The sequence below is a fragment of the Equus przewalskii genome, chromosome 11 (assembly GCF_037783145.1).
Source record: "Equus przewalskii isolate Varuska chromosome 11, EquPr2, whole genome shotgun sequence".
Lineage (NCBI taxonomy): Eukaryota > Metazoa > Chordata > Mammalia > Perissodactyla > Equidae > Equus > Equus przewalskii.
The window spans coordinates 15276092-15397987 of NC_091841.1; the positions used below are offsets into that span (position 1 = coordinate 15276092).

Here is a 121896-nt window from a genome sequence, read left to right on the forward strand (position 1 = left end):
AGGGGTCGTAGGTCATCACCAATGGAAGTAAGTGTCCTGTAAAGAGCTGGGCCATACAAGATTGAAAAAATCTGTTTGTCCCAAAGAACAAGTCTGAAGTCAATCTGGTGGTAATGACTGAAGAAAAAATGGCCTCCAGAAATGATATGGTAGAAGAAAAACTCCATCAGAGAGTTCAGTATCTTGCTGACAATTACAGTCACAATAATGAGCATGTTGCCCACCTTGGCCAAAATATAGAAGAGCAAAAATGTGATACAAATGACTTTCTGCTCTTTTGGATTCTGTGTGAAGCCCAAGAGGACAAAGTAAGTCACATTGTTCCTTGGTTCCATCTAATCCTTATAGGTGCTGACTTCAGTTATTAGAAGCACTTTACCTATAGAAAAAGAGTGAAAACTTTTAAATGTGTTATAAGTTTAACCTTATATTAAGTCATTCAATTAAAAAACTCTGTATGGAGTATCTATTTGTGTCAAATATCTCTTAGACATTGTGGTCACCAAGTTGAATAAAACATAGCTGCCTACCCTTCGTGATATGATGCATAATGAAGGATCAGTCAATTCCAGATCAATGTAATGAGTGCCATTATAAAAATATTCACACAATGCTAAGGGTCACAGTGTAGGAAGATGCCAGTCACACTGGAATCAGAGAAGGCTTCCCAGAGGAAGCATTGCTTTAGCAGAGTTTTAAATGAACATGAAAAAAGGGAAGATGGGAAGGGAATTCGATGAAAATGTGCACCATTCGTAGAGTCACAAAATTGTAATACTTGAGACCATTTGAAGGTAATTTACATACTCAAAATGCATAGATCAAATAATGAATGGAAAGTCACTGCCCTGGATTGTCTTAGATCTCTTCGAGACCTCTTCTTAGAACCTTTGGACGGATAGTCCACCTTTTTGAAACCAATCAATGCTGAAGCCCTTCAGTTTTGTGTCTCCAGCCCCTATCTCCCCACAAATTTTCAAGCGTGTATATGCAACATCTCCAATTTTGGACATCTCCAATTGGATATCAATATAGTACTTATAAAGCTAAATTTTTCACAAAATTAGAGATGAGGAACACCAATAAACATAAATATTCCTCATCTCATTAAATGATACCACCTTTCATGTAATTGTTCAGACAATAAATTTCACAGCTCTTTCAGTCCTTTGTTGCTCTCATATTACTTAGTGATACATTTAACAAGCCCTGTTGACTCTGGTTTCTAATATATCACATATTTGATCATTTCCCAGATTTTCTTCCTGGCCCACTGAAATAGCCCCCTGCCAAGACTCTCCAGGCTCTTTCCGTCCTCCAACAATTTCTTCCCCTGAAGTACCACAAGGGATCCTTGTAAAGTCTTATTGTGAACATATCACTCCACTGTTCGCAACACCTGCAGTGGATTCCAATCACATGCTCACAATTTAATGTATCACATTTAATATTTACAGTAACAAGAACTTTAATCCCCATTTCACAGTTGAAGATACTGAGGCTCAGAGTATATAATTAATTTCCCCATGGTCACACATTTTTAAGTGAGAAAACTAAGCCTGGAATGCAAGGTTGATTTATTTCAAAATGATTTAGTTTCTTACTCAATGAAGAAATTCACAAAATTTTGAAGCTTGGTTCCCACTATTTACAGTTATTCTTACCTCGTGGAGGCTTGTTCACAGTCTGGAGGAAGAGTAGTTAACTCACTCATAGGGACCTGTTATTCTTCTTTCACTCAGCATGAGAACAGAGGACAAAAAGCTGCATTATTACTTGAGGATATATTTTGCTTCATTCGGTTGTCTGTCTATTTTCTCCATGGAGTCTTCTGGCTATTCTAGAGATAATTTTTATGTGCACCACACGTTTTTAAAAAGAATTTCCACTGTGTACAGGGAAAAACAAAAGTTTATCATTTAGGATAATTTACAAAAAAGACAAGCAACTCCTAAGTTTATATTAGAAGATAGCGACTGGCCATTTCCCAGAAATTTTTTCTGGAGTAGCATCTTTCCTATTAACTTCAAAATAGAAAAATGCGATACAATTGTTTAGCTCTTCTCATTCTATCATGATGGGATAGCCAGATTATTTGACTTGAGATTTTTGAGAGATATTCTTGTGCGCTACTAGGCCAAATTACATAATTAATATCAGAAAGATCTAACATGGGGAAAAAATAGCTTTAGAACCATTGTGAGACTGCCGCCAGTCAAGAATAAAATTTCAGCCAAGTTGTTTTGTTCCAGTGAAGATTAGTTTACCAAGTATTTTCCCACTTGCCATAGGAAATTTTTCTTTTCTTATATTTAATACTCAATTTATTCTGCCTTGAGGTGTGATAACATGTTTAAAAAAAAGTTACCAATTTAGATGCAATAACTGATTATTTATCCAATTATTAATTATTTTTTAATTAAGAGCATCTAATTTATGCCATTGCCAGCTTAAAAAGCAAATTCACCTGTTATTTTACCCTTAAAATCAATTTATTTGGGAATAGCCAAAAGAACTACAATCTAGGATATGCATGCTACAGTGAGCCATAGACAAATTGATAAAACAAAGGAAGGGAGCTCCTTTTACACAGAGAAAGTAGGAGTAGACAGGGGCTGTTCTAAAAGAAACACCACTGGGGGAAAGTGACAGTTCAGAGAGGCAATGACTTATCATAGGCTGAGCTGCAGCATTTCCCAATGGAAGGGCTGTTGCCCGATGGGAAGAGAAATCTTCCTTCAGTAGTAAAGTAGTTTTACTTCCTGTTGCATATGGAAGCATAGGCTTCTTCTTCTTTGATGTAACTCAGGATGTATAAATAGTAAGTTAAAGCTCCCACTACAGGCCTTCTCAATTCCGGTTTAGTTAAGGTTTCTTTGATTAATTTCCACATCAGGAACTGTGCTATGAGTGAGAACACAGCAAATAATAAAGCTGGGGGGAAAAAACAGGTAAAAGGTCCTTCCTACATGGACCTTATATTCTTATGATAGAATCAGACAATCAATAACAGCATGATGTAATAAAGTAATTATAGTCTTATTCAGTGCTTATAAGACAACAAAGAGGGTAAGAGTTAGAAAATAAGAAGGAGAATTCTGCTATGGATGAAGTTATCAAAGAAGGTCTTTCTTGGAAGGTGATGTTTAAGTGAGATACAGAGGATTGGAACCTGCTACCATTGGAAGCATTGTTTCATGTAGTAAGGCTAAGTAAAAATTAATTAAGTAAGGAAAATTACTTCACCTGAGATATGACATGACATATAGAAAACTAAAAATTGCACAGGAATTCATGTTGCAGTACCACGTTGAAAAAAAAATGGTGAGGGTGGACACTCTTATCTTGTTCCTGATTTTAGTGGGAAAGTTTTTTAAACTTTCACTGTTGAATATGATGTTACCTGTGAATTTGTCTTATTTGGCATTTATTATATTGAGGTACATTCCATCTATACCCAATTTTTGGGAGCTTTCTATCATAAAAAGATGTTGAATTTCCACACCATCTATGAGCAACCTGAAGAGGAAATTAAGAAAATAATTTCATTTGCAAAAGTATTAAAAACAATAAAATACTTAAGAATAAACTTAACCAAGGAAGCAAAAGGATTGTAAACTGAAAACTAGAAAATGTTGATGAGAGATATTATAAAAGACACAAATAAATGGAAAGACATTCATGTATTGAAAGATTTAATATTGTTAAGATGTCAAACTACCTAAAGTGATCTATGGATTCAGTGTAATCCCTATTAAATCCCAAAAGTGTGTTTTGCAGAAATAGAACAATCTATCCTAAAATTCACATGGGATTTCAAGAGTCCAAATAGCAAAAGCAATCTTGAAAAAGAAAAATATTGTAAGAGGTCTCACACTGTCTGATCCTAAAACTTGCTACAAGGCTGTGGTAATCAAAACAGTGTGGTATTTGCATAAAGGCAGACATATAGACTAATGGAATAAAATAGAGAGTCTAGAAATAAACCTTTGCTTATGCTTTCAAATTATTTTTGACATGGATGCCAAGAGCATTCACTGGGGGAAGAACAACCTGTTCAACATATGGTGTCATGAAACTAGATATCCACAAGCAAGGGAATGAAACTGAACACTTAACTTACAGCATATACAGAAATTAACTCAAAACGGATTAAAGACCTAAAATACTAGTTAAAACCAGAAAACGTTTAGAAGAATATGTAGAAGAAAAGCTTCATAATGTGGAATTTGACAATGATTTCAGGGTATGTCACTAAAAGCAGAGGCAAGCAAAGAAAAAATAGTTGAATTGTACTTTATCAAAATTAAGAACTTTTGTACATCAAATGACACTACAATAGAGTAAAAAGGCAATCCACAGGTTGGAGGAAATGATTTGCAAACAATACATATGATAGGGCAGTAATGTGTACAATATATAAATAACTTCTACATCTCAATAACAACATAAAAAGCCAAAAACCAATTTAAAATAAGCAAAGGATTTGAATAGACATTCTCTAAAAAGGATATAAAATGGCCAGTAAGCACATGAAAAGATGATTAACATCAATAATCATTATGGAAATACAAATCAAAACTATAATAAAATACCAGTTCATATCCATTAGGATAGCTATTACATATATTTTTTTAAAACCCAGAAAATAAAACATGTAAGAGAGCATGTGGAGAAATTGGCACAATTGTGTGTTGCTGGTGGGAATATAAAATGATTTAGCTGCTATGGAAAACATTATGGTAGTTCCTCAAATAATTAAACAAAGAATAGTCATATGATTCAGCATTTCTATATTTCGATATATATTCGAAATAATCGGAAGCAGGGACTCAAACCCCTGCTATTTCTACCCTACCATTTTCCTGGGAGTACTATTTACGATAGCCAGAAAGTAGAACCAACTGAAGTGTCTTCTGTTAGATAAGTGCATAAACAAAATGAGGTATATACATACAATGGAATATTATTCAGCCTTGAAAAGGAAGGAAATACTGACACATGCTAAAACATAGATTAACCTATATTATCCTAAGTAAAATAAGGCAGTCACAGAAGGACAGATATTGTATGATTTCACTTACATGAGTTACTTAAAGTAGTCAAATTCATAAATAGAAAGTAGAATGTTGATTGCCTGGTGCTCAGAGAGATGGAATGGGGAATTATTGTTTAATGAGAGGGGAGTTTCAATTTAGGAAGATGAAACAGTTCTGGAGATTAATGGTGGTGATGTTTACATAACAATATTAATTAACATAATATCACTGAATGGAGACTTAACATGGTTAAAACTGTAAATTTGGTTATATATATTTCAATGCAATTTAAGAAGATTTGAAAACTAAGGTGACTATTAATAGGCTCATGATGTGAACACAACAGCTCAAGGCATATGCAAAGATCATTGGCTTCAGATACACCTGAATAATAGGTTTAAAAGGTAGATATGCCAATCTAACATCAAAACTATAAAATTAAAATCTCTATTGCTGTGTTCTGAGAATCTGCATTTTACAAGAACCCTAACTAATTCTAACAGTGAATCAAAGTCTGAAAACCAACTGGGCAATACATAAATCTAAAAAGGATATGTTTATAATGGCAAATAATTTCCTGCCTGGACCTTTTCTCAGAGTGCTTATAGGTCAACATCAACATACTTTTGACAAATAGTATTCATTTTGCCCTGAACCATAGACATTATCTTCTTTCCTCTTCTCCATTTAAAGGATAAAGTCATTTTATATTGTCATGATCATGTCTCAAAGTCACTGTTTTACTCAAGAACTCCCTCATAGCATTTTTCACCTCTAAGTTTTGAGTGTGTAGGTTTAAGAAATTTAACAAGGGAGTTATCATGGTAAAAAACACAGCCACAGCTTTATCAATGGAGAAGGTGGCGATTGGGTGCAAACATATAAACACGCAGGGCACAAAGACTAAGTTGACCAGAGTAATATGAGAGACACAGATGTAGAGGGTGTCGCATCTCCCCTCCAAGCTATAGATCCTTAGGGAGCACAAGATGACCACATAGAAGACCTTCAAGAGGAAAGAAAAAATAATAGGCAGATGAGCCCACTGTTGGCAGCAAAAGGAGACCCAGGGTACAAGTGTCCATGCAGATGGGTTTCAACAAAGGGTTTAAGTCACACATGGAAGGTCTATGATATTGGAGCCACAGACAGGCAGCCAGACTGTGAAGATGATATGAATGGTTGTAAGGCAAAGCCTCTGGCTCATGCCATTCAAAAGAGGAAGCCACATCCCTGTCACTCATGATGATTTCATAGTACAGGGGTTTGCAGATGGCCACGTAGTCGTCACTGGCAACCGCCATAAGCAAAATGATGTCAGCAGCACAAAAAGTTGCACAGTAAAGACCTGATCCATGCACTTCCTGAAAGAAATGGTTTTTCTTACAGCAAAAGTGTCAGCTAACATTTTAGTGGTCATGAGTGAAGAATAGCAGCAATATATAAGGAATAAGTAGCACAGGCAGAAAAAGGAAGCACTGCCAAGGATATAAGACATGACTTGTTAAATGGATCTATTCTGTTCTTGGATAACAGTTTTCAATAATCTAAAGATATATAACTCTTCCTAAGTTAACTTTCTTAAATTGAATCTTATTGAAAATAATAACTGCACTTTGTTTTGTGACTAAACTATCTTTAACTTATTTTAACTTACCTGTAAACTTATTTTAATCATATTATTTATCTTGTTTAAATTTAAATTTATTATTTTATGTTAAACAATTTTGAAACATAAATCATGTAAGACTAGGCATAATCCTAAAAAGTAATTCTAACGAGGGACTGCTAGTCTTATCATATATGAAAATGTTATATATCAAAGCAATTATATTGTGTCAATTGGAACATGAATAAAGAAATCAATAAAACAGAATAGAGTCCTGAACTGGATCCACATACACAAGAGACTTTAGAATACAATAGTCAGGATTTCAAATCAATATCAAAAAGATAATTATGCAACTATAAAAAACAACTAAAATTTATAAAAACAGCTAAAATTAAATCCCTATTTAACTCCTATATAAGGATAAATTCCAGATGAATCAAAAGTTTTAATATAAGACCACAAAAATCTTAAAAAATTAAATGCTAAAATATTCTTGTAGAATATTTTGGTAAGAGTGAAATAGAGATCTTTTTAAGCAAGATTCAAAAACCAAAAACATACAAAGTGTAAGGAAAAAAATTTTACATAAAAGAGCATTTTACATAGCGTAAAAAATGTAAAAACTGAGCACAAGCCAGAAAAACAATAATTGCATATACAATAGTAAAAGGGGTCATTTTTAATTATATAATTAATGTTAGCTCATAGAAATCAGTGTGGAGAAGACCAACAATGGAATGAAACAGAAAAAACATATGAATAGATAATTTACAGAAAAAGAAATGAAAGTCATAATATACGTGGAAAGATGCTCTAACTCAATAATGTAAAAAAGATTCTGATTAAAGTGTTAAAATAAAATAACTGTAGTCAGATTGTTATGTGCCATAAATATTTGTCAGGTACTGGTTGTTGAGAATGTGGAGGAAAATATTCTGCCAGACTGTGAGCAGGAGTGCAACAGTTAGCACAAACTCAAGGGTGGCAGTTTGGCACTAACTATGAATACCAACACTTTATAAACCTATACTATCTGACCATTGATTCAAATACATACTTTGACAGTTTCACTTCTAGGAATTCTTCCATGCACATATTCAAAAACGCATATTTACTGCAAAATTATTTGTCATAGCAAAAGTTGAGGAACACCATGAAGAGGAATGGATACATTAATTTTAGTATATATTTATAAGACAGTATCATACAGTATGAGAAAAACTAAGAGATCTATATGGACTTGTATGGAAATGTCTTCAAGATGTTCCATAGTGAAAGTAAACATTTACACACAAAGAAAAAAAATTATTATAGTTAAATATATTTGCATTTGCAAAGACCATTACCTGATGAAACTTAAGAAACAAATTAAGTTACTGCCTCTGGGGAAGAGGACTGGAGACTATAATGAGTGATAAATGAGAAATTTATTCTACACTTTATCACATTTTACATGGGTTTTATTTTTACTATTTATCTGTCACACTTCAATGTTTCTTTAAAACAGTAGAATTATTACACTAAAAATTTTGTGTACAATGCAACTGTATTTATTAGAGAAGAAAATCTATACAGCGTAAAATATCTTAATTACTAAAATAAAAAGAATTAACTAAATGAGAAGAACCTAAATAAAAATAATATTCTCAGAAAACAGTGAAAAACATCAATGAAATAATTGATTAAGATTAGTGTAACTATATAAATTTTTTCTCACTAATTCATTACATATTATTGACTCCTTGCTACATAGTCATTACAGCTTTCTAGGTGAATTGATAAACAAGACATTATAGACCTTACATGCTAGCAGGGAGAGAAACTGTTATTAATAGCAAGATCACAGCATTCATTTTAAAGTTATAATTATCATACGTTATTTGAAAGAAGGAAATCCAGCATTGGATTTAAGAAGACATCGGAATTCCAAGGAAATGGACTCTAATGTCAAATAACTCTCTTGTGGTGGAAGATGCACTTATTTACCACAGGATATGACATTTCTTCTCAAGAGCTTCTTCATAGCATTAGTCATTTCTGAATTTCTCAGAGTGTAGATTAATGGGTTCAGCATGGGCGTTATGACTGTGTAAAACACACTCAGTAATTTGTCAATGGGGAAGGTCTTAGCAGGTCTCATATACATGAAAATACAGGGAACAAAGAAGAAGACAACCACAGTGATATGGGAACCACAGGTCTGGAGGGCTTTCCACTTCCTTTCCTGACTTAAATTCTTCAAAGAGTGCAAGATGACACCATAAGAGATGAGTAAGAGGAGAAATACAATAGTGCAGATCAATCCACCATTGGCCGCAACTAAGAATCCAATGACATAGGTGTCAGTACAGATGAGTTTCAATAAGGGGTACATGTCACAGAAAAAATGATCAATGACATTGGGGCCACAGAATGGGAGCCCATAAATAGTGCTAAGTTGAATTACTGAGTGCAGAAAACCTCCAATCCAGGAGACTACAAGCAGTGTAATGCACACCCATTGCCTCATGATAACCAAATAATGCAAAGGCTTACAGATGGCCACATAGCGGTCATAGGCCATCACCAGCAGAAGAAAGACCTCTGATCCACCAAAAAAGTGCTCTGTAAAGAGCTGAGCCATACAAGATTGGAAGGATATGGTATTTTCCCCAAAGAACAAGTTTGAAATCAGTTTGGGGGATATAGATGAGGAATAAATGACATCCATAAATGACAAGCTACCAAGAAAAAAGTACATTGGTGAGCCCAGGCTCTTACTGAAAGTTACAGTCACAACAATGAGCATGTTGCCTATCATGGTCAAAATATAGAAGAGCAAGAACAAAAAAATAAGAACTGTCTGCTCCTTTGTATTCTGCGTGAGACCCAAGAGGACAAAGTAAGTCACATTGTTCCTTGGTTCCATTACCTTGGTTCCATCTATTCCTTATAGGTTTTGACTTCAGATATTAGAAATAGTTTACCTATAGAACAAAAGGAAAAAAAAAACTTTAAATGTATTGTACGCTTTATCTTTTTTATTTACTCAATCAAAAAATGAGCACGGAGAATCTATTTGTGTCAAATCTTTCATAAACATTGGGATCACCAAGTTGAATAAGACATGGCTTGCTATTTCAGTGACTTGATACATGATGAGGGGTCAGGCTATTGCAGGCCAATTTCATGTGTCACTATAAATATCTTCATGTGTCACGATAAATGTCTTCATGTGGGCTGAGAGTTCACAGCACAAGATCTAAATCAACATGGAATCTGCAAAGGCTTCCCAGAGGAAGCATTCATTCAGCTGAGTTTTAAAGGGAAAGCGAGAGAAAAGAGGATGGAAAGGGAATTCCATGAGAAGATGAACCATGTATAAAGTCACAAAAGTTTGATCCTTAAGTGAAGAGTCACTTAAGATAATTTACATCTTCAAAGTGAGGAGAACAATTTATGAATGGATCTGTGTATATAACTACCTAATCAATATCTCCAATGGATATCAATTTAGTATTTTATAAATTTGTTTTAATTTTTCACAATAAATCTATTCCTTACCAGATGTTCTTCATCTCATTACGTGGTGTAAAGTATTTTAATGAAACAAAATGTTAACATTGCAAGAACACCTATCTTTGTTATGAGGAACTATATATCAGATGCTATGCTCATGTTTACACTGATCTTTTATTTATACAGAAACATATATACTTACAAATATGTGTACATCTATATGCATACATATATATAAAACGCATTTAATGTAACACTTAATCTTTACAGTAATTAGTATTATCCTCATTTTATAGTTGAAGAAACAGACTGTTTAGTTGATTTTCTCAAAGTCATACATTTTTCAGCGACAGAAATGAATTATAAACTTTTACTTCCAGAAGTTTTTCAACATTTCAATTTTTATAAACTAAAATTTATAATAACTTCCAATTTAATAAAGTAATTCACACAATTGAAAAGTCTGGCTTCCATTATTAATTGTGATAGGATTACCTTTTGGAGCCTTCTTCACAATAAGCATGAGGACTTTTCCAAGTAAATCATAGGGACCTGGAAGTGCCTCTTCCATCTGATAGACCACAAAGAACAAAAAGCTTCATTAGTCCTTAAGGATCTATTTAATTTCACTTGACTGTTTCTGTCCATTTTATTCACATAGCGTTTTAAATACTTTAGAAAACTATTACTTCCACTGTGGATCTACTTAAAAGGAATTCCACAATGCAAATGGAAAAACAAAAATTTTCCACGTTAGGATAATTTATTTAACAGGCAAATAAATCCTATGTAACATAAGAAGTTGGCAATTAGCTATTTCACCAAGGCAATTGTTCTCTGGTAACTAACTTCTTTTCTTGTAACTTCATAAAAGAAAAAATAAAATTCAGATTGTGTTGCCATCTCATTATATTATGTCAGTATGGTGAAACTAATTGTACTGAGATTTTGAGAGGGCATTCTTGAAATAGTTATTGCTCCTCCTGAAAGAGTTACGTCTGTTCTGAAGAGGAGAATATCTTCTTCCTGATAGGGGTAAAGATCAGGGGACATTTTACACCTTCTAACCAGAATATGCTTGAGTCATGCAATTGGAATGTGTCCAAGACCAATTCATACTTCATTATATTCACTGTAATTTTGCACCAAATTTGAAAAGAATATCTATATGTAAAGATACTGTTAGACAATCACATAATTAGGGTCAGGAAGATGTAACAAAGAGAAAAACATAGCTTCAAAACCATTGCAGAACTTTTGCCAGTAGGGAATAAAGTATCACTCCTGTCATTTTGTTCCAAGGAAAATGAATTTATCACTTATTTCCCCACTTTGTCATAGCAAGATTTTCTTTCTTTTTATCCAATACTCACTTTTTCTACCTGTTAGTGTGGGGTTCTATGATAAAATTTAATCTCCAATTTAATGCAATAACCAAACACTGATCCAAATATTATTTTTTAAAATTTTTACTTACCAACTTCTTTTTGTCATGCTGTATGCTATGAGCTAGGGAAAATACTAGCAACTAAAACAGAAGAAAAAGTCAAGAGAAAAGTCCTGTCTTCACTGACCTTATATTCTTTTTTTCTTTTTATTTTTCTTTTATTGCTAACATTGGATTATAACCTTATATAACTTTTGGGTGTACATCATAATGTATTTTGAATTCTGTGTACATTACATCATGTTCACAACCCAAAGACTAATTACAATCCATCCCCACACACATGTTCCTAATCACTCCTTTCGCCCTCCTCCCTCCCCCCTTCCCCTCTGGTAATGATGAATCCAAACTCTGTTGCTATGTGCTTGTTTGATGTTGTTTTCATCTTCTACTTATCCGTGAGATCATACGGTAATTGACTTTCTCCCTCTCGCTTATTTCACTTAGCATAATACCCTAAAGGTCCATCCACGTTATCACAAAGGGCCAGATTTCATCATTTCTCATGGTTGAGTAGTATTCCATTATGCATACGCATCACATCTTGCTTATCCAGTCATCACTTGATGGGCCCCTAGGTTGCTTCCCAGTCTTGGCTATTGTAAATAACGCTCTGCTGAGCATAGGGGTGCATGTATCTTTATGCATTTGTGTTTTCAAGTTCTTTGAATAAGTAACCAGGAGTGGAATAGCTGGATCACATGGTAGATCCATCATTAATTTTCTGAGGAAACTCCATAACGTTTTCTGTAGTGGCTGCACCAGTTTGCACTCCCACCAGCAGTGTACAAGGGTTCCCTTCTCTCCACATCCTCTCTAACACTTATCTATTCTTGTTTTCTTAATTATAGTCATTCTGATGGGAGTGAGATGATATCTCATTGTAGGCTTGATTTGAATTTCCCTGATAGTTAATCATGTTGAACATATTTCCATGTGCCTGTTGGCCATCCATTTATTTTCTTTGGAGAAATGTCTATTCAGATCTTTTGCCCATTTTTCAATTGGGTCGTTAGTTTATTTGTTGTTGAGATGTATGAGTTCTTCGCATATTTTGGATATTAACCCCTTATCTGATATATGGTTTGCAACTAAATTCTCCCAATTCTTAGGTTGTCTTTTCATTTCGTTGATGGTTTCATTGGCTGTGCAGATTTTTAGTTTGATGTAGTCCTATTTATTTATTTTTTCTATTGTTTCCCTTGCCCCCTCAGGTATGGTATTTAAAAAGATGCCACAAAGACCGATGTGAAAGAGCGTACTGCCTATGTGTCTTCTAGAAGTTTCATGGTTTCGGTCTTACATTCAAGTCTTTAATCCATTTTGAGTTGATTTTTGTGCATGGAGTAAGATAACGGACTACTTTCATTCTTTTGCATGTGGCTGTCCAGTTTTCCCAACACCATTTAGTGAAGAGACTCTGCTTTCTCCATTGTATGCTCTTGGCTCCCTTGTCGAAAATTAGGTGTCAATATATATGTGGGTTTATTTCTGGGCTCTCAATTCTGTTCCTTTGATCTGTGTGTCTGTTTTATGTTTTTGTGCCAGTACCATGCTGATTTGGTTACTATAACTTTGTAGTATACTTTGAAATCAGGGAGTATGATACCTCCAGCTTTGTTCTTTTTCCTCAGTATCCCTTTTGTTATATGGGACCTTTTATTGTTCCATATAAACTTAGGGTTTTTTGTTGTATTTCTGTGAAAAATGTTATTGGAACTTTGGTAGGGATTGCATTGAATCTGTAAATTGCTTTAGGAAGTAGGGACATTTTAACTATGTTAATTCTTCCAATCCAAGACCACAGAATATCTTTCCATTTCTTTCTGTCTTCTCCAATTTCTTTAAACAACGTTCTACAGTTTTTGGTGTACAGATCTTTCACCTCTTTGGTTAAGTTTATTCCCAGGTATTTTATCCTTTTTGTTTCAATTGTAAATGGGATTGTATTCATAATTTCTCTTTCTCCTTCTTTGTTGTTAGTGTATATAAACACAAGATTTTCACACGTTGATTTTCTATCCTGCAACTTTACCGTATTCATTTATTATTTTTAAAAGTTTTTTAGTGGATTCTGCAGGGTTTTCTATATTTAAAACCATGTCATCAGCAAATAGTGACACTTTCACTTCTTCTTTTCCTATTTGGATCCCTTTTATTTCCTTTTCTTGCCTGATTGTTCTGGCTAGCACTTCCAATACTATGTTAAATAAGAGCAGTGAAAGGGGCATCCTTGTCTGGTCCCCATTCTTAGATGGATAACTTTCAGTTTTTCTCCATTGAGAATGATATTAGCAGTGGATTTGTCATATATGGCCTTTATTATTTTGAGGTTCTTTTCCTTCTAGACCCATTTTATTTAGAGTTTTCATCATAAATGGATGCTGTATCTTGTCAAACGCTTTGACAAGATGATCATGTGATTTCCATTCTTCATTTTGTTAATGTGGTGTATTATATAGATTGATTTGTGTATGTTGAACCATCACTGCATCCCTGGACTAAATCCCACTTGATCATGTTGTATGATCTTTTTAATGTACTGTCCTATTTGATTTGCTAGTATTTTCTTGAGGATGTTTGCGTTGATATTCATCAGTGATATTGGTCTGTGTTTTCCTTTTTTGTGTGTTGTCCTCATCCGGTTTTGGTATCAGGATAATGTTGGCTTCATAGAATGAGTTAGAAACCTCCTCCCCCCTCTTCAATTTTTTAGAAGAGTTTGAGAAGGATAGTTATTACGTCTTCTTTGAATATTTGGCAGAATTCACCACGGAAGCCATCTGCTCCTGGACTTTTATTTTTGATGAGGTTTTTGAGTACTGTTTCAATCTCCTAACTAGTGATTGGTCTATTCAAATACTGTACTTCTTCTTGACTCAGTTTGGAAGATTGTATGATTCCAAGAATTTATCCATTTCTTCTAGATTATCCAATTTGTTGGCATATAGCTTTTCATAGTATTCTCTCATTATCTTTTGTATTTCTGAGGTGTCTGTTGTAATTTCTCCTCTTTCACTTCTCATTTTATTTATTTGAGCCTTGTCTTTTTTTTTTCGTGGTGAGTCTCTCTAAAGGTTTGTCTATTTTATCTATCTTTTCAAAGAACAAAGCTCTCGGCTTCATTGATTTTTTCTATTGTTTTTTAAGTCTCTATTTCATTTATTTCTGCTCAGATTTTTATTATTTCCTTCCTTCTGATGATTTGGGCTTTGTTTGTTCTTCTTTTTCCAGATCATTTACCTGCACTGTTAAATTGTTTATTTGAGATTTTTCTTGTTTTTTTGAGGTAGGCCTGAATTACTATAAACTTCCCTCTTAGAACAGCTTTTGCTGTATCCCATACATTTTGGCATGTCGTATTTTCATTTTAATTTGTCTTCAGGTATTTTTTTGGTTTCTACTTTGATTTCTTCATTGACCCAATCATTGTAAGTAGCATTTTTATTTAATCTTCACATATTGTGGCTTTTATGATTTTCTTCCTGTAGTTGACTTCTAGTTTCATACCTTTGTGGTCAGAAAAAGTATTTGGTATTATTTTGGTTTTCTTAAATTTATTGAGACTTGTTTTGTGGCCTAATATGTGATCAATCTTGGAGAATGTTCCATGTGCATTTGAAAAGGATGTGTATTCTTCAGTTTTGGGATGGAATGTTCTATATGTATATATACTAAGTCTATCTGATCTAATGTCTCATTTAAGACCAATGTTTCCTTATTGATCTTCTGTTTCGATGATCTCTCCATTGGTGTAAGTGGAGTGTTAAAGTCGCCTACTATTATTATGTTACTGTCTATTTCTAATTTTATGTCTGTTAATAATTGCTTTCTATGTTTAGGTGCTCCTATATTGGGTGAATAGATATTTACAAGTGTTATATCCTCTTGTTGGACTTTTCCCTTTATCATTACATAGTACCCTTCTTTATTTCTTGTTAGAGTTTTGTTTAATTTTTTTTTTTGAGGAAGATTAGCCCTGAGCTAACTAATGCCAATCCTCTTCTTTTTGCTGAGGAAGACTGGACCTGAGCTAACATCCATGCCCATCTTCCTCTACTTTATACATGGGATGCCTACCACAGAATAGCTTTTGCCAAGCTGTGCCATGTCCACACCCAGGATCCAAACTGGTGAACCCCAGGCTACCGAGAAGCAGAATGTGTGAACTTAACTGCTGCACCATTGGACTGGCCCCTAGAGTTTTTGTTTTAAAGTCTATTTTGTCTGACCTAAGTATTGCTACCACAGCTTTCTTTTCTTTGCCATTTGCATGGAGTATCTTTTTCCATCCTTTCACTTTCAGTTTGTGATTTTCTTTAGCTCTTAAGTGTGCCTATCGTATGCAGTATATATATGGGTCTTGTTCTTTTGACTGGAGCATTTAGTCCACTGACATTTAAAGGAACTATTGATATATTTATTGCCATTTTGTTACTTTTTTCTGGGTGTTTTATTAGCTCTTCTCTGTTCCTTTCTTCTTCTCTTGCTCTCTTCCTTTGTGGTTTGATGGCTTTCTTTAGTAATGTGTTTGATTTCTTTCCTCTTACTTATTTGTTTATTTATTATAGGTTTCTGGTTTGTGATTACCGTAAGGTTCATATATAATATTTCTACATGTTAGCAATCTGTATTGAATTGATAGTCTCTTTAGTTAGACCTCTTTCTAAAAGCTCTACTCTTTTACTTCCCTCCACCCATATTTTATACTTTTAAATCATTTCCAATCTCTTATTTTGCGTGTGTCTATCCATTACCGTCTTTTCATTGATATAGGTAATTTTAGTATTTTTGTCTTTTAACCTTCATAATATATTCATAGGTGGTTGATCTGCTACCTTTACTGTATTTTTGCCTTTACCAATGGTTTTATTGCCTGTTTGGGTTTTTTTCCCCATAATTTTCTTATCCCTATTTGTGGTCTTCTCTTTCCCAATTAAATAAGTCCCTGCAGCATTTCTTATAGAACTGGTTTCTTGCTGAAAAACTCCTTAATTTTTATGTGTCTGGAAAAGCCTTTATCTCCCCTTCCATTCTGAATGATAACCTTGCTGGATAGAGTATTCATGGTTATAGGTTTTTTTCCTTTCAGCACTTTAAATGTCATGCCACTCTCTTCTAGTCTGTAGGGTTTTGACCGAGAAGTCCACTGATAGCCTAATGGGCTTTACTTTACTTGTCTCTTGTGGTCTTTCTCTTGCAGATTTTGGGACTCTCTCTTTATCTTTAATTTTGGACACTTTAATTATAATGTGTCTTGGTGTGGACCTCTTTGGGTTTATATTTTTGAGCACTCTCTGTACTTCCTGTATTTGACTGTTGGTTTCTTTCCTTAGGTTAGGAAAGATTTCAGCTATTATTTCTTCAAATAGCCTCTCTCCACCTTTATCTCTCCCTTCTCCTTCTGAGACACCTGTAATGTGAATGTTAGTGTGCTTAATATTGTCCCAGAGTTCCCTACACTGTTGTTATTCTTTTAAATTCTATTTTCATTTATCTGTTCAGCTTGGGTGATTTCTTCTAGTCTTTTCTCCAGCTCACTGATCCATTCTTCTGTTTCATCTACTCTGCTATTGAGTCCCTTTAGTGAATTTTTAATTTCTAGTATTGTATTCTTCAATTCTGATTGGTTCTTTTTTATATTTCCCAATCCATTCTTGACATTATCACTGTGTTCATCCAGTCTTCTCCCAATATCAGTGAGCATCCTTATGAGTTTTTGTTTGAATTCTTTGTTATATACATTGTTCATTTCTGTTTTATTTCATTCTTTCTCTGGGGTTTTGTCCTGTTATCTTGCTTGGAATGTATTCCTTTTCCTCCTCATTATGCCTCTTTCTCTGTGCTTATATCTATGTATTAGGTGAGTCAGCTATGTCTTCTGTTCTTGGAGAAATGGCCTATGTAAGAGACACCTTTTGAGGCTCAGCAATGTGCTTCCCTCTCATCACTAGTCCAAATGTTCCAGGAGTGACCCCTGTGTGTGCCACTTGTGTCCTTCTGCTGTGGCAGGGTTGTTCTTACTGCAGGTACCCAGGGAAATTAGGCTTTCCTTCTCTGGGCTGCTGCTTGTAAATCAGGTTTAAGGAACCCCAGCACCATTGGCTACAAGGTCTAATAGCACACTCTTGTTGCAGTTTTCCTTTGAAGTGAGTAGGCACCCAGTGTAGTTGGTTGCTAGGCTCAGGGGTTTAGAGTTGCTGTAGGTTTCAGGCCTGCAAGGCAATTGTCAGCTCTCTTAGGATTGCAGCTGAGTGAGGCTGGACCCAGACACAAAGACACCCAATTGTTTCTGGTTTTGGAAGGTGTGGCTGATTCCCTTTGTGGCTGTTTGTGAAGCACAGGTTTTCTGCCACTGATAAGCCCCACCCCCCACAGGTCCATATGCAGTGTCAACATATTCCAAACCCATGCTCACTTCCCGACCCCATGGAGCATACCCAGTCACCCCATTGCAGAGGCCTTCACCTCTCCACCACTGCCCACCACAGTTCACCTGGTCTTCACACAGGCCCTGCCCAACAGAGTCAGATATACTTGCCTGCCTGTAGAGGTTCAAGACCCCCAGTCTATGCAAGCTGAAAAGTTGCCTGAGGACTTGCTGTTGTGTTGGGCCATTCCATAGGGGGGGCTGCCTGCCGTGCCTGAACTGGATTAAATCTGTGCTCTAGTGGGTGTGACAGACCCCTGGGCTAACAGACCAGGGGAAGAGCTCCAATGGTGTCTGCAGGGTCTGTGTCAGCACACCTGTCCTGGGTCACAACAATGGCTACCATCAATGTCCCAGTCTCCAGAGAGGTATCACCTCCCACCAAGATGCACCTACAGCCTACCAGGTGAGTCTCTTTTCACCAAAGGACTGTGCACATTTCTTTCTGGTGATTTTAGGTTGCTCTCTGAGATGGGTGAATTTGTGCGTGTTCCCTTTAAGAGCTGGTTTTATTCCACTTACATCAATAGCTTTTCTGGGGGGTATTCCCAGTTGCAGTTAGCAGCCAGTAAAACTAGATACTATGACACTCATCTCCGTTGTGCTTAGTCTGAAGGATATTTATAGCAGTAACTTGCCTCCACTCAGGTCTGCTCTTCTCCAGGGAAGGCTGTTTACCTTAGGGTGGCTCCTGCCCAGCTGGCTGTGAAGCTCCACCACCTGTGAAGGTGGTATTTTCTCTCCAGATGGAATTTCTGCCTTTTCTACCTGAGTCAGTACTATCCCTTGTTGTGGGGGTTCTCTTTATTCAGTTTTCAGTTCTTTCTCTGGGGTAATTTTTCCAAGAATAGTTGTAACCTGGTTGTGTTCATGGGAGGGGGTGAATTCAGTCTGCCTACACCACCATCTTAATGAGATCTCTCTGACCTTATATTCTTTTCGAAGCCAGGCAATAAAAAAGGGAATAACTTTATAAAGTAATTGTACTCTGTGATCGGTGCTAATGAGACAAAACACCATATACTGTGATATAAAATAAGAGGGCGATCATATTGTAGATAAGGTAGTCAGAGAAAGTCTTTATAAAAGGTGATATTTTAGCTGAGATCCAAGAGGTGAAAAGTAGCTACCATGGGAAGCACTGTTATATGTGGAAAACCCCAACATTGAAAAGAGTGTGTCAAGTTCCAGACACTGAAAGGTCATTGTGCCTGAAGAAAAATGGGAACAGAGAGAACACAACAAATTGAGGTTGAATGTATGGCCAAAAACCAAACTGTGAAGAGCAGTACACATCTACAAAAGGAATTTGGGTTTCATTTAATCTTCCTTTAAAATTAGAGAAATCAAAGTAAAACAGGATTTTTTTTCTCAGTTGAGGAAAGCTTCCATCTAATAGCATTCAAATTAAGGTAGAAGAGTTCCTTGACAAGTGTTACCAAATCATAGGCTATACTACACTATCACCAGAAGGTTAAAGACTATTCTATTCAGTCGAGTTTCTATTTCTGCACTAACCACAATTAGTACACAACAGGTACTCAGTAAAATTAAATGAATATATGAATTAGTCTCTATGGTATCAATAAATTTCTTGGTCTCTGGATTCCTCGTGGACCTTTATTTCTGCCTTTTTTCTTATATGCAAGGTACACAAAGGGACATTCTTAAGTTTTCTAGGAATAAACAACTATCTAAGAGGTAAGTGAAACCCATTTTATGAGATCCCATCCCCACTTGTAGTGAACATCAGGGGTGTATGGCTTCCCCAAGATCTCTTAAAAACATCCTGCACATGCTATTAATTTCCAAAGTTGGAATTGACTTTCCCAACATTAAATCCAAGTACCTACATTTCTCTAGACCCCTGCAAATTGGGTGAAGACATGTTTTGGGTTCTGCCAACCAGGAACATTTGTCCAAGTTTTTGAGTGGAAATTAGCTACCTGAGGCTAAGTGGTTCTGAGAATCAGCATGGTTCTAAGGTCAAGAAAATACTGGTACATTTCCAGTTTTGCCTGGGGCAGAGTGATCCTGGCATCAACAGTATCAGCATCGCCTTTAGCATTCCAGTCCTGCCAATGTGTGCTTCTCAAGTTCTTAATTATAGCTCAGCCTAGAATGAGTAACTCCAGCCCTTCCAAACATTTTTAAAGCTACTTAATTCCGTCTAATACATATCTTCTACTTAGCATACCTAGGCATGATTCTGTATTCAGATAAAGTCACTAACATATACCAAACAGACCTAAAATTCTCCAATTCAATTTATCGCCAAGAATGGAATGTCATCATTCTCTGAGGCATTCTAGTTGACAAGTGTCATTTTTACAAAAGCACTTAATCTTAGGAAAGTTTAGAAGGAATAGTCATTCCTTCAGTAAATAATGATAAAACATTTATTCAGGGCCAAGTTTTCTTCTAGGCTGAACATGTGATATTGAACTAAACATACACTATATATCACTTCTGAACAGATAACTTCCTGTATTTTAAGTGTTTACACATTCTGCTTCTATGCTATGTTGCCCTCATTTTCATAGCAAAATAATGCTATGACCCTTCCCACAGGTGTTTTCATGGAAATCAAACCAACAAATGCATCACTTTCAAGTCTTTGGAGGTACAGGGCCAATATATATCAGAGAATAAGAGAGATTCAGGTATGCTAAGAAGATTGGAGACCATTCCAGCCCCAAGACTCTTTCAAGGCCATTCAATTTTCAGAGTGTTCTTCTCAGCAGGGATAGAGAAATCATGTATACCTCTTTTTAAATCCAAAAAATAGTTAGCTTAACATTCTAGGCCAGGTGAATAGTTTCCTAACAATTTAAAATATTGCAGCAATAAAATGTGTTCATAATAACTAAAAATTTGAGAATTTGGTTGTCTAAGAGTTTATATAAATTATTTTATTTGATCTTGGGAATATCTCCATCATTCCTCACTAACTGAAACCAAAAGCTGTCATATTTTGCCAAAATTAACATGACACACAGCAAAGCTATGATTGTCTAACCCAATCACTATGCTCTTACCCGTTATAGTGTAATAAGCCCTATCACCCTTTCCTCAAAAATGTACATAAAATACATGATACATAAAATCTCCTTCACAGGGAAAAACAGAAAAATAATGCTCTCAATGTGAATGATTAGTTAAGATTATAATAGCCATGAGTTTTAGTCCAATTTGTGTACTAAAAATAGACAGTAGAACTTTCCTTTTGGGAGAAGAAAGAGAAAACGAAAGAATCAGACAAGGTGTGCCATATTCAAAGGTACAGAAAGAGAAATTGGATAACAAATACTAAAAAATTTCCTATTTTCCCAGAGTTTTTTATTTTGCCATTGCACAGGTAGTGAGCTTGTATTATATGAATTATGAAGATTTGAGAGTTTCATGGTCCTCATAGCTTCTGCTGTTAGGAATTCTTCCTAGGTAATGCCTTAATAATGTAACTCCATTGACAGACTCAGCTTGTGAATGTAATCTATAGAACTATTGTTCAAATTGGTGCAAAGATTACCTACTTCAGGAACATGAGGGTAATTGTTTAAAAGGCAGTTATGCCTATCATTCAAGAGCATCACTCAATTAGAATCTCTAGACCTTTGTCCTTGGAATCTGCATTTTCACAAGAACCCTAACTGATTCTCATAGTACATTAAAGAATGGCAAACATATGGGTGATGATTAAATCTAACTTGGATATATTTATTATGATAATTTCTTACCAAGGCCTTTCCTTAGAGTACTTATATGCTGATATCAAAATACTTTTGAAATAAAGTGCTCTCTTGGTCCTGAATGTTAGAAATTATTATCTTCTTTATTCATAATCTTTGGAAGGATAAGGTCATTTTACATTGTTGTGATTATTTCTCCATTGAAGTCACTTAGAATATCTTCATAGCATTTTTCACCCCTTCATTTCTGAGCAATGGATTAAAGGGCTTGATATAGGAGTGATCATGGTTTAAAACATAGCTGTGGATTCATCAAGAGAAGATGGTCACTGGGCACAGATATACAAATATGCAGGACACAAAGAATAAAATGACCATGGTGATGTGAGAGGAGAGTTGGAGAGGTCTTTGTGCCTTACCTCCAAGTTATGAGATTTCAAAGTATGTAAGATGGTCACATAGGAGACCAAAAGAGGAGGAAACTTAATAAGAAGGTGAATCCTTTGTTGTCGGCACTAAAGAGACTTAACGAATGGGTATCCATGTAGATGAGTTTTAACAAACAATTCGAGTCACACGTGAAGTTATCTATGACATTGGGTCCACAGAAGGACAGCTAGACTGCAAAGATGATATGAATTCTTAAATACAAGTAGCCTTCAGCACAGACCAGTCTCATGAGATAGCCAAACTCATAGTGACTCATGAAGATTACATAGTACAGATGACCATGTAGCAGTCATAAGTCATACCTCTCAGCAAAAGGATATCAGCAGCACCAAAAGATGCTCAAGTCATCTTACATCATGCACTTCATGAAAGAGATGAGCTTTTTTACAGCAAGAGTGTTAATTGGCATTTTAGGGTCCAGGGAGGTAGAACAGCCGTCATCTACAAGGGATAAGTAACACAAAAGACATTGTAAAGCACTATGGAGGAGCATAAAGAAGACTTGACTAAATGTAAACACGTATCCTCTTACTGATTAGGAATTCTCAAATCTCCAAAAACATAAACTCTTCCTAACTTAATCTTCCTAAATCAAATTGCATTGAAAATAGCTGGACTTTTTTGTGACTAGCCTAGCTTATTTTAAATTTAGTTTGGCAACATCAGCATAGAAGAACAGGCATAATTCTGAAAAGAAAAGTAATTAGTGAGTAAGAGGTTTTTCAAATATCAAAATGTAGAGAAAAAGGCAATTATATCATGTATGAAATAACACATGACTGAAGAGATCAATGGAACAGAATGCAGTCCTGAATTGCGTGCAAATATATATGGCACTTTAGAAACAATAAAATTGGGATTTTCACTCAGTGGTGAGAAGATAATTATGCAGCTAAAAAAATTTCACTTAGAAAACAAATAAACTTCATCCTTATTTAACTCCAATCAAAACAAATAGCAATTGGGTCAAAAATTTCATATAAAATATAAAATCACAAAAGTGCAAAAAAATTAAATGCTAAAAAGTATTATTGTTAGAGTGAAGCAGGCAAGTCTTTTAAGGAAGATACAAACAACAGATAAAATATTCATAAATATGACTAGGTAAATATAAAGAAGTCAACATGGCCAAAAAAAGATTACCAGGCAATTTATAGATAAGCAAATACAAATATCTTTAAATATGTGAAGAGATGCTTAAATCAGTATTGAAAGAATTTCAATTAAATATGCAAAGCAAAATCAATTTCTTTAATTAATCAGACTGTCATATACCATAAATGTTTACCAGTACTGGTTGTTGAGAATGTGGATAGGCAGATATTTTCCAAGACTGAGGGCAGAAGTGTATTTGGAACACCATTTGACCAAAAATTCTACTTCTAGGAACTAACATTTCTAAGAACACATATTCAAAAACATATGTATTTATTGCAGAAAATAAATAATTTACATGTATAGAAAAAGATCAAAAATAACATGAAGAGTACTGGATACATTATTTCCACGAAAATTTAAGGGAATGTTACATATTATGAGAATACTGAGAATCAGTTTACCTATATGTATTGGTAAGAAAAGATCTTCACAATATTGAGTAGCAAAATATAAATGTTTACACAGAGAAGTATACATACACACATATGTAAATATGCTTGCAATTGCAAAGATTAGTACTTGAAGAATCCTAAGAAATAGACTTGTGACTACTTGGGGGAAGAACACTGGGAAACACCAGTGAGGGATGAAAAATAGATTTATTTTACACTCATAATTTCACACGGTTTCTGTTTTTATATCCATCATCGTTTGCACTTTTTCATTTTAAAGAACAGAAGTTTACGTTCTAAATATTCCATATGTAATGTGACTATAATTGAATAAAGAAGATAATATATATATTTATATATATGTATCATTACATATTATAACTAGAAAAAATAAAAAGAATGAACAAAAAGGACAGGAAACTAAAAAAATAAATCTAAGGTGGCCCCATCCACAAAATTGCTTCCCACTGAGTGGCAATCGCTCAGCCTGTGTGAATGTGCCCCATCCAGCAAGCACAAGAGCTTGGCCAACCTGCCCATGACTGCATCACTAGCTTGTATGAAAGCACCACTCTTGCCTAGCACAGCAGCTTAGCTGGACCCAGATCCACTTGCCAAGTGAAGCATCTGGCATCAACCCACTCACACAGCACATATGCCCTGCCCACATGAGCACAATCTGCTGAGTTCCTGTGTAGCCCACAGGAACAGAGAGCGGCCTGACCAGCACAACTAGTAGTCAAATTCATAAAAACAGAAAGCAAAACATAAGTTTACAAGGACTGAGGGAGAGGAGAATGAAGAGTAATTGTTTCATGGATATGGAGTTTCAGTTTGAGAAGATGAAAAAGTTCTGGAGAGAATTGGTGATAATTGCACAACAATGTGAATGTACTTAATGCCACTGAACTGTACATTTAAAATTGCTTAAAATGGTAAATTTTATGTTATGTATGTTTTGCCAAAATAAAACAAATAATACCAAGGAAGAAGGACAGACTGTGAGTGAGGTTGGCAGCAAATAGAGAAGCAAAATTGTTAACTGTTGAGGATAGTACTTAAGGCATGGCTTCCCTCTCAGGTTCTGGACTCCAGAAGTGTGTCAATTTGGTTTAAATACAAAGGTTGATAACAAAGAAAGATGACTCTCTGCAGGATTCCAGCCAGCTGTCCATCACCTCAGAAGCTGAGCAAGAGGCTATTGTAGTGGAGCCTCCTTTCTATAGTGTTTCTATTCTCTACCTCTGGAGGTCTTTATACCTGAGTGCTTCGCTGAATGTGATTTTTTTCAATGGCTGCTGTCTGAAAGTGTAGTGCTTAACTCTAAATCCTTAGGATTATCTCTCTGTAGGGTAGAGAAAAAAATCTATATTACCCTGAATACATCACAAGAATCTGTCACCTAGGAATTCATCCCAAAGGAAATTGCTATGTCTATGACTTTTAAATTACTCAGTCTTTGGTAGATGAGAATCTTGCCTTCTAAGTCTCCTCAGTCAGGCACTAATAAAAATGTCACAATCTCCCAAGTTAATCTGCCACATAACCTTGGAGACTGGCGTTTCCATTCTCAGGGCAACCATATCGTTTAAAACAGTCATGTTTTCAGAGAAAAATTCATTCTCTGAATTCTGGCCTATGCTTAAAACCACCCCATATCTTATGCCAGACTCACAAATGTCAAAATGAGTGACAAAGCCTTATAATGAACCTTTCCAACTCAACCTACCCAAATCTCACCTCAAACTATAGTCAGAGACATATGTTTAACCAAAGCTGAACAGCATTTCTAAAACTAGCCTCCAATGATGTTTGTGGGTGCCAGGTGGGAGTAAATGAAAGACCTTGGCTGATGCCTCAGCAAATACTCCAACAGAGAAAATTGCTAATCCCCTGAGGAATTTTGAGGTCAATACATTACCAAATCCTGCACTTTGTGAAAGTCTATTTAACCATTTCTCTAGAGTCAATGAAGAAAAATCACAAAGAAGGACCTTTAAGTAAATGACAGCAACAGAGCCATGTACTAACAAGATGAAGATTTGTATGGAAGACACCGCTCCCAACCTTGGTGGGTTAGAAGGAGGACTTAAATCAGGAATAAAAGGAATTCTCTCTACATTGCTCATGGACTTTTTGGGAAATAAATATTTGGCAGAATTGATTTAAGAAAACAATGTCCAATCAAGTGGATTTGATTCACTTATACATTTTATAGTTCCATATACTAGGTTTTTCTGATTTGAAGAATTTATCATCGCTCCCATTGTTTTTAATTTGGATTTGATACAGTTCTAAGAGATCTGAAAAAATATATATATAGAAGATGTATTTATAACTTTATAGAAAGCTAAGAAAGTAAGTAGAAATTATATACTAGAGCTACTGAAGTTTCCTAACTAAAACAGCTCATTTTTTAATTGATTTCATAATAGTTTACATCAATGTGAGATTTCAGTTGTACATTATTTCTTGTCTGTCACCACGTAAGTGCTCCACTTCACCCACAGTGCCCCCCTACCTCCTTCCCCTGGTAACCACTGAAGTGTTTTCTTTGTCCTAGTACTTGTTTATATCCTACATATGAGTGGAATCATCTGGTGTTTGTCTTTCTCCGTCTGGCTTATTCGCTTAGCATAATTCCATCTAGGTCCTTCCAAGTTATTGCAAATGGGATGAATTGTCCTTTTTTCTGTAAAACAGTTCATTTTCTTGAGTAAATCCAGACTGATAATGGAAACCAAAATAAAGTAAAATGTTCAAGATTGAGAGAGTTATCTAGAAAGATAAAAATGTCAGTGTCTCCTTGACAACTCTTAGAGTCTATTTGTGGCTGTGGTGCATATGCCCTGAGAGGAAGAAATCAATGACTAGGCTCAATATGAAAACCAAGGAATCCATAGTCAACTAGATCTAGGTCAGTGATAATTAAATCTTTCTCCTGATTTTAATCAGATTAACTTAATTTAGCCAATTTATTTTCACTGAAATAAGTTTTGTAGTTATATTCTGTGAATTGAAGGTTAATCTTGTCTCTAAAAATGAATTTTGATACAATGACATGAAAATATCGACAGAAAAGATTATCTGTAATATTGCCAGATAAGACACTGTTGAGAACTACTAAAGTCACTTTTACAATATTGTTGTTAACATTTATATTCCTCTAAGTAGATTGATTCTGTAGATTTCTATTTGTAATGGTTTGTAAATCTCTCCCCTTTTCATGACTTTCATGTTGCCATATTAAAGTTAGAATTTGTGAGTTGAATCTATTAAAAATGATTAACCACATAATCACCATCTATCAGAGCCATGGAGAGAGAAAACAACTAAGAGACTGAGCTTTCCTGAAAACTAAAAATATCTTTCCTCACCTTTATTGAAGCTGAGAGATCATGATGCTGATTTTTGTGTCCAGAAATTTTTAAAGAAAAATATGTGCTTATTTTTTTTTAGCAGGGATTGGAGAAAAAAGAAAAAATAAGGAGAGAGGAATAAAATATCTTGTGATCTTTTGTGACAACATGTACTCACTCTTGGAAGTCTATGTATGGATCCTTCCAAAAACATAGAATTATAGTGCTGTATACAATCAATATTTCCACTAGTTACCAAGGAAAATTTCAAGTTCATCTTAATTAATTAAACTTATGCTGAAATGGAACACTGTATTGTCTTAGATGACCCTAACATTTCTGTCTTGTCAATAGGAAACTCAGGGAGACTTCATGACTAATTTAATTCCATTTGTAAAATGTGACTAGAATAATATATCTAATCCAGAGCATCATTCTATACGTGATGAAAGACCAACTGCACGGAAAATTTACTTAAGAAACATTGAGGTCTTTTCAGGAAATTTACAGCACTTACATGTCCACATTCAAAGATGTGGAAAGAGTGAACATGAAAGTGTTATGTGAAGCCAGACACAACATCCAGAGCTGTTGAATGAATGCTGCTCAATGAACTGTTATAAAGACAGTCCTTTGGTATTTTGAAGGGAAAAAACTCCGTCTGTAGTTCTGTGTGTGTGTGTGCATGGACACTCATTTGACAGCATGGAATAACAGTTCATGGAACACCGTTGGTATAAATATAGTAAGTCTTGGTACTTTCATATCTGATGCACAGTTGACTTGTAAAAGAATATTATGTTCATACACCTGCAAATATTCATGCCAACAGAAAGGTGTAATTTCAGAATAATTGTTATTGATAAAATTTGTCCCAAAGAGTGAAATATAGCCTTCTGTGAGATCATGGGGCCAGAAAGTTTGGAAATCAACCAATATTCAACATTCATAGTAACACTTTGCTTGTATTCTGGTATTTGTAAGGTATTGTCACTATTCAATTAATACGAATAAGGAGAAATTTAACCTGGTTCTCTTCTTCTTTACAACTATCTTCAAAATAGCAGAAGTGAGTGGAAAGTGTAGCTCCATCAATCCCAAATACAAAGACTAAAGAGATGACAGAATATTTCAGTATTGAATTAAAAATATCATCACTTACAAATACAGTGATCTTTCAAGATGGACCATGTGCTCAGAACCCAAGCTGAGTCAATGGAAAAGATGAGCTATGCAACGTAATTCATCTTGCTGGGTCTGACCCAGAATCCAGAGCCACAGAAAGTCTTATTTGCTGTGTTTTTAATCACCTACTTGATCACATTGGCAGGTAACCTGTTCATCTTGGTTACCATCTTCATCAGCCCAGCCCTGGGTTCTCCAATGTACATTTTTCTGTCCTGTTTGTCCCTTATAGTTTCTACTCATCTTCCATAGCACCCAAAATTATCTTTGACTTGATCTCTGAAAAGAACACCATATTCTTCGGTGGCTGCATGACTCAGCTCTTTGCTGAACATTTCTTAACTGGAAATGAGATCATCTTGCTAATTGCCAGGGCCTGTGACCGCTTTGTAGCTATCTGTAAGCCCTAGCACTGTGTGACCATCATAAGCAGACCTGTGTGCTGTTTCCTGGTGGGAATGGGTGGGGTTGTAGGGTTCTTCAGGGAAGGAACCAGACTTGCTCATGGTCCAGTTACCATTCTGTGACCCCAATGTCATTGACCATTTTATGTGTGATTTGGTTCCTATCTCGGAGCTGGCATGCACTGACACACACTTTGGGGCCTCTGATTGCTGCCAACAGTGCATCCTTCTGTTCACTCATTTTTTTCTATGCTGTTTTTTTCCTATGGCATCATACCATGCTCAATGAGGACTCATAGCTCTGAAGGGCATTACAAAGCCATGTCTACTTGTGCCTTTCATGTCACTGTTGTCATCTTATTCTTTGTACCTTGTTCATTCCTGTACCTAAGACCCAAGACTTCCTTCGCAAGCAACAAAGCTGTGATGTGTTTTGCACCACAGTAACTCCTATGTTAAACAATTTGATTTACACCTTCAGAAATTCAGAAGTGAAAAATGTCATGAAACTCTGGGGCCAAATAATTAAAACTGGAGATAATTAAATATCATGATTGAAGTATTTAGGCAAAAAAATCTAGTGATCTTTTATAGACATTTATTCCCCTCCTTAGTTGGTTAAACTTAGGACAGTAAATTATCCTGTCTGGATCCACTTTCTCCAGGGCCCCCCATGCTATGGGCAGGGCTGACATATTCATCAAGCCACAGGGGTCACAGTGCCCAGAGTCCATGATAGTTTAAGGAGATCCTGAAATTTTTTAATTTCTTTTAAAATAAGAAGATAAAATGAATATAACCCAAACTCACCTTGGAGTATAGTCATCTTTATACCCTTACAGTCATAAAATATAATTTTTAATAGTTTTATGGAGGAAAGACCCATGAGGACAAATGTACCAAAGGTCAACAAAAATCACGATGTTACCATGATTGTAGGTATGAAACAGATCTATAACAATATTCTTGAAAATGCTCTATACACTACAGATAGGAAGAAACTTTAAACGAGGAAAAATAACTATTTATGATTAAAGTGTAGAACATTAGGGAGAGAGCCTTCAAGAAATACTTTTATCAAAATACACTTTTTTTCCAAGCCAGTCCTGATGGCCTAGTAGTTAAAGTTCAGCACACTCTACTTCAGTGTCCCTGGTTTGGTTCCCTGGCGTGGAACCACATCACTTGTCTGTCAGTAGCCATGCTGTGGTGGCAGCTTACATAGAAGGACTTACAACTAAGATATACAACTATCTACTGGGGCTTTAGGGAGAAAAAAGAAAGGGAGATTGGCAACAGATGTTATCTCAAAGCAAATCTTTCCCAGCAAATAAAAAACACACTTTTTTCATCTTTCTAAGTTTGAGAGGTTTATAATGTTGTCCCACCACAGCAATAAAAAATTTTACTTATTACAATCTCATGAAGAGAGCATTTGCACTTTGTAAAATTTGCATTTTGTGAAAATTGCCTCTTCACCATTCCCTGTAGTATACAATTGTCTACAAAAAGAATTAGAATCAGAAGCAGCTGAAGTGAAAGAAATATCCTTAAGTCTGTAGAGTTAAGGCAGAAAATACCTATAGATTAAAATCTTATTTTAGACGCAAAGGAAAAGAAGACTCTGAACACCGAACAGCTGTTAAAGAAAATTACCAGCAATGTAAGAAGAAGTTTGTGCCATGGAACTGGACAACAGAGTTCACAAATCTGGATTAGAGAAAATAGTCCATATCATGAATGTAACAAAATTCTAAGAGATTTGGAAATAGAAGCTTTGAAGTCAGAAATAAAGAGCTTTGCATCAAATAGGCTTAATTTTTCATCTGGTCTTTAGCATTAATTAGCCTTGTAAATATAAGCAAGTTGCTTCACCTCTCTGTTTTTTTAATCTGTAAAAGAGAAATAACATTCATACTTTAAATTGTAATAATTAAATGATTTAAATTGAGTAAATGAGTCAGCTGAAAAATAGTGAAAATTGCTCAAACTCTGAACAGCCTTCAGAGATGTCATCAGAGCATAAGATATGCTGGGGAATGCAGTTCCTGACAGAGGAACACAAGAACACCACTACAGTCAACCACTAACTGTGATCACAGAGGACCAAAAGTCTGCCCCAGCCTCATTTGACTTAAAAAAATGCCACAAATGTCATTAATTGATAAGTAGGGACAGCATAATGGTGAGTTATTATTTCAGCAAGGAAACTTAATGGGGCCAGCAATCAGGTGTCTGGACACTAAAAGCTAACTCATCACCAACTACCTATTCTGGGATAAAATTGCCATTAAATATCTCTGCAGTTACAAATAGGGGGCCTGGTTGGAGCAACTGTGAGATACCGAGTGGAACTTATTTCAGAATTTCTCACTAATGATGGATCCTGTCTTGTTCGGTCCTCTGGAAGAAGGAGAAAAAGGGAGAACCCAGTGCTGAGACTAAAAGACCTTCCTCTGTACGGAGTTTGTGATTCCTGGGGAAGAGTTCAGAAACCTGTTTACAGGAAGAAATTTCTCACCCAGGAATTCAAATATCATGTGATGCTGACATTTCTCATGTTTACAAGACTTTATATCAGGTTAGATCTCACCATATATAAAGACCTTTAGAAAATAGATGTTTTGCCATAAATTCCTACGTGTGACCATCTTATAAATATATGCAAGCAACAGTATGTTTTAAAAAATCAAAGCTATCTCTTAAAGATCTAGTAGTTCCCATGAAAGACAGAACCAAAGAGGATAACGTTAAAATAAGGATGCTGATGATGAAGAGGAGGTAGAGGATGATAGCTAATATTTATCGAGCACTTTCTGTGAATAAAGTCTTGACCTAAGCACCCACATTATATGTTTTGGAGGCAGCTAACTTCTGACCCTAATTTCTTTCTGTCCTTAATTTATTTGAAACCCCAAACTATGGAACTTACTTCTGTCTAACACAGTTTGAAATTTGGACATAATGGTGACCCTACCCATAGGATAGTGTGAGCGTCAATAAAACAATGGTAGTATAAATAATTATGACAGATTTTTAAATTTGTTTGTTTACTAAGCACAAAGGGATGGATATACTTTCTGTTATTTTATTCTCACTACAGCCCAATAAGTGCAGTAATATTGATATTCTCATTTCATAAATTAGGAAACCAAGGAATGGAGAGACTATCAAAATGTGACAAAATGAAAGAAGACAATATTTATTTCACCTAAGAATTCTGGAAATGTGTAAAATTATTTGCCTTAAGTTACATTTTGCTTGACATTTCTACTGCTCCATTAATTATCACACAGACTCAAATGACATTAACTTAAATGCAATCAATAGATTGCATTTAAAGATCTGGATAATGGATCAAAACTAACTGATTTTGAGTTTCAGTTTAGGTACTTAAAGCTTGATAACCTTGGTAACCACACCAGGAGATGATTTCCTCATTTCTGAAACTGGGATAATAATCATTCATGCCGTATATATTTCATATAGTAGTTTTTTTATGATCAAAGTGTGCAATTTAAATGAAAAGACTAAGTAAATCATAAAAAGTCTATAAGATGAGTGGATAGATATCACTGAATAAGATAATATGTGTTAATAAAAAGCAAGCACTGGTTTGTTCCACTTAGAGAAATGAAGTCATTTTTATTTCCTGCTTTCCACTTATTTACCACCTGCAATTTATAGCTGTGTGAAGGGCTTTCTCATGGCATTTTTCTACATCTTCATTTCTTAGGGTATAAATGAGTGGATTCAAGACAGGTGTCAGAATATCATAAAATACTGCCGTGTTTTTGTCTATAGATGAAGTAGAGATTGCAAGTATATAAGTAAATATGCAGGGCACAAAGAACAGGGTAACAACAGTGAAGTGGACCCCACAGGTGGAGAGGCCTTTGTGTCTCCCTTCTGCACTGTGAAACCTCAAGGAGTGAAGGATGATGATGTAGGAGGCACCCAGCATGAGGAAGTTCAACAGACAGATCACACCACTGTTGGGAACCACCAGCAGACTGATGGCACATATGTTGGTGCAGGTGAGTTCTAGCAAATGTTATAAGTCACAGATAAAGTGATTGATCATATTGGGCCCACAAAAAAAACAACTGAAGGACCAGGATGAGCTGAATCAATGAATGCAGAAGCTCCCTAGCCAAGGCACACTCACCAGCAGGCCACAGAGATGCCTGGTCAGGATGATAGTATAATACAGAGATCTCCAGATAGCCATCTGGTGGTCATAAGCCATCACTGTGAGCAGAATGATCTCAATACCTTCAAAAAATGGGCTCCAAAGAGTTGAGCCAGGCAGCCCTCATAAGAGATGGCTCTCCCCTTGTACAAGGAGTCAGCAATGAGTTTAGCGACCATAAAGGGAGATTAACAGGCACCGATAAAAGACAATTTGGCCAGGAAAAAATACATATACATGGGGAAAGCCACGCAAGAACTGGAGGTGATGGTGACCAGAATGAGCATGTTGCTACAAACTGTGATCTCATAGATGATTGAAAAGACCAAAAACTGAACTCCCTGTACCTCTGGGCTCTGTGAAAATCCCAGAATGAAAAATGCTGTGATGTTGTGAGGTATTTCCATAGATGCCGCTGCATTTTTATTTGAGTTTCATTTTTCTTTTATTTAATTTTAAAAATAGGTTTTAGAAAACTTACATTGAGTGTATCTGAGGATGCCAACAGGTCACCAGGGTTTTTATTTTTGTTTTTTAACATCCTAACATTATGGAATAGTGAACCTGGAAGAGTTCTTAAAGAGTCATCTAGGCCAGCTCCAAGCATAGCAAGCCAAATTTCACTGGAAGGAATTCAAATTGTTTTTTACATTGAGGCAAAGCACAGATTGGGCAATTGCTGTTGAGTACAGAAACTCATCTGAGCTGAAATTTTCTTAGACTAGCACTAGTTGAAAACTCAAAAGGGAGTCGTTCATTTACCAGCAGCTGGGAATTCTTTCCATTATTCATTTCCCTCTTATTTGCTGAAGAACCCTGTGATATTTAAAATCACATTTTCTAATTGTCTTCATTTTAAAGGTGGTAGATTGAAGACTCAGAGAGATTAGATGCAGCTGGTACAAAGTCACATGGGTGATTCATGGCAGAGGTGAGGCTGGAAGCCAGGTTGCTTGTCACTTCAGCCTGTGTGCTTTCCAATATAACCTCCACCCTCAAGTATCTACTTTCTCTGTGTTTGACAAGCCAAAAAAATTGCTGCTGCTAATATTAGGGAAGCAGTTCTCACAGAAAGAGTAGTTGGCTTGTTATCTCTGCTTCATGCTAAAAGTACTTGTCCACATAGTCTCAGAAAATCTGCATCTTTCCACTGGAATGAGTTATTTATAAGGTGGGAATGATAATGTCGGGATTATCAGTGCTATGCGCTTTCTGCCTCTCTAAGGGAGGCTAATTATCCCCTCACAAGATCACTTGCTGAAGCAGTTTTAGAACTAGGTTTGCCTTGTTCACAGGTTAGAACAATGTTGATGCCATCATTTAATTAGTCCCTTTGAATACACCTTTTGTCTCAGGGAAATGACTCTCTTCTGTTTCTTAGAAGTGCCCAGTGCCCTTCCACTGTCTAGACAGAGTCCACAAATTGTCTGGAGGAAAAGGGAGTTAGGCTATTTCAGGAATTCATATTGGAGGATCAACATCTCTAGGGAAATTACTGACTGAACAACCACAAAAATCAGCAGCATCTATTGAGCATCTTCTGTGTTCTAGGCATGGATCCTAGGCCCTTTCACACATATCCTCTCTTTCATTTCCTCCCATAAAACTAAGAGAAAAGTATCACTGTCCTTTACCCATATTTCTGTGTGGTGTGCTAAAAGATCAAGAAAACTAGAGTTGGAATAACCTGAATTGAAATTACACTTCCACCATTTCAATCATTCACTAAGCATTTTTTCAGGGACCACCTAATAAAATATAGCACTTTGATAAATGCAAGGAATATCATAGTGAATAAGACAAACAGGGTCCTTACCAGGAGGAAGCACATATTCTAAAAGGGGCAGTAGCCACCTCTAAAACAAAGCAGGGGCATAAACAAATAGAACAATTACAAAATCAACTATATGAAATTGCTGGATTCATGCATTTTATATGTATTTTAATGCTGATAAACAGTGACAGAGATATACATGTTTAATATTTATTGGTATATGCAGCAAAATGTCCTCCAAAACAATTTATAACCATTAACATTTCCAACACTCTGGCCTGTTCAGCACATCAGTACAATTCCACAGTACTGAATGAATCCTATCCTAAGCCTTCTCTAAACCTGTTCCCTGAAAACTTCTAGAAAAAGTCACAAAATAGGGATGATTTAGTCCAGTATAAATTCATGTCATCAGCTTCAAAGGGCCCATCAACGTGGCCCAGCAATCCTACTACATTTCTTTAATCAATACATTTTCCCAATTCTCCTCAAGAACAATTTAAAATCTTCAATTTCTTCAAAATTCCCTTTCCCAACCTCGTTTCTATTCTTGACTTTTATCTCAGTCTGAGTTAAAAAGTCTGAAAAAACTTCTTAGAACTACATTTCAGTCTGTGACCATCCCTCCTTCTTTTTATCCCTCTCTGCTTCACAAGAGTCAGACCTGCATCACTCCTGGAGGCTTTTCCCACCTTCCCTCACCAGTGTTTCCCCCAATGAATCTCTTACACATCTAATCTGTCTGAGCTTCTGCTGCTCAGAGAACCAGGACCGATATAAAATTTATAAAGAACTCTTGCAAGCCAATAAGATAAACACAGACAGCCACATGAGATTTGAACAGATCTTCAGCAAAGAAAATATTGAATGGGCTGAAAACATATAAAGGGGACTCACTTCTTTAATCATCTGAGAACTATGATGTAGAACCACAATAAAATGCAACGTTCCGGGGGCTGGCCCCGTGGCCGAGTGGTTAGGTTCGCGCGCTCCGCTGCAGGCGGCCCAGTGTTTCGTTGGTTCGAATCCTGGGTGCGGACATGACACTGCTCATCAAACCGCGCTGAGGCAGCGTCCCACATGCCACAACTAGAAGGACCCACAACGAAGAATATACAACTATGTACCGGGGGGCTTTGGGGAGAAAAAGGAAAAAAATAAAAAAAAAATCTTTAAAAAAAAAAAATGCAACGTTCCTTCTACATGGCTAAAATTAAAAGGACTATCAATACCTAGTGTTTATTGTCGATATGGAGGAATAATCTCTCTCATATGCTGCTGGTGGAAATGTATAATTTTTTTCCAAGAACATATTGGAAAACTATTGGAGATCATCAGCTAATGTCAAATATACATATAACCTATGACTCAGATACTCCACTCTTAGATGTAAATCCAAGAGAATTGTGTGCACCTATGCACTGGAAGACACATTACTGAGAGTGTTCATAGAGCTATTTGTAATAGCACAAAACTAGTAACAACCTAAATGTCCACCATCAATAGAACAAATAATTATTGTGTATTCATATAGTGGACTAACAGACCAATGAAAATAAGTGAACTATAGGAACATTTAACAACATGAATGAATCTCACAAACACACTGTGGAGCCAAAGAATCCAGACACAAAATATTGCATACTGTGTGATTGCATTTATTTAAAATTTAAAAGTAGACCAATCTGGGGGTGTGAACTTAAGTGGTAAATGTGCAACAGTATAAAGGAAAGCAAAGAAGTTTTATTATAAAAGTCAGATTAACATTGACCTTTGATGGTAGAAAAAGAGATGTGATTGGGAAGAGATACAGTGGGTCCCAAAAGGGCTAGAAATTTTCTACTTCTTCACAAGGTTTGTGGTTCTATAGGTGTTCCACTTTACAATTCAAATATTTTGTTTTTCTTTGTCTTGGTTTTTAATAGTTTGATTATGGTATGTCTGAGGTGAATTTCTTTAAGTTCATCTAGTTTGAGATTTGCAGAGCTTCTGTAATCTGAAGTTTATATCTTTTACCAATATTTGGAAACATTCAGCCATTAGTTTTTCATATATTTTTCTCTGAACCATATTATTTCTTCTTTTTTCTTTTGAGACTTTGATAGTATGAATGTTATACATTCAGTATTGCCCCACATGTCTCTGAGACTGTATCTTTTTTAAAAATCTATTTTTATCTCTGTGGTTTGATCCATCTTCAAATTCACTGATTCTTTCTTTTATATTTCCATTGTGCCATTGAGCTCAGAAAGTATGTTTTTAATTTTCATTATTGAATCTTTTAATGCTCAATTTATGATTTTATTCTTCTTTATAATTTCTATTTTTTTTTTTTTTGCTGATATTTTCTATCTTTCATTTGTTTCAAGTATATTTTCTCTTACTTAGCAGATCATGGTTATGATGTTTGCTTTAAAGTCTTTGTCTGAAAATTCCAATATCTCTATCATTTCAAGATTGGCACCTGCTCATTCATTTTTCTTTTGCAAGTTGAGGTTTCCTGCTTCTTTTTATACTAACATTGGATTGTATCCTGGATATTTTCAATATTATGTTATGATACTTTGGATCTTTTCACATTAAGGAGAATGTTAAATCTTTAGTTTTACCAAGCAATTAACCTTGTTAGTTGCAGGTGGCAATTTCCAATCTACCTTCTGTGGGCTGTGATTCCAATGCCAGTTCAGTTATCAAATCTTTTGTAGTGTTATTCAGACCTGTTATGTACACCACTCAGTGGCCAGTCTGGGACTTGGGTGGTGGTGAAGCCTCTAATGTCATTCTCAAACACTGGTATGTTGTATTAAGTTCAGATTCACACAGTTGCAGCTCAGAGGTGGGCCCTGGAATTCATACACGACTTCATGAGATGACTCTCCTATGTGCCCTCATCTCTTTGATCTCCCTGATGCCTTTTGCCTCGTGAAATTTGGCTTTAGTTTTCTCATTGTGCTGCACACTTTCCACAACTGAGTCTGTGTCAATGGCAAAGATTCAGGAGGATGCAGAGAGAATAAAACAAATAGGGATTTGTGCCATGCTCTTGAGATCACAGCTCCTACATTCAAGTAGAAAGATCCTCCTCCCAAAGAGTTTTGGGCAACTGCTCAGCCACCATTGTTACCCTTGTCACTGCTTCTCTGCCACAGGATTGACTGGCATCTAGAACAGGAGATGAAAGAAAAAAAATAAATAAAAGGAAGAGACCCACCCCTTGAATCTGGCCCATTTGTCTGACCAACAAGAGAGAGGTTCTTTTGGAGCTCTTTCTATATGTACCCAGTGCGCACTTCCAGGTCTAGAATGCATTGAGTTCAGGCCAAGTGAGACAGGGGAAAAAATCAGAAACTTCAAATCTGATCTCCTTCCCCAATATGCCTGTCATCATTTACTTTTGAAAATCCTTGGATAGCTTTTCCATGCATTCTGTGTAGGATTTATAGCTTCATCTCTGCAGGAAAGAAAGGGTGAATTGTTCTTACTCCATCTTTTCTGGAACAGGAACTCTTCAAGATAGAGTATATTTTGAAGTTAAGCTAAGAAGATTTGTTCATAGATTAGCTATTAGAAGAAAGAGAGAAAACTTAAGGATGATTCCAAAATTTGGGGGGCTGAGCCAAAAGAACGGTGAATGAAAGACTATGGTAAAGAACCTCTGCTGGAAAATAAATAGGTACATAGCTACATCTCATCATCTCCCTAATACTACGGAACATAATGGGACCTGAGGTGGCACCTCCTGTCTCTCATTCAGGAGAACACTATTAAAACCTGCAAACCTTAAAATTCTCATGTGTACACACACACACACACACTGCCTACTTGTTTTTCTCTACTCTCTCCCACCATTCTCATAAAATTGACTTTATAATAACCCTTTGGGGGATACTTAATATAAACAGAGGACACAATAAAATATTAACATTTGATACTCAGACCAAATCACCTGTCAGGACATCTCCCACCTAGAAGAATTTCCAGGGACTAGGTCACTCCTTGAGGACAGGATTTTAGTGTGATTCCATGCAGTGCTGTGCCCCCAGAATCTAGAAGAGTGTCTGAGTTGTTGTTTTTCATCAAGAAAATAGTTTGAGTTTATGAGTTCTAGTATATTCTGTTTTAATGTGCTTTTTGGAAAAATCATGTGTACTTATTTTAAATGAAAAACAAACACTTAAAGGTATAAATAGAGCTTCAAAGTAAAGTAAAATCCAAGCACTATGTTAAGTACTGCTGGCATTTTGATAAAGCTCCTGGCAAACATTATCCCTATCTGTACCTGAACAAGCAGAAACTAGGTAGAAAATTTTCCATCGCTGGACCACATGTGGCTTCATAATCTGATTTTTAAATTCCACACTATGTTGTAAAAACTTTCTGCAACAAAAAATATAGATAAATTCCATCTTTTTTAAAGTAGATGAACAGAATCTGTGTAACATGTAAAATAAAATTGGGGGGGAACATGTAACTTGCTGGCATCAGATGTGAAACAGCAAAACTATGAGCTACTGAAACCAGGAAAAACATCTATAGTATTGCACAGGAAATGTTATTACATCTAACGAATTTTTTTTCACCTGTGTCTACATTATTCATCCTTCCAGAGAAACATTTTTAAAATTTCCTTTCAACAAAATGCAGGCCTGAACAGAATGCCTGGGACAGCTGACCAGAGAACTCAAAAAGTACAAATTATAGTGAGACATACAAATGGAAAGCAAAGGCATCTCATGGTAACAAGTAACCAGGAACAAGCATTTCACCAAGTGGATTAGACAGAATCAAAGCCTCCTTGATTATATACTTGATAATGACTGTGGACTTTATGTAAATCTGAGCAAGTGCACATCAGAGGTTGTCAATAAGGACATTGATAACAGGAAGCTTACAAGGAGAAAGCACAAATGAAATACAACATACAGAGGAAGATGGTAGATATTAAAACACTGTGCATTTTGGCAAGACCGAACTTGAAAGCAGAAATAGCTTGATTTAAATTCTAGCTCAACATTAGCTAAGTAATTCAGCCTCTGTGAAAACAGTTTCTTCATTTTTAAAAAGCTAACCATGCCAATTTTTTATGAGGACAATATGAGATCTCATTTATAAAGTGATTAACACAGTACGTAACACCAAGTTAATGCTCAGTAAACCATGCATCATTTGTGTGAGTGTGTGTGTTTGAGGTCACATGCACACAATATTTAGACATTGGTTTCAGAATTTCACAACACATTATAGTTTATTATTTATAATCATGCTTATTTAAATTTAAGTATAAGCCTGTTCTGTGCACTTCCATCATTTGAGTTCAGTCCTTCCTAATTGTATTTCTTTATTCTCAAAGTCCCAAGCTAGATATTCTTTCTGATATTATTGTGGATATAAATAAGATATACATAAACCATCAATAACTACTCTGATCAAGTTCTGGCGTTCAGAGTTGGAAGACTAGGTTAGTAACATTTCAACAAGGGAATTCTGCTCCTCATAGACTTTCAATATCCCAGGTTAATGAAGACTTCATCTCAGACAAAGGTGAGGGAGAGAGAGGTGGTGTTTCCAGGCTCTACAATTTAGTGTAAACTGTTAAGAAGAAATCAAAATGATATAAAATTATTTATCTATTCTATAACAGGGAACATAGGATAGATTACACCTAATCTATCCTAATTGAGTCAAATCAATTTTACTCTGAAAATTTTTGGTGATCTCTCAGCTCTCATCATAATATGAATTCTTACTAAAAGTGACTGTATATTTCTTTCTCTATCGAATCTGTATCCTCCATCCACAATGGCTTATTTTTTTCAAAGATTCTTCATGTCATTTTTTACCTCTCCATTTCTCAGTGTATAAACTAAAGGGTTGAACATTGGCATCAAAATACAACAAAACATAGCAACTATTTTGTCAATGGACAAAGCATCTGATGGCCACATGTAAATAAACATACAAGGCACAAATAACAAGGCAACAGCAGTTAGGTGGGCCCCACAGATTGAGAGGCTCTTTTGTCTCCCCTCTGCACTGTGGGACCTCAAGGACAGCAGGATAACAAGTAGGAGACAGCCAGCACGAGGAAGTTCAATAGGAAGATCACACCACTGTTGGCGACCAACAGCAGAGCATTGACATATGCATTGGTATAGACAAGATCCAGCAAGGGGTACAAGTTACAGACAAAGTGATCACATTGGGCCTACAGAATGGCAACTGAAGCAACAGGAGGAGATGAAACAATAATTCAGGAAGTCCCTCAACCAAGCCACCCTCATCAACAGGGCACAGAGATGCCTGGTCATGATGGTCATGTAGTACAGGCATTTGCAGATGGCCACATAGTGGTCACAGGCCATCATGATGATCTCAGTTCTTCCCAATAAATTGGCAACAAACAATTGAGCCAGGCAGCCCTCAAAAGAGATGGGTTTGACCTCATATAAGGAATCAGAAATGAGTTTGGGGGTCATACATAAGGAATAGCAAGTATCGATAAGGACAAATATGAGAAGAAAAATTACAAAGGAGAGCTGAAAGTGAGGCTGAAGATGATGGTAAAAATGATAAGTAGGTTGCTCCCAACAGAGACCAGATAGACCACCAAAAGAACACAGATAAAACTTTCTGCACCTTGGGGTTTTGTGAAAGTCCAAGCATGAAAAATCCCATGATGTTTCATGGACTATCCATGAATCCTGAGCTACAGCAAAGACTTGGGTGAAAAGAGAATTTCTGAGAAAAATTTTTTACTGCCTCTTTCAAGACATTTCAAGAAATTGGGGGAAATTATTGTTTGTGGAATATAATTAATCCAAATCCTGAATCCCAAAGCAAGGGTATACTAATAATGCAAATCATTTCTAATTAGTAATTTCAACAAAGTAAAAAATTAAAGAACAGATAAAATCAGCAGCTCCCAAAATATTGCCTTTCTTGCATTAAACCCAATAGAAATGAATTCTTTTTTTCAGGTTGAAAATATCTTCAAGGAGTTTTTTTGGAAAAAAAAAGATAGTTGTGTATATATATATATGTATCAATTTCAGTTCGTTAAAAATAAGATTAGGGGAAAATAATTTCTCTAAATAATTCTTACAATGGCTTTTTTAGAGCCACAATTTCAACTCCCAATTGCCCTTCTCAGTGCACATAGGCATCTCCTCAAAAATCGAATTCCTCTTCTCACAACATCTCACTTGCTATTCTTTCTAATTTCCTCCACCACCCACCATAAACATGGGAGTCATCCTTGGCTTTTCTCTCTACTAGTTCATCTCATAGTTCCAAAATTAGTCACCACAATCTTATCAAATCTCCCTCTCTAACCTTCATCCATCCATCCATCTATCCCTCTATCCCTCCATCCATTTATTTCTTCCAAAAACTTTCTTGAGCAATTACCATTCCCCAACCATTGTTCTTTGCACTGGATTTAGATCAACTAGCAAGGTAAGCTGACAGTTACATCAATAACATCATAGCTGGTCTCCCCTGCCTCATATCTCACCCAGACACCTCTCAATCATCCACACTATGGCCACAGTGATATCTATAAAATTCAATCATTCAGTCATGTCATTACCCAGTTTAAAATTCTCCAAAGGCTCCTCTTTACCTTCAAGGGAAAACATCACAAGTCCCGGGACCCTACTGACCTATCCATGTTATTTTTCAGCATCCAGCCCCGTCCACTATCACGTGCTTTAGCCATATTAAAGTAACCTAAATTCCCTGATCAAGTCATACTCACTATACCTCATTGCCTTCCACATTCTATTCCCCTTATCCTACACACACTCCCAACTCTACTGACTGACATTTACACATCCTTCAAAATTGGGTTTAGATATCATCTTCACAAGGATGATCTCCACAAGGAAGATGATCTTTTCACCCACCCTGGGGTAGATTGTAAGGATTTCCACTGTATTCCTATAGCTCCCAGGTTACATCTGCATCTTCTCTCTTTGTACATTATGTCGTATTGGTCTCCCTCTATCATCCTACAGCATGCTTGGAGTATCTTGAAAGCAGGCATTATTTGTGTTTAATATCTATATTACCAGATCTGGAGTGGTGCTCAATAAGTATTTGATGAATGCATAAAAGACTAAACCCCAAAAATGTAGGAAAGCTACAATACTTGGATCTAAGGAGGTTGATGGCTTCTTATCAGAATTTTTATTACATTCTAACATGGCAGACTGAGAGAAGCAATAGGAATCTTATAAGGTCATCTGGTCCATCCTTCTACATTATCTGGTTTTCTTTCCCCTACTTTGAACGATCTGTGTATTAAACGCCAAGATAGGATTAAAGAAAGGTCATACAAGGAGAAACATAATCTTTTCTTCTTTCACAGTCTTTTCCTCTCTGACTTAGAAATTTCCCACAATCATAAGTAATCCGATTTCAAAAAATTGAATGACGGATCTCATCCATTTATGGGCTACAGGGGACCTCTTGAACGATCACTTTCCTTTTCTTTGCTAAAAAGTTATTAAGCACAATGATTTTGTAATAATCTGGTGCAAACATCTTTGGTTTTAAAATGCTAACATTCTGACTTAGAAATATTAAGTAGCCAGCCCGAGTAAAAGAAGGTAAATTGTGGATGATTGAATACAGACCCCATGTCTTCCAATTCCCCAGCCTGTACCTCTTACACCATAATGTGTCCTCAAAGAACCCAGATTACTCATCCCACAGAGAGGACAAAGGGAACAGAAGATAAAGTTGCTAGCTCTGGTTTTTCCAAGGTTGTGTATCAGCACATCTTCTTAAAGAGGAAAAAGTAATTAGAAAGATAATTCATGATGACTAAACAGAGTTTAAAAAATATTTAAAGGAGGAGAAAAAAAATTATTGTTAGTACTACCATCCAAAGAGAAAAACTATCACCATTCTAATGTATTTATTCTATTCTTTCTTCCATATATAGATTTTTGTTCACTTCTCATTTATACTTTGGAAATTATAATATCTATTTAATACATTATTCTAATTAATATTATAGTTAAAACGTTTTCCCATTATATGGCATGGGAAACATTTTCCCATCACTATAAACTCTTGAAAGCATTGTTTTTAATGATTGTATATTATTCAATCAAGTAGATGTATCTGATAATGAGTCATAGTTTCTAATACCTTGAAGAATTTCATTATGTGTTAAGTTATTTCTGGGTTCATAGAATAATTTCTCAGATGTATATACTGAACAGAAGAGTATAGATGTTATACAGACTTTTAATATCTCTCACCAAAAGGGCAGTCCCAATTTACATAGTTATCACCAAAATGTAGTAGATTACTTATTTCTTTCACCTTAGCCAGTAATGAACATCAGGAATTTTATTTTTTTTTTTGCTAATTTCTTCTTCCCTTTTTAATTCACATTTGTTTGACCACTGCTGATGTTGAAAAACTTCCTATGTTTTTCTATTCAAAATATTCTCCCTTTTGGAAATTGTTAAAGCTATAAAGAGTAATTTAGAGTGAACTGAGAAGTAACTTAGTGAATAATCAATGTTTCCCAATCTCAGCTTCGTAGATGCTAACTCTTGAGGTTTTTAGCCAAAACAATAGTTGCAGTTGTTAGAGAAAAATTTATGTCCATCTAAGAGGACTATTTGAATGTATAACTCAACGCTTTGTTATGTACCATACTGTCTTATCATTACAATGAGACTAAAAAGCAGGTTTCATTTTCTCTTCATAGATGAGGAAAGTAAGTATCAGTGAAATTTCTTCTCATACCTACTATCCCAAGGCTAGTAAGTGGTAAAACAGAATTTGATCACAGCTATATCCCATGTCAAAACCACACACTTTTCATTGCATCATTCTAAAAAGTTTAGTCAAACTGCTTGAGTTTCATAATTCTTTCTTTCCTAAGCAGAATAGTTTGGTGGAAATAGTGCCTGACTGGGAGTCAAGAACTGTGCGTTCTAGTCCTGACTCTGGCACATAGTAACTGTGGCAGATATTTACTTCATCTTCCTGAGCCATAGTATTCACACCTTTAAAGTGAGAAAAGCTGGAGGCAGAGAAAGTGTTATCAGATATGACTGAACTTTTGCCTTCTTTGTGAGCCACTGATCTCATGTTACAGCCTCACCATAATCTGAGACCTGGGTTTGAATCCCAGCTTTGGCACTTACTAATGGTGTGACTTTGAGCAGGTTTTTAACCTCTTTATGCCTGTTTCCTCTTCTGTGTATTATCTAAAGGAATAGAATCTGTTTTCACCTTTTTCCCCAATCATCCCCCACAGAAATGACCCTCCAGGGACCTCTCTGGTCCAGATCACTCATTTAAGACCCTAACCACTGACTCACTGATTTTGGCCTGTGCATCTCCAAAGCTAGTTTTCTTAGCAGTTGCAAGTCTGAAAATGTGGCCTTCATATGCATCACTAAGAGGCTTATTAAACATAAGCACCAGAATTAGACACCTGTGCATGCAGCTATAGACATTTCTGTTCTCCCTCAACTTTTGGAATTGGATAATCCCACCAGGAGGTAATCGCCACCAGGAGGCCAAGATCAAATCTAAACCCTGACTTGATCTGCTATTGTCTTTTTTACCTCCTTTTCAATATACTTTGTTATTTTTCTTCCTCCCCTTATGTTCTAAGTTCTCTAATGTTTCAGGTAGTAGACATGTCAGGGTATTTTTGGAAGAGAAAAAAGCTATTGCTGAAATCATCATCAATATGTGGCTAATTTCTGCAAACGTACTCCTCACCTTAATACCTAGATTCCTGTTAAAAAAGGGACAATAATACTTTAAGTATATACAATGTAATTTCTTATTGGGGACTATGGTGAAGAGCATGGAGCACCAGAAAATAACAGGAATCTCTCTCATATTTGAATACTTGGTGAACTCACCTTGTGGACCTCAGTTCCTCAGATGTATGTTGTGCTAGTTGATGACCCTAGATGACATCACAGTCCCTTCTAATTCACAAAGTTTCAGGATTCTTTCAAAAATAAAGGCAAAATCTCAATGTACCAAAGATGATCTTGGCCTATGCCCCAATTTTCAGTTGGTTTTATCTGCTTGTTAATCTAATCTTCATTTCTTCCTAGTATGAAGTCCTGCCTATGTGGAAATGAGACATATGCATATTTTTTATTGTGGAAGAAAACATCAAAAGATGCTACTAGCATAAGGAGCAGTAAGGTCTAACCAAAACGCACCCCTTCGTAAGCTCAGGGTCTTTCACAGGATGGGAAATTTTCTATGCTGAACACTTACAAAGAGCATTACATTGTATACTCATGAAAACTTTTAAAATGAGGTTAGAAAAACAGTCATAGAATTACATTTACAGAATTCAAAAAAGATGTTCATCATCCAATTTGAAACTTCTAGTTTCAGTTATCTCTCAGTATTCTTGGGGGATTGGTTCCAGGACCTCCCCCTCCCTTATTCAAAAATAGGGGGATGCTCAAGTCCCTTGTGTAAAATGGCGTAGTTATTTGCATATAGCCTATGCACATCATCCTGTATACTTTAAATCACCTCTAGATTATTTATAATATTTAGTACAATATAAAAGCTATGTAAATAGTTGTTATACTGTATTGTTTAGGGAATAATGATAAGAAAAAGTCTGTACATATTCAGTACAGATGCAGCCATCATAGGCCTTTGGATCCATGGTTGGTTGAATCCACTGATGAGGAACCTGCAAATATGGAGGGCTGGCTGTACTTTAATACATCTTCTTTTAGGGTACTAAGAATTAATTACAATAACTTCCATAGATATACTGTGAAAAGTATAATTAGATCCCATTGCATTATTTTAGAAGCATCATTTATTAATGTAAAGAATTAAAATATACAAAATATAAAATTATTGACATTGCTCTACTTTTTTATTGTAATGAAAACCTCAAACATGTGGAAGTGCTTAGGACCTCTCTCTTGCTGTGACAAGTATCTCAGTCAAGATATCTGTTTCCTAAAGCAGGGCACAATTGCCAAACCACACAGGCTTTACAATTTTCCCTGATAAAAGTCACATAATGACCTCTATGTCAAGGATCCTGAAGGACAGAATGTCAGACATAAGTTCCAGAATGTTAGAAGTGGAAGGGATCTGGAGATCATCTGAGGTACTCTCCTCATCTATAGTCTCAGAAAAGTAACAGACAGAGAGTGGCTGAGGAGTCTTCTCTCTTCAAGGCTTGCAAGTTTTGGTGACAGCACACTACCATTCTGAACGTGTTGTATTTGTCAACATTAGCTATTCTGTGAATAGAACAGGATCCAGCAAAGGGCTCAAACACCAGAGACCTCATTTCCCTTTAAACAGTCATCTTGGCACCACAGTTTCCTGATGGCATTCTTGATGTCTATTTTTCTCGGGACGTAAATAAGAGGGATAATCATGGGGGCAATCATGGTGTAAAATAGGGCAAAAACTTTGTCATTACTGACCAAATCAACCAGGGGGACATAGGTGAGGATGAGGGGTAAGAAGAACACGAACAGGACAGTGATGTACAAGCCCCATGTGGAGAGGGCTTTGTGGAGACCTTTGGATGAGCAGGTCCTCAGGGTGGACAGATTGATGATGTAAGAAATTACCAAGGCAACAAAGGTCCAAACGGACATCATCTCTGCCATGGTAGCGATTGCAATGATCAACAGGTAGGTGTCCATGCAGGCCAGCTTCAGCAAGGGGAATACATCACAGAAATAGTGGTCTATCTGATTGGGGCTGCAGAAGGGGAGTTCAATAATAGTCAGTATATGTCTGATTGAATGCATAAATGCTTGGATAATAGAGGCCATCACAAGGATGTAGCACCTGTTTGCTCACTATGACCATATACTAAAGGGTCTGCAGATGGCTGTATATCAGTCCTAGGCCATGACCACCAAGAAGAAGATCTCAGTGGCATCAAAGAAGTGGGTGTAAATTATCTGAGCCATGCTGCCATTACAGAATATGATCTTCCACTGGGCAAGTAAGTCTTCGATCAGTTTGAGAGCCACATGGTGGTAAAGTGGACTTCCATGAAGGACAGGTAGCTGAGGAAAAAGTCCATGGGGTGCTTGCTGAGGTTGCTGGCTCTGATGTGAGAAGAATGAGCAGATTTCCTGAGAGAAATGTGATGTAATAAAGTGAGAACAGGACAAAGCAGGCAACCTTTCCATCCTCATCACTAAAAAGTCCCAGGAGGATAAATTTTGTGATGTTTTCATGTCCCACTGCTTCTGTGTATTTGATCATGTGGAGAGGGGAGTTAATATACCTGAAACCCTCAACTTTTTGAAATTATCGATTTATTTTAAAAGTCATTCATTTATTCAAAATATATATATTGATTTTTTATTATGATACGACTACTATAATTGGTGATAAGGGTAGAGGAGTGTACAAAATACATACAATCTCTACCCACAGGTGGAGTGCAGTTCAGTAGAGCAGACGTACAGTAACAATAATGGCACACATCATCAATTAATTGTAGGTATGCTGAATCGCAAAGTCTCAAACTTACCATGAATAACAGTTGAATACCTAAAAAATGAAATGTTCTTTTTCAGGTCAATTTTGAGATGCAATTTAGTGTTATACCTTAAGAGTGATTTTTTAATCTCTTGTATGTAGAAAACAGCACCAAGGTGATAAGTTCTTCAAGGGCAGGAAGGTCATTATAATTCTCAATCCTTCCCAGTCACTAAATCTGTGCTAAATTCTGAAACTTCAGTAACACCATTAGACTTCAATGAGCTCATGATTTTAAATACCGGACCTCTGGGTGACAATTTTGGAATTTGCCTTTAGAACCACTTCATGAGCATTAAAAAAGAAAAATGGAAGGAGAGAAAGAGGAGCAAGTATGTCTTTGGCAAAAAGTGTTGCTCCATTGTATGGGCTTTCAGTGTATTTATGCTTCCTAAAATTGACCTCAATTCCCAATTCGCTTCCCATCTGACCCAGGAATTCTCATCATTTTCATCCTTTGGTCACACTTTCTGGCACTTCCTTTTATGACAGCCCCCTGGGAGGGGCAAATTGCATCCAGACACTCTTCTTCACTAGATCTGTTTCACCACTTTGCATCTCTTTGAACTGAACCAATTTCTTTCTTTGCCAGGTTCTTTACACACTCCTGGGATGAAATCCTTTGAATATTTTCGTTAAAAAAGCAATATTTCTTTGGTGCAAAATATTATGTTACACCTCTTAGTTCCTTTCTGCAACCTGATCTAAAATATTTCACAAACTGCTAAAATCAAGTCTCAGTTTTATAAAGAGATAAACCCTACAGATTGATAAAATTTGTGAACCTGTTTGTGAAGAGTTATAACAGCAATTAAACACTGCCCTCTACTCCATCTGAGTTCCTATTACATTGTTTTAGAAAAATGCACATTAGAAATACAAAGGATTTTTTAAATAGGATTGTAATAAGATTTTAAGGAGTTCATGGACTTTTGATTTGAATTCCATCTGTGAACCCCAAGTTAACATGCTTTGATCTGATTTCTTGCAAAATCTCTGGAAGTATTGCTGTCACACAAGCAAAATTCCAATTGCAATGTTTCTGAACTATGGTGCAAATTATTTAAAATAAAACGTTAAAGATTCTTTTAACTGTCATTTACTTGTCCTTAAAAAATAGAATCTCCTACCCCTCCTTGAATATAGAATTGTGTAAGAAGACATAAAAAAAATTGAAACAAATAAAGAGATATACCATGTTTATGGTTAGAGAGGGTCAATATATAAAAGATGTCAATTATTCCCAAATTAATCAATAGATTCAATAATTAAAACAAAAGTTCTGACAAAATTAGAAAATCTAATTCCAAAGTTCAGAAACAGTTACTATCTCAGTAGTTAAGCTAACTTTTTAAAAGAATAAAGAGGATAGACATATCTTTCAGAATGGAAGTATATTATAAAACTATGACAAAGTGTTGTTGATAAAGCTAGACTGCTGGACATGAAGACAGCCAATAAATAAACACATAAATATATTGGAATTTATTCTATGTTTGAGTTGAAATTTCAAACTGATATGAAATAATGTATTTTTCAGTAACTGATGTTAGGACTTTGAATCTCCCTCTGGAACAAAAATAATACCTCACAAGTCAAAAAAATTATATTCCAGATGACTGAAAGATGCAAATGTATCACACAAAACTAGAAAAAAATATTTGAGAAGTAATTAGAATGGATTTACATCACAGCGTACATAAATATTTTTAAGCAAAGCAAAAAAAGCAAATTCATAAAGAAAATATATAATACATTTAAAATCTCTGAATGACAAAATTCTATATTTTAAATACATTTAAAGTATTTTTAAAAGTGACAAAATGGGAGGAAATATAAATACTTCAAATCAATAATATAAAGATAAGTAACCTAATTTTCTAAAAGGGCAAAATATTTGACAAGACAACAGACAGAAAGGAAATTACTGCTAGCCAATAGGATATATCAACAATGAGGTACTACTCCTACTCATCAACTTCATAAAAATAAAATTAGAAAGCCTGTTCATACGACATTATGACAAGTGACTCAGTGAAGGCTCCCCAAAAGCAGACCAAAATATAGTCACTGCACACGTTCAGATTTGCAAAATGGAAATAATCCAAATATCTGACAATCGAATAGAAATAAGCGGTGGTATGTTCTTATTATTGAAAACTAGGCATAAATTTAAATGTTGGATCTATATGGCACATCTACCATGATACAAATCACTAAGATAGATATAGATATATTTTTAAGCAGAAAATGTAATAAAGTGCACAAGGGTAATCACAGTATGATAACTTATATGTTAAAAAAAACACCCACAGAATACCATGTAGTTTCTATGAGACCCTCTGTGCTTATAAATTACGGTGGGGAAGGAAACATAGGGGATGACGGCCAAAGAGATTTTAGTGTTAAACAATATTTTGAATTCTTTATTAAAGAGATTATATTTCAGTGTTATTTCTGCAATTAAAGTTAATTTTAAAACTCATTATTTTGTAATATGGTTGACGAAGAACACAATACACAATGAATGAAATTAAACAAAATGATCTTTTACAGGAATTCAGTCAACTCATATAACTTACTACATTGTTTCCTCTATTATTTTAGTAAATGTAGACATAGGTGCTACTCTCCAAGCAATATATCCCATCAATTGTCATTAAAAAATGTAAACACAACCTTACAGACACAATTTTATCCCCCTTACACACTCCTTCAGGAGGAGATATTTGGTATAAGGAAACAGGAAACACATCTATATCTGCATCTACATTTATATCAATATCTGCATCTCTTTTTGCATCTATATCTGGATTTGGTTTTTACAGCAGCATTAAAAAGTCTAGATATACTTTTATAATCCTGATAGGATTTAAATAAGTTCCAAGATGATATGTTTAATCTAATAGCTATTATTATTGTAAACTCAAGTTTATAATTTGCTATTTTTTATGGCTCCTTGTTTTGTTGAACTAACACTGGCTCTTATTATAGTTTTAATGAAAGGAAAAACAATTTGTAACAGAAGATGCCAAATAAATATGGTCTGCTACTCAAAAGGTTGACAGCTTCTGATACGTGTGGACTCAACAGAAATGCAACCATATTTAAAACTTCTTGTTACCTGAAATCATCATCTCTGCTGCTATAAATTCATTAAGAAAATCTATGCTGAACAACATCCTAACAGGGAAAATCAGGACACTAATGTGCACACTGTCTTACCACAAACTCTAAAAAGAATAAAAAAGGGGAAAAAACACTCAACTCTGATTGTCAGGGTCATGTTGGTGTCCTCAGTCTTACAGAAAATGTTTCGTAGGAAACGAGACTGACCAACCTTCACTTCCTAGTTGGCAACTGTATGCTCAAAAGAGGCAAGTTATAATTGGTGAATGAGAGTGCTTGAGGTAGACTAAATGGGTTCCAGGACGTGGTCCACTACTTAACTGTTGAATAATTGTAGGTGAGTTACGTACTCTCTGAGCCTTGTTTTTTTCCATCTGTAAAACAGTGATAATAATAGCACCTACCACATAGAATTCTTGTGAGAATCAAAATAAAAGATCCATATAAAACATTTAGGTACAGATGTGCCTCTAATACATTCCAAGAATTAACAAAATATTAACTCCTTTATTATTAATTGTAAAAAGACTAATATTCTATAAATACTTCACCATTTATAAGACAAGGAGAGCTCAGGGAATAAATTTTCTTCAATGAGTTTGACATGCCACTTTAATATAGATTTCTACTGAAGTTATAAAGTAATTTGACAACTAACCACTACTGAAAATTCCAGACTAACTATGAAGATATGCGGAAAGTAATAGTATTTCCCACTTGACAGATGGGAGAATTGAAATAAAGGTAAAAATTAATTTATAAAGACCTCCAGTACCCTACAAAAGATAATCTCTTTTTTGTAATTAAGAATTAGTGAATCAAACATTTCAAGGAAATAACTACTTTATGCCTATATTTTACATAGGTCATTTTGTAGTTCTCTGTAGTTTTATTTTTTTTTTGAATTTTAGTAATATATGTATGATCTGCTTTGTTAAAGAAATAGCCATTAATTATATGATTTAAGCCTCTCCAACTGTGACCACTGAAATTTTCTCCTATACTACCCCTATCCATTTCAAATGCCCGGGATTATTGGCAAATTTTACAGACCTATGATACAGTAAGGCAGGAAATGGAGGTTGTGGTCCTGATCAGCCACTCTCTGATTATGTGATTTACGAAAAAGTCCCTCAAATTCTATGTCATCTATTTCCTCCTAAAAAAAGTGAGGAATTATAGTTTTCCGGATTCTTCCAGTTGCAAAGAGCTGATTTTTTTAATCAAGTGATTTACTAAATCATTCATCAATTACTTTAGGAAAATTATCGATTATCAATTCCATCATTTTCTTACCATCTTTATTCTGTTTGTTGCTCATATTATTCAATTACTTGATTTTTTCCCCAACTTTCATGATTTTTTATCATTGCTTTTCTATGTGAAGTAGAGTACAAAACACTCCAAAATTTCTCTTAGCCTCCTGTCCCAGCATCTAATAGTTTCAGGTTTGAAACCAGGATTCCAAGATAGCATTCCCTTGCTGATTTTCTATTAGAACAGAACTCTTAAAGTTGTTTTGTGAACTATTAAAGTGCTTATTTGTGAAATGGATTAGAAACCTATAAATGTTATGAAAGAAGTAGTTACCAAGAAGATATATTTTTAGAGTACATTTTCATGGAAAAAATAATTTCCTTAGAACACAAGCAGATAAGGATAGAGGATTCCATAGCTATTCAAAGAGATGACTTTACATAGACTCAGGTATGTAAAAATTTTTTTAAAAAAAGAAAGAAGAAAGGAAACATAGAAAAAAGAAAAGGGAAAAACAAGAACTCACATATTTAGTATCAGCCAGTTCCAATCAATATTTGCAGGAATATCCTTGTCTTCTTGAATTTATGACAACAAATGAAAAAACATCTATTCTAAGTGAAAAAAATACATAGATCTCTTAGAGGAAAAAAGCAACGACAAAAGTCTCATGCTTTATATCTAGTTTATACATTGCATTTAAAATAAATATATCTTAGAAACTAACTTTATGTATACTCAGAATGGGACTGAGAATTATATCATAAAACTGCCAGGAAAATGTCCAATGCATCTAGCCTCTCACTTGTCTTTTTTCCCTTTGATGCAATAGTGAGCAGCAAGGTCCAGGTCCCTAAATGCACAGGATTGGGGGACTTTGGGATAAGCTTCACTGAAAGTGTCAGGAGGAGTACTTAAAGGCACTGGAGGGACCTGGGTGCAATCCCAATGGCAATCTCTATGGTAATTCCTGGACAAGGGTAGTAAAAAGAACTCTGGTGATTTTCATTTGCTATTGCTTTGACTTTTCAAGCGTGCTTTTTAAAATATATTCTTTTAGATTGCTTCAAATATGTGATGTTTAATATCAAATGCAGGTTTTCTGGTCAATGACCAAAAAGTTTAAAGAGCAGCCTTACTACTTTCTATAGAGGGAATAAACTCTCATGCATTCATTATAGGAGCCTTACTCTGCTTCCATTAACATGGCTAATTATTTATTAATGTTGAAAATCTTCAGATTTTTCTTAATATAATTAAGGTCGAAAAAATGTCCCACTTTCCACAAAGCTTATCCTCATTATATGATCTTTCCACCAACCTAATTCCACATCCAAAGTTATCCTATTACACTTCTAATACCTAATTTTTTTGCGTGTGTGAGGCAGATTGGCCCTGAACTAACATCAGTTGCCAATCTTCCTCTTTTTGTCTGAGGAAGCTTGTTGCTGAGCTAACATCTGTGTTAATCTTCCTATATTTTATGTGGGATGCTGCCACAGCATGGCTTGATGAGTGGTGCTAGGTCCGTGCCTGGGATCTGAGCCAGCAAGCCCTGGGCCACTGAAGTGGACCACACAAACTTTACCAATATATCACAGGGCCCCCTCCTAATAGCTAATTTTGTTAAATCATTTGATTCTTCTTTCATAGATAGTGTGAGGTCTTTTTTGTTTTGTCTTTTGGGTATTTTGTGTGTGTTTTTTAAATACTGGTATTCTCTTATTTTCTTGATAGGGTTTTAACTCAACGAAATTAGGGTCTGCACCTTTTCGTCTTGTATCTAATAATTCAAATTTTAATGATGACAAGAGTAATGGCAATAATTGAAAACAGTCACTACAATGTACTAGTAGTTGTGTTAAGGACTTTAAAAGGATTTTTTTTAATTTAACGCACATAGTGACCCTATTAGGTGGTATTTTTAATATTTCCACAGAGGACAAAGAGGTAAATTGACAAGGCTAGACAGTTAGTAATTAGTATACTAAAATTTGACCTTATTTAAGATGCTTTACTAACACTACAATGACTTTCAACAGTACTACCACACTTTACACATACTAAACACAATAAATATCTCTGGATTTTCAATTTTAAATAAGATGATAAAATAATGTGCTGAATACTTCAAAATCATGTTTAAATTTTAAATTGTATACTTACGATTCAAGTTATACATTTTTGTACAAATTATACAGTTTATTCATAGTAGAACTTGAATAACATCAACAAAATGTTACTATGACAATTTTCATAGTTGTGATTATATTTGGTGATGGCAAAGTAACATACAATTCAAAGGATTTATTCTTAATTTTTTTGAACCTCACTTATAATTGTGTTTCACTGCCTAAAAAAATTAAATTTTGTGCTTTTAATGTCAGAAACATTGCAAAGGGAAATGATCATTTGCAAGTGTCTGTGTATGTGCATGTGTGTGTATGTGTGTGTGCTTGTGAATGGTAACAGGAAAATGGCTGAAAGATGCAACAGCAACAATGATAAAACCTCGTTAGATATACATCTTAAGTGTTCAAAAGAAGAGGTAATTTTATGTATGATGCATTTACCAGATGTCTGGGATGATTTAAGGTTTACCACATAAGAGATTGAAGCCAGAGTCTGAGTTTGAATTGTAGATGTCACTGTAACCAGCTATATGACTTTGGGTAAGATACTTCTCTCCCTGGAATTCAGATTCTTCATCTATAAAGGCAGTAAGAATATGTGCTCTATCACACGTAAGTAATAGGTGTTCTCTGTTTTCATTATAATTAGTATTGTTGCTATTATTAGTAGTAGTAGTAGTGTTAATATTATTATCACAAACTCTCTCATAAAATTTCCAAAGAATTTAGTGTAGGAAATTTGGAAATATTTGCAAACAAAGCATTCAGATCACAATCATTAGACGGAAGTAAATGATAAATAAGGAGAAAATAAGACAATAGCTCATGATGCACAACTATGTGAAACTGAAATTTCAGTTCCCACTTTAGGTCCTCACCCATGGGATTTACATGTTCATGCACGTAGACAATTTGTTATAACTGAATTGATTGTGTAAGAAATTTGATGATCATATACTTGGTTGGATTCAATGATTGTTTAAATTGATACAAAACGGCACTTAGATTTCCTCCAAAACTCTCCCCCTTTGCCTTAGGGAATGTCAAATTTTTTCACGGATAATGTTTTGGTAGAGAATGCAAAGGTGGCATATTTAATAGTAAGAGTAGAACTATCTTCATTTTAGAACTATTGAGTTACACATTCTCTGATTCTGTGTTAAAGCTATGATTTTTCACAACTTCTTTATCACTGTGGTAGATATATTCCCAAAATGCCCCTAAAGATTTCCTTCCCTGGGGCCTGCAACGAGGCCTACTGGTTAAGTTCCATGTGCTTTTCTTCTGCAGTGCAGGTTCGGTTCCCAGGCGTGGACCTACTCCACTCGTCAGTGGCCACACTGAGATGGTGACCCACATATAAAGTTGTAGAATATTGGCACAGATGTTGGCTTAGGGTGAATCTTCCTCAAACCAAAAGAAAAAAAATGTCCTGCCCTATACCCTGGGACTGTAAATATGATAACATACTACATCTATATTTAATTACACATCAAAAAGGATTTCATAAATGTTATTAAGGTTCCTAATCAGTTGGCTTTGAGTCATATGTTTGGAACCTATCTAATCCCATAAGGCCTTTAAAAACAGAGAATTTTCCTTGGCTGGTAACTGAAGAGTAAGCTAGAGCGATTTAAAGTACAAGAAGAATTAAATGGATCATTACTGGCTTTGAAGTCAGAGCAGCCACATACGAGGATCTCTAGGAGGTGAGAGTGACCCCCAGCTGACAGCCAGGGAGAAGACTGGGGCCTCAGTCCTACAATCACAAGGAACTGAATTCTGCCAACAGCCTGAATGAGCCTGGATGCAATTCTTCTCAGAAGTTCCAGATAAGAGCCCAGCTCAGTAGATCCTGGTTTTGGCCTTATCAATGACAGAAACCAGCTCACTCAAATCCTGACAAGAATCAATGTGATAGTAAATAGATATTGTTTTAGGCTATTAATTTTGCGGTAATTTTTTTAATGCAGCAATAGGATGCTAAAGCAATCACAATAACTACTTAGCTTCTAGATTTGTTATTTAGAAGTTTAGTTTATTAACTAAGTTTAGCTTAATTTAAATTTAGCTTCTAGATTTATTATCAATATGCCTAAACATAGCAAAGAATACTAGGTTAAAAGTGATAGAAATTCTGTTATAGTTTTCTTTAAAGTAGCTGAGGGGTTTTAGAAGAAAACATATTTGTTTTTCCTATGTAGTCTAGGCACACACAGATACACACACAAATAATTCAAGTATATCAAATATAATGTGTGGTAAAAATATAACATGTAACAATGGACCTCAAATAAGTTTCTTAACGTATGTAAGCGACACAGTTGGATGGTTACATGGGTATTAAAACAGCAAGTCAAGTGATTTAACAAAACAACCAGTTATAATTACCACTAAGCTAAAACATTATCTGACAAGAAATTGTCAGAATGGCAAGCAAATGAAAGATTTGAGGATATACAAAGGGTAGGTGAGAGACTATTAGAATTCTAGAGTTGCAGGACAGTTCTCTACATAAACTAATGTGGAAAGGTTACATAGCAAAACCTACTTGTTTTATGTATATTCCTCTACTTCTCTTTTCTATCATTGGTAACTTGAATACTTTTTTTCCCCTCTTTCAGCTCATGAAAAGAAAAAAAAGGCTTTAAGAATTCAGCCTAACTATAGGAGTATGATTACCTGATCCCCGTCTATAGTCATATTTTCCTTTCCTTGAGTCTAAATGAGACTGGATGAATGGGCAAGGGAGATGGACAGCCTAATGGAAGATGAAGAGCTAACATACACACAATGGATGGAATAGGGAAGAGTACTTGATGCGGGAGCTAGTAAAGGATTCTTGGACATTAGGACTAAGGAATAGCCCAGAAGAAAACCAAGGGGACAAGGGTTCCCTTTTTGTGCAGCCTGGCCCTCCTCCATTAACTCATCATGTTGGAACTGCCCAAATTTAAACAGTCCTAAAAATGGGCAAGCTTACCATGTTTAACAGAAATGTCAATGTTTTAAATGTATGTTTATAGGTTTTGTTTCTTATAATACAATGGAATAAATATTTTTAAAAAGCTGCATAATGTCACCATCTGGATGACTCATTTCCATTAAAATATAAAGGAACACATGCATAAGTTTTGAAAATTAAACATTTCAGAGATGTACAACGTGAATAATATCTAATCATCTCTCTCCATCCTCTCCTAAAAAGATAACGCCTGTAAATGTGTTCTTATGATTCCTTCCATTAAAAAATAATTGTACACCTATATCACATATACTTTCTATTTTATATTGTGTTTATATTCACAGAAAGGAATAATAGTATAAACATCATTACATAACGTGCTCCTTTACAGAATAATGTACCATGACTACGTAGGTGCTAAGTGCTTTTAAATTGAATTTTCACAATTACCTCTTAACATATCATATTTATCTGATTGTTTCAGTACTATCTTTTAATAGCAGTATTTACGAATGAACCTTCATGGTCTTGTCAGATTGGATTTGGGTGTTCTTACCAAAACAGACACAATGGAGACTATGTCATAAAATACTTTCCCAGGGAAGGGGAAAGCAGCTGGCAGTGTGAGATGAGATGAATGTGGTAACATCCAGTGTTTGCAATTGAGCATGTTGCCAAAAGTTTGGAAGGCAGTAACTCAGAATCCCCTTTAGGATGGTGGCTGGTCATATTTTCTAAATTAGACCTAAAGAAGGATACAGAACTAAGATACACTCCTTATTGTTGCTGCAATTCCCAGAATCATAACTGATATGGAACATCTTTCTCTCTCATCATGCATTCTAAATACTTCTCACACTTGGCCAGTGCTTCAGTTAGTTGGGTTGTCTGGGGAGTTACTGAGAACTTTCCCTCCAAGAGTTCTATGCCTTAGTTGTCTTGTTCTTCTTGGGGTGTAGTTGTTGCAATTGTCCAGTTACAGTATTATTGGGTGTGCAAGTACTAAGACACACTCCACCCAATTCTCTATGTTCTGAATATAGTCATCCGTGTCCTCCATCTGCCGTAGTAACCATAGCTACTTAGAGTAATCAGAATCAAGGACCCCATCCAGAAGAGAAACTCTTCTTCGCTCGTTGCTTCACTGGTTTAGGAAGCACAGAATAGTGGTTCCAGTTCAACAGGACCACTACTTTGTCCCTAGTAGATATGTTTTCCTCTCCAGAAACTAGAAGCTTTATCCTGGTGAAACTGAAGTCTCTAAAGTGGGTTCCTGAGAGGGTTAATGATGAAGAACTCTCTACTCTTACTTCTTTTTTTTCCACTGAGGAAGGTTCACCCTGAGCTAACATCTGTGCCAATCTTCCCCTACTTTGTATCTGGATTGCCACTACAGAATAGCTGACGAGTGGTGTAGGTATGTGCCCGGGATCCAAACCCATGAACGCAAACTGCTGAAGCAGGGCACACTGAACTTAACCACTAGGCCATGGGACCAGCACATTCTTTTACTTCTCATATCTCAGAATGATGTATATCAGGCAAATGTGGCCCCACACCATATATTGAACATTGGTTCAGTGTTCAATGCATATACTGAATCCTGGGACAGCATGCAAAATTCTGACAGAGTTCACTTCTAGCTAGTTCTTTAATTGATCTCTAACAGGCCTTTCCTCTCTTCTCTCTGGCTGATTGCTTATGGATGATGGGCTACAGGGTAAAATCAATGAATTTAGAGATCATGAGAACATTTTCACATCTCTTCTTCCTACAAATAGATGCCTTGTCCTTGGCAATGTTTATGGGATATTATGTCAATGCATCAATCTGAGAGGCCTCAAATGTTGACATAGGTAAAGTCACTGTGGAGATGGAAGGAAAATCTATATCTGGAACATTTATCTCAGAATAACAGATGTAGGAGAAGGTAACAGAAGCAATACTCAGAAGTAGCACAAGGTAGGTCAGCTTTTATGATTAAAAGCCCATATCATTGAGCCCAGGCATTGCCTATATCCCTGCAACTATAGGCACTTTTTTCATGTGTCTATTGTGCATCACTGGGATATCCTGAGACTGCCTTATATCAGAGTATGGTTTATCCTGATCATTTGGATATTTAAAGTCTACTCTCTTGAAGATGCTTTCTAGTCAGTGCGCACTTCAATAGATCTATCCATATAACTCTTTGCAAAGTCATCTTGTCCAGTCTTTGTCCTTCCAGATCCTTGATCAACAACAAAGGCATTTGCCACTGCTCCTAGACAATATATATCTGTAATACAAGACTCATCTCCCTCTATACAAATTCAAAAACAAGCATATTATTCAGGGCTTTGTCCACTGGCAGACTATTCCTACACTTCTTACTTTCAAGACCAGGACTGAATAGGGCTTTATGGGTATAGTCCTTTTTAAGTTAGTGCCAATGCATTGTGATGACTTGTCTATAAGCCAGCCTGAATCTTTTCCTCATCTGTCAGTTGATCATAGAGTACTCCCTTTGAAGCCATAGCTGAGAGTTCAGAGAGGGGCATTGATTTAACAGAGGTGAGTGATATGAGAGTTGTAGTCATCCTTTTGCCATCCATCCATTTGCCTTCTGAACTTCCAGGCCAAGTTTTGAACATCTTAGGCTTGTGGAACCTGCAAAACTTAAGACTTGTTGAGTACTATAATATCTAATAAATAAAGGGTAGTTCAGGGTGAAAATCTCTTTGTATCCTCGTCTGTCACTCAGTACCTTTTGTACTTGCTGTGTAAAACTGAATTGATTTTATCTTTCTTATTTATGAGGATCAAGAAGTATGCATTCACTTAGTGCCAAAATTTCTGTGATCATACCAAATGTAAAAGAGCCATCTAAGGGTCTAAAATTGGATTCCTTCCATCATTCACTATAATACAATCATGTGCCACATAACAATGTCTCAGTCAATGATGCAGCCCATATACAACAGTGGTCCCATAAGCTTAGTACCATAAAGCCTGGATGTGTAGTAGGCTATATGATCTAGATTCATGTAAGTACACTCTATGATGTTCACACAATGATAGAATCACCTAATGATGCATTTCTCAGGTTTCCGCATCATTAAGCAATGCATGACTGTGCATTCGTGCTTTTGAGGGATTGGGCAGATCAATAAAAGAGATATATGATAGAAACTATTGTCTCTGCATTATTCACTTCTTTGATGGTGGCGCTAATCTCTGCAATATCTTCCATGATTGATTATTGCTTCTGGTTTACTATCTTTTGGGAAATTGAGGAATGCTTCAGGAGCTTCCATTTGGTCCTTCTTATTACATGGGCACTATTCCACAGGACAAAAACCAAAAATGATTATGCCAACTTCTGAGTGCATTAAAATACTGGGAAAATAACCTGAGTTAAACTGAAACTAAACTTCATGGAGTCCACTATTCCATTAGCCAGACTGTCAGATGTACTTTGGCCACATCTCTATCACTTGGCTTCTTTCCTTAATGAGAGATCTATAATAGTATTTTGGATCTCTAGGTATCACTGTTAGCTCCAAACACATGTCTAATAATACTTGAAAAGTCTTGGCATCCCCTCTTCTCTATTACACAAGTTATACTGGCACTAAAGGTCCTTTCAGGGAAGGATCAAAGAGATATTTATATATTTTCATGGCAGGCATTCTTCCTCAAAGAGATTCGACACACCATTTAATTGTAGAGTTTTGAAAATTCATTTAATTTGGGCCCTGAGTCAGGGAACACAACTTTCCATTGTGGTGAATGGCATTTCTGTTCTCATCAGCTCCTTTTATTGCTATTATTAAACAAGGGCCACAATATCCTAGTTGCATGTTTATCCATCTAGTTGGCTTTCCATCCATCTTGCCCCTAGAAGCACCATCGTCTATTTGCTGTTGTCATAGAGTCCTACAAGAATAGACATCCTGATTACACTTTGGTTTTGCTGTCCTTATGATGATTGTATCCACTTTACCTCTAATAGTTATTACCTGCTACTACCTGCTATTCTAGAACCCCACCATTCCCAAAAATACCATGGAGCAAAGTTCTAGGGAAGCATCTTCATCTATTAATCTCCAACTTGAAGAAGGGCAGAGAAAATACTAGATCAAAACCACAGGGATACTAGCAGGCAAGAGAGGCAGAGTGAGACATGTGCTTACACGGCTGTTTGTACCTGGTGCTGTCTCTTCTTCTACATGAAATTGACTCAACACTAACCAGTATGTGTGTTCACATTGCTTATTTTCCTAAAGGAACTAATTCTTATGCCACAAGTTAAGATTATATTAACTCCACAATAAAAGGATAATATTCTTTATGAACTTCTATATCAATCCAAACAATGAAGAAAAACTTGGAACTTCCATTCGTCTTTTGTCATCTGAGATCAGCTTCTTGCTCCATAACATCCTCATGGCATTTTTCACTTCTGCATTCCTCAGCGTATAAATCAGAGGGTTGAGCAGAGGTGTTCCAATTTAATAAAACACAGCTGTCATCTTATCCATGGAGAAGGTGGTTGCAGGGCGTGTGTATATAAATATGCAAGGACCAAAGAACAAGATGACCACGATGATGTGGGAAATGCAGGTGGAGAGGGCTTTTCTCTTCCCTTCAGCACTGTGGTTTCTCAGAGAATGCAAGATGATAACATAGGAGAACATCAACATGACAAAACTCACTGTACAAATAGCACCACTGTTGGTTACCAAGAGCAGATTGACCATGTAGGTGTCTGTACAGGCAAGTCTCAACAAAGGCTGCAAGTCACATAGATAGTGATCAATCACATTGGGACCACAGAAGGGTAAACTCAAGGCCAGAAAAATCTGAGCTGAAGAATGCACACAGGACCCCACCCAGGCCACAGCCACCAATGCACCACAGACCTGTTGACTCATGATCCTCATGTAGTGCAGAGGCTTACAGATGGCCATATAGCGGTCAACGGCCATGACGATTAAGATGAAGATCTCCAGACAGCCAAAGAAATGGAATGTAAAGGCTTGGATTATGCACTCACTGAAAGAGATAGTGGTATTCCTCAAAAGAGTATCCACAATCATTCTAGGGACTGTAGAAGTAGAGAGGAAGGTATCAGACAAGGATAAGTGGAAAAGGAAGAAGTACATTGGACCCCCAAGTGCCTGGCTGGTCTTGATGGTAGCAATAATCAGCAAGTTGCCCAGTAATGTCCCCAAATAGAAAAACAAGAATGTGACAAACACTATTTTCTTCCTAACAGGATCCTGTGCCAAGCCAAGCAGAATGAACTCAGTCACATTATTATTCAGCTGCATGATTTCATGAATGAGGAGGAGTGAGTGTGAAATGGTTTATCTGCAAAAGATAAAGGAATTATTTCATGGTGTGGTATGTGATGTTATGGAATACTTTAAGAAAAATAAATATTCTTCATGAGGGACATTTTAGCTGTGGTTTTATAACAAGTCACTTCAACATTTTGTTCCACAATTTGTAATGACCACTTCATAGATTCATTACCAGTCTCAAATAAGCCTGTGAATGTTATACTCTTTGACACCACTCTTCTAATACAGCCTCTTATGGTTTTTAAATTATTTTTGTTAATTTTCCTAATTCAATGAATATAGTTAAGACATATGGCTCAATTTTATTATTAACTTAATTATTTTCCATTTTCAATAAATTTGGGGTTCATGTTTGGATGGTGTATCACTTGGCATTTGGATATATTTCACTGCTGTTAGGAGTTCATGATTTAAATGTCAAATGACACCCAACTCCCATCCTATAAAAAAAATCTTCTTCATACATATATTTATCATTGTATATTTATTATACATATTTATAGAAATGCATATTTTTATAAATACATAATACACTCCACTTCACTTTTATAAATATATAATATGATCCACACTCACTCTCAGATATCACATCTTGAAAAGAGAAACAGGAAACGCTTATAGGCTGTAAATGATATGCTGTTACCTTGAGGCACCCTTATGATGTTTAGTATTTGACATATACTAATGTAGAAAAGTGAATGTTCTTTGATAGTTGGTAATATCTCAAATATCCTCATTTCTATTTTTTCTTTTTCCTATTTTTATAAAAAAAAAAACCCTTAGAGGACCCAAAGTCCCCCAGGTTACACATAAATGAAAGGGGAGTATTATTACTCAAGAATTCATGTTTTCACAATTCAAGTGTCTAGCTTAAGCATTTTAGATTTAAAGTCATTCGGGGGAGATGTCACCACGCAGTTTGTGTAGGATCAGATCATGGTTGTAATCCCAGGAGAGTTTGTATTATCCAGGTAGCTGACAACCCCACATTCTCATAACAAAGTAGATATTAAGGGAAGGGAAGATAGATATAATTTTAGGCAAGAGGAAGAGTGGATAGCCAGAAACTGATTTCATTTAATTTGTTTTCTGTTCTGGCAAAGTACCAATTATTCAACTTTGAAATTTCACTTCTTTCCTATGAAGATTTATTTTTTTCAGATTTGGAAAGGAATATTATCACTGGCTTCACTTCTAAGAACAAAACATTCTCCCTAGATCTTTCTTTTTCAAGATGATGCCAAAAGGGACACTATATGCAAGTAAAGATATAAACTGAAATGTGATGTATTTAAATATAATTTGAAAGACTTACTTATCCCATTGTGTTCTTCCTCAATCCCATCCATACCTTCAATGCACCGTCTTGAAAGTTGTAAGTGACCAATGCACAGACTATGATAGACTAAATAGATACAAAATTTCCTTTATGCATTTGTTTCCTCTTCATTGGTAAATTTTCTTCTCCTCAGTAAACTTGAAATATACCTTATCACCCTCCAATAAAATCTACTCTTGGGAAATTAATGAATAAATTTATTTGGGGATTCCAGATTTTTAAAAAAATCCTCTTTGGACTATGAAATCTTTGACAAAGATCTTCAACCATAAGGAAACTGAGTCTTGGTATCTTAATTCATATAATAATCTCATTCTTTCATTATTCATTTGAAAGAGTGATCCTTCATGAAATATTTGTCCTTAAAAATAACGTCCATGAAGGCCAGCCCTGGTGACCTAGTGATTTAGTTCACTGTGCTCCACTTCGGTGGCCCAGGTTTGGTTCTCGGGCACAAACCTACACCACTTGTCTATCAGTGGCTGTGCTGTGGCAGTAGCTCACATATAAAATAGAGAAAGATTGACAACACGTGATAGCTCAGGGTGAATCTTCCTAAGCAAAAATAAATAAACAAACAAATAAATAAAGTCCATGATTGTGGCCACTCCTTTAAGTGTATGGCTTTGAATTTGTACATTATCAATCCCATTAGAATGTTCATTTATAGAACAAGCTTATTTACACATTTGGACATATGTTTTTAAGATAAATTAAGAATCATAAATACATACGCTTTCATTAACTTGTTAATAATTGTGAGTTCTCATCAAATATTTAACCAATAGTTTCATCAATAGTCTCCTTCCTTCCTAGAATGTCATTTTATTTCTAACTACTTCAACTGTCTTGAAACTTCAGGACCCACTTCCAAGAAATTTCTTTGGCAGCCTTCAGAGGTTACTTTGTGATAAGGGAAGTTCTCTCTCCTTTTCTCTAATGGTTTATTTGTAGCTTTTCTTATAATATTGCATACTATTGTGTAAACTCAATTATGTGTATTCTTCTCCCACCTTCCTTCTTGGAATAAGAATCTTTGAAAATTATGCAGTCTCAGGATTTCATTCTCCGTAGTTCAAAACCCAATGCATTGTACAATGTAAGTGCTAAGTGCTTTTAAATTGAATTTTCGCAATTACCTCTTAACATATGATATTTATCTGATTGTTTCAGTACTATTATAATTATAAAATTCATTCACATCATCAATATACTGTGGCCTTCTATCTATTCTGTATGGTAGAAGCAAACATTTTCCCAGTTTACAAAGTCAGAAATAAAAAATTGAGATAATTTTTAAAGTAACTTAGAAAATTGGCTCCATAACCTGGAGTAGAAGATGTTTTAGTCTCTGAACAGCACTACATGGCCATGTAAGATTTGGGGACTCTGATATGCATAAAAATGATCATATTAACCATTTGACTTTTTTTATGTGAATCCTTAACCTTAAACAGTGCAAGGAGAGCCTTGAAATTGTTCATATCCTCTTGATATTAATGTCTGTTTTTGTGCATGTCTTTTGTGGATGACCACATTTCCATTTTTTTCCAGACATGTGTTAATACTTTTCTTCAGGTTTTCAAAGGAATCTGACACAAATGGGTAGCAATGATCTGGAGACAAAACAACACTAGTAAAATATCACACCTTCTAATAACTACGGTACTTACATCAATCAAGATTAGCCAACTTTATAAAGGCTAAATTTGTCAAAATAATACTAAGCAGGCAATGTTCTGGGTCGCGAGGTAACAGAGAAAAGCTGAAAGAAAAGCAGACAGAAGAAGGTGGAAAATAGATGAGGGTGGAATAGAATGTTAAGTGGATTCCTCTATTCTGAAAATCTGTTTTATTGTAAAGGCCACAGTGAGAATCATTGCTTTCTGTAAGGATTCTCTCCTTAACTACCCAACCCTCCCTGACACCAAACTTCTATCTCTGGAAGAATTCTTACATTTTATTTCTATGCAAAATTTACCATATTCTGTGGAAAGATTAATAGGTTGTCCCAAGATTCTTTATCCCTCAAAAGCCCAAATTAAAGAATGATTAAAAACTCCCCTCTCACATAGACGGCACATTTTACCTTTCACCTTCATTACATAGATTTTTAGCCTCCACATTGTCACCTTTCCCCTGAAATTTCCATGAGGAGTGGTTATTCAACTTTTCAAACTGAATCTGAGATGCATATCAACTGCAAATTATATTCCTATGCTATCACTTTATGAACATGCAGAGAGTAATAATTCTAAACTGTAATATACAAAATTCTATTTAAAGCTACCACTTGGTGATGGAAAAGCTGTCATTCTCCAGAAGCTATGTCAGGGTCACTACCTCTATTAACCTTTGCTCTAATTTCTAACCAGTCATAATCTCCTCTAACATTTAATAGCCATAGTGAGGACTTTTCTGCTCAGCTACATTACATTGAAAGCATTCATGAACTTTTCTACATTCTACCATCTCAAGAAACTATAATAAACCTTAAGATATGAAATGCATCCTTGTATCCACACACAACAATGATGACTTTTCACATACCTGGTACTCATAAAATGTGTTGAGTTCAAAAGATTGTTTTATTCTAAAGCTTGTATTTCATTCTATTTATTTATTATATTATCAGTAAGCTTTAAAAAACATTCATTTTTCTGTTCCTTTCCCAGAGGAAGTAGAAGCAATATAGTCACAAAACATACAGAAATATATTTTGAAATTATGTCCACATTCCGAAAGGATGCCTTTCTGAATATAAGATGTAAATAATCTGTCACTTACCTGTTAGAACACTCTAAATTAATGTCAAGTCTTCCCATCCCTTTGTGAAAGCAGCAATCTCACAGAATACTGGAAAAAATTCTCTTTCTGAATTCCTGAGGGAATATTTTAGGTCATAATGATGTGAAATATTAGCATCCTAGAGAGTAGTATTCCCTAAAGTTTCTGCTGCTTAGCTGATCAGAAACATCCTTGATGCTGTAACAAATTTAACTTTTGGTTCATCCATTTAGCCCATAGAAGAGTAAGTTAACCCTCCTCATACCCAGTAACCAAATGCAAACAAAGGTTTGGATGTATTAGGTGTGTCAGGCTGACCAAAGGAATCAGGGAAAAAGAGGAAAACACAAATGGATGGCAGGGAGGATGATAGAGAACAGGAAGAAGGAAAAAAACAGTGTCTTCAGTAAAAGAGGAAGTGGATCAGCAAGAAACTTCTCTACTTTCTCCTAGCTCCCTCAATTGTCTCTCTGTTCATTAGGAGACAAACTTTTCTAGCTCGTGTAATTTATATGTAAATTCAACCAGAGAAGGCAACGTGGTGTTTTGAAACCAGAGGTTTCATGCTGTGGACTGCAAATTCCCTTACCAAGGAACTACAGATTTATCACAAGTGGTTTATATTTTTTTAAGTCAATTTAAAAATGTCACTGTGCCAGCCTGCTGACATTGTCATTAAGTTCACATGCTCCACTTCGGCAGCATGGGGTTCAAACGTTTGGACCCCAGGGATGAACCTACACCCTACTCATTAAGCCATACTATGGCAGCATCCTACATACGAAACAGAGGAAGATTGTCACAGAGGTTAGCTCAGCAACAATCTTCCTCAAGCAAGAAGAGGAAGATTGGTGACAGATGTTAGCTCAGGGCCAATCTTCCTCACCAAAAAAGAAAAGAAAAGAAATAAAGAAAAAGTCATTTTTAGCCACTTTGTGTTGTATTTAGAATAAAACTTTGAACACTAAAATAGACTGGTGTCTATTTGAAGTAGAAAAACTTCTCTTTATTTATTAAATATTATTTAAAATATGTGATCTAGAAAGTTAGATTTGAAGTATATGATTATGCTTCTATTAATGAGAAGCATATTTATAAAAATATTTCCATGTACTCCTACATAGCTATGTTAATTGCAGATGACTTACAAAGGTTAGGAGTGGCAAGGTAACGAAGGATCTTGGAGTATGGCATGACATCATAAAGTTCTTTGTTCCCTAGAATATAAACAGAGCTCAAAAGCCTATCCAAGTAGAATGAAATCTTCTGTTTGGAAAATGATAATGAGATGTGTCATCTTTCCTCTCTTATTGATTGTTACAGAGCTCCATGAATAGATGAACTTGCAGGTGGGTACATGTCATTATATATTTGTCCAAACCCACAGAGCGTACAACTCCAAGAGAGAACTCTAAGGTAAACCATGGACTTTGGGTCATTATGATGTGTCAATGCAGGGTCATCAATTGTAACAAATATACCACTCTGGTAGGGCGTGTTGAAAATAAGGGAGTCTAGGCATGTGTTGAGTCAGGTGGTAAATGGGAAATCTCTGTATCTTCCTCTCAATTTTGCCAGGAACCTTACATTGTTCTAAAAAATAAAGTCTTAAAAAAAATCTAATATAACTTGTTAGCTGATGTATAGACTTTTAAACACATGTGCCAGGTGTTTAAGGTGTAATTTCTTGGTATCATGAGCTATACTGAGGCAATAACAGTCATGTATTCTTCATATCAGCCTTCCTTGCAGAGATGCCTGGGGCTCCAGCCCCTGCCTTTGGCTCATGAAGTATGAAAAGAAAAAGTGCATTCCCTGAGGTATATGGCAAACTGTGGTCGATATCTCCTTCTAACATGGTCTCTTAGTCTCCAAGCCTGACGCAATGCTTTAATTATTCAGAATGCTTGGGGCCAAAACCATTTCCACACTAACAGGCACGTTTGTTTATCAACTCCCCAGTGACAACTTCTTCTAGCAACCAATGCTTTCTTGGCATGAACCTTCAGAGCTGAATCCAACTATTAAGTTACTGAAAATGGCTCTTACTAGCAGACCCCAATCCCCCCAACATAATAAAAGATTCTCTGAAGACATTACAGCAGCCACCTTGAACATATCTCTGTCTCCAGGACCCTGCATGGTCAAGAACTGCAACTGAGGCCTCTTTCCTTTCTCCTCAATCCATGAGTTCATGCCAACACTCTGCCTTTGCACAGAACATCTTCCTGAGATCACTCTTCTCCCCCTTCCTGTCATTCAGAACAAGGGGGCAGCATTGTCTTCACATTCAAGGCTGGTGTTTCCCAATGTTTATATACATGACATCTAAGAGTATCTTTTTAATGTGTAGACAATTGTTTGTCCAATTTGTGTACTTGCAGAAGACTTTTAAATAGGAATACTCTGAAGCTCAGCTTCAGCCTTGGTATTCAACCCAATCATTTATCAGGTTAGACTTCAGCATTTGAAAGGCTGAAGAGCTAACTGCCTACATCAGGGTAATTTCTGACATCTCTGCCCCTCAGGTATGTGACTGCATATGTTACCACCATGTCGTAACTGCATGATGATACTATTAAAAATTAGTCACGATATTCAGGTTCATAGTTAATACATGAATATTTAGTCTCAAATACTGGTGAAAATTCTAGATGTCACTTGGGGAGAATATCTCGTTTGTTTTATTTTCTTCATTTTGGTTTTCTTTTGGACACGAAACATTAAGTGGATCGACATTCTTACAATATTAATAATTATAATATTAACCTCTTTTCCAAAATGTGAACACAGACATGACAGCAACAGCTGAAACTGACAGTAAATCACTTCAGGAACAAGCAAATAGGATCCCAAATTGCACAGCTTTTTTCTTCCTTTATTTTTTCAATCTAACACCTCATTGATAAAGAATAGAATCCTATTTTTTTCTTCTTGCTTCAAACTAATAAAATTATCTGATAGGGCTAATACAATTCTGTAATGTTTAAATTGTAACATTTAATTCTGTAATATTTAATTACTAAAATAAATTTATCTTTTAAAAATATTTTTTATTTTTTTTGGTTGGGGCGTTTGTAGACAATAATGACCATTGGAAGGGCTCTTGGGGAATTTCTTCAATGAGATGTTGAAGAAAGTTTTCAGGATAGGGAACGAAGAAGGAAGAAGAGAAAAAAAGTTAAAATGTAGGAGACTGAGTCAAGTTAAGAATGCACATTCTTTGGAAGGAAGGAGAATAAGCTCTTTACGAAATCACTTGGGGATGGTGGATGCTCTAGGTACCACTTCTGGTATCCACAAAGATTTCCAAAATAATCTCTCTGGATTGATTTCCAGGAGTGCATGCTATAGTAGAAATCGACCTATGGTCCCCACATACCAGAATGAGACTGAGAACTAATAATTGCCAAGATCTCTATTCTTTCTCTGTGGCAGCAGAGGAAGGTGCCAGCACACCTGAGTATGTAAAGAGGTCTCTGTAATATCAGTGGTGTACAGTAAAGTTGACTCATCATGGATGATATCTGGAATCAGCTCACATGGAGCACATTGTGTGAGGACTTGGGCCTCTGGGAACATGAGATCAGTGCTCCTCCCATTAGGTCATAGGAATCCATAAGGAAATGTGCTCTCCGATTGGAATGGCCTTTGTTTAGATGTGGAGTCATCATTTGTTTGCTGTTGGTCACTTTGGTATTGTACTAACAAATAAATCTCAAGGCCTATGGGTTTTTGGAATGGGAGTAAATAATTTTCAACACATATTTGGCTACTTCTGCTCCCATCCCAGTTGTCAAAGTTCTCAAAACAAACCAGCTGCCTGGGTGTAAGCTTGATCAATGACCTTAGCTAACTTATTTTTTCTAACATTTTTTCTTTGTACTCTTTGTGTTATTATGTCTGATTTTTTTTTGCAAATATGATTTACCACTGTACTCTGTTATACATTTTTGGAATTTTCCTCCGGCTGATATTTAGAGATGGCACAGTGGCCACTTTGTTCTTTTTTAATTTATCCAGTGTGAAGAATTTCCAAAGTGTTCTTTTTCTTGAAAGATGACTGACCTAAATGAATTAAATATTTTAAAATAAAGTTCTGCAAAGTTATTTTTGTTAATGTTATAAATGCTAAAAGTAATACCCGTATAAGATTAGAATTTTGACACATTCTAACCACTATTATTCTCCTTGATTTAAAATTAGCTAAATTTTTGAAAACATTTCTTGGCTCAAAAAGGCTACAACATTCTTCCCAATATTGTATGTAGCCAACACACTCTCTTAATATTTACATTAGCTATTAATCTGTTTTCCTATTTAATTATTTGAAATATCTTAATTGTCTTTGAGCTATTTAATACTACAGCTTTAATGGCCGTCATTAATATTGGAGGATTTTATTCTTGTAAAAATAAGTGCGTACGTATACCTAAACTTGCTTATAGAATGTCAACATATAAAACATGCAAAAAAGCTCAGATTCCCAGAATTTCTGCAAATGCAATCTTTCTCTGCCTCCTGTACCCAATAAGTTTATTGGAATCCCAGCCTAGTGCAGCAGTTGCCACATACGCCCCCTTCTCCAATCACGCCCCTTTCCCGTAATCCTAAAGTTTTGACAAACCTGAGGTATAAAAGGTATCTGCGAATAGTTAGATTGGATCTTAGGAAGCGGAGTTCTGAGAACACGAGGTTGGTCTTCCCAGATCATTTAAGTCTTTCCACAGTTATTCATATGACTAGAAGAGGTCCCCAAAATATAAAGCACAGGTCCATCTCTTCTCCATAATTTCAAGAAAATTATCACCTTACTGTCCTTTTTTCCTTCTCACTTCTCCTCAGTCCTTAACTTTCCCATCTGTTTAATCTTGTTATGAAACCCTCTCGCTCCAACTGCTTTTGCATCATTATTAGAAAAGCCTTCTCTATGGTAAAGTTGTAGAACAATTTTGCCAAAGTTTGCTCAACTGCATAGACAAATAGTTTCCATTTAAATTTTTGTCTATTTTTATGTATCATGATAAAAAAATACTTTTCCAGCAATATTCTGAATAATTTATTTTTTTCAGTAATTTGAGATACCATCTTAACCTTATTCCAAAGTCTTGTACCTATTATGTTTTACATCAGAGGTTTGTTTTCATTTTCACTAGTATGTCGATTCTCTTGCTAATAACAGATTTTTGTAATTATTGTAGCCATGTGCATATCTTAATAGTGGTAACCCTTTCCTCCATGTTTTTGGTCAAATTTACCTACCTGTCTTGCATATTTATATTTCAATATGAATGAACTCACCTAGTTAAAAGTTTATTATTAGTAATTTTACTTTGTTAGTCTTTAATGTGTAGGTTAACTTGTGGAGAATTGAGATCTTTGGGATGGTGAGTATCTTTAAGATATCAGACAGGATTAGTGACATTAGAGGAAGCAACCCCTGTAACTCACACAGAACCTGGAATAGCTTGGATTTCCCATCCAATAGAAAAGAAAACTTCATAATTCACAGGGCACCAGGTAGATTATTCAGAAATGCATTGCCTCAGTAGTGAGGAAAAGTTAACCATAAGCTAACCATAAACTAAATACTGCTCTAGTCGCATCTAACAAAGCTCAAGAATAATTACAGTAATGCGAAATACCCAACAACTAAGGTAAAATTGTTAATATCTAAATCCAATCAACAATTATCAATATGCAAAGAAGCAAGAATACAAACCCATAATATGGACAGAAAAAATTATCAATTCAAACCAACACAAAAACTGACAATGACTACAAAATTAGTAAGTGGGTACATGAAAATATTTATTATAACGATATTAAATATTTTCAAGAAAATAGAGACAAGATTGATGGTAAGCAGAGAGATGGAAGTATAAAAAAAGACTCAAGTTGAAATTCTAGTGATGAAAAACACAATAACTGAAAAAAGAAACATACTGGATGGCAGGTTAACAGAAAATTAGACATTGAAGCAGATTGGACACTGTAGCAGAAAAGGTTAGTAACTTGAAGATACAGCAATAGAAACTATCTAAAATGAAAAATTAAGAAAAATGGACTGAAAACAAATACACAAAGTATCAGTGGGCTGTGGAAAAACTTCAAACAACCTAACATATGAGTAATTGAAGTCCTCAAAGAATAGGCTAGGAGAAGAGATATTTCAAGAACTAATGGCCAAACTTTTCCAAATTTAATGAAAACTATAAATCCACAGAAACAAGAGTCCAACAAACCTCAAGCACAAAAATCATCGAAGAAATTATACTAAAATATACATCATAATAAATTGGTCAAAGGAAGTGATAAAGAGAAAATGTTAAGAGCAGCCAAACTGAAACAGAAATTTATCTACAGAGAAATAAAGACAAAAATTACAGCTGGCTTCTCACCAGAAACAATGTAAACCAGAAGACAGTGGAGCAACATCTTTAAGTTGCTCAAATAAAGATTGTCCATTGAGAATTCAACTCATCAAAAATATTTTTCAAAAACAAAGATGAAGTTATGACTTCCAGATATATAAAAGTCAAGGAATTTGACAACTAGACTTCAGTACAAGAAAGGTTAAGGAAGCCCTTCAGTCAGAGGATAAATAATGCCAGATGGAATTCTGGATACACTGAAAGGAATGAAGACCAACAGAAGTGGTGAATATATGTGCAAATACAAATAATATGATTTATATGTCAGCAAAAGTCAACATTAACTCATTTTTCCTTATTGTAAAATGTGAGTTTTGTCACAGAGAATTTTCATTTTAATGCTTTCCCATCTATGTGCCAAATATTAAAAACCAAAATTTAAATGTCTGCTTGACATAGTTACAATCTTGCTCCTAAATCCCCTGAAAGTTATTCAGTTTGGCTTCTATAAAATAGCCCCAAAATGGCTAAAAGCTAAGTGTGTTGTAATTTTTAAAGCCTCATTCATTATGAGAAACATCAGAAATGTATCCAAAAATGTCCTCATGGCTGGCCCCATGGTCGAATGGTTAAGTTCACATGCCCTGCTTCGGCGGCCCAGGGCTTCACTGGTTTGGATACTGGGCACAGATGCAGTACCGCTCATCAAGCCGTGTTGAGGTGGTGTCCCACATAGCACAACCAATGGGGCCTATGGCTAGAGTATACAACTGTGTACTGGGGGGCTTGGGGAGAAGAAGGAAAAAAAAAGATTGGCAACAGATGTTAGCTTAGGTGCCAATCTTGAAGAAAAAAAAAATGTCCTCATCTTAAGGAAAGAACCAGTAGATTTTAAAGTCTAGCACTATACCATAATAATTCTGCTTTGTCAGATATCTATCAATTTGTAACTGTCCTGCCCTCTGAGATTGGAGATGGTCATTCAAAGAGTAGAGGCAAACTGAGCCAACCCTGTGGTCCTGGGTTTGTAACATAGCCTAGGTGGAAAATGAAACAGTGTAAGAAAAGTAACTTTAACAATCTATCCCATGAAAACTGATTTGAACCACATTTACAGTTATAGGGGAAATAAAGAAGAAGAATCTTGCTATTTATTGGAAGAGTTAGCAATAAATATTCAGGATAAAATCAGGAAAATATTTCACATCTGCCTTGGTGCCAGATTTAAGATGTTTTGAAATCTGTTTGCAGAAGGTGCCAAATCTACCATTTACAGTACTTTTGACTGAACCCCAACACTGTTCAGAATTTTCAGAGAAAAATAAAGAAGCAAAGACTCTGAACCTGGAAGGGAAAGGAAAAGCTTATTATTGAAGAGAGTTGATAATGTATTTTTCTTTAAGTGGGAAATTTGTCATCCCTTTGGACAAGTAAGCTAAGCCAATGCTATGACAAATGCTCAGATAAAGACCAATTCCTACGACGATTTCCAAAACAGGTAGAGGAACAAACCACACAATCTCACTTTTGCTCAGATTAGGACAACCTGCTTATTCCTGATAATTCCTGTAGCTCTACAACCTTTCAATCAATTTGGCCCTTTCATGATCTTCCCACAAGGTAGTGCTCCATTCAAGTAATAAGCCAAGCCACAGCTCCTGCAATTTAACCTAGTCCTGGAGGATTTTGTAGATTTGCCTGTCTTCAGAAAATGCTAGTGGACTGTGTGAATTTTTAACCAGTTGTATTTCATGCTGTGCGTGGTATTTTGGGACCACTCTACCTGGTTTCTCTTTAAATTCACAACCTGGATCTCAAGGGAGTCCTTGGTGCTGCTAGATCTTCACACTGCAGGTGTGCAGTCCATTACTCTCTCACTGTCCCAAAGTGACTACAGGGCTATTAAGACTATTAGTGATAAAGGAGTGTAGGTCTTAAAGAACTATTTTCACCTCTCCCTCTGTCTTTAAAACCCTAGTACCTTCTTCTCTTTCCTCAGTTCCAACCAATGACTTTACTTTCTACTTCACAGAGAAAACGAAGCAATCAGAAAAAATTTCACTCTCATAAAAGATGAATCTTAGTGCAACCTTAAGGTCCTATGTGATCTGCACCCATCACCCTCTCTCTGACTGCATGTCTTCCTACTCTTTGGATTCCCACCTCACTGGCCAGCTTACCATTCCCTGAACCCATCAGACACACTTCTTCAAGGAGATACGCACATGGATGATCCTTCATCCTCTTCAAATATTTATTCAAATGTGATGGTTCCATGAAGACTACCCTAACCATCTATTTAAATTGCAGACGGCCCCCAGCTCTGATGATCCTCTTTACCATCTTCTAGGTTTTATTTTTCCACAGTACAATAAACTCCTAATGAAACACACTATTTGCTTATGCATTAGTGTGTTAATTTCTTTCTCCTTCACTAGAATCTAAGCCGACGAAGTAAGGAATTCATTCTGTCCACTGTTTTATCTCAAACACCTAAAATAGGTCTGGCACTTAATAGTTACTCAACAAACATCTGTGGAAATAATAAATAAATTTCTACAATATGTAGAACCAAAGTACGAAAAAATTTGGTAGACTCAGATCTTTGGTCATATATAGTGAAAATAAACTGAAGGAAAATTAAATCTAGACTAGACCAGAATTCAACGAGTCACCCAAATATTTGTACAAGTTTTCAAAATCTTTTCAAAACATCTCACTGTATATAAATTACTGTGAACCATACAAATATTTTTAAATATTGGTTACTTAGTAAATTTGAAAAATCAGCCATTAGATAAAATGATCACTTTATTACTATATTTTTAGCAACATGGCTCAGTGCTAAGCACTAAAGATGGAAACTATCCCAGTTACCAAGAAATTCCCAGTCTGTTCTTTTTTCTTTTACCACTTTAATAAGGCGTTTAACAATCTGCCTGTGGGAAAAATTGATCCTTTCTTCTGAACAGGTATAGTCCATATTTTAAACTTGTGTTTAGCACTTTGCATTGGCTCCCTTGACCTCCATTCCACCTGCCTTCACTTTGGAAGGTGCTGGAATGCTAAAAGCCGTGTTTCTCACACTCCTCCCATTAGTTGTGCTGCTGAGGGACTTGGAAAGTAATACTGGAGAGGCCATCTTCTTTCAGCTTTGGCAACAGATGAGCAATTAAGACTGAGAGAAGATTAAAAATTTCCTTATGCCAAACATTCTGCAGTAGGTAAGTAGCAGATAAAGTATTCCAATTTGTATTTTGAAACTTCAGCTCAACATTCTGTGTAGCTAAATATAGCTTTATTTGGTGTGTAAGTTCCTGCAGATAATTTTTGTTAATCTAACTTCACTTACACCTTCAGTCATTAAAAAAGTTGGCTACTTGGGAAATTATGACAAAGTTTTTGCGGCACTTGATCAACTGCAACTTTTAGGAATAACGTTCTCCATGAAAATGCTAAATATATACTTGAAAAAGAAATACGGAGTCTTTGAATATGATATTTTATGTCAAATTCTCACAATGCCTTTCTTTTCCCAAAAGCTCTTTGCGTACCTCAACTCCCCTTGAGTCTGTTGAAGGTCTGTTAACACGAGAGCAGGACGTTCCCACTGCTGCGTGACTGCAGCTCTAAGGACTGCTTTGCTCATTAGGTTTTTGAGCAATTACACTTGCTTCCATAAATTTGAATTCTTGAAGAATATTACTAGCAATATTGAACTATTAAAAATGACAAAATTTGGAATTCTTACTGAAAATTAGAAGCAGCAGAAATTAGAATAAGAATAAAAGATTCCTGGCTTCTTTTTCGTTTTTTTACTCTCTTATAGTCTTGTCCTGCCTGGGAAGCTGGAATGCAACCAAAGGCGTCAAAGGTCAGCACTGGAAAAGTAGTGATGAAACACCATTTAATCCAGGGCATAAGCCAGTATTTAAATAACACCAAAGCTAATGAATCAGAGTCTGATCGAAAAGCACCAAGAGCTTGATGAAAGTGGTGCTAAAATAATTATGAACGAGACACAAAAATTAAAAATTGACAACAGGAAATAATAGGACTCTAGGAGGTAGTGTAAGTCAGTTTGACTGTCTCAGGGTAGAGAATCTGGATAGGTTAGGAATTATTTTAAAGAACAAAGTCTTGTTTTCCACTTACGTTGTAGAACTGGTCAAGGATACAAAATGCCATCAAAGAACTTCTTCTACTGTGAAAAAGAATTATTCCAAGCAGAGAAAAAACAAAAAGTAATGCTCATTAAGAAGCATATGACTCTACTGAATGATGACACGTGCAGCCATTCGGTAACTCAGGTACAGATCACAGTGCAGGAACAATTAATTAAATGGTTAATACTGTGACCTAGATTTCTGCTTGTGGAGCAGCCTGTTGGTCTTGCCCCACCAATGTTCTTGCCTGTGCTGTCACAGCTGCTCAAACAGGCATTCTAACCTGTTAGAGCCCACGTCCATCAACCAACGGAGAACGTTATATTCATAACGTATGTTCTAAGAAATGGAACAAAAACTCTTTCTACTTTGATCTAAGAATACGGTCAACTAGGATTCAAAAAGGGACCTGAAGGATTTGGTAAACACTGCAGTTGAATATCTGTTAGCAATTGTCATTAATTGGAGAGAATGTGAATCCCTTGGTAAACTAGAAAATGTATTTCTTCATTAGGATCATAAATATTTAAGGTTTCTATTTTAAATCTCTCTTTAAAAGCAATAAAAATCCTGTTCTACAAATTTGACCAAGATATAATAGTAGAATGACTTTCCATCTTTTACATTTCAGACAGCTTGCCTCTACAGTTAGAAAAAACAAGCTGGAATAATTTCACCTGGTTCTTGGACTCTCTGAAGTTACTTCACGAGAATGACCTTGAGTTTGGTAAGATCTTAGGTTAGACCTGAGTTGACCTTAGAATCTGTGTTTATACAACTTTCCATTTTTGATCAACTGTAGAAACTAAGCTCCAAGAATCATCTTTATTATTTGGTTAAGTATTTAATATATAGACTTTAGTTATTACATAGAATTATAGCATAGAAATTACCTTTAAAATATGACAATTATTAATTGAATTAATTGAATATGTATATACTGAATAAGTGCATACATATCTATTATTCTTAAAATATGTCAATAATTCACACTCAACACCTGTGTGCTTTATCCGAAAGCAATATTTAGTCTCTCAGTAAGGAAACTTGAGTTCAATCAAGTTATCTTCCTTGATCTGTTCTTGAATGCTTTTGGCAAATTTTAAAAAATTAAATGTATGACCCTCTATCTTAGAAATGAAAACTAGTAAATAAAATAAAATTTTCAGGTTTCCAAAAAATGCTCATAGGCAGAAAGAAAGGGAGTGGATAAAATGTTCGTAAATAGTTACTAGGAGATTCTCCGATGCCCTTTTTCCTAATTTCTAGTCTCTCTCTCCCTGTAAGTATGTTTCTGTATCTCCTACTCTCTTCCATTTCTTTCCTTCTTTACTAGTCCCCCCCTTATGAAAGGAAATGGACTGCATCTGAAAAAATTTTTAAATATTTGTTGTCTACTTAAATAATTAGGGAAAGTGAGGGAAGTGGACTGGCAAGACAAAAGAAAAGCATTAATTATAATTGCCCCTGTCTTCGCTTGAACAGCCTTCTAAAAAATATCTCCTCACTGACCTGCTGTGAAAGGAATGAAGGCAGCTGATGGTGTGATTCGACAGTGGACTGGAAGTTCAAGGTTCTGTTTAGTTCTTGGTTTTGGCTGAAGTATGTCTAGGAATGCAAATAGTAAAGACTATAGCCAGTAAATGACATGGTTGTGCCTGGTTGACAGACAAATAGCAACCAGACTCTGATAACAGATCTGCTCTCAACCCTTGATGATGAGCTGGCACCAGCATTACCTGTGCCCTACAGCACTTTGCAGTTACCTTCCAATTGATAAAATGTCTTGGATTGCATTCATGCCCACTGCATCCTTACAAATTTATTAGAAACTTTGAGAAATTTAAAAGAAATAGCAATCCTTAAACATTTCCCTGTGGAAATAAGAGAAACATGAAATGGATTGGTTGATGGAGGGAATAGAAAAAGTTGGTAGGCAAGCTGAGAGTTTATAGACATAAAGACATGATCAGGGAAAAAAGACCATGTGTATACTGCTTTCCAAAACTTTCTTGGGTGTATTAGCTTCTTTGGCCTTCACAGCAGCTCTGTGAGGCAGGAGGTTAAAGTACTAGGGGCTGTAAAGCATAGTATAGTCAAAGCCTATGCTTTGGAATTAGTCGTGTACCTGCAAAGAAACTATAAGGAAGTTATACAACTTTTCTAAGCCTCAGTAGCTGCTTCAGAAAACCCACACAGTCATAATACTTATATCATATGGCTGTTCATCATGATTAAATGAGAAAAAATCCTGTTCACGTTCCACTCAAATAGTCAGAAATACATACAGGGTATCTATGCTTTCTCTTTTACTAACTGTTCTGCTACAGAAATTAAGTCTTAAGGAAGCTGAGATTACAAAGGTAGTAAGTGGCCTGGCTGTGACTTAGAGGTAGATTTGTTGTATCTGAATCCAGTGACATTCTCAGCAAACAGAATAGTGATAGTGGAAATAAATTGTGTGAATCTGGCAGAAGTGGGTAGGATGACATTGGAATAAATAAAGTGAGGAGAACAGAGAAACGAAGTTGAGTAAGCAAGGGAGTGCTCGTGACAGGCATTGAATGTTAGGTAGAAAAATTCAATTCTGTACTATATCAGTAGGGGGTCACTCTAAGTTCCAAGCCATAAGGACAGATGGGGCATTAGATACTAGTTAAAGTAGTGGCTCTCAACTATTTTTAAACATGAAATGAAACATCTCTTTAAGGAAATCTCACCTAGAGTCATAAATGATTAATGCAATTAAGAGATAAGTGTTTGTGTGTGAAAAGGACAGAGTCCCTTTTGTTGTTACTCATCTAGTGAACCATTCTTATACTGCAAATGAGGAAACTGAGGCTCAGAGATGCCAACAACCTACCCAAAAAACAGACTCATTAGTGACGCAACCTGGAATAAAACCAGCTTCTCATTTCCTGACTCCCAAGTCAGTGCTCCTTATAATTCTTGAAAGAAATATCTCAGTTCTTGGATTAGGAGGGGAAGGATGAGATTAAGTAACATGAAAAAGACGGCATTTCCATAGTCCAGGGGATGCTTTTCTTTTAGTGTAAGGTGTGGGGGTGGAGGCAGGTTGTTGAATAGCAAGAGTGACTTCTCAGCATGCACAGAGTTTTATAGTCCAAACATCAATTGAAGCTATGCTCTTTGCAAAATTTCTAAAATGTGGCAGCCAGCATCTGCTTAAAAGTCTCAAGTAATATGAGATATGTTTTCACTGTAGCTTTTCTTCTAGGTTGCAACAGTGACTCTCCTGAAACACCACATATTCTGTTCTTCTCCTCTACTGTGGTGAAACATAGTAGTTAAGAATTTGAGCTGTGTAATCAAAATGCCAGCTTCACAGCACACTAGTTATATAATCTTACGCAAGAGGTTTAACTTCCTAAGACCTCAGTTTCTCCTTTTTACAAAGGGAACAGTAATGGTATCTGCTTTATAAGGTACCGTAAATGTGTGAAAAACCCCAGCACAGATCATAGAGCCACCTACTCAACCTGAAGCTGACTACAGATGCATAAATGAACTACAACCCAGCTGATACATAGAGTAAAAGACAACAGCAAAATATTGTTTCATGACACTGAGATTGTGTGTTTATTTGTTACACAAGAATAGCTAACAGATGCAGGAATTCATAATGAGAGCTATGATTATCATTGGTCTCAAGAAATTTAAGTTGGGATCTTTCACATGTTTTGGGTTCAGCTGGCTATGATGTAATCTAATATGATCTTGGTTGGGACAACAGTGCTCTCTTCCTGGTAGTCTGTCATGCAGCATGCTAATCTGGGCTTGTTCTCATGACAGAGGTTTCTAACAGAGCAAATGGAAGTCAACAATGCCTCCTGAGGCACAAGCTCAGAACTGGCACTCTGTTCGTGTCTACCATGTTCTATTAGCCAAAGTGACTCATAAGGACTGCCCAGAGTCAGAATGAAAAGGGAAAATGGAAAGAACACATATTCTGAGTCAGAAAGTTATAGAAAATGGTGATTCAGAGATACATACTGACAGTCATGACATGGCATGTTAAGGAGCTCAGATTAAAGGCCTCAAGCAATCAGTTGAAGTCTCCATAAGATGTATAAGTAGAAAGATCCAATAGGCTGTCTGGACAAAATGAAAATCAAGAGACAAGTCAGTTTGGAGATCTAGATTTGTTGAACAAAAGTGTGTAAGTGTTAGCTGAAATCAGGAGTGTAGATGAGATTACCCAAGTAAAGCATGTGACAAGATTAGAAGAGCCAAGAATAGAACCAAGGTTTAGATTGACTTTGAAAGATAGAAAGTTATTATAGAAGAGATTATAAAGTGGACCAAAAAGGAAGATTAGAGAAGTAAGAAGATAATCAAGAAATCATGACATGATGGAAGTCAAAGAAGCAGAAATATCAGGGAAAAGAAAGTGGGATTGCTCTGGAAAAATATGATTTGAAAAAAGGTCTTTAAATCCCATGCCCTTCCATTCCAACTTGAAATTATAAGAGAAATTTGAAACAGCAAAAGTCTGTCATTAGAGCTAGAACTAAGGCAAGAACACCTATATATTTGACAAACTCTAAGGAATGCCTTAAGACATAGGTTTCATGACAAGTGGGGCCCTGACTCTCTTATTCAACTTTGTATCCACCAATCACGGAACCTAGAATGTAACTAATACACAATTTGTTGAAAGAAATAAAAACAAAGAAGGAAGGAAAGGAACCACGAATGAAATCAGACTGGAAATGATTCTGAGCAACAATAATTAATGTCCCTGCCTGAGAAAATATTGTGATGTTGCATGAAATCAACAGAAGATACCTGTCTGAATGACACTAACACCTATAATTTTGAGGTGTGGAAAAACATAAGGTGATCAGCTCATGGAAACTTCCAGTAGGAATTCTTTTCTCTGATGTAGCCAGAAGCATTGTTAACAGTAGATGTGAGAGACTATATCCAACTGAATGTTAACGGTAGCAAAATATCTTCCTGATGGAGAGTGAATTTTCAATGACACGGTATAAAATTGCATCAATAAGAATTGATTCTGCTTAAAAGGACATCCAAAGCTGCTACACACTGTGCATATAGGCCCCACATCTAAAGAAGCACCGTTTATATCAAGGTCTCCTAGGTTTATATATTTATCACACTAGGGTTTTGACAGACGGCAGTGAAGGGTCTCATAAATGAGTAAGTACATTATGACAATTTTCTGCTATCTGGAAGTAAAACATCTTGAGGATGAAGCACATTTTCCTAATTTGTAGAAAGTCACCATGTGGACAGGAGGCAGCCATGGGAACATCTGCTGCCATGGGTACCTCAGAAATCAGTTGTGAAAGTGAGTAAAGCAGAGTGATACAAATCTGGTGTACATGCTTTGAGTTTGTTTTGCCTGTTGTGTAATCATTTTTTTTTGTAATAAACCCACTCTTTTCACACTCTTAACCACGAAGTTGAATCTGTGTCTCCATCCAAGCTCCAAGAGTAAGCTTATGGTCAAGGCTAGGAAAATCAGAGAATCCTATTTTTATGACAACAGTGATGGTTTCAGGGAGGGGTACTTGACCCATATAAAATGCAATCTCAGTATGTGCTTTTGCTGGAATTGCTGGGTAACAAACTCCTTTCTTTCTTGATGCAGTTGTTAAGTATGCATTTTTATACCGCAGGCTAGCCTAGAGGCCCAGGGTACACTTAGGCCACAAGACACTGTTATTATTCCTTAACTGGGTTCTACTTCTTCAAACACTTTCTAGCTTCTGATCTGATCCTCTCCTTCTGATTCATAGGATGGAGAAAGGAGGAGAGTGAGAGATCTCTGCAGTCTTCCACAGAACTCTGTGACTGGTTGTCATTTGCTGGGATCCTACACAGCCCCTTAGTTGTCCAGCTATTTGAAGTGACTGGTGCCAAAATTACTTCAACACTAACTACCCCTGTTGTCTGTTAACACCCTAGTAATGATTTTCTTTAGGATCCTAGAGGTTCTTTTCCTGTACAGAAGGCTCACAACTGAATACAGAGATGGGGGAATTGAAAACGGCTACCTCACCATAGAAATCACAAAAAAAAATTTAGAATAGCTGTCTTAGATCTTCCATGAAGCGACTTTGTAATTTAATTTATTCCCCTGATCCAAAGATTGATTTTCAGACTTCCTTTCCTTTCTCCCATTCTTATGCTTGGAAGGGTTCCTCCTCCCCTTTCCTCATTAATCATTCGTATAGTCGGTTTCTGCCCAATTCCCTTTGTAGTTTTCACTGTTTACAAATAAGGTTTAATTGTACACACTTTTCCCCATAAAATGTATCTTTTATGTGACTACAAGCAAATTTTTCTCAAATTGGAGTGATGTACCATCCTTTTCTAAATGAAAATATATTATCTTGAAGTCCAGTGTTAATACAAACTATTTATGAATTAACAATTCTTATGTAAGAAGGTGTTATAACTGAAATTTTGACTAAACACAATAGATGGGAAATTACAAAGTGTGGCCAAATCACCTATGCCTATCTCTAAACCAAAGGAAATGATAAAGCTAAGTCCCCCACAACTAGATAAAGGTTATAAACCTAGTCAGAGTGTAAAATGGGAAAGTCGTTTGTGAGACCATCTTAGGGGAAATTACTGTAGAGATATGTCTGCCTCTCACCTCAAACTTAAGACATAGGTGTGTCTGTGCATGCGTGTAATGGAGGGGGATTTCAGAGTGTCATTCTGTGAACCTAGCATGCAACTCTCCATATTGGTGGGACCAAGGGACCGAAATCAGAAAAGTCTGGGCAGGAACAGAGACAGGTTGACTTACTGATGGACTCAGGTGAGGGTGGCTGGTTGACATCAGCCCACATTAACAGTGTTTCTACATTAATGGTACTCCTGAGGGGCAGAGATGCATAGGTGTTTCTCCATGCACAGCCATAGAGGAGCCATAGAGGATTTTTCTAGGGACCTGTACAGTAGGGTCATTTGGAAGGACACAGAATTTTTAAGGTAACCACTGGCTTTCTAAGGGCTAAGCAGGGAGTCACCAGTGATAATAAGGGATAGACATGACCTCCTACATCAAGGACACTAGAATTAGAGGGCCTAAAATGCCCCAAAAGGAAGGGAAATAAAAAACTTTCAACATTTGCTGGGCCCAGAGACAGCAAGCCAGCATTTTAAGACACCAGTTCAAGTAAGATCTTTCTGTCCCCTGATAGCCTCTCCCACCCTCTCAAATTGAGTCCCTGTCTTAAATTTAAGGGAATCTTGACTCTGTGTTATCTTACAATGAGAATAAAATTCCTGAAACTATCTGAGTTTTCATTTAGGCACAGATAAAAATTTTCTCCCACTATATTACATTTGGAGGAACAACAAGAGATAAGAACTAAAGTTTTATTTTGATTATGTCATGGATACTTAAAAACCAATTACACCTAATTATAATCTTCATAGGACTAGATTCAAAATGCTTTAAAAATGCAACTGTAAGATGTAAAATTAGGAAAATTGGGAATGTTTATTTGGAGGGGCTGTGAAACAAAATTGCCGCTTGTGAATATGGTACTGAGAACTCTGAAAAATGTGATCTTTGACACCTAAATATTTCTGCTGCTACCATTGTCTATATTGGAGCTATTGGGAATCTTTTGTGCAATCTAGTAACATTTTGTCTTCAGTTAATGGAAATTGACTACACACTTATGAAGTTTATCGTGTGCTTTTCATATCAGCCTATATCACTTAAAGTAATACTTCTTGGTGCCAATTTGATGGGAATTATAAACTTAGGTACTAAAATAGCACAAAAATACTTCTTATGATATTATCTAGTGGTGCTGGTGGTGGTAAGTGTATATTACACATACAGATTGGATTATCTTCAGAATGAAAATACACATTATAAAGCATTTTCTGGAGGGTATTATGCTTAGTGAAATAAATCAGACTGAGAAACACAAACACCATATGATTTCACTTATATGCGGAATATAAACAAACACATGGACAAAGAAAGTAGTTCAGGGGTTACCAGGGGAAGGAGGGTGGAGGGTGGGCACAGGGCGTGAAGGGGAGCACTTATGTGGTGACAGACAAGAAATAATGTACAACTGAAATTTCACAAAGATGTAAACTATTATGAATCTCAACTGAAAAAAATAAAAATTTTTTAAAAATCATTTTCATACTAAAACTAAGAGTTCAAAGTTGAGAAGCATTAGAGCTGACTTTTCAATATCAAGTTCTCCCAAGAAATCTGAATTTGGGATTTTGAGATACCATGAGGAACAACAAAAAATATATGCTTCTTTCCTAATATCCAAATAAATACGATAGCCAAGGAAGCAAAGCTACACTAGGTCAATGACACAGGAATATCTTGAAATATCGTTTTTTTTCCTGAAAATGTTCATATAGCCATGAGTGATTCTCAAATACAAGGAATATAAAACTCCTTCTCTCCCACCTGAATAAAATTATTATTTTCCTTTCACCTTTTCTCTCTCTTCATCACGCATTGTTATTTATTCTCCTCTCTTCCTGTTACTCACTCTTCTACGTATGCCTGATGCCAAACTCTCTTATAGCCTCTTCCCTCTAATTTGTGAAGAGCAATGTGAAAGACCCCAAATGGCAACTGCCTGGTGATATTGCCTATCATATCCAACCATGAGACTCCTTCCATCACCGCTCACGATATTTTGAGAGGCTTTCCAGTGACAGTCTAGGTTTTCAATGATATTTCCAGCTTTCATTGGAGATTGAGAGTCCATCAATATAGATACTCCCAGTGAGGCAGGCTCAGACATAGATTTCCAGAGTACCATTTTCTCAGAGCATTTTCTCTGATCCTCAGGTTGTCAAGACAGCGACCTGGATTCCGTAAGTGTCCAGTCTTATATGGATTAGCTCTTATGACCACACTCATAAGGACTAGAATAAAATCTAAAAAAGAAGAATTGGTGAATTGGTTGATGTGCGCACACCCACAGAGTCATTTTGTCATTATTCAGTGTATTAATATGTCCAGATTTTGATAGAATTCAAGTAAGGGTCATCACAGGTTGTTCAAAATGGTTAAAGACTTGAAGTAATTATATTTGAATGCAATAGTCTCCGAATAAGGATACAGACTATATATGTGTATGTATACTATATATAATATATATTATACATAATATATTATATATAATATATGAGTATATATGTACATATATTTGTGTATATGTCTGTGAATATACGTGCATATATATATATACTTCCAAAGATTTCTTAATTATTGGTGTTCCAGCAAGAATATTTTCTCTTTCCTGTCCCTGAGACAAAACTAAGCTGTTAAGGAAGTTTATGTTAGGATCCCCATATATCATTGATCAACTGAAGTCATACTTTGCTACACCATAACTTTTTCACGGCATTTTTCATTTCTACATTCCTCAGTGTATAAATCAGAGGTTTGAGCAAGGGTGTCCCAATTGTATAAAACACAGCCACCATCTTGCCTATTGGAAATGTGGGTGGTGGACATGTGTATATAAATATACATGGGCCAAAAGATATGACAACCACAATAAAGTTGGAGGTGCACGTGGAAAGAAATTTTTTGTTTTGTTTTGGTTTTGGTTTTTTTTTGAGGAAGATTAGCCCTGAGCTAACTACTGCCAATCCTCCTCTTTTTGCTGAGGAAGACTAGCCCTGAGCTAACAGCTGTGCCCATCTTCCTCTACTTTATACATGGGATGCCTACCACAGCATGGCTTTTGCCAAGCAGTACCATGTCGGCACCTGGGATCCGAACTGGTGAACCCCAGGCTGCCGAGAAGCAGAACCTGCAAACTTAACTGCTGTGCCACCAGGCCGGCCCCTGGAAAGAGATTTTTGCCTTCCTTCTGCACTGTGATTTCTCAGAGATAACAAGATGGCAACATAGGACATAAGCAGAATTATGAAACTCACCATGCAGATAGCCCCATTATTAGAAACAACTAGCAAATTTGTCATAAATGTGTCCATGCAGGTAAGTTTCAACAAGGGCAGCAAGTCACAGAAATAGTGGTCAATCACATTAGGGCCACACAAGGGCAATCTCAAAGTCAGGAAAATCTGTGCTGAAGAGTGGATACGAGATCCCACCCAGGCCGTAATCACGAACACAACACAAACTTGCTGGCTCATGGTGGTTGCGTACCACAAGGGCTTACAAATGGCTGCATAGTGATCAAAGGCCGTGAGGATGAGCACAAAGACCTCTGTGAAGCCAAAGAAATGGACTGCAAAGACCTGAGTCAAGCACTCATTGAAGGAAATGGTCTTCTTCTGAGAAAGGGCATCCACAATCAATCTGGGGGCTGTGGTCATAGAGAAGCAGGCATCAGCAAAGGACAGATAGAATGGGAAGAGGTACATGGGACTCCCAGCAGTCCTACTTGTTTTAATAGTCACTACAATGAGAAAGTTCCCCAACAATGTCACAATGTAAAGAACCAAGAAAACCTCAAATTTCACTTTCTGCTTTCCTTCATCCCATGGGTACCCAAACAGAATGAATTCAGTCACACTGTTATTCATCACCATACTAGAGTAGGTAAGATGCAGTTGACAAAGGATTAATCTTCAGAGAGAAGAAAAGAAGTGATATTTTAGGAAGATCAGTGGCCTTAACTCTGAAGTCCTTGTTTCTGCACCATCTTGTTACCTCCAACTACCTTTAACCCCCTATGAAGTTTTGTAAATATACAGATGTCCAAGCCTCTCTCAGATCTATCTGCTAATTCAGAAACACATTGCACTGGGCCAAAGATTTTGCATAAATAAAAAATAAATGTCCTTTAAAATTTTTGATTCCTACCAAGATTGAGAACTGTAGAACTTGTACCATTTTGGCAAGTGATTTAACTGCTTTGAAATTTTAGCCTTCATTCAAAGAGTAGAGTACAAATACTTGCACTTTCTTATTCTGAGTTTTCCTAACAATTAAAAAAAAGGACTTTATACCCACACACATACATAGGTATATTTCATGTATTATGCATCTTATACATGTACTTTGAAATCTGAACAACGCTATTTCAACATAATTAAGCACTAATGTTGGAGAATCCCTCCTGAAGAAAATGTTCTCACTTTGTTTCACTCATTTTTGTGCCCTTTGTCCCTGACTCCTTCAGGGATTTGGGTGAAATATGCTTTACTTTGACAACCCTTTACCTATGCCTCTTGTGATATAACAAATGTCTGGACCTTGAGGTTGTGTTAATTTGGGAAACTACTCTTTATCTCTTTACTGTACTCTTGAACTTATCCCATTAGAATATTGAGCCTCTCTGCCTGTGAATTTGACCCGATATAAAATTTCTAACATGCCTATAATATAAGTAGTGTTTTTAATCCTATATGTCCCTCTTTAAGCTGAATTCCTCAGGGTACTTCTTCTAAAAACATTATTTAAAAAAAAACATAATTCCAACATAAGATTTTATGATTTTTCTATTTCAAGTCCTTATTCATAGCATATATTCTATGTGACTGAAATCATCATATACTGTCATTTTCTGTTTTGATTTTTACTTACAATTCTTACAGTATTTCTTCCCATGTTCTTATAATTTCCATATGTTTAGTTATCAATTTAATGGTGTGATAATATATAAATCTTATAGGAAGCATTTATTTAACCATTTGCCCATTGAGATATTTACATAGCTTCAATTTTCACTCTCATAAATATAATTCTACAAAAGCTTTAGAATAATTTCTGAAGTACAATAGTACTGCCCTAAATGCTAGAGATTATCATTCTTATTGATAAGTATTTAAAAAGTTTTTCAATATTTTGTACTCTTTTATGAAACATTTTTATTATAGAATAATTCTTGATCATCATAAAATACTAAAACTAACCAGAAGAATGTGAGAAGAAAAATTAAAATCTCTATTCAAGTTATTTTAATCTCTAATTCTACTCCACAGAAGTAACTAAATTCAGTTTATTGTATGTCCTTCCAGAAATGTTGTATATTTGCATGTGTGTGTATCTCTATATCATTTTTTATATACAAGTATGACCAATATTTCAAGGTTGATGGTTTTTCAGAAAAGCTGATGAACATACAGACAAGAAAAGATTATCTTGTGATGTTATGTTATTATCGCACTTGGTTAATAAGAAAAAACCTGTATTTTTATAATATACATATAAATTTTTATTACCCACCACATTTTACATTTTTAATGAAAACATTGCCCTTAGGAGAATCTTTTATCTTTTTTTAACTCATATTTTTCAATCGATATTTTTACCTAGGATGCATATTAATTTAGCAAAATAATTACAATTCTTGGTGTAGACTAAATTTGCTCGAGTCAGATGGCATGGGTTCAAAGCCCAGTTCCACTATTTACTAGCTGCATGATCTTGAGAAAGACACTTTAGACATAACTGTGGTTACTATACAGACAAAATGAGAAAAAGATGTAGCTCATAATAAGAGCGAAGTAAATCTCAACCTCTGCTACTTCCACTATTATGATTTTGCTTTTTCTCTTTTGCTATGACTTTTTTCCTTTTTATAAAGTCCAAGCTGTCAATTTCCCCATTTTACTTTAGCCTATTGTTTCAAGATACTTTAAAATTATACTATTTATTCATATCTCTTCCATAACTCCATAGTTATCTTTCATTTCAAATATTGAATCAAAATTCTCAAGTTATTGTGAATAGGGAAAATATTCCTCTCTTCCCAATAATTTAATATAAGGTTTAAGATAAACTTAGATAAGATCATTAATTATGTAAGTCACTATGTGATTGGTTTTAGAAGAGTAGAAACTGTCTGCAGGGAGAAGAGTACAAATTTCCTAAAGGTAGATAAATTAGTATTGAAAAATTCAGAATTATGTTAAAGGATGAACTATAACATTAACTGAAGAGAGTCAGGCCCCAAACCAGATTTTTTGAAATGCAAATATTCAAAAGCAGAGCTAGGAAGTAGGTTAGCACAGAGATCAGAGCATAAAGTCTGAAGCCACACTGCCTAGATTCACACCGCATCCAACTCCCCTTCATGATGTGATATTTACCAAGTCCCTTGACACCTCTGTGCTTCATTTTCTCCACTGGAAACATGAATAATAAAATAATCTACCTCTGAGAGCTGCTATGAAGGTTATATAATTCCATACGTACAAAGCATATGGAAGATACAGGTATGTAGCACCTGTATCTGGAGTGGTGACATTCATTATAATTTTTAGTATTGTCTTTTCAAGAGGTACTTTCCATTTTTCAAAAATATTAATTCAAATTGTTCGTTTATCTGTAGTATGGTGGTACAACAGTCTTAAAACATTGAGTTATTTTGCTGAGTGGCTGAAATCTTATTAACACTGTGGATCACACTTGTTTTCTCATGGTGATCCAAAGCTAGGAAAGACAATTCCAAATATCTTTTTTTTTTTAAGATTTTATTTTTTTCTTTTTCTTCCCAAAGCCCCCCAGTACATAGTCGTATATTCTTTGTTGTGGGTCCTTCTAGTTGTGGCACGTGGGACGCTGCCCCAGTGTGGCTTGACAAGCAGTGCCATGTCTGCAACCAGGATTCAAAACAACAAAACACTGGGCCGCCGGCAGCAGAGCACACGAACTTGACTACTCGGCCACGGGGCCAGCCCCCAATTCCAAATATCTTTAATAAATATTAAAAAATAAATTACAGGTCCATAGAAATTTCAATCTATGGCACCCATGTGAGAGGAAAGTAGAAATCAAATAAGTCCTTGGCTGTGAAAAAGTATAGGACCCAGACATATAAAATCAGAGGATTAAAGACATTTGGGATGAGAGAAATGAAATCAAACTTTTAATGGACATGATAGGGCAAACTTTATGAGGCAAATAGCAAGAAGGTCAATATGAAACCTCTAGTTTAGCCAGACTCAAAGTTCATAGTAGAAAATCTTGGAAAAGAAAGTTGTTCTCCTGTCTGAAGACCATGAAAGCCAGACTATGAAATCTAAATATATTTTTATTGGTAAAATATAAAATTTGGAGGCAAAAAAACATGAGAGCAACTTGTATTAACATTTATTCAGTACTGGGTAGTGACGTCAGCATCATGGCAGAGTAAGCTCGGATGGGACTCTCTCCCTTCTAACATACAACAAAAAGGAACAAGCATATTCCAACAGAAAATATCCTAATAGCACAGGAATCCTCGGAGAGTCACAGCAGCCAAACAACAGGGTGGAGAGGCTGGAGCACCTCTCAGGGGAGATGGAAAGGGGTAAGAGAGAACTTCAATCACTCCCCTAAAGACTGGGATTGCTGCCGCGGGAGGCTCCATGAAGGAAGGAGTGGGGGTGGGGCCACATGTCTGCAGGATCATCCTGGACTCCCTACTGCCCTTGAAGCCTAGAGGGAAGCCCTCCAGTGAGGCAAAAGCTTTCACATGGGGTGACCTCATTAATCCAAGACTCCAGGAGACCAGATACAGAGAGCTGATAGGGAAATCCTGGTCTGCATGAAAGAGAAATCGCCGCCCCATCCTGTGCTGTGTCACGCCATCTCAGCAGAAAGTGGAGGGCTCAGAATATGCAGCTTTTGACCCCTCCCATCTAGTGGCAATAGGCTGTAACTGCAGTCTAATAATATCACAATGAGGAAAACCTGTACTTCCAGCACCAGGCAATTCATCAAATCTCCAGACCAGAGGGAAAACAATAAATACCCAGAATTATGTCCTGAGGACTAAGAAATAAATGACAATGAATTCAGAATAGCTATCGTCAAAAAGCTCAATGAGGTAAAAGAGAATATAGAGAAACAATTCAACCAGTTTAAGAGCTACTTCACAAAAGAGATTGGAACTATAAAGAAGGGTCAATCAGAAATACTAGAGATGAAAGACACAATGGAAGAGATAAAACAAAATACAGATTCCCTGAATGCTCGTGTGGACACCATAGAGGAGCGAATTAGCATAATGGGAGATAAACATGTTGAATTGCTCCACACAGAGGAGGAGAGAGAACTGAACCTAAAAAGAAATGAAGCAAGTCTCTGAGAAATATCCAACTCAATGAGGAAATGAAACATAAGAATTATAGGTATCCAAGAAGGTGAAGAGAAGGAGAATGGAACACAAAGCGTGCTCAAAGAAATAATAGCAGAGAACTTCCCAAATCTAGGGAATGAGAGAGAAATGTGGGTGGAGGAAGCTTTCAGATCTCCTAGATTTGTCAATGTAAAAATACCTACTGCAAGGCATATAGTAGTAAAAGTGGCAAAAATGAATGACAAAGAAAGAATGCTCAGGGCAGCAAGGCAGAAGAAAATAACCTACAAAGGAACCCCTATCAGACTTTCAGCAGATTTCTCTGCAGAAACCTTACAAGCTAGGAGAAAATGGAAGGACATGTTCAAAACTTTAAAAGAAAATATCTTCAGCCAAGAATACTCTATCCGGCAAAAATATCCTTCAGATATGAGGGAGAAATTAAATCCTTCTCAGACAAACAAAAGCTAAGGGACTTCATAGCCACAAGACTCCCCTACATGAAATCATCAAGAAGGCTCTCATACCTGAAAAAAAAAGGGAGAAAGGGGTCACAAAACACAGAGTAAGGAGACAAATAGAATCAGAATAGGATAGCAAATATTCAACTATAGCATTAGGCTAAAGGGAAGGAAAACACAAAACAAAGACAATCTTGTCACTTTAACCACCAACTCAAAACACAAGTTGGAATAAAATATAAGAATAATAACTTAGGAGGGGAGGAGAAAAGGGACTGAATCGGCTTAGACTAAGGAAATAAGAGGCCATCAGAAAATGGACTATGTTATGCATGAGATTCTGAATACAAACTTCAGGGTAGCCACTAAACTAGAAAGCAGAAGAGAGACACAAAAAATAAAGAAAGAAAAAACTAAGAAATACAGCATAAGAAACTGCAGAAATCAATGGGTAGACCAAAACACACAGGATGAGAAACAAAGGAAATGCAGGAAAACTGGAAAACGAGTGACAAAATGACAGTGTTAATCAATAATCACCCTGAATGTAAACTGACTGAACTTTCCAATAAAAAGACACAGAGTGGCAAGATGGATTAAAGAACAAGATCCAACAGTTTGTTTCCTCCAGGAAACACATCTCAGCTCCAATGACAAATACAGGCTCAGAGTGAAGGAGTGGAAGATGATACTCCAAGCTAATGGCAAACAAAAGAAAGAAGAGGTTGCAATACTTATATCAGACAAACTAGATTTCAAGATAAGGCAAGTAAGAGAAAGAGGGGCAATATATAATGATCAAAGGGACTCTACATTGAGAAGAAATAATGCTTATAAATATCTATGCACCCAACACAGGAGCACCAAAGTTCATACAGCAGCTATTAACAAACCTAAAAGAAGACATCAAAAATAACACAATAATAGTAGGGGACCTCAACAGCCCACTCACATCATTGGACAGATCATCCATACAGAAAATCAACAAGGAAACAATGGAATTAAACAAAAAGCTAAAACAGTTGGACTTAATAGACATATATAGAACACTTCATCCAAAAACAGCAGAATACACATTCTTCTCAAGTGTGCATGGAACATGCTCAAGAATAGACCATATGTTGGGAAACAAGGAAAGCCTCTATAAATTAAAAAAAAAATTGAAATAATAACAAGCATCTCCTCCAATCATAACGCTCTAAAGCTAGAAATTAATTATAAGAAAAAGGGTGAGAAAGGGGCAAAGATGTGGAGACTAAACAATATTCTATTGAATAAGCAATGGATCACTGAATTAATTAAAGAAGAAATCAAAAAATATCTAGAGAAAAATGAAAATGATAACATGCCATACCAACTGATATGGGATACAGCAAAAGCTGTATTAAGAGGGAAATTCACATCACAATACAGGTACACCTTAACAAACAAGAAAAGTCCCAAATGAGCAATCTCAAAGTACACCTAACTGAATTAGAAAAAGAAGAACAAACAAAGCCCAGAGTTAGTAGAAAGAGAGAAATATTAAAAATCAGAGCACAAATAAATGCTATTTGCTGGAGTCCTGCCCCTGCTGAGTCCAGGTTCCTGAGGGATGGATGGCGGTGGCGCAATGAGGGAAATGAAATGGACGTGAGACTTGGGTTGGTGTTAGCAAGTCCAACTTTACTAAGCACAAGTGTCGTTTTTATATTTTTCAGGATTAGTACAGAAATAGCTCTACAAATATTCTCAGAGAGATAAGGAAGTAAAAAACGAACACAAGAATATTTATTAGCATTCTATTCTATAGAGCATAAGGTTAATGATCGTCTTCTCCACAAGTAACTAGTGTTTGTTGTCTCTAAGCTAAAAGAGATAAGTACCTTGACATCTGTTGTAATTCATGGTAAAGTTAAATCAAAGAGAGAAGGTCCAGGCCTCCGGACAGGACAGCATTCCATCTGTTTACATCCTCAGGAGCCATCCCTGCCTCTCTCAATCATTTACGCCATTAGTGTAGATGGTTAATGGGAACAAAAGGTGACTCCAGGGTGTCTTATCCCCAGGGCTATTTGGATTCTCAGCGAGCAGTTAAACATCTTTACATTCCCGTGCTCTTTAGGGGGTGAAAGCACCCCTTTGTCTTTTAGATTGCAGAGCTCACAGTCCCTTGAGCACACTGCCCAGAGAAAATATCATTTTGTTAGTAAAGTAAAGGGCTGGAAAGCTAAGCTAAACTATATATCTTCAAGAATAAAAAGCAGAAATAAGTATAGTCATAACCTTGATAGAAAGCATGCATACATTTCAGAAAATATCAGGGGTGTCGGCTGGCCATTCTTCACCAAGGGGCATCCCTGCACCCCTCGGCCCTCCTACTCAGCAATTATTTATTATTTATTGCTTTTAGGAGAAAACCTCTGTAGCATTTTAACAGAAAGCAGAAGGTCAAGAATAATATATAGATACTTCTTGATCATCCAATTAACCAGCAAACTTGGAAAGATGATGTATATATATTTAGACAAAGAACTGGAGGAAGAAGGAAACATTAACCAGATGGAGGCCATAAACCTAATTCGACATCTTATCTGGGCAGGATTCCTTTCTGCTTGTCTCAAAAGGGACTGTGTGCTCCTCCATTAATTAACTGCATCAAACGAAATTAGCTCTCAGAAAAATATCTTGAAAGTTACCTCCAGGTGGTCACATTCTCTTACCATATTTAATTCTCCTGGGAGGCAGTGCCTCCCAAGCAGCCACCAAAAGGAGTGAAAACTGGAGGTTAAGAAAGGAAAAGGAATGAAGGGCAATTAGAAGCAGCACAGGTTTCAGAACTATGTGAGGGTCCAACCAGTTATTCTTCACCAAAGGGCAACCCTGCACCCCTCAGCATTAATCAGCTGGACCCTGTCACACAGCGGATCAAATGATGTAGCCACAGCTCCCGGCAGCTATTGAAACAAAAAAGATTGAGAGGATCAATGAAAAGAACAGCTGGTTCTTTGAGAAGATAAATAAAATTGACAACCCCCTAGCCAGACTTACAAAGCAAAAAAGAGAGAAAGCTCAAATAAACAAAATCAGCAAGGAAAGAGGAGAAATAACAACAGACCCCACAGAAATACAACGGATTATAAGAGAGTACTGCAAAAAAATTTATGCCAACAAAATGATAACCTAGAGGAAATGGATAAATTCTTAGACTCTTACAACCTCCCAAAGCTAAGTGAAGAAGAAACAGACAAGCTGAACAGAAAAATAACAAGGAAAGAGAATGAAACAACAATCAAAAGCATCCCAAAGAATAAAACCCCAAGACCAGACAGCTTTACTGGGGAATTCTACAAACATTCAGAGAAGATTTAATACCTGTCCTTTTCAAGCTATTCCAAAAAATTATGGAGGATGGAACACTTCCTAACACATTCTATGAGGCCAACATCACTCTGATACCAAAGCCTGACAAGGATAGTACAAAAAAGGAGAACTACAGGCCAATATCGCTGATGAACATAGATGCAAAAATTCTCAACAAAATTTTGGCAACCCGAATTCAGCAATACATCAAAAGGATCATATATCATGATCAAGTGGGATTCATACCAGGGACACGGGGATGGTTCCACATCCACAAATCAATCAACGTGATATACCACATCAACAACTTGAGGAATAAAAACCACATGATCATCTCAATAGATGCAGAGAAATCATTTGACAAGATCCAACAGCCATTTATGATTAAAAAAAAAGAAACCTCTTAACAAAATGGGGATAGAAGAAAATTACCTCAACATAATAAAAGCCATATATGAGAAACCCACAGCCAACTTCATACTCAATGGGCAAAAACCGAGTGTCATCCCCCTGAGAACAGGAATGAGACAAGCATGCCCTCTATCACCACTCTTATTCAACATAGTACTGGAGGTTTTGGCCAAAGCAATTAGGCAAGAGAAAGGAATAAAAGAAATCCAAATAGGGAGTGAAGCAGTGAAACTCTCGCTGTTTGCAGACAACATGATCTTATATATAGAAAACCCCAAATAATCCATTGGAAAACTTTTAGAAATAATCAACAACTACAGCAAAGTTGCAGAGTATAAAATCAACTTACATAAATTAGTAACATTTCTATACTCTAATAATGAACAAACAGAAAAAGAACTCAAGAACACAACCCCATTCACAATCAGAACAAAAAAGAATAAAATGCCTTGGGGTGAATTTTACTAAGGAAGTGAAAGACCTATGCAATGAACACTACACAAATTTCCTGAAAGAAATTGATGACAACATAAAGAGATGGGAAGACATTTCATGCACATGGATTGGAAGAATAAACATAGTTAAAATGTCCATTCTACCTAAAGCAATCTACAGATTCAACGTTATCCCAATCAGAATCCCAATGACGTTCTTGACAGAAGTAGAACAAAGAATCCTAAACTTCATATGGGGCAAGAAAACACACCGATTTGCTAAAGCAATGCTGAGAAGAAAGAACGAGCTGGAGGCATCACAATCCCTGACTTCAAAACATACTACAAAGCTACAGTAATCAAAACAGCATGATACTGTTACAATAACAGGTATACAGATCAATGGAACAGAATTGAAATCCCAGAAATAAAACCACACATCTATGGACGGCTAATCTTTGACAAAGGAGCTGAGGGCATACAATGGAGAAAAGAAAGTCTCTTCAACAAATGCTGCTGGGAGAACTGGACAGCCACATGTAAAAGAATGAAAATTGACCATTCTTTTTCACCATTCACAAAAATAAATTCAAGATGAATCAAAGACCTAAAGGTAAGACCTGAAACATTAAGGCTTCTAGAAGAAAATATAGGCAGTACACTCTTTGACATCAGTATTAAAAGGATCTTTTCAGACACCATGTCTTCTCAGACAAGGGAAACAATAGAAAGCATAAACAAATGAGACTTCATCACACTAAAAATCTTCTTTAAGGCAAGGGAAAACAGGATTGAAACAAAAAAACAAACCACTAATTGGAAAAAAAAATTTGCAAGTCATATATCCGACAAAGAGTTAATCTCCATGATATATAAAGAACTCACACAACTCAACAACAAAAAATCAAATAACATGATCAAAAAATGGGCAGGAGACATAAACAGACATTTCTCCAAAGAAGATACACAGATGGCCAATAGGTACATGAAAAGATGTTCATCATCACTGATCATCAGGGAAATGCAAATCAAAAGTACACTAAGATATCACCTTATACCCATTAGAATGGCAAAAATAAGCAAACAAAAAGTAACAAATGTTGGAGAGGTTGAGGAGGAAAAGGAACCTTCATACACTATTGGTGCGAATGCAAACTGGTTCAGCCACTATGGAAAACAGTATGGAGACTTCTCAAAAAGTAAAAATGGAAATACCACATGACCCAGCCTTCCCACTACTGGGTATCTATCCAAAGAACTTGAAATCCGCAATTCCAAAAGTCCCATGCACCCCTATGTTCATTGCAGCATTATTTACAATAGCCAAGATGTGGAAGCAACCTAAGTGCCCATCAACTGATGATTGGATAAATACAATGGAATACTATACAGCCACAAAAAACGATAAAATCGTCCCATTCACAACAACATGGATGGACCTTGAGGGAATTATGTTAAGTGAAATAAGCCAGATAGAGAAAGACAATCTCTGTATGACTCCACTCATAGGTGGAAGTTAAACATGTAGACAAAGAGAACAGATTAGTGGCTACCAAGGAAAAGCTGTGGGGAGTGGGAACAAAGGGTGAAGCGGTGCACCTACCACACGACTGACAGACAATAATGTACAAGTGAATTTCATAAGGTTGTAAACTATCATAATCTCAATAAAAAGTTAAAAAAAACTTTGACAATGGAGAGTACAATGTCCCCATGGTTTATAATCACAAGGTTTATGATTTTAAGTTACTTAAAAAATAATTGTTTTAAGTGAAATGCGTTGTATTGGATTGAATCCTAGAGCAGAAAAGGGACAGTAGTGAAGAAATTAGTGAAATATAAATAAAATGTGGTGTTTCATTAAGAATAATATATCAATGCTCATTTTACCATTTTGACGACTGTGAGCATGGTAATACCAAATCACAATATTAGGGGAAAATAAGTGAGGAGTGTACAGAAACTCTTTGTACTATCTTTGCAAATGTCCTGTTACTCCAAAATAGAAAGTTAAACAAAAATAATATAGTAATTGTTCAGTTTCTGCTATCAAAATGTTAACAATCCCATCTTCACCACTTAATTTCCATGTGTCATTGAAGAAACCACTAAGCCTCAGCATCCTCTCCCATAAAATAGATACAGTAACACTTGTCCAAGCTGCCTGATCCATTAAGAGTCAAATAAGACAATTATTATAAATGTGCTTTGCAGTGTATAAATCAAAAGGAAGATATGAAATGTTGGTGTCAGCATTATTTTTAAGAAGCGTCTACACATACAGTGAGCTAGAAAATTGAATACACCATAAAAATAAAATATTTATTGTTAAAATCATGGGTTTTTTAATTATACCAATTCTAAAATTGTAATGAAGCTGCTTCATGAATCTAATATTTTGGAAAATATTTTACCAAATCTTTCCAGAATCATGAACATGTTTGTATTCGCTCTCCTAGTAACCCCAATCCTAAAAATTATTCTAAAAGTGAAATGAAGTGTTAAGTTTCATAATGGAAAATTATGTTGTTTCACTTATAATAACGACAATTTAGAAATATCTAAAATGTTTAATAAGAGGAAGGTGTTTATGTAAATCAGACTACTACAACTTAGCAATGATACTGTGAATAAAATATTAATATTATGACTACATAGATGGTAAAGCATTTTTATAATATGTTAAATGTGAAAAACAAAAACTTGCAATAACTACAGATTTGTACAGACATTTTAATATCATTTTAAGATCTAGAAGGGAAACAGTAGAAAATAGTGCATGGGTGAACTAACATGACAACATAGCACAGAATCTTAGACTAAAATTTTTAAACTATTTCAAAACTTCCATGATTAGTTGTATCATGGACCCAGTCCTCCCTATTCTCTCACTTTGATCAATTTTAACCTCATGTACTCCTAGAGGAAGCATCTTATTCTGTTCATATTTCTCCCAGAAGATTCCATGGTCTTTTCTTTCTTGATAGCCATACTCTTTAATATGCTGGAGCTGCAGCAGAGGTTGCTTGGGGCTCCTCATGGCCATGAACTGTGGGCTCTAGGCCATCCTGTGGGGCTGTGACCTTGGGGATTTTGCCTCCTCACTATCCCCAATGCCCACTATTTCCTTCCCATTCATTTTGGCAATGAACTAATTCTAGCATCAATTGTTCTGAAAATAATAGAAATTCCTCATTCAACTTTGAAGTATGTATAACATTCAAAACTATATGAAGAATTAATAATAGGATTATTATCAGTAGTGATTTTTAATTATATTTCATGCAGTAAATTTTAGATGAATTTATGTGTATGTACATATGTCACATTTGCATACATTTTTCTAAATAAATATTGTTATTACAAATTAAAAGAATAGATTAAAATCTCATTCTTGATTACCCTCCCTCTGGTAAATTCTTTAAATCCACTGTATTTTTGACCCAGGATTATTATTTACCTCAGCCATAAAAATTTTTTCTTTGTCTATCTAGCTAAGCATATTCTTTTCCATGACAGTCTGGAAAACATGTTCTCTTCATATTTCAGATCCTTTTGTCTCCCCTCAATATTGTTCTGCTGTGCCCATCCTGATGTTTTAGATTAAGAAGCGGAATTTTCTAGGGTTGTTTAAAGATTTCTGATGTAGGAGCATGGTAATTCAAGTGCTGTTTACCATTTTCAGAGTCATCAATATGTGATATAGCAACTAATATTTCCATATTATTTCCTCAACATCTTAAGCTTAATACTCTTACTATTTCTTACTAAAAAAAATAACTTTTCTCTATTTCCACCTGTGTCTCTCCTGATGGAGGCCTGACCTTCTCTTGTCAGTTATCTTAGTAATGCGGTTCATTTTAAAGAGAGATACAAGATCACAACAACTAGAGTTAAAGCAGTTCAGAACATCAGCCATTTACATATTCCGAACAAGTCTGATGCAGACATCTAATGCTATTTATGACATCAAACGCACTTAGAGAAAATTAAGTGGACATACATATTTGTAATAACAAGACTCTGATCTGTGACTTAAGTAAATCACTCTTTCTTATCCTTAATGTCCTTCCCTGTGCAATTCCTTATGGTTTTGTCATGGAAATATTAATTGCTATATCACATATCAATAACTCTGTAAATGGTAAACAGCACTTGAATTACCATGCTTTTACATTAAAATTCTTTAAACAACCCCAGAAAATTCCACTTTTTAATCTAAAACATCAGGATGGGCACAGCATTAGAGGAAGGATAATAAATGAGAATATATGTAGAAAAATTAAGTAAAATGCTATTAGAGAGCTAAGACAAAAATATACACTTGTATTTCGTAGTTACTTGGATTTAACTTAAAGTTGAAAAAGTGAAGATGGGTCTAATTTCATTAAACTTCAGGTAATACGTATACTCCTGACCCCCCAAAAAAGTTTACGTTCTAACAGCTGCTGTTACTTGAGGACATACGTGTCAAGCACTATCCTATCGACTCCACATATATTATTCATTTCCAAATCCTTTGAACTTGATAATATTATAATTCCCATTAAAAAATGAAGATTCTGAGGCCAGAAAGGCTATGTAACTAGCTGAAATGTACTCAGTTAAGTGATAGATGCGTGCGTTGCATTAAACTTGGTAGCCTGAACCACCCATACTTTTAAGTACAACATCACAATTTAAAAGGCTCTTTGAAAATGCAAAAATGCAAATTATGTATCTCACCATGTGCCAGTTCCTTAACAATTCTGGTAACGGCAATCTGCTATTCTCTATGGATAAAAGTCCATTCAGTGGCTGGAAAACTGTGAAGTATGTCTCCAAGTCTTACTTCTGCATCTAAGAGAGACTGGAAAAGCATCTCTGGCAGATGAGGTAAAGAGTGTTCCCCACTGCTTCTCAAGCACCATCTTCAACATGGTCTTGGGGAAAAAAAATTCAAGAAGCAAAAGTTTCCTCCTTGATTTCCAACTGGAATTTAAAGAGTTTTCTCTGAGAGATCATGATTCTGTAGAATTGCCTCTCAGTTCCCCTCAGGGTTTGGAAATTTCGCATCAGCATGACTTTCCAAGACACACCTATCTGTGGTTTGACTTGCTCAAAGGTTTGGAAAATTTTTATCTCCCCAACCGATTAGAGTTTTTTCCTTTTTCTTTCTTTTTAACTCTCCTGGGTTTCTATTTGAAGATGCTTTATTTCCCTTCATATTCTGGAATAGAACACCACAAATACTGGGAGGGGATAAAGTGTCTCGGTGCAGTACCGGGGTAAAATGCCTGTGTACTCATTAGATGCAAGAGCTGAGCTCTAGGGCACGGCTCAGCATCAATCCACAAGGACACGTAATGTTTGGGGACTGGAGTAGCAATAAGTGCTTGTTAACAAATTTTATGTATAAATGTGCAAAGATGTATAGGTTCCTAGTGTTCTTTTTTCCTCTCAGTACCTGATCTTGATATGCCACGACTTTAAAACTAAAAGCATAATTTCTAGATATTAAGGAATTTTTCTCTTTTCACGTTTTTGAAAAGAAGGAACCACAGGTCTGTTCACTCTGATAGAATGTGGCATTGGGATTGAAGCTTGAGGGAAAACTTGGACTAGCTTATGAGGTCTCTTCAGAGAGGGTCCACACCTAGGAGTCTGTCCCTCTATACACTCTTATATCCTACCTGTTTTTATGTCTGTTCATGTTTCCAGAGAGAAGCAGAATTGAAGTGATTCACCAGAAAAGTGAACACTCAGAAGCACATTTATTTCAATTGCCTATGGTATTAAGGGATGTGTTTTTTTTGTGTGGGGGAGAGGTTTAAATTTTTGCTTTTTGTTGTTTCAATTGAAATTTTAGATGGTTTTCCTGACACAGGACACTGTCTGACATCAATCACACTCCTAGACAGGATGATATTTAAAAATATGACTCAACAGCAGGACTCCAGTAACAAATCCTTGAATGCTGGTCCCTGCTTCAAACTTTATTCCATGCCCTGCTTTATTTAATCCTTTATTGTTTGTTTCCTTAGAGGAAGCAAGTGGGGATAATATGGAAGTAATAGTGTGAAGATGGAGTGGGGTGGTTGATATAACAAGAATGTTATTTATGCAAAGATAGAGTGAATTCAGCAAAAACTACAAATCAGAAAAGAGAGAAAGACAGAGACAGGCATGAAGAGATGTGAGAAATGGGAGGATGAGGAGAGTGGACATAAATAGCAGTTTGCCCTTCCAGAATTTATCCAATAGTCTACTTTTCCCCACAGATTTAAAATTTCACCTTGATCATTTATTAAATTACAAAACTTATACTACAACCCCCAAGATAGATGATTCAATTTCTGGGTCATTTCTTCTGTTCTTTAGAATTCTTTATTACTGGTATAGCAAAATGTTTTCAAACAAGAGCTTTATGATATGTTCTGATACCTAGTAGATCCAATACCCCATCTCTGTTCCTCTCACATTGTTTGTATCGTTAAGGCTATTGGAACACAGGCACACATCCGTATAAATTTTAGAACTGGTTGTTCAATTTCCTTGAAAATATGCTTTGTCTTTTGGGGGAGAGTTATTAATTCATCACAGAATTGATGTCTCTAAAAGCCTCCCCTAGGGTATGCAGAACCAGTCAAATATTTTTTAAAACACCCCTGACTGTATAAACAATATGATGTAAAAAAAAATAATAAACAATGTAACTAAAGAATAATTACAAAATTCATGAGATGGTGCAAAATGCAGTGATTTAGTGATGGAGATTTAGGAACACGGATATAAAGCAGATACTTACATATTTGTTTATTGTTTAGTCAGAGCACAGAAAGATTCTTCCTGGTGTCCAAGCACCTCTCTTCCTATTCAGTTCCAGAATACATTTCTTCTTGTTCTATTCAGAACTTTTGCATGTTGGAACAATGCCTCTGAAGTTCCTAAATACTAGGTATTTAACAGTGTTTTACATCATAACTAATGATGCTTTGTCACTTATCAGACCATCCATTGATAGTGGCCTCCAATGACTCTCTAAATGATATTTCCTTAATAATGAGCACAAACACAAATCTGATGACCAGAGCATACAAGAAAATATGAGCAATAATTCATTTCTCAGTCACGTTAAATTGACTGCTAGGAATTTTATACCGTGAGTAGACAACTACTCACCTTCCAAGCATGTCTTCCCTTGAGCTCTGTAGGCCCACTGCACTCTTGGAATGTGATGTCTTTCAACACTAACCACAGCCCTGCCTTCCACACACTACCACCAGCAGGGAGGAGAGATGAAAGACCTGAGCCCAGACAAAGAAAAGTGGTCCCATTCGTGTAAGTTATGTCCCTCATCACACGTGGTTTAAGACCAACACAGGAAAGCACAATGCCACCACATCCAGGGGAGGCAAGAAAGGGCCAGTCAGCATTGCAGAGCAAAGGTTTTAAAAGCCCTTGAAGGAGATAAGTACAGTAACCTCTGAGCTGTCCGACACGTGGCATTGAGCCTTTGGAAGAGCAAGGGTGACCTCTTTTGGTTTCAGCAGGAACTATGTACAAGATATAAGATGGATGCCACCACCGCCTGCATCTGCAGCACTATAGAGGGTGGCACTGCAGTCAGACCATGAACAAGTGATTGCTGAGAATGGCCCACATACCTGATCCAAGCCAAGGGTCAGCAGGGGACCATTGATAGCCCATATCCTTGAATTTGTGCTGTGTCACCCAAAATCAGCATGTAAACACCATTCTACTAAGCAACTTAGTACAATTATTATGAAAGAAATAATGAGTTTGCCTGTGGAAGCCATTTGCTTGCCCGACTGCCCTCCTGGAACCAAGGTTCTGGCCACAGAGCCTATGATAGCTTCATAGGTACAGAATCCAGAGCTTCCTGGGCCATCTGATTGACCCCATGGGTAGAATAGAGTATCAAAGAACACTCCAAAGAGGGAAAACCGGAATGTTACTCATGCGGTCTGGTCTGGGCTGGGGTTCCCCACCAGAAGGCACTGGCTCAGTCCCAGACACTGGAAGAAAACTTAAGAAATTTCACAGAAGACACTTCAAAGTGTGGAGCCAGGAACAGTGGCCCTGCTTGCCCAGATCTAAGGGCAGTACTACTTAACATATTGGTTCTTCCCATCTATGAACCTAAAGTGAGTTAGTCATGCAGATGACTGGCAGAAAGTGTTCCTGGCAAAGAGAACGGCCTATGTAAAAGCCCTACATCTAGAACATACCTGACCAGTAAGAAGAATAGTCAGGTGTCAGAATAACCAGAGGAGTCAATGAGGAGTTTTATTTCTGGGCTTTATATTCTGGGCTTTATTCAATTCTGAGGTTTTATTTCTTGGCTTTCAATTCTGTTCCATTGATCTATGTGTCTGTTTCTGTGCCAGGAACTTGCTGTTTTGATTACTGTCGCTTTACAGTGTATTTTGAAGTTAGAGATTGTGATACCTCCAGTTTTGTTCTTTTTTCTCAGGATTGCTTTGGCTATTTGGAGTCTTTTGTTGTTCCATATACACTTTAGAATTCTTTGTTGTATTTCCGTGAAGAATGTCACTGAGGTCCTGATTGGGATTGCATTGAATCTGTAGATTGCTTTAGGTAATATGGACATTTTAACTCTGTTCACTCTCTCAATCCATGAGCATGCAATATCTTTCCATTTCTTTACGGCTTCTGTGATTTCTTTCAACAATGTCTTATAGTTTTTAGTGTATAGGTCTTCATCTCTTCATTTATTCCTAGGTATTTTATTCTTTTTGTTGAAAATGTAAATGGTCTTGTATTCTTGACTTCCCTTTCTTCTAGTTCATTATTGGTGTATAGAAACATAACTGACTTTTGTATGTTGATTTTGTACCCTGCAACTTTGCTGTAGCTATGGATCATTTATAAAAGTTTTCTGGGGGCTTCTTTAGGGTTTTCTATAAATAGAATCATGACATCTGCAAGCAGTGAAAGTTTCACTTCTTCTTTGGGAATTCAAATCCCTTTTATTTCTTTTTCTTGCCTAGTTGCTCTGGCCAAACCTTCCAATACTATCTTGAATAAGAGTGTCAAGTGTGGGCACCCATATGACCCAGCTATCCCACTAGTGAATATTTATCCAAAGAACATGAAATCAACAATCCAAAGAGATTTATGCATCCTTCTGTTCATCACAGCATTACTCAGAATAACTAAGATATGGAAGCAACCCAGTGCCCATCAGTTGATGAGTGGATAAAGAAGATGTGATATATATAGATACAATGGAATACTACTCAGCCATAAAAAGACAAAATTGTACCATTTGCAACAACATGGATGGACCCTGAGAGCATTAGGCTAAGTGAAATAAGCCATAAGCCAGACAGAGAAAGACAAACACCACAATATTTGACTCATATGTGGAAGATAAACACATGGATAAAGACAATAGATTAGTTATTGCCAGAGGGGAAGGGATTGGGGGAGGGTGAAAGGGATATAGGGGCACGTATCTATAGTGATGGATAAAAACTAGACTATTGGTGGTGAACACAATGTAGTCCATACAGAAACATATATATTAACATAAACCTGATATTATACAATGTTATAAGGCAATATGACCTCAACAAAATAATTAAATTAAGAAAAATTTTAAAATTACTAAAAGCAAGATTTGTTTCAGAAGTCAGACTGTTAAAAAAAAAAGCATTGAGCTGATAAGTGATATGTAATGATTAAAGTTATTTACTTTGAATTAATTTAAGGGACCTATAAAATAGACAAGGAAAGAATTTACAGAATCTGACAGGTAATGATTTCAGCATGAAAGGTCAGAACAGTTCTTTCCTATGTAATAGAAGATGTAGATTCTAGACCTACTTTGACACTAGGAAAATTATGAAAAATATTACAAATATTTAAATTTAGGGATCTGATTATGATCCTTTCAGTTCTTTAATTCTGTAATTAAAATAGAAAATGATCATTATAAGGTTCTTACAGAGGTCAACGTTATTACACAGTCATAGGCATTTTCTTCTTCTTTGGCATCAGGCAAGGGGAAGAATTGTAAAGTGAATCCAGAAATTTCACTTTAAGGTGTTGTAAGCAAGCAGCAAACATTGTGTTCTACTACTATTGACATAGCAAAACTTAAATGGAAGCTCTGCACAAAGATTTTTGCTACCAAATTGCTGTGTCATCTATAAGCTCATGAGGATTTGATTTTTGTTATACTAACAGTCATTTTGACATCCATGCTGTTTTTGAACTTGAGAGTTAATAAATAATGGCATTCCCTGATAAGGACCCTGCTTATCTTACACATCTCTACTTGGACTACATTCTCTGTCGTCCACTGTGCACTGATTACCCTGACCTTCTTCACTTTACATTAGTTCCTACCATAGGGCTTCTGCACAAGGTTTTCTCTTTTGCCTTAATTGTTGTTCCCACTGTAATGCTTAAGTATGGTTCTATCTCATCATTCAGATCTTAATTTAGAAGTCACCTCTTAGAAAAGCCCCCATGTCCATCCAAGTAGAGTTACCCAGTGACACATGCAACACACCATTACAATTTTCTGAGATTCCGTTATCATTCTATGACTTTATTTTCATTTGCATATATTGTTCATCTCATGCACTAGAATGTAAGCCCCAGGACAGAGGAAAACACAGTGTCTCATCCATCACTGTATACTCAGATCCTAGAAGAGTATCTGAGACTTTGTAAAACTCAGCAGACATTTTTCAGTAAATAAATGAACCTAATAAAAATAGTTGGTAATAATTAATGCAAGACATCTATTTCACATATTCATTTTGTATTTAAAAATAAAAATCTTGATTTAAATATTTTTGTTTGAAATATTGTAACTAATATTGCCATTATTGTCATCATATATATCATATTTTTTAATAAGAAAACCACAACAGAATGTTGAATCATGCTATGACCTTAGGCTTCCCATTTACCTAGTCAAGGCAGGCAGTTTAAAAAGGCATTAGCGTCTCTCTAGTGACAGCCAAAGAAGGATCTGAGAGAAAATAAATATCCTTTGGATTTAGAAACCCAAATCCAGAATGTAACAAGAAGAATCATTCTCCCATAGTTTAAAAAAATAGATCTATAGAGTTTTACTGTTTCTCATAAAGAATATATATCTTCAAGACATAGACATTAGATTCTGAAGTATCTTGACTCCAGCATGATAGATTCTTATTCTGCTTCTCAAAAGGTTGAAAAAAAGAAGTGGAAAATTTTGGTAAAGTGGTAGCTTCCATATTAAATAGCAAATTACTAATCGGAGATTGTACTTGCTTCCAAAAGGAAATTTGACAGCAGGGACACCGGGAAAATTCTAACTTGTAAAGTGCTTATATTTATTTATCCTCCCCTAGTTCTTACCCAACCTATGAAACTTAAAATATCAAAAAAAGTCTCTTTTAGACTTATATACATTGAACAATATTTATTAAGCACCTAGTGGGTGACTGGCAGTGGTCTACCCATATCATGAGTGAATAAACACAATCCCTGCCCTTCCAGGGATTGCAATCTTGTGGGGAAAACAGAAAATAAAAACCAACAAATAAGGTTTTAAAGTACAGTTTGTGATCATTGATATTAAGAATATAACCTCTTGAAGAGCTAGAGAACAACTGAGGGGAGTGATTAGAGAAAAGCATCAGGAAAGACTTGACTAAGGAGGTGGAAGTCCGTCGGAAAATGGAAAAAATGACATGGAGCCAGCCAAGCAAAATCTCTGGAAAAGAGAATTCTAACAGCGATCAGATTAACAACAAAGGCCTTGAACTGGAAAATGCTTGAATTATTCAAAAGACACTTTATAAAGAGAGAGAGAGAGAGAGAGAATAGTCAGAGCCTCGTGAGAAAAGAGATCAAGTACAAAGTGCACTGGAGAGGTAAGCAGCAACTTGACTGTAGTATCTTAACCTGATTTGCATACTTAAAACATACCCTTGTCTGCTGTGTACTGAATGGATTGGAATGAATAAGGGAGAGCAAGACCTCATTGTCCTTGTAGGAAAGATTTGTTCTTAGCATGTAAGCTAGTGACAACCCAGCATCCCTTGTTTCATCCACAGTTCCTTCACAGCATTTTTCACTTCTGTGTTCCTCAAGGTGTAGATCAAGGGATTTAACGTGGGTGCAACAATAGTAAAGGACACAGCCATTGCCTTGTCTATGGGGTAAGTGGCCACAGGCCTCATGTACAAGAAAATGCATGGCACAAAGAACAAGATGACCACTGTAAGGTGGGAGCCACAGGTGGAGAGAGCTTTATGTCGCCCTACAGAGCTGTGAGACTTCAGGGAGTGAAGGATGACCACATAGGAAGTCATGAGGATAAGGAAGATGGTCACACACATCACCCCACTGTTGAGGATGACTAAGAGGCCCAGGATGTGGGTGTCCATGCAGGCCAGTTTCAGCAATGGAAACAAATCACACATAAAGTGATCAATGACATTGGGACCACAGAAGGGTATTTGATACATGAAGAGAAGCTGTATTACTGCATGGATAAATCCCCCCACCCAGGCTGCTCCCAGCAACAGGCAGCACACCTGAGGTCTCATGATGGTTCTGTAGTGCAGGGGCTTACAGATGGCCACATAGTGGTCATAGGCCATGACAATGAGAAGGATGATCCCCACACCACCAAAGAAATGCTCTGCAAAGAGCTGGGCCATGCACCCTTCAAAGGAGATAGTAGTGCTCTCAGAAAGGGAGTCCACGATCATCTTGGGGGCAATGACAGAAGAGTAGGTAGCATCCATGAGAGACAAGGAAGTAAGGAAAAAATACATAGGTGATCTCAGACTCTGACTCATGATCATGGTTACCACAATGAGTAGGTTTCCCAAAATGGTGGACACATACATGATTAGAAAGATAGCAGAGAGTATTTTCCGCAGCTCTAGATTCTTTGTAATGCCCAAAAGAATGAATTCAGTCATATTGTTTGGAGTCTCCATTTACTGAGGGCTGATGTGAGCACATTGCTCTGAGCTGGAAAATCTACAGAAGAATAGTATTTTTAATTAGTAATCACTGAATGTACTGGACATTTTTGTGCTCTGTCTCACACCCTCTTGACCTACCTTTTTTCTCCAGCTATTGATACATGAACCACCTGCTAACAATTTTAGCCTGACAACAGCTCGATCTTACTGATTCCTCCAACAACACCTTCTTTCACTAGTGTTTCTTTTACTTTCTTTCCTGATACTTGCTGCTTGAGACACTTAGAAGACCCTGTTTCATCCTTCTGGTGCATAGACACATCTGGAAAGATGAAGGAATTAACACACCTTAAGGAGACCCTAGATCATCTGTAGATAGAAGCCGGTGGATAAACTGTAAGCAGCTTAACAGTTTGGATTAACATTGTTTCTGTCCCTGTTTCACTCTCCCTGTTCATGCCTCCATTTCATTTTCCAAAATAACCCACCAACATAAAAGTTCTTCTTTCAGCCTCTGCTTTTTGGAAACATCAACCTAGGAAACTGACTTCCATTTATCACTTCCATTTATCACCCAAGAATCAAGATCTTGGAACCTTTCATATAAATTCTCATTCATTTATTCCATATATTTGTTGAGCACCTGAGTGTGCTAGTTGAAGAGCCTCTTAAGACAAACTGGTCATAACCCAAGGATTCTCCACTTTTTAATAACTATGATCTTTCCATCTACATTTTTTCTTTCTAAAATTGGATTATTATTATTATACTATTATAACATATTGCTAATATTCAATGACTCCCTATTATCTCTCAGCCTGTGGGTTGTCCTTGAGACATTTTCTTCATTTTAGAGATAAGATACTGAAGCTTAGAGAGGTGAAAAAATGATGCCAAATTTCCACCACTGGTAAACATTGAGGCCAAATTCATATCCAGCTTTTCCTGATTCAAAATCAATACCAATAGCAAGCTATATTCTTATCTGATGATAATATCAGGCACTCAATGGGAAAGACACACCGTGATTCATGGTATAATTTCATTTTCATAATAATTGAATGAGATCAATTTATGCTTTCTGTGCTCATTTCACTAAACAACTCCACAATAAAATTCAATGGCAATTTCATAACAAAGAGCCTGTTCTAATTAATTATATATATATATATAAATCCAATCCTGAACCTAGAATTTCCAACCATTTACTAAGCTTCCAAGATTCTAACTGTTTTCCAGATATGCTGATTAAAGAAAAGAAAACCTTAAGTCTCTTTCTCTGCTCCAGGAAGAACCAGATCCAAATTAATTGACACTATGCACATGAGCCTCAATCTGTGTAAATTATTCCCTCCATTTTTGCTTGTGAAGGGATGATTCCAGATGAAGCAAACAATTCTAAAGAATAATTAAAATATCAATAAAACAAGTAATTTATTTTACGCTGTGTACAGCAAGGTGCTAGGTATGTCACATGCATTGTTGTAATTATTTTTCATATCACATGAGGTGTGTACTCTCACAAATCCTATCTTGAAGATGAGGAAACTGAGACTTGGAGACATTAAACATCACATGTAAAATGATTGGGTATTACGAATCCAGGTAATCTCATTTTGAAACACAAGTTCTCAACTTTTACGCTATACCATTGAAGTAGTGAACAGTGGCCTCAACTAGCTAAATACAATTTTCCTGCAGCCAAATGATAAAGTAAAATAATCGCTTCAGTAGCATAGGGTTACTTAAGCAGACTAACTTGTAACTTGGTAGGAATATACTAGAGATTGTTGCTTTAAATGGGCATGTAAACTATATGTTATTTAAGACTCCTGTAAATACTCAAAGACCCATTATTAGAATTATCCCTCTTACTAAACAAAGTATACAACAGCTGGGACACTCTTTATAAATCCACAATATGGACTAACCCCCACCTCTCCCACCTCCAGCCCAAGAACTTCAAAAGTTGTTTAGTAGCCCTAATGAGGTAGAAGGAACACATTCTTGGAAATCAAGATAACTAGGTTTTATTGCAGGTTGTCCCTCTAACTCCTAGGATACTTTGTTAGATTGCTCACTACACTGGGTCTCAGTTTCCTCATCTGGAGAATGAGACAGTTGTGGTAAATGAGTGGAATGCTAGGGCTTCAAAGGAGGCATCTCAGGGACTCTGGCCCTTTCAAACACAGCAGCTTGGCTCTTATCTGCATTAAATGTTTACACTTCCAAGTAAGATTTACTTTGAGTCATCTCATGATTTCAAATATTTTAAAAGAAAATACACTAGGGAAGATAATCATGCCCATTCTGTCTAAAAATCTATGAATTTATCATAAATCTCTTTTGAATACTAATACATATCTAAGCTTCTCAATCTGATATTCAAGAACCTCACCCCCCGTCCCTCCCCTTCTCTCCCAAGAAATCAACATCATCATTTTGAATGTCTCCCTCCCACTGCAGTCCAGCCCAGCTCTTACTGCCAGAACACACACCTCAGTCTCTTTAGGACAGTGGGAAAGGCCATGGGTGCAGAATGAGCACACATTTTGCTAGTACTTGATACCTATTTTCTCATATAATTCTCACATCTGGCTACATTTGGACATGTTTTATGCCTGAGAGAAAGCAGAATAATTGATTTGCTTAAGGCTACAGTTAGTAAGTGATAGAGCCTGGATATGAATCCAAGAAGCTGATTTTATAGCTGATATGTGTTTCTTGTGTCTCAATTTCTTAGGAAGCAAAATAATTTCTTCAATAAAATCCTGGATAATAAGAAGTGATAGCAATGTGTTTAGTAAGTGCCTCTGGGTCATTAGCTTTTAATGAACAATCAGTGGCCCTGTGTTCCTCAGAAGATCTGTGCCGTGGGCACATAGATCATCAATAGTATATGTCTCGAATTAAAGGCTTTAAAAAGACTTTTTCCTCTTTATAACTCATCCTAATTCACTTTGTTTTCCTCGAGACATGTGCAGGGATGGAATTCTACCAAAGTACTTTTATGGGGTGGAAACTACTATACCATCATAGATACAAAATTAATGTGTTTTGAAATGTTTTCAGAAGGAGTTGGGTTAATCCCTGAATGACCTTTCTTGACATCATCACCTCATCTCTGAGCAAATCTTCAGCACCACCCTCAGCACCGGCACCAAAACCACACTTGTGGGCAGAGCTGCTCATAAATGAACATGTGTGCTTTTATATAGATAGATAAATAAATACATTTTTAAAGTCTGATTCATCTCTACATTAAAAATTAAAGCCAGAAATTTGATGTATCATTAACTAATCAAAACAGAAAGAAAACACCATATAGGTTCATTCTCAAATGTAATTAGTAGAAAAATAAAGGTAAAAGAAAATTAGTACAAGAGAAAAGCAGAAACATATATAGAACTATATACATGTATAGTATGTATATGTGCATATATACACACACACAGAGACAGAGTTGCATGAAAGATCTCTCTAAAACCATCCTAGACATACCCAGCTAGTGCTGTTCCTTCCTTTCCTAAGAGCTCATCTCTGAAACAAGAACACACTCTTTTATTTGCTAATCTCATTATCTGGATAGAGGCCAAAATGTAGACTCTCAAGTTTTAATAATTTTTCAAAGAAATTAAAGTAAATCAAGCTAAAAGCTGTTAATAGCTCAAGGCTCTACATCCCAAAGCTGCAATTTGTATGTACAGATAAAACTGGTAAACTGCTGACACATTTTAAGCATAACATAATTGTCTGTGTGTATAGGTGATTCAATTATTTCAATGATTTCAAAATGGTAGTTCAAAGTAATAATAACATGTTTAATATTCAAGTTATTAGTCACCTCCAAAACTCAGTCTGATGTCATCTCTGTTGCCTCCAAAAGGCAGTTTACCTGATGGACCCAGTAAGTAGAAGGTAGACGTTGTGCAAGTAAAATTTCTAGGATCCTGTCAGCGTCACCAAATGCCTGGCCCCATGCAGGATGCACTCACATGAACTTTCATCTACAAAAGAGCTGGGAATCATGACATATTAGAGTTTCAACACAGCAAATCCAAGTGTGGAGGCAAGTAAGACCTGCGCTGGGAACAAATCATCCAATCATTTCACGGGAAGTTATTCTGATAGGACCAGAGTATCTAATGATTTTAAAGAAAGATTTAAAACAGATGCTGTAAGTGTCCAAAGACTTAAGTAGAAAACAACCTTTGTGGTGGTAGAGGAATTTAAGTTTCATCTGAATAGAAAATGTTGCCAAAAAAGACAGCCAGCTAAGCTGTTTACAAGATCATTTACAGAACTGTGTCTGCCATTTGGCTGCATTTTGAGCTTAACTTGTAAACAGTTTGCAATCTGTGTCTTAGAAGAAACATAATTAATAAGATGTCCCCCTTTGAGTAATAGACCTGGTCTAAAAGAGGGCACAGTGCCATTTTCAAATGGCACACAATTTCAAAATGTGCAGACTTGCATCATTGCAATTACATCCCTTTGAGGCTGTGTCTCTACTGGCTGAGGAGCTAATCACCATTACAGTGAATTCCCATCCACCCCTGCAATGATCCCACTTTTCCCAGGGGCTGAACTTCACTGGAGCCAGGCCAAGCTGATGCTCCACAAGCACAAAATCAGATCGTGGTGTTAACTATTCAATTATTTGCTCCTCAGCTAAAGTCTCTTTTTCAAGAACAGAACGGCCATACAACGATCCATCTGTCTGATAATGTAAATGAAGAAAAGTTAATAGGATTTATTCTTGGCCACCAGCTAGTACCAAGACCAAATTTTTCTATCACTTAATCTGGTGCTCTTTCATCTTTTAAGAGTATTATTAAAATTATATCTCATCTAAATGAAGGACTGTTGCCATTATTAAAGATTAAAAAAGTACCTCAGCCAGAAAAAATAAGGATTAATTCTGTCTCCCTCCATAACAATTTGTACTCTTAAATGACATGTTTTCAGTTTAGAAATATTTACAATTTGTACTCTTAAATGACATGTTTTCAGTTTAGAAATATTTGAGGTTATAGTCTTTATGCTTTTTCCATCTTCAATAGTAAAAAATATCAATATCCTACATTTACAACATACTTCACAGATTACAACTTGTTCATCGACATGATTCAACTACATACCCTGGGAAGCCTCCTGAGAAGGAAGAGTCAGTTTTACAAAATATGATCCTCACAAGTGATGGGCCAACCTCTGCACTTGGAATATCTTTACTAACATTCTAAAACTACTCCATGCTCTCACCTAACCATGGGTTAGACAGTGCTCCTCAATATTTCTATTTCATTATTGCTCCCCTGAGGCACCTTTTTAGACATTCCATTCCCCTAATCACTACCCTAAAATATTAACACCACAGATATATTATTTATGTATTTATGCATATCTGAGCTCTATACATAAAAAAGTAAGATATTTTCATCTCCCAAGAAACCATTTTTACCTACTTGGGAGAGATACCATCCCTACTGCAAATGCATGTGTTAGAGTAATCTCATAAAAAGAAGGGAGTGGGGCTAGCCCCATGGCTGAGTGGTTAAGTTCACACACTCTGCTTTGGCAGCCCAGGGTTTTGCCTGTTCGGATCCTGAGTGCGGACATGGCACCGCTCACCAGGCCATGCTGAGGTGGCACCCCACATGCCACAACTAGAAGGACCCACAACTAAAACACTACAAAACTATGTACCAAGGGGCTTTGGGGAGAAAAAGGAAAAATAAAAAATCTTAATCTTGAATGCCTGGGTTTATGGGCTGGGGAAGAATGCGTATTTTTAAACATGAGAAGTGGTGATTCACTAAGCATTTATTCATCACCCAATAGGTGCCAGACACTGCAGACAATATGCCAGGAACTATGGTTGGCACGGTGAGGAAACACACATGAATAGTATATGTGTTATGGTAGGTACTGGGGAGGGTGTGTCAACAATGACTTATATATTTCCCTAATGTGTCTGCTTATTACAGATATTTATTGACCATGTCTTTCTTTCCACAGTTAGAGCTTTGGGTTCTAATGAGAATTCTCCTGGAAGAGAGCATAACTCTAACTTTTAAAAATATACCTGAGAGTTACAGTTTGTAAACTCTCAGTCACAGGGAAAAGCTGAGGAGCATGGGGCACCAAAATGAGTGAATAAAGTCACAGGCAGATGAAGAGTCTAGATCTCATGTACATAGCCCAATATTTTCTCAGTAAATTACACATCAGATGTTGTCCTATAGATAATTTATAAGTGACAGATACTAGATGTCTGAAGAGATAGAAAACATCACAGGGGAAATAAGAAGAATTGAAACAATTACTGAGGCAAGGCGTGGCAAGGACATGCTCCACTTTGGTGGCCCAGGGTTTGCTGGTTCAGATGCTGGGTGCAGACCTATGCACCACTTGTCAGGCCATGCTGTGGCAGGCATCCCATATATAAAGTAGAGGAAGAGGGGCATGGATGTTAGCTCAGGGCCAGTATTCCTCAGAAAAAAAGAGGAGAATTGGTGGCAGATGTTAGTTCAGGGCTAATCTTGCTCAAAAACAAAAAAAAAGCATGCCAAAATGTATGGGATACAGCTAAAACGGTTCTAAGAGGGAATTTTACAGAAATACAGGCACACCTCAACAAACAAGAAAAATCTCAAATAAACAATTTAACAGTGCACCTAAAGGAACCAGAAAAAGAAGAACAAAGTCCAAAATAAGCAAAAGGAAGGGAATAATAAAAAGCAGAGCAGAAATAAATGAAATAGAGACTAAAACAATAGAAAAAAAATCAATGAAACTAAGAGCTGTTTCTTAGAAAAGATAAACAAAATTGACAAGACTTTAGCTGGACTCACCAAGAAAAAAGAGAGAAAGCTCAAATAAATGCAAGCAGAAGCAAAAGATGAGAAATTACAACAGACACCTCAGAAATAAAAAAGATTACAAGAGAATACTACAAAAGGCTATATGCCCACAAATTGGATAATCTAGAAGAAATGCCTACATTCTTACAATTAGGCAACCTTTCAAAACTGAATCAAGAAGAAATAGACAATTTGAATAAACCAATCACCAATAAGGAGATTGAACAGTAATCAAATACCTCCCAAAAACTAAAAGTCCAGGAGCAGAGGGCCTCCCTGGTGAATTATACCAAACATTCAGAGAAGACTTAAAACCTATCCTTCTCAAACTCTTCCAAAAAATTGAAAGGAGAGGAAGCTTCTTAACTCATTCTATGAAGATAACTTTACTCTGATACAAAACCCAGACAAGGACAACACAAGAAAAGAAAATTACAGGCCAATATCAGTGATGAACATTGATGCAACAATCCTCAACAAAATACTAGCAAATGCAATACAACAATATATTAAAAAGATCATACAACATGATCAAGCGGTATTTATTCCAAGAATGCAGGGATGGTTCAACATCGACAAATCAATCAACGTGATATACCACATTAACAAAATGAATAATAAAATTCTCTTGATCATCTCAATATATGCAGAAAAAGGATTTGACAAGACACAGCATCCATTTATTATAAAAACCCTGAAGAAAATGGGTATTCAAAGAAAGTACCTCAATGTAATAAAGGCCATATATAACAAACACACAGTTGATATCATTCTCCATGGAGAAAAGCTGAAAGCTATCCCTCTAAGAACAGAAACCAGACAAGGATGCCCACTGTCACCACTCTTATTTAACACATTATTGGAATCAGGCAAGAAAATGAAATAAAAGCAATCCAAATTGGAAAGGAAGAAGAGAAATTGTCACTATTTGCAGATGAAATTATTTTATAGATAGAAAACCCTAAAGAATCCACCAAAAAACTTTTGTAAATAATAAATGAATATGGTAAAGTTGCAGGATACAAAATCAACATACAGAAATCAATTGTGTTTCTATACACTAAAAACGATGTATTAGAAAGAGGAATTAAGAATACAATCCCATTTACAATCACGATGAAAAAAAATACAATACCTAGTAATAAACTTAACCGAAGGTGTGAAAGACTTGTACACTGAAAACTATAAAACGTTCTTGAAAGAAATTTAAAAATATAGAAAGACATTCCATGCTCTTGGATTGGGAGAATTAACATAGTTAAAATGTCCGTACTCCCTAAAGCAATCTACGTATTCAATGCAATCCCTATAACAATTCCAAATACATTCTTCACAGAAATAGAAGAAATAATCCTAAAATTTATATGAAATGAATATTTTATGAAAATTTATAAGAAAAAACATGAAACACCCCAAATAACAAAAAGAATCCTGAGAAATGGAACAAAGCTGAAGGTATCACAATCCTTAACTTCAAAATATACTACAAAGTTTTAGTGATCAAAATAACATGGTACTGGCACAAAAATAGACACACAGAGTAATGGAACAGAATTGAGAGCCAAGAAATAAATCACACATCTATGGACAGCTAATTTTCAACAAGGGAGCCAAGAATATACAATGGACAAAGGAAAGTCTCTTCAATAAATGGTGCTGAGAAAACAGGACAGCAGCATGCAAAAGAATGAAGAATGAAAGTAGAACATTATCTTACACCGTACACAAAAATTAACTCAAAATGGATTAAAGATTTGAATGTAAAATATAAAACTTCCAGAAGAAAACATAGGCAGTATGCTCTTTGACATCGGTCTTGGCAGCATATTTTCAAGTACCATGTCTGACCAGGCAATGGAAACAATAGAAAAAATAAACAAATGTGACTTCATCAAACTAACAATTTTCTGCACAGGAAAGGAAAGTGTCAACAAATGAAAATACAACCTAACAATTGGGAGAATATATTTGCAAACCATTTATCTGGTAATGGGTTAATATCCAAAATATATAAAGAACTCATACACCTCAACAACAAGAAAGCAAACAACCCAATTAAAAAAATGGGCAAAAGATCTGAACAGACATTTCTCCAAAGAAGATATACAGAATGACAACAGGCACACAAAAAGAGGTTCAATATCACTAACTGTCAGGGAAATGCAAATCAAAACTTCAACGAGATATCACCTCACTCTGGTCAGAACGGCTATAGCTAACAAGACAGGAAATAATGTGTTGGAGAGGATGTGGAGAAAAGGAAATTTTCATACACTGCTGGTGGGAGTGAAAATTATTGCAGCCACAATGGAAAACAGTATGGAGATTCCTCAAAATATTAAGAATAGGTCTACCATATGATCCAGCTAATCCACTGCTGGGTATTTATCCAAGAATGTGAAAACATGGGGGCTGGCCCCGTGGCCGAGCGGTTAAGTTCGCGCGCTCCGCTGCAGGCGGCCCAGTGTTTCATTGGTTCGAATCCTGGGCGCGGACATGGTGCTGCTCATCAAACCACGCTGAGGCAGCGTCCCACATACCACAACTAGAAGAACCCACAACGAAGAATATACAACTATGTACCGGGGGCTTTGGGGAGAAAAAGGAAAAAATAAAATCTTTAAAAAAAAAAAAGAATGTGAAAACATGAATGCATGAAAATACATGCACTGCTATGTTCATTGAAGCTTTATTCACAATAGCCAAGACTTGGAAGCAACCTAGGTGCCCATCGAGGAGTGACTAGATAAAGAAGATGTGGTATATATGCACAATGGAATACTACTCAACCATGAAAATGCTGAATCTGGCCATTTGTGATACCATGGATGGATCTTGAAGGCATTAAATGCTAAATGAAACAAGTCAGAGGGAGAAAGTCAAATACTGTATGGTCTTATTCATAAATAGAAGATAAAAACAACAAGCAAACACACAGAGATGGAGATTGCATTGGTGGTTACCAGAGGAGAAGCGGGAGGGAGGAGGACGAAAGAGTTGATTAGGCACATGAGCATGGTGATGGATTTTAACTAGTCTTTGGTTGGTAAACATGATGTAATCCAAACAGAAATCAAAATGCAATGATGTACACCCAAAATTTATATTTTAAAAACCAATTTTTCTACAATAAAAAAACAAACACACCCAAAAAAGTAGAAATTTAATGTGGAAAATAGAAATAGTCTACTATATAAGATATAAAGTACTATACATGTATACACACACAAACAGGTATATATTACTCACTGTAAGTACCTATTACATGTTCACTCAGTCAATAAATATTTATTGGACATTTACTATGTATACTAATGTATGTTTGCCCATATAAAGCCATAAAAAGTATCCTTGTTAAATGCCTTTAGTGATCCCCCCTGAAATTTATTACCAAACAGCAGCAGCTCATCCATCCATGAGATCCTCCCACTCCATTATGTTTCTGCCATATGCATTCTCATGTCTCCTCCTCCCATCCTCCCATAACATCCATTATCCATCATTCCTGGTTACAAGATATTGCATTGCCAGTAGAATGAGGAAGTTCAGGGACATAAATTTTCCAAAGGGGAGAAAAGAGAAAACACTGCTATAATAAAATGTTCTGTGCAAAAAATGTTTCTTTTCCGTTCAAGATAATAGATAAAGAGCTTTATTTTTTAATGATCCAAAATGTAGATCTTATGTATATGTGAACACAAAGTGCACAGCTTCACTGCATTCCCTTATTCTGAGGTGGACTCCCCAACAGATCAGAAGAGTACAGAGACATAAAGTAGGAATAAGACAGTATTAATAAAAGTGATTTAGAAATAACTACAGAGAAATAGAAATTACTTTGTTTTTTTACATTGTCTCCACAATAATCTTTCTAGGAACAAACCTGAAAAGAAAATAATTTTAAAAGAGAAAAATCATTATGTACAAATATTTTCAATACAATTATTAAGAGCTGTGGAAAATTGGAAAATACATGGAATAGCCAACATCGGAGAAATGGGTAAGTAAATACAGCACATCTCTGAAGAACATGTAGTTTTTAACAGAGATGTTTTTAAAAATTGTGCAACATCACAGCAAAATTCTTCTGTTGTAATATTAAGTGGGGAAAAATTTGAATGCTATTTGAAGAGATAATATGATTCTAACTAATTTAAATATATGTCAATAAGAAAAAAAGACCCCAAAATATTTCTACTTCTAAATTAGTAGTATGGTAATTGATTCCATCATTCTTTATACTTGGCATGCTGAAGAAGAGATTTAAAACTGAGATTGGTGGGGGTGAGGAGTGATTATGTGATTTGTAAGGTCCATTTAAACATGATATTCTACAATTATATCATTTCCTGGAAAAAAAATCTCACCTACAAAGTTGTCTGACATTGTTCCACAGCCAAGACCCCAGGCAGCTGCTAGTTCACAAAAAAAGAAGCAAAATTGTGAGATTGAAAATTACAACTAGCTCAGCTACGATAAATGTCTTGGTTGATTCATAAATGGCAGCTTGGATAAGGCCTTTCTCTTGAGTCTCATAAGTGCTAACACATATCCTGTTTGTAGGTAAATCCTGTGAAGTTTCTTAGCTGTGGCTAATTAGACCTCAGGGGTATTTCACCACCATTAGCAGATTTTACCCACAACCCAATTATTTCAGGTAACTTAAGTGAACTTCAGAAGAGAACTTTTAGAGCATTCATCTTTAATTTTTAAC

At 36.1% G+C, this 121896-nt stretch overlaps 4 protein-coding genes, 2 long non-coding RNA genes and 2 pseudogenes across 8 annotated transcripts; 1 reads left to right on the forward strand and 7 right to left on the reverse strand.

Annotated features, from left to right (window-relative positions):
- Window positions 1–8629: 8629 nt before the first annotated feature.
- LOC103567966 (olfactory receptor 4A47-like) lies at window positions 8630–9613 on the reverse strand. Its single transcript, XM_008544725.2, has one exon. It carries the CDS (start codon window positions 9557–9559, stop codon window positions 8630–8632), a length of 930 nt encoding a protein of 309 aa, XP_008542947.2. The 5' UTR covers window positions 9560–9613.
- Window positions 9614–32344: 22731 nt separating this feature from the next.
- LOC139074629 (olfactory receptor 4C3-like) lies at window positions 32345–33262 on the reverse strand (annotated as a pseudogene).
- Window positions 33263–46869: 13607 nt separating this feature from the next.
- Window positions 46870–47889, reverse strand: LOC103541781 (olfactory receptor 4S2-like; annotated as a pseudogene).
- A 13468-nt stretch (window positions 47890–61357) lies between these two features.
- LOC139074346 (uncharacterized) lies at window positions 61358–68464 on the reverse strand. Of its 2 annotated transcripts, none has more exons than XR_011523861.1 (3): window positions 68274–68464; window positions 67126–67220; window positions 61358–61569 (listed from the first exon to the last, which is right to left on the reverse strand). It is a non-coding gene; the product is annotated as an uncharacterized lncRNA (long non-coding RNA). The 2 variants fall into 2 exon arrangements; XR_011523862.1 differs by lacking the exon at window positions 61358–61569 and adding an exon at window positions 66011–66103.
- Window positions 62145–62966, reverse strand: LOC103541780 (olfactory receptor 4C16-like). The gene has a single exon (XM_070566026.1). The coding sequence runs from the start codon at window positions 62964–62966 to the stop codon at window positions 62145–62147; it is 822 nt and encodes a 273-aa protein (XP_070422127.1).
- On the forward strand, window positions 68356–121182 carry LOC139074345 (uncharacterized). Of its 2 annotated transcripts, none has more exons than XR_011523860.1 (4): window positions 68356–68474; window positions 76599–76723; window positions 78297–78392; window positions 79151–79461. It is a non-coding gene; the product is annotated as an uncharacterized lncRNA (long non-coding RNA). The 2 variants fall into 2 exon arrangements; XR_011523859.1 differs by lacking the exon at window positions 79151–79461 and adding an exon at window positions 121058–121182 and having other exon boundaries at window positions 68377–68474.
- LOC139074580 (olfactory receptor 4C11-like) lies at window positions 87038–88228 on the reverse strand. Its single transcript, XM_070566027.1, has 2 exons — window positions 87528–88228; window positions 87038–87251 (listed from the first exon to the last, which is right to left on the reverse strand). The coding sequence occupies exons 1-2, from the start codon at window positions 88226–88228 to the stop codon at window positions 87038–87040; spliced, it is 915 nt and encodes a 304-aa protein (XP_070422128.1).
- Window positions 109355–110473, reverse strand: LOC103567509 (olfactory receptor 4C6-like). The gene has a single exon (XM_008544188.2). The coding sequence runs from the start codon at window positions 110329–110331 to the stop codon at window positions 109402–109404; it is 930 nt and encodes a 309-aa protein (XP_008542410.2). The 5' UTR covers window positions 110332–110473; the 3' UTR covers window positions 109355–109401.
- Window positions 121183–121896: the final 714 nt, after the last annotated feature.

Excerpts from the sequence above, each read along its gene's own strand:
- LOC103567966 (XM_008544725.2), bottom strand. The coding sequence starts at position 9,559 with ATGGAACCAAGGAACAATGTGACTTACTTTGTCCTCTTGGGTCTCACG.
- LOC103541780 (XM_070566026.1), bottom strand. The coding sequence starts at position 62,966 with ATGCAGCTGAATAATAATGTGACTGAGTTCATTCTGCTTGGCTTGGCA.
- LOC139074580 (XM_070566027.1), bottom strand. The coding sequence starts at position 88,228 with ATGGTGATGAATAACAGTGTGACTGAATTCATTCTGTTTGGGTACCCA. Across the intron at positions 87,252-87,527 it reads GCAGAAGGAAGGCAAAAATC|TCTTTCCACGTGCACCTCCA; the intron begins TCTTTCCAGGGG and ends AAACAAAAAATT.
- LOC103567509 (XM_008544188.2), bottom strand. The coding sequence starts at position 110,331 with ATGGAGACTCCAAACAATATGACTGAATTCATTCTTTTGGGCATTACA.